This window comes from Microchirus variegatus, assembly GCF_963457635.1.
Source record: "Microchirus variegatus genome assembly, chromosome: 21".
In the NCBI taxonomy this organism is placed as follows: Eukaryota; Metazoa; Chordata; class Actinopteri; order Pleuronectiformes; family Soleidae; genus Microchirus; species Microchirus variegatus.
Genome location: NC_139822.1, coordinates 16,183,629 through 16,327,807, shown reverse-complemented (window position 1 = coordinate 16,327,807; position 144,179 = coordinate 16,183,629). Strand labels below are relative to the sequence as shown.

Here is a 144,179-nt window from a genome sequence, read left to right as displayed (position 1 = left end):
GTTCAGTTTCCAGATGGGAGATCATGAGGCTTTTAGCAGAAACACGAATAACAATAATAACAGTGTTCCCTAATCACGGGGACAAAGTGTGAATGTGGTTTCGTTTATTAATGATTAGTACATTTAAGGAGACACCGGCCCTTTTTTTGCGTGTGTTTTATTAAACGGCGTCTGGACCGAATCCTGCCCCCGTAAAAAAAAAAAAAAAATGCAATTCTCAAATGACCTATAAAGTCTCAGAGAGTCTTGTTCCCGGAGCCTTTGCGTGTCAAGAAGAAGTATGATAAGTTAAAATGTAATTACACACGCGTACCTCCATCTTTTATAATGTACAGCCGTCTATAAAAGAGACTTTTACGTAGCTGGAATTAACCGAACTGCACTAATGATCGCAATTGAACAGAATTAAAAACTGTTTAAAAAAAAAAAAACACGTCCTAGCGTTTTTAACGATGTTTCGGTTTTAGTACGTTTGTTTTCTCGGATGTTTCTTCCCCTTCTGGGGTCAATAATGACAAGTAGAGAGCCATTATCGTATCATTAGCACTTTTTAGCACTTGGGATGGGGCTCAATATCACTCTGAATCATGGAAATGGTGTTAAATGCCAAAAATGGCCAAATCTTAGTCTAGTTTTGATGTGAAAAATGCAAAGTACAAGGTACACTGCCGTTCAAAAGTTTGGGGTCACTTAGAAAAGTCTTTATTTTTGAAGGAAAAGCACCATTTTTTCCAATGAATATCACATTAAATGAATCACTCTATACATTGTTTATGTGGTAAACAACTATTCTATAGGTGTATAGAGGCCCATTATCAGTGTTCTAATGGTACATTGTGTTTGCTAATCCCGTTAGAAGGCTATTGGATGATTAGAAAACTCTTGAAAACTCTTGTGCAATGATGTTAGATCATTATTTCTAATCTTGTCAATGTCTTGACTATATTTTATATTCATTTTGCAACTCTTTTGATGAATAAAAGTGTGACTTTTAATGGAAAACACAACAAAAATTGTATAGGTGACCCCAACGGTAGAGTAACTATTTGACAAAGTCGCACAACTCATGGCTGCGTGTCCTTCCTAAATCAACTGCTCCATCCGCAAATAAATAAGTAGGGGTCAGGGCAACACCCTCCCTCTTCCTTCCATCGTTCCACAAAATTATTTATTCCCTACTATAACGTTTGCTTGTGAAAGTGATGTGGACGCGGACTCTTTGTAGCGTCTGGTTTCCCCCCCGCAGGCTGCAATAAAATCAGGTTTGAGGTCCAGACGCAGGGCAGCGCTTGCGTGACAGCAGCAAGGGGGCGGCGGAGCGCGGGGGGGGGGGGGGGCTTTAGAGTACCGGCCATAAGTCTTGGAGCAGAGGCACCTGTGTGAGCAACCCCACCTCCTCGCACGTCATGATGTGGGCCCTCAACTGAAAGCACTCAGCCTGATAGATTTGAGGAGCCCGTTTTGCAGATTTATGACGGGCTTTCACAGCTTGTCAGAGGGGAACTCTGTTACTTTTTTCAGCAAAAGAGGGAGAGACTGGGGGGGGAGGGAGGGGAAAAAAGATCCAAGGTGCTTTCAGGTTAGTGGTCGCGGCTTGGGAAAGTCTCCAAACAACACAGCACCTTGTTGTAATTCAGGAAGGGTGGCCAGATGGCTGCAGACGCAATACACAGCACTTGACTAGGATTAACTGTCTTGCCTGAGACCTGGAACTCAGTTCAAGGTTTGTCTTTGATGCCTATTAACGTCTCTCATCAAGTGTGTGTGTGTGTGTGTGTGGGGGGGGGGGGGGATGACGTTGTATAACTCAGAAAACTTGACCTCTGGAATTCAAGATTCCCCCCTCCCAGGAGTTGCGTGTCTCGTCTTCTCACGTCATGTCCTAACAGCAGGAAGGACCATTCATATTCATGTCACGTAATGGGCTTCTCCATCCGATGTGATCACTCAGTGACGGGGAGGCAGTGGGCGCTCTCTCGCACAACTGTCCGTCAAACATCGCCAGGTTAATCGCAATCATCCTTATCATGCTGCACGAACGGTTCGCGCTTTGCATGCAAAAGACATTTCTTGGCACATTTTCTCTTTTTCGACCGTCAGAGAAGATGAATAATAATAATAATAAAGAAAAAACAGATGGGACCTTATTATTATATTTGGTATCAAACACTGTTGGAATAAAGCAAAAGGAGCATTCACAGTAGCCACAGAACATTGTTTTCCCCAAAGGAAATTTGATCGTGGGTCGGCATGATGTAAACGTCCTTATCTGCACCGTTTCTGCATCGCGTGCGCCGCTCATTCCAACTGCAACTGGAACACTTTCCAGTCCATTTGCTGGTGCAGTCTTTTGGTGAAAATGGATGACTAATAAGACGATAAGTGATATGATATCATACTGTGCAAAAGTCTCCATCTTTGTTGATTTTTCTGTCTGTCAAATTATGCAATCGTGGGCTAAAAAGTTGTTCTTGTGTATTTGTTTACCTCATTTTTTTTTTATTTTTTTTTACCTTAAATAGTATTTACAAATACAGGTTTTACCACTTTCACTAATTTCCAAAATGATCCAAAATGATGAGTCTATTACTTAAAAAATGTACAGAAACAACTCTGCAGGCCTAATAAAACTAGAGAGATTTTGTAGCATTGGTGCAAATTCACCAAAAACGCTTTTTTGTTTGTCCCGGGCCGGACAATGTTCAGAATGAATTTCGCGAAATTCGGCGCAACTATATAGGAGCCTGACCTGCTGGGGGGGGGGGGCACTACTGAGCCATTTTGCATTGATTTTTCAAAAGTCAATTATTTTATCGAATTTTCGCCAGTTCTGATGTGCGTGGAGATTTTCGCGTTTGGAGGTATTCACGCACGTCTAGGGGGTCAAATTCAAGAAGAATTCCTTCAATTTCAACATTCGTGCTCGAACCCTAAATATAAAGTATAGTGCATAATAGTGTGACCAACCTTTAAAACCTCATTTGTTGTGCAACCTCGTTGCGTCTCATGTTGAAAGTGAGTGTGTTAATTCAAACAGGCTTTTTAACAAACCTCATAACTACCAGCTCGGCTCCCGCACTGCAGAGACATGAAAGCCTATGGTTAAGGAGCTAAAGCTGTCTGGATGCATTCACGCTGTGCTTAGGTTGCGAGCTATTGACTTGGCTTCTGTTGGGCCTTTTAAAAAGATCACTCTTGATGAAGCTGTGGTATTTGCTCCCACAGTGACAGAGAGTTTACTACAAGGGACCGATCCACTTTCAGCATCTGCGGTGCAAATCGTCCAAAAACTGCTGCTATTAAGCCTCTCCGACTACAAACAGAGGCCAGTGAGCACAGCGTGTTGAGCAGCTATTTCCCCTCGGAGGTTAGCTGAAACCCAAACAAAGGTAACAGAAAGTGCATGTTCCAGTTAGAGTCATCTGGTGGTGTGAAATATGACTACAAATATAAGCTCGGGTCCGCTACCTGAGTAAATAAACAAGCGCAAAGTATGTCGATATGTCATTGTTTTCATTACGCAGCTTGTGGGAACAAAAATAATCACTTCATCCTGTTGCAGAAGTTATTAATACATCCTTAATGGAGTGTTCTGCGTTATGTAACGTGAAGCGGTGAGTGGGGATCCGACTGTAGTGTATGCGTTTGTGTTTCCGTGCTACGTGATGTGTACAATATGTGCAGTATCTGTATATAGTGTGCATCCTGAGCCGACGGGCATCTGATGTCAGCCCCACTGTTGCACAAGCGCCGCGGACTCCCGTCTGTTTCCCCTCTGTCCCACTCTTACGACGCTGTAATCGACACATCCGAGTGTGAGAATACATTCTCGTGTGCGAATAAATGACCTAAAATCACACGAGGAGACCAAAGCAGACAGCGTGTACCCTTGCGTGAGGCCTGACCAAATCTTCTTTGTATCTAGTGTGTGTGTGTGTGTGTAAGTGGCAGTTTCAAGTGAGAGACCACCAAAACAGTTCCTGGAACAGCAGAAGAAGGTTGTTTTGTCCCCCCCCCCCATCTCCTCAATGGCTCTTGTCATTTATGGCGGTGTCAAAACACAAGGATGTGGTTTCGTTTTAAGCAATCTGCGCATTGTCCCGGTATGCGGTCCAGCTCTTTCACCACGTCACATTGGACAAACCGCGTGATGAGTGTTCATTTGGAGCAAATAAATCTTCCCAACATACTGCTTTTAATGTGTCCGTTCAGGGCACGCAACAAAAAAAAACCGCGGGTTTCACATTTCAAAATTCTGTGCTGTGATTTTTTTGGTGAAACTGAAGAACTTTCAATACGTTTCTACGCACAGTCGAGCTACGATTGGAGCTGGACTCCAAGGTGGTATGATCCCTTTCAGCTTATTAGGGCCCATATCTTCGACGTTGCGCTAATTTTTAAGGGGGTTAACGTGCATAAAAACACTTGAAATTTAGCACGGAGGTCGGATCGGCCAAAAATGTCTACGAACCTGTTCGTAGAGCCCGGAAAAGTGGTCGGATCGGACGAAATTTGGTGAGTTTGACGGGCTTAGTCCAATGTGTGTTGAGTATTTTTGGGGGGAATTTTTACGCCAGTTAAAGTGGCCAAAATTGCGTCAAAAGCAAAATTGTTGACTTTTTTTCTATCGTGTCTAAGGCTAGCTAGCGCATTGTTGTACGCTAGCTTGGGTAAGGGTAACCCTAACCCTCGAACTCGGTCCATATGCTCTAGACAAGTTAAAAGTTATCCAAGGATTTGATGTACTTCCATTAGCTCCGCCCACCCAGAAGTCGGCCATTTTGGAAAAACAAAAATGGCTAGTCAACACATTTGAACAAACTCGTCCTAGCACATTTGAGCTAGCAGCGTCAAACTAACCGGTCCATATGTTCTAGACAAGTTAATGATTTAAAGGTATCAAGGGATTTGATGTGCTTCCATTAGCTCCGCCCACCCAGAAGTCGGCCATTTTGGAAAAACAAAAGTCAACACATTTGAACAAACTTGTCCTAGCAAGTTTGAGTCAAACTAACCGGTCCATATGTTCAAGGCAAGTTAATGATTAAAAGTTATTGAAGGATTATTCTTGACGTCAAAAGGCGCGCCCTCAGTGCTCCGACAAAGTTGACCTTAAAATGGCAGGAAAACGACTTTAAAATTCCACTTTTTGACAGCTTTAACGTAAACGTATAAGAGTATGAGTCCTATGTGTGGTCCTAGTTAGTATTAGGTGTTTTTCACTTTACCTTATGTAGTTATAACTTTAGCTGGTGGCATGCGACTTTTGACCAGCAGGACTAGGGTTTTGGTGGACTCCCTAGACTCCCTATTGTCTGTTTTTGCACTAAAAGATTCCATCCCAGCTGAGGCACTGACTGATGCAGTGGCAGAGGTTAATCTGGAACACATTTGCGACTATGTCAGGCCAGGGTTATGCTCCTGTCCTGACATCCGTCTTGATTTATGGGCCTCATCATGCTGCCGTTCACCGTGTCTCTTTGTGGACTTAAAGGGATTAGTGGGAAGTGACATCAGATGATGTTCCCAGCTTCTCCGTCTGCGCTCGTAACTTTCACCAGGGTGTGTGTGAGAGTGTGCATGTGTGTGTACACTTTTAATCTTTGAATTAAATCAAATACACCAAGCTCTTTCTCCACACCTCCTCACTATAGTGTGTTGCGGTGAGCCGGTGGCCGTCCACCAAACAAGGTAAAATCAACACAACTGAGACTGTTTGCATCATGGGAATCAAGACCACATGTGTTTACATGTTGTTTTCTGCCGCACGTTCAATAGCCTCATTCATCTAATTATTGCAAAATGCATAATGGACAAAGTCATAGTTCTGAGTGGACTTTGAGCCAGTCTGCTGAAGCTCACAATTATTCTGATTCATTGACACGTCTTGATTTGTGGCCAACGACAACATTAGGAGTGTGTGCTTATTTGACAGAACTCGTATAGTCTCACACTCGAGCCAGGGCTCAGAGATCATCCAACACATTCCAAGATCCAGACTCCAAAGCAGAAGCGATTTCAGTAGTGGAGCAGCTTAACTTTACATGTGAGAGCTGTCCAGACCTTAAGAAGTTTAAAAACTCATAGATGATCCATCACTTCCCATTGGCTTTCAGCTGGGGTTGAGCAAGATTATGTTAAAGGTGCCATATGTAAGAATGTGGCCAAAAACGGTTACTACATTCAAATTCAAAGTACCGAGGTCTTTTAGGTTTCGTTTTCTGGCGTAACTGACAAACCATGGTTGCTCGGCAGCTGAGACTCTACTGACTGCCATGATTGGTAGACGGCGGTAGGTGGCGCCACATGCCAAAAACATGATTTCAAAACATAAACATGATTTGCAGTCTGCAAAATATTTTTTTAATGCAAATATTTTGTCTGTACTGTTGTTGTTGGTGAGTTCAGTTTGTTATATGAACATTATTCCTGAGTCTCTGTGACATATTAGGAGGATTTTATGGCCAGTTGCTTTAGATTCATTACATAATGCACCTTTAAATGTACTTTTTGGTCATGTCATGTTTGTAGAGGTCAACGTATCATACAGAAGGAGACCGGAGCGGACATCCTGTAAAACATTGTGCAAACGTTTGGCAGTTTAGAAAGAAATTGAGCATCAAAAAGCCAAATTAAAGAGAGGGGGGCGGGGGGGGGGGGTGGGAGAACGGGTTGTTTTTTTGGATGTAATCTGAGGTAAAGCAGATTTGTCGGGTGGGACATTCTTGTCTCGTGAAAAGATAGATTGAACCGCAGTCAATTTGGACTGATCTGGACTGAACTACAGCATTCAATGTCAAGCCTTCTGGCACTTTGGGGGTGATATGGACCCACTCAGCTCCGTTTAGCAACACTTGGCTCCGCTTTAGACCAGTATCGGTGTTAATTCTGGTGCATAATTCATCACTGTTTAGGAAGTGTTTAGCCCGTTCCTTAAAAGCTCACAAGTAGCTTTACGTAAACGTTGGAACAGGGAAGTAAAGTGCCTCCCATAAATTATTATCAATAAAGAAGTTTAACAATTAATCATAAGGAGTCTACACATAAAGAAACGTTTATACACGGTCTTTATAGTTGGTAGAAATGACTCGAGTTATGGTCTGAAAGAGTTGCATATCCAAAACCATAAAGACGATTAAGAAAGGGCGCTTGAAAGTATTTGCGTCCCAATTGTTTTTCTACTACTGCGGCATCTTTACAGCAGCGGAACCACTTGAAACACAGAAAACTGTGTGTGTGTGTTGTGCATCTTCAAAAGGGCCGCGCTGGGATTCCTCAGTTTAACTAGGAGACGTCTTAAAAAGTGAGTAAAGTTACTGTGACACGAGCCACTTTGGTGTCTGCTTTGTAAACGCGATTCAATGTCCACGAGGAGCTGTGCATAAACCTCGGAAGAAGGAAGTTAAGTGTCTCCCGTGAGCTTTAGCTCATCCCTTCAGTCAGTTCCTCACAAGTCTGCGTCTGCGGTGCATAATCTATGCCGGTTAAGTGGCAAGTGCAGGAACGCCATCGCCTTGCGTGAACTCTTGTTTTTGCAGATTGCTGCTATCTTTATTCACATTTCCATTCGGAATACAAAAGAGGGGATTTGGCAGGAGAGAGGGAGTGTGCAGAGACGTTCACGTTGTTGGATTACATCAGTTAAAATCTCCACATACTGACACGATTCGCGTGCTCCCGAGCGCTCGATCTGTGGACGGCCAAACTCCGAGTGACCACGTACACCTCCGCTCAAACGATGACCCCTGACTGAGTATTTCTTTCTGCCAAAACACACACACACACACACACAAAAACAAGGGCATGAACAGGGTCACGGGGGGGTGGAGTTGATGGGAGGTGCCGGCAGTGACAGAAGGAGGGACACGGTCACGCAAAGGAAACAAACCCCAGCGAGACGGAGCCAGCCCTTCTCACGCAGGGGCACCAGACATGTGTCTTGTCATGCAACGCGGCCACTCCATCAATTCAAATTAAGGCTGACGGAGGTAATAAAGTGAGCGAGTGAGGAGGGAGACGAGCAAAAGGAGGCGTCTCCTCAGAGACCCAGAGAGAGTGGAAGAGGAGGATATATTGTTCACCTTTTAGAAGAGTTCTGGTGACCTGAGTGTACCTCGGAGTGGCAGCAGGCGGATCTGTCTCACACACACACACACACACACACACAATGTCCTCAGTTAACACCAGCCTCTATAGCCTCATTTCCATCGTGCAGTGCAGTGCAGTTCAGCGCCGCCATGCACGCCACTGAGGGAAGTAAGCACTTTAAGAAAGTTTCATTTGCCGTTTCGAGCTTCAGACTTTTAACCAAAGACCACAAGGAGCCCTTTGTTTGCAGTCTAATAAAGTAAATGTAAAATCTTTGGTAATTGTTCAACTGACTCATAAACGTTGGGACAAAAAAAAATGTGGAATGAAAGCGAGTTTTGATGTAAAAAGTGATGGAATCCCATTATAAATGATATTAAATTCAACTGTAATGCTTTAATTATGCTAAATATGACATTAACAACGAGAAAATGTGAACAAATTATGTTTTTTTTTTTTTTTTTAAATGATCCACGAGTTTGGTGCAACTTCCAAAAATGTGTATAAAATGGTGCTGGGCACGCTAACGCATGACGCGTTTCCATGACGACTGACTCCCGATTGTTAAAATGAGTCTCTAAAGTAACGCTAAACTTCAAAAACAGAGGCACACATACGCAGTACACAGGTACGTTGGTTTTTTTGTAGCGCTGCTCTTTTTTTGTTTAATAAACAGACCGCGCTGGTTCCACTGTAGGCGCGCTAACGGCGCTAAAGGAGCTAATGCAGCTAACGGAGCTAACTGGTAAACAGTGCCTGGACTCCGGTGTTGCGGCACGTAAACATGACGTCACGGCGGTCAATCGTCATGGGAACGCGTCATGCGTTAACCTAGTGCCCAGCACTAATATAAAATATGAACAGTGAGAACAGTGATTTGCACTAAAACACCATTTCATTGCTCCACATTTAACTGTATATTTAAGACTTAAATGCACAATTTACTTTGAATTCATGAGACAGAATATGATAAAAACAAAAATTTGAAGTGATTTGAAGTCTATAATTACCTGATCATATATAAATATATGGTAACACTTTAAATTAGGGAACACATATTCACCATTAACTAGGTGCTTACTAATATAGGTCGCATACTAGCCCTTTATTAGTAAATATTAAGCACGTCTTAACACCTTATGTAGGAAAAATCTTAATTCATGCCGTGATACAGGTAGAATAAGGTTATGTAGAATAAGGTGTTAATACGTGCTTAATGATTACTAATAAAGGGCTAGTATGTGACTTATTTTAGTGGGTAGTAATAGTGAATATGTGTTCCCTGATCTAAGGTGTTACCAAATGAGACGGGAAACTAAAGATGAAAATCAGTGTCAAGGCCGGACTCCTCCTGATTCGTCTGAGGAGGAATCAGCTATAGCATAGGTGGTCTGTGCCAGATGTGAGGTATATACGGTGCCTCTCGGCCTCTGAGGGAGCATATGGAATACATTGCACATGAGCGACTCCTCCGAGACTGTTCTCTCTTAAGCTATTTAGTTTGCGAGGCAGTCGCCTCATCCCCCCCCCCCCCCCCCAGACACTGTGGGGTTCAGAAATGTATCACCTTCACTGGTGGGTGCATCGAGGAAGAGGGGCAGCAGGGCATGAAGGAGGGGGGGGCAGGGTAACAAGGTCAAACTTTTACGCTTGTTTGTGTCTGCGTCTGCCTCCATGGGAAGCCTGCGGCTGCCTGAGCTTCAAAACGCACGCAGAACGCTTGTATCGCGCTAATTTCGGAGCGCTTTATTACAAAGAAAAAAAGACGTGACCCCTTTATCGTACGATCTGTGTTTTTCACCAAAAAAATCCAATCACGTCTTCACAATCGGGCCCTCGGGTGCAGGCTCCTATAACAATATCAACAAGTTAGCCAGAGCATATCGAATGGAGAGGAAAAGTCACATCGACCCAAATGAAACACAGGGCCAACGCTGGTCTTCGTTGCGTGTGTGAGGCTCCATTTCAAAATAATATACACACTTTAAATTAGCCGGAGTCTGACAAACCCACTGCTACATGAGAGGATGACTGTGTCACTTTAAATGACCACAAGGGGTCTCTCGATGAAAACAACAACAAAATACCACGTTTGATTATGTCAAGAATGAGTGGGGGCGTCAGGGGGAACTCTTTCAACGTGACTCAAAAAGGTAAATCGGTCCATTATCCTGCTTCAAGTCCAAAGTCAATCTTGCAAGACGAGTCATATGAATAAAGTAGATGATTATCCCAGATGTTCCCACATTTAAATATGATAAAAACGAACATTTATGAGTCAACGAATTGGGAGATTAAAGGTTGATTTGAGTCAAAAGTGCCTTCGGTATGGATGTACTCCTCATATATAAACATTAAGAAGAAAAATCTGCTCATATTTTCATTGCAATTTATCATTTTACCTTAAGTTAAAACCCCAAAAGCATCAAACCAACCTCTATTACATATTATTAATAACTTCAGAGAACTTAAGAAGAGAAAAATCCAATATCTCATATTTTCGTGTCATTTCTTATGATCTAAGTCAGACCAGAGGGAATAAAACTTAATTTAGCCAACATTAGACACAACATTATTGCATTATTATAACATGAAATTTGACATTCCACATATTTAAGGCAATTTTTTCTTGAATTGAAATGCAGAATCGATTCAAACGCGGTTCTAACATGCCTCAAAGTGTGCCCGGTAACTGGTACTGGATTATTATTAGGGTTAGAATTAACCTATTGTAACTGAAGCAGTTATTATTATTATTATAATAATAATTATTATTATTATTATTCATCTAAGAGAAGAATCACATTTTTGAGGGCCAAAGTAACTAGTACCGTAAGCACGTCAACAGCCCTTGGTGGGTTGCCAGGTTTGTACGCAACCCTGCAAAATCAAGGAACCCAATGTTTGCCGTGTTTCAAAAATAAAAACGCTTAGTTAACTTAACTCAATATACGTCCAAATCCCTTAAATCAGACTCTGACTTTGGTCTAGTGTGCACCATTATTCTCACAGTTCTTCGAAATGTTACCTACTCTATCTTTAAGATCGTATTTGCCTGTGTCAACTTTCTGTCCTCGATTAATGGCACCGCTAATGGATATTAGCCTGCTAACAGTGTTTACATTCCCTCCATAAATGAATCTACCAGGCCTTATATAGACAAAGTCCACTGAGTGCAGCATTTGAACTTGTTCCCGTAACTAAACAAAGCAGATTGCTGAGATACAATCACTGTAAATGCATTTTTTTTTTCTCTCGCTTTCTCCTCAGACATGAAATTCCTGAGTCTGTCAGTGCCGACTATACATTAAAGAGACAGCACAGTGATATTAAGTGCTTTGAAAGAGCTGGCAGGTCCTGAAACACAAACGCCACGAGCGTATGTGTGTGGACGACTGCTTTGAAAAGCGTCCCTGTGTCTGCGCGCGTTACGTCTCTCTAGATAACGCGTGCGTCACCTGCAGAGTGAGTCTCGGGCGGCGCGGCTGAAGACATTAACAGATCCACGTGTTTTCTCTCGGTGCACTGCGAGTCTGACAGCGAGGATGAGGCGGACGCCAGCGCAGCTGCGACTGCGGTCGGCGCTCGCCAGAGCCAAAAATCAGTTCTCTGAAAACCGAGAGGCGATGTGTACGAAAAAACGATGCTACAGGACACACGTGCTGCAGACATCGCTCGAGATAGTCGACAGAGCTCTTGGCAGCGTCGGCCGTATCCCACAGTCAAGTTTTATTCACTCCAAAACGTTAATAGCCTGATGTCAGCCCTCATCGCTTTTCAAGAGCCAGACTCCACGTCTGTACAGAATCATCCGATTCGTACTGTTTATACTGGGACAAAACTTAAATATCCGAGTCCTTTCTGCAAAAATATTGACAATAAATTCACTTAATGGTAGGAAAAAAAACAACACAAAATGACACCGTGATGCAGAGAAAGCCATCTGTCGTGCACCCACAGCCAAATATTCCAACTCTCACTCCTGAAGAGGAACTAAGAAGCCAAGGATCACATTGTTATTTTATGTCAGCCTCGCTGTAAGAGCTGTAATCACTCTCTCTGCGCTCGTGGACTTAAGTATAAACACTTCTGCGCTGAGTGTCTTCAGTTCACAGGAGGAGGGGAAAAAAAAAACAAGGCTCCACATCAGTGAAGAAGAAGAAGAACTGTGATAACTCAGACAGGACAAGCGCGGAGAAACGGCAGCAACACACAGCGATTATCGAGATTTGTGACAATTGAAAAATCACTTAATGAAAGCAGTGGAAGAGAGAGACACAACCGTCGCCGCCACAACCAGACGACCGACCGACTTACTGAAAAGTAACTGGCAGTGATTTAAAGCCACTTCTCATGGTCGTGCTACAGATTATGATCCACAGTAATTGCTGAAAAGTTTACAAAGATATGATGTGGTGTGCAAATGAGGCGTAGAAAAAAGCCCGTATAAGGCCACAAACACACTTGATTTACATTTTGCATATGCACAACACATACGCTTGCTTCGAATCAGCAGGAATAACACATTTTGATAACACTTTAGATTAGGGAACACATATGCACCATTAACTAGGTCCTTACTAACATATGGAAGTAGCATACTAGCCCTTTATTAGCACATATTAACACCTTATTCTACCTCTATTACGACATGAATTAAGATTTTTCATACATAAGGTGTTAATACGTGCTTAATATTTACTAATAAAGGGCTAGTATGCAACTTATATGCATGTTAGGAAGCACCTAGTTAATGGTGAATAATATGTGCTCCCTAATCTAAAGTGTTCCCCACATGGTAAATGTCTTTATTAACCCTTAGAAGACAGAGCTTTTTGGCTGCTTTTTTCCATTTTTCAGCACAACCTGGTGCTGGAAAAATGGATATAAGACACTCTATATTGCACATTATTATAGCCTGTGTATAATTGTATGTTTAAACATAATAATGGGGAAAAAAAGCAGACAAAATGCTCTGAGTTCTAAGGGTTGTAATGGTAAATTAAATTTCTCTGTCTCAGAGCTACAACTGCCCATCACCCTATACCTTTTCCTAACACAGAATACCTTGTGTGTATTGTGTATTGTATTTTGTGTATTGTGTCTAGCCTGAAACTTGCACCTTCCTACAACATCCGCAAGAAGTCGGCTCCCCGATACCTACACTAGACAAAAAGGTGTGAAAACACCGCCTGGAAAGACAGACTCTTTGTCTATTGGAGGAATGCGAAAGGGGAGTTGCTCAGGTATAAATGTGGAGGGCTCACTTAGCTCGTGCAACAAAAATAAAAACAGAAGTTTCTCTATTTCATTCTTCACCAGCAGCAGAGAATTTCCACAACAGGGTTAAAGTAGCATTTTCCATCCAAGGGATTTACTGTATACAGTGAGACTGCAGTCAGGTTTTAGGACTGTATAGTATCTGCAGGATACTAAAATGCGCCCGAGCAAAGGAAGGAAATCAGGGAACTGATTACACAATGAGAAGATCAACCTGTCTGCTCGTATCCATACCTTCAATGACGTAATGTCCCCCCCCCACCTTAGGCCCAATCAGTGTCCTCACCTGCAGAGAGCCCGGGCTGACAGAGTCTGTCTCTGAGCGAACAGCTCATAAATATGTGAGTCAGTAAAGAGTAATGAGAAGAACACGAGAACATCGTGTTTTTCGTGGGAGGAAAAAGGGAGAAAAAAAAATCCTCGCTTTAGGAAAAGAAGCGAGCAGATGCTCTGCAGATGCACACGCGGTAGACGTCGTCTGAGAAGGAATTATCGCCTTTGTTCACCTCTTAATGGACATTTCGGATTCATATTGTGGTTCATTTACATAAAATGATACATTTTCAGTTATTTACATATATTTATAGATATATTCTGACATTTATTTGTGAAACTTGGACATCTGGAATCCACTAATCGGTTTTTCATAGCATTTTTAGCATGTTCTAAAACACTAGAGACACATTTTTTGTGTGGTCAATAAAACTCTTCCTGTTTGCATTCAGTATAATCTTTAAATTAAAAGGACATCATCATTTTGCACCGGTTATTTATGTTAATATGGTAATTTACGTGAATAAATAACCCATTTACGACAAAAATCCCCCCAAAAATTAAAGTGGGGTTTGGGTTGATGAGATTCACTAAAAAAAGAAACATAGTTGCACTAGCGGTGTAGCATCCATCATAATAATTAAATAAAATGAAAATAAATAGAATGAAAATAGCTGAAAACCAAATATAATCCTGCGGCCAACATATTGCACCGCAGAAATATAATTTTTACATGAATATGAGTGACGTGCACAAACACCTAACCCTGAATAATGAATAACGACAGCTAAACGAGTGAAAATCATAGCGGAGCCGAAGCGAACGGGTTGTTTTTGTGCGCTCTACAAATGAAATAAAGACACAAATAAACCATTTTTCAGGACCGTCTCTGTCAAATCAATCCATGAGCACAATGTTCCTCACAGTCACTGGGGTTTAGCTTCAGGAAACAAAGCCAAAGCAGCATTGTCTTCCCAGTGTGTGTAAAAAAAATAAAAAAATAAAAAAAAACCTCCTCCATGTGCTAGTGATTTATGTTTCAAGGTGGATTTTCACTTTAATTCTCCTTCCAAAAGATGATTTTCGGTATCACAAGAGCAGCAAAAGTGAAGTAAGTGTAAATCTGACAGTTAATGATTCACAGCGCGGCCGTGGCCGAGAGCTCAAACAATGACTTAACGTAAGCGAACGCACGTGAGATAAGGAACAGATGTTGTTGTCGATGTTTGTGCGAAAGGTTAATTGCCAAAAAAAAAATGGAGTGTATGAAAACGCAGTAGTCTGCTCTGTGTCATGCTAACATGTTAGTCATTATCCCAGTCACACTGTGCATGAATGCGGTTAGGTGCGTATTATTTAAAGATATGTGCAATGACTCACGCTTTAAAATACCTGAAGAACACTATAGTGTGCGTCGTGGGTGACTCAGCGTGCACAGATCTCATTTTGGTAGAGTCCGTCTTTCTTCGCTCTGCAGCACATTAAAGGCTGCGTCTCGTGATGGATCACAGATAAAGAAATCTTCACTTCACAATGAGGAACAACCCTGGCACGATGTCTCGCGTCTCCATATTAAAACCATAGAGAGGCCGCTTTGAAAAGCGTTATTTATAAGTCTCGTAAATGCGTTCGTTCGTGTTGGAAATGCCGTTATAATCTCCTCATGTTATACTAAAGCTGCTCTATTTTACAATGAAGTATTCCCTTATTCCCCAACCGTGTTACCAACAACTAAAGCTACACTACCGGTCAAAAGTTTGGGCTCACCTATACGATTTTCTTGTGTTTTCCATTAAAAGTCACACTTTTTATTCATCAAAACAGTTTCGAAATGAATAGAAAATATAGTCAAGACATTGACAAGAATAGAAATAATGATTTTTATTCCTTCTAACACCATTAGCAAACACCATGTACCATTAGAAGACTGGAAATGGGCCTCTACACTCTGAGAAATAAGGTTTCCAAAAGCAAGGTCCTTCTACAAGGGCTGAGGTTCTACCTGAAACCATTTGCTTCTGAAAAACCTTTTCCCGAAAAAAGGGTTTTTCAAGGGTTCTTGGTAACACTAATGGCTCCAGTAAGAACCATTTTGATCCAGAGAACCCTTTCAACCCCCTTTCCTGAATAAAGGCTTTCAAAAGGGTTCTTGGTGGAACATTTAGAAAAAGGTTCTACCTGGAGCCAAAGGGTTCTCCTACACACTTAGAAATAAAAGTGCTAAGTAGAACCATATAAGGTTCTCTGGCTTGTCCTCATAGGAGAACCCTTTTTGGGTATCCATTAGTGTTACCAAGAACCCTTGAAAAACCCTTTCTTCGGGAAAGGCTTTTTCAGAAGCAAATAGTTCCATGTAGAACCTCAGCCCTTGTAGAAGAACCCTCTTGGAATCCATATTTCTAAGAGTGTATGAGGACAGCCGAAGAACCTTATATGGTTCTAATTAGCACTTTTATCTCTAAGGATGTACATATTCCATTAAAAACCAGACGTTTGCAGGTAGAATAGTCGTTTACCACATTAACAATGTATAGAGTGTATTTCTGATTCATTTAATGTTATATTCATTGAAAAAAAGTGTTTTTCCTTAAAATAAGGACATTTCTAAGTGACCCCAAACTATTGAACGGTAGTGTACATTAAAAAGTTTAGTGGGAAACTTATAGCAGTGTCCATTAAATGCTTGTCTGCTTTCAGTGGTTGTCTAAAATTGCATTTTCCCTGCCCCAATACTATTAAATAATAATAATAATTAAAATAAAAATAAAATAAATAATAATAATAAAAATAACACACTTTAATGTGGCAGAAAGTTTGGGGGAAATGCTTAGCAAACTCGTTTCCTACACTCGTGCCTCAGCTCGTGTCTCGGATGAGCTCAAGGAGTCGGGGGGGGGGTCATCTGGAAGCCATTTCTACTTGTGCTTTCTCCCCGAGTCTCGTTTTAATCTCCCAGCACAGCCACACACACACACACACACACACACACACACACACACACACACACACACACACACACACACACCTCCTCCTCCGCTCCCCGGGGAAGCCCAAGTTCAGCGACCGAGCTCCGCTCACGACACGGCGGCACTGGCACGCAACGCTCAGCCCCCCCCCCCCCCCCGACTCGTCTCCTCCTTTCACACAAAAACAAATATCCCTTTACTGTCGTGCACATGGACATAAACACGGCTCCTGTATTCTAATAAGCGACTTATTGTGATGCAACTTTAATATAAGTGCAGAAGTTTGAACAACTTCTTCAGGACGATGACCTGGGTCAGTGTTCACAAGGGGGAACTTTCATGCCTTTTGGGTTGAAACAGCGTTTCATACTATAATTTCATGTCTGCTACATTGCTTATTTTTCCATTAATATCCCTTTTGATGGATTCCCAAAGAACCCCGCAGTGCTGCGAGTGTCGTGTGGGTGGTCACTGGTTTGAATCAAAGCCCCTAATTGAGACTCTGTAACTGCCGTTGTTGAACTACAGAACCGCATGAAAGTGCACTACGTGTAAGAAAATATTATGGTAAGGCTTAAAAAAAAATGGTTCTCTTTTTTCCAAATGCATGTTTTCATGGTTTAAACCATTCCAGGAGAAGCCTTTTTTTTTTCTCCCCCCACAAAGTGGTGCTCCGCTCTCTGTTTGACTTCGCCTACAGCGACACAGCAGGTCTGACACAACAAAGGCTTTTTCAGAAGATAAGCAGATTCATTTTCGGCGTGGTGTTCTCGTGCTTTGATTCCCCCCCAAAAATCGAAAATGAACACAAGACACTGGAGCTGCTGTGACACCACAGTTTGACTTATGTAAGGCGGTCTGTGACCCACTGTGGATTTGTCTCAGTGTGACCGCTTTTAAACAAGTGAAACCAGGGGATTATTTTGTATCTAACGTAATATTTAAAGCAGGTTAAAGTGTCTCTTTTAAACCTTATTTTATGTAGAGAAATAACTGCTGTGAAAAAGGTCTATTACGCCAGGTCGTACACGTTTTGCTGAAATATAAGACCCAACGTCCAGTCACGGTATTCCAATCCAAAAGCTGGTGACGAGAGCTTTTAGTTTTGCTTAAAAAGCAGTTCTACAAATAAGAATAAGAATAAATAAAACAATGTTAATGACCATTCAGACACAAAAGATGTAACCCCAATGAAATAAGTTGTTTTGCCTCTTGGTTGCAGTTGCAGCAACTGGCGGCTCGTGGGCCAAAAGCGGCCCCGCCAACACTAACATCCGGCCCCCCGGTAGATGAATCAAAAAAATCCGTTTTTTTAATAAATAAACTTGTGCTTTTCTTCACAAAATCGTCATGAACGCAAAGACTTTTATTCTGAAAAAAAGGTAAATTGAGTCAAAGAGTTGTTTTAAGACACTATTATCTCTTAAATTGGCCATTTTTGCTCCATTAATGAATAGTTCAGATGAGAAGGAAGATGTGATTTTTTGCAATTGCTTCGGTTGTGGGTTTGATTCCCCGGCTCCGCTAGTCTACGAACGAGAAAAAGACGATATATAAAGATCGCAGATCGTCTACCCCTGACCTACAGGATGATGTATAGTTCATGAGTGCAGTTGTTCTGCTGAAAACATCTCCGTCCATCGGCGAGAAATGAATTTAGCACAGATGTCACGGAGCGACACAAGAGAAATATGTTCCTTTTCACACTAAAAGATGACCTTATGTTGTCTCTGCTTATACAAGCACATGTAGTCATACCCACTGGAGTCTCTGCTTCTATTTTCTCTGGCTTTTTTTTTTTTTTTTTTTTTTTCCCTACAGACAAACAACAATTGGGTCAGACACTGAAGTTTTTTTTTTGTGAGTATCTGTATCTCCTCATATTGTGGTCTGGCAAGCACAAAACGCTCTGATTTCAAACATCACCATCTCTAACTACCAATGTCCGGTGGTTACCTCCTGGCTGCCTGAGATGGCACCGGCCCAGAGGATGTTTTTTGGGTTGTTGGTGTGTGTGTGTGTTTACTGTGAGTGAATACATAAATATATAAATAAATAAGTAAATAAAGGCTGACGCTTTCGCTCAGATTTCCTTCAGTGTCTCCGCACTTTTCCTCTCCTCAGTCCCACCAGCACCCCAACTGCCTGTTGGGCCCCTGGCTCTCCACCATCAACACACACACACACACACAAAAACCCCCCTTCCCTCTTCCTTCCTCCTGGTCGGTGGTGTGCGTGACAGTAGCTCACTGAGAAGTGGAAATGAGACTAGTAAACAATGATTAGCTCCAGAGCCGGAGCAGCCCGCTCTACCATTGGCCCTGTCTCCACGCAGCAGAGCGCCCACCCGCCAGCTCATGACATGCAGCAGCGTGTAGACCCCCCCCATTCCTGCTCATGAACCCCCCCAACTCACCCTCCACTCACCCCCCCATCCCCTCCCCTGACTACTTCCCCTTTGCCCAGAGTCACTGCAGGGTCAGGGCCAACCTTTCACAGCCAGGTTACAAAGGGTAATCACAGGCAAACACAGCAGCCACACGCAAAACGCACACATGACACCCCCCCAAAATCACCCCCACCCCACCCCCCGACATCACCCCGCCCCCACCCTCGGCCACAAACCTGGCTCTAATTAGCTTGATGGAGATGCGAGTGGCCACATGTGTATGAGGAGTACACTCCGGTGGTGGTGGTGCTCCCCCTGTAGGAGCAGAGAGGAGACGCAGTCACCCCCCCTCCAGTGGAGGTGGAGTGTATTCAAAGACATTGCTATGTCCTCTGGTTAACCGAGGGGGAATCATTGGGAGCTTTTTTGACGCCGAGCCACACACCGCATTTTGCGAAGACAAACAGCTTCTCGGGCTCTGAACTATCGCCAAACTATCCAATAATATCTGTATGAAAGAAAGAAAGAAAAAGGGGACTTTTATTGTGAAAAAAACACACACACAAACAAATAAGTGTCATTGCAGGGTTTTTTATTTTAGTTTAGTTTATTTTTACTGTCGTCTTTCAATTGGGTTCAACAATGTCTGGCATTTATTGAGTCAGAGCTAGTGCAACGTTACCGTTAGTGAGTGTTTAAAATATGTTTGTTATGTTGCTAAGCTTATTTTATGCAAGGGTTATATATACATATATATATAAAAAACATAATGGGCTTTTATTGTTGTATATATATATATGCATACATATCAATTCTGGCACTTTATGTACATTTTTGTAAATGCTCATAAAGCCAGACCTCGATATTTACTCCCTATCGTGAAAAACAACGTGCAACACATGTTTAAAAAGTCATGTATCATTTTAAATGTTTCCCATCATCCTCCTCCTCCTCCTCCTCCTCCTCCTCCTGTGGCCATTAATGTCTGCCTGTGCTTGTGCGACACTAATGTTTCTGTCCCTCTGACTTACTGTGGAAACGTTTCAGTGCCTTCAATGAGGGTCATTAGCTCTGTGCAAAAATAAACTTCACAGTTGTGTGGAGGGGAAAGAGCTGGGGGGGGGGGGGGACAAGTAACTCATTTTGTCGTCATCCACAGGGAGAGAGAGAGATTACATCAATTCAAAGAGTGACAACAACATTGTGGACGATGTAACAAGAGTGGGATTTATAATCATTAATTGGATAATTGGATTATGTTTTTGACCAAAAATATTGGAAGAGTTGCCCTATTTTTGAGGACAGCAGCAGGGACAAGGACAGACACTGTTTGCTTCACTATTTGCTGTGTGAGAGTTCACAGACATGCAGAAGCTGGGGTGAAGGACACATTTGATTAGAAAGGGGATATTATTAAATAAATGTGTGGTGCAGACTTTATTTTATAATTAGTGACTGACATTTTCTTTAAAGCTTATTTAAAACGTATTTATTAACTATATTCGGCTAGTTTATGGCAGATTAAACACACCTTTCCTTCATTTAATCTGCAGAAATTTAAGGAATAAAATATTAAACAGATTGGTTTAACTTCCCTGACTTCTTCTGATGATGACTCATCGTAACCTGCCGAGGCGCGCGCGTACATATGTTGCAATAAAGACAAAAAATAAATAAAGTAAATTAATAAACAATAATAAAGTTTAAATGGATGTTGTTTTTTGCTCCTCTTCAGCAGCCGATAATAATAATAATAATAATAATAATAATAATAAAAAAAGACGCTGAAGTCTGAAGCGCAGCAGCCGTCTGTGTCTTCTCATCTCTCTGCAATTAATAAAACAATTTGTCTCCACATGTTTCCCCACAGCGGAGCAGCCATGCAGTCACCGGTTGCATGAGAACGGTGGAACGTTCACGCTGCACGCACGCATGCGAGCGCACGGAGTGTGTGTGTGTGTGTGTGTGTGTCCCCCTCCACCGACGCGCGCCTCCAGGAGCGCAGGAGATAATGTAGTTGGGTCTGTCCGTCTGTGTGTGTGTGTGCGTGTGTGTGTCTGTGTGTGTCTGCCTGTGCGGCTACCACAATGGGAGGAGTATGAAAGTTCTCCTGAGCCCTGCCCACCAACTGAAATACATATAAGACAGTGCAGTGAAGCAAAGAGCAGGCACTGAAGCCTTAAAACTTGATGAAAAGTCTCCAACAAAAGTCAAGATTTTCAAGATTTCACTGAAATCTGAACTCAGATGGCTATAGAAGACGTTTACTAACTCTTTTTTCACACAACCACTGAGCAGGGGTTGTTTTTTTCCTTTCTCTTGTGAGGGACAAGTGTAGTGAAAGACAAAAGACAGTGTCACAATGGCACTGGACACAGAGTTTGGCGTGAAGGGCAGCAGCATCATCAGGGAGTGGAGTGGACAGGTCCAGCCTGCTCTGGTCGCCTCCTTCCTTTTCCTCTTCTGCCTGGAAGCCTGCCTGTGGGTCAGGAACCTCAGACTCAAGAGACGGCTGCCGGGACCCTTCGCCTGGCCCGTGGTGGGCAACGCCATGCAGCTGGGCCAGATGCCTCACATCACCTTCGCCAGGTTGGCCAAGAAGTACGGCAACGTGTACCAGATAAGACTCGGATGCAGCGATATCGTGGTCCTGAACGGAGACAGGGCGATTCGCCAGGCTCTGATAGAGCACAGCGCAGAGTTTGCAGGAAGACCAAACTTTGTCTCTTTCCAGATGGTTTCCGGAGGCAGGAGCCTGACATTCACTAGTTACAGCAAACAGTGGAAAGCACACAGGAAACTGGCTCAGTCGACCCTCAGAGCCTTTTCCTCTGCGAACAACCAGACCAAGAAAACCTTTGAACGACACGTGACGTTTGAGGCCATGGAACTGGTGCAGGTTTTTCTGCGGAACGGCGCCGACGGACGGTATTTTGACCCCGCCAACGACTTCACGGTGTCTGCTGCTAACATCATGTGCGCTCTCTGCTTTGGGAAGCGATACAGACACGACGAACTGGAGTTCAGAACCATGCTGAAGAAGCTGCAAAGGTTCGGAGAGACGATCGGCGCCGGAAGCCTTGTAGACGTCATGCCATGGCTTCAGTCCTTCCCCAACCCGGTCCGCAGTGTCTACGAAAACTTCAAGAGCCTCAATGAGGAGCTTTTCACCTTTGTGAGAGAAAAAGTGGCAGAGCACAGAGAATCCTTTAGCCCAGGGGTGACTCGGGACATGAGCGATGCCTTCATCAACGCGGTTGAGCACGGGGAAAAAAGTGGACTGACCAAAGAGTTTGTCGACGCCACAGTGACAGATCTGATTGGCGCGGGTCAAGACACAACGTCCACCATCCTGCAGTGGATCATGCTGCTCCTGGTCAAACACCCAGACATCCAAGCCAAACTCCACGAGCTCATAGACAAAGTGGTCGGCCCCGAAAGGCTGCCCACGATCGAGGACAGAAGCAGCCTCGCCTACCTGGACGCCTTCATCTGCGAGACGATGCGCTTGACGAGCTTCGTCCCCGTCACCATCCCGCACTCCACGACGTCGGACGTCACCATCGAAGGCCTCCACATCCCCAAAGACACGGTGGTGTTCATCAACCAGTGGTCGGTCAACCACGACCCGCTGAAGTGGAAGGACCCGCACGTCTTCGACCCGGCGCGCTTCCTCGACGAACACGGCGACCTCAGCAGGGACGCGTGCAACAACGTGATGATTTTCTCTCTGGGTAAAAGACGCTGCATCGGCAACCAGATCACCAAGGTGCAGGTGTTTCTGCTCGCGGCCGTGCTGCTGCACCAGTGCAGCTTTGAGAGCGACCCCTCTCGGCCCCTGACGCTCGACTGCGTCTACGGGCTCACGCTGAAGCCCTTTCAGTTCTGCATCAACGCCAAACTCAGAGGGAAGCTGCTCGGCTTAGTTTCCCCAGCGTGAGCAGCAGCAAAACTGTGACTCCAGGCCAGCAAACACTTTTTTTCCCACCAAATGACATTTACAGTATCAGTGAGTATCAGTAAACCTGCACTAAATCCTATTGTAAGATCTATATATATATATATATAGATATATATATATATTTAAAGAATGATATTTAATGGATACATTAACACATTTACTGTTGGTGCAGAGCTGAGGTTTCAATATGATGTCAAAGATGTATCGTGATCTGTTCCAGTTTCTGCATCACGGAATATTCTATACTTGATCGGATCTTGTACATAATTGTGTCTGAGTTGTGCGCTTGTTTTTTTAAACTCACTATATCGTGCATGTACATGTGTGTGTGCAGGAATTAGGAAAAGAACTATAAAATGTTACCACGTCACGGTGATGATTTATTGCGCCCAATTGTAACATGTAAGAATATATATATATATATTAGCCTTTGTCACATATTTCTAGTAAAGAGAATTTAATGTATTTCACTATCTACTGTACTCAGACTATACAAACACGTTAAACAAAAGAGTGCCAATGAAATGTTTAAGGGGCGACATGTGACGGAGGACGTCTTTCATCTGGGAGCATCCATCACGCTGCTGTGGACCGCGAACGCTTCGCAAACAACGTATCATTACATGTGTTCAGGGTTCGGTTTTACTGTACAAAGCACTGCAGAGCGAGAAAAAAACCAGAGTTAAAAACAAACCAAAACAAAACACATGTGCAGCAACAAAAAAAAAAAAAAAAGTGGCCTTTTTTTCATTCAAGGAGGCATTTTCTCAAAAACATGTTTGTTTACAAAGTAGCTATTTCAAAGCTCCACGGATGTCGCTGCCCCCTCTCTCTCTCTCTCTTAAAGCTTCTCCGTTCAGGAACTTGTGTCATAATGACCAGGGGATGTGTTTGTGTCTGTCCGTGTCAATGCAACAAATTAAACTCAGCAGGGCCTTGAACGTTCATGCATTCGCCACAGAGGATGTTTTGTTATCAGTGTGATGGCTTTATGTGATGGAAACTAAATAAGCTACATATATATATATATATATATATATATATATGATATGAATAAAGTGAACTGTCAATGGTGAGCGTGTGCAGTTTCTCCCCGTCTTCACACATTGTTTTAATGTGACATCAGGAACCACCTTTGTTTAGATGTCTATCATTATTCATTGTTCCAAAAATAGAAACCTCTGCAGGACTTGAACTTGGCTGAATATGACCAAAACCAAAGCTTTTGTTGTTTGGGGTAGTTCTTCCTTTTGTTGCACAAGCACTCACATACACGGATCTGTTCTGAATCCTGATGTTTGATGTTTGATGCCACAAACCTAACAGCCACGTTGTTAAAGAGCCGTAAATACCAGCAATAATAATGCTGTGCATGTATTTTTATGCAGAGTAAGAGGAGCAGGTTGGTTGTAAATAACATAGAGGCCAAATCATGCTTTTAAATGGTCACAGAAAGTCCAGCAATTTAAACGCAAAGGAAATAAACAATCAACTCCAGCTCAATGTCCATTATTCTACTATATTCTACCAACAATAAATGCATATTTTGACCCTATTTTGTAGCCGTTCTCTCCTTTTTAAGCCTAAAAGGGACATTTCTGGAGGGAGGCCAGCTCGTGGTCAAAAATGGGAGGGGAGAGATAATCAAAAAACCTGACTTGCAGACCCCTCCCACCATAGAGATAGATATAAGCGATGTGTTACAGCTAAAAAATCAGCATTCTCCTGAGGTGGTCATCTGAAGACACAGCTCAACCTGATTCCTCCTTCTCTGAGACGCGGCAGATTATTAGTGCTGCCTGAAGCTTCTTCTCTTGTGGTAATGCCTATTTTCATCAGTCAGTGAAGAGTTTATATTTTAAATAGCTTAAACTTTGTCTCTGAATTGCACAAAAAAGTGGACACAGAGTTTGGTATGATGGACAGCAGCAGCATCGTCAGGGAGTGGAGTGGACAGGTCCAGCCTGCTCTGGTCGCCTCCTTCATTTTCCTCATCTGTCTGGAAGCCTGCCTGTGGGTCAGGAACCTCAGACTCAAGAGGCGGCTGCCGGGACCCTTCGCCTGGCCCGTGGTGGGCAACGCCATGCAGCTGGGCCAGATGCCTCACGTCACCCTCGCCCGGTTGGCCAAGAAGTACGGCGACGTGTACCAGATAAGACTCGGCTGCAGCGATATCGTGGTCCTGAACGGCGACAGGGCGATTCGCCAGGCTCTGGTAGAGCACAGCGCAGAGTTTGCAGGGAGACCAAACTTTGTCTCTTTCCAGGTTATCTCGGGTGGGAACAGCATGACTTTCAACAATTACAGCAAACAGTGGAAGATGCACAGGAAAATTGCTCAATCAACAATCAGAGCGTTCTCATCTGCCAACAGCCAAACCAAGAAAGCCTTTGAGCAGCAAATTGTGGCTGAAGCCACAGAGCTAGTCGATATTTTCCTTAAACTCAGTGCCCACGGCCAGTATTTCAACCCCGCTCATGAGCTGACAGTAGCTGCAGCAAACGTGATTTGTGCCTTGTGCTTTGGAAAGCGTTATGGACATGATGATGTGGAGTTTAGAGCCTTGTTAGAGAGGGTGAATCAGTTTGGACAGACAGTAGGAGCTGGCAGTCTGGTTGACGTGATGCCATGGCTTCAGTCTTTCCCCAATCCAGTCCGCAGTGTCTTTAAAAACTTCATAAAGCTGAACCAAGACTACTTTGTGTTTATCCAGAGCAAAGTGAAGGAGCACAGAGAGACGTTTGACCCGCGCGTGACGCGTGACATGAGCGACGCCATCATCGGCGTCATTGACAAAGCAGACAGCGGACTCACCTCAGGTCACACAGACGGGACAGTGTCAGATCTTATAGGAGCAGGTCTGGATACCATCTCCACTGCACTGTGCTGGATCGTGCTCCTTCTGGCCAAACGCCCAGACATCCAAACTAAACTCCACGAGCTCTTAGACAAAGTGGTGGGCCCAGACAGGCTGCCGTCAACCGAGGACAGAAGCAGCCTGGCGTACCTGGACGCCTTCATATACGAAACAATGCGCTTCACCAGCTTCGTCCCCCTCACCATTCCCCACTCCACAACCGCAGACGTCACGGTCGACGGTCTCCACATTCCCAAAGACACGGTGGTCTTCGTCAACCAGTGGTCTGTCAATCACGACCCTCTGAAGTGGAAGGATCCGCACGTCTTTGACCCCTCGCGCTTCCTGGATGGAAACGGCGCCCTCGACAAGGACGTCACGAGCAATGTTATGATCTTCTCAGCAGGGAAGAGACGCTGTATCGGGGACCAAATTGCCAAAGTTGAGGTGTTTTTGTTCTTGGCCATTCTGCTCCACCGATGCAGATTTGAGAAACGTCCCGACGAGGACCTGTCTTTAAACTGCTCGTACGGTTTAACACTGAGGCCTTTAGATTACAAGATTACAGCCAAATCCAGACGAGATCTCACTTAAAGTCCAGCAGAGCGCCGTTTGACTCTGTCTTTGATTATAAAAGATTAACGCAATATGAGGTTATGATTCCTGAAGTAAATATTAATGCTTGTATAATATGAATGAAGGTAAGAGGGTACAAAATAGTAGATTAAATATGACAGGTATGCATCCTGATAAGGAAGCATCTGTGGAAGAAAATGTCAGAAACTCATTTATCTGCATATATGTATTGCACTGTTTGTTAGCGAGCTCAATAAAAAATACTACATGCATGCATGTTATCTGCATTCTTGTGAATTATCATGTTGCATGCAGTAATGTAATGTAATGTCGAACAGCCTGAGCCGCCTCACGTCCTCCGTAACACACGTCACCGCGAAACCCGATGCAAAAAAGCATAACTCTGTCCGAGTAACACGAGTTGCAAAAGCCAAATGATGTTTTCATAGGGAACATGTGTTATATCTGCATCGCCACAGTGTGACTAATACCTTGAAATGTCAAATAAACATTTTGTACCGACTGTGCTCATTACTGAATCTGTGCGACGCATCGGGCAAAGTGTTGTGGATCGCACAGGCCACAGAGGTCAAAGAGATAATAATAGATCACGATGTCTGGTCTCGGTGATGTTGTGAAATATTTACTTCTATGACCCGGCATGCTCCCCGTACCGCAGGCGACGGTAAGCAGCCGCAAGCTTCCAGCGTTAATATTTAACACGGGCCGCGCTGTTCTTTGAACGAACGCGTTCAGATTCACTGAGCGAGCCCTGCGTCTCTTAAACTGATGTCATGAAATCTTAAAAGGTGTGAATTTCAAAAGAAGAAGAAGAAGAAGATTACGACTTTGGCATGAAGTGAGTGAGGCCAAACGAGGCTAACTCCCTTACCAACGAACTTTGTGGTATCTATGAATGTGAATTCCAGAGATCAGCATTTGTGCAACGTTACTCGATTTAATTTCGTAACCACTGCTTCTGTTTTTAGTGCACTTTGGTTGGTGCATATCGATGGATTACTGAGGTAAAGGCAACTTATAAGTTATTTTATGCTCTAATTGAGACACAGGTCTAACTTTGGTGGGAATCACTGGACTAAAAAGCAGAGAGCCTAATCTTATTTCTCACGTTAATCCTAGCACAATAGGTAGTGGTTAATCCAGCCCTATGAAATGGAACCTGACACTTCATTTTGCTAGAAGAGTTATAGAATTAAAAACGATGAACTTGTCCGCAGTAAAGCAGAGATTGACGTCAGAAAACGTCTCGTACTGTTGCGCCAGTTTAAAGTAAAAGGACCCAAAATTACTCTAAATGCTGTAGTGCGTATGCCAGGCCTGTATGTGGTGCTGTAACGCTGTGACACAAGAAATGTTTAAATAAAGTTTCATTAGAACAAGTATACCTTACCCATTTCCATGAAATCCTGTGAGTAGAGTAAGTGCTTTTGCAACATCTTCAGTTATTGACAATTAACTGCCATGTTAAAATAGTGTATTAACCATTCAAAATGAAGAAACACTGTAGTTGTACATGAACACCAGATTTTGGGTGTTAAATTTGAAATTTTAACAGTGTAAAACATATTAAATATAACTCATTTGTTTGAGTTTTTTTGTTTCAATGTCCAAAAACAGGCCACAAAATGGAAACTATGTCCAAGCCTTTCTCCAACTCCCTCCTCTCTGGTGACAAAGATGCTGATTAGCGTAATAACCACACGTTGGCTTTGTCGTGCGACTTCTCAAACCGTCGCACAATCTACGGTAATCCGAAGTGCGCTTGGTGTTAAAGGGTTAAGTATTAGTAGGCTAACTGCAAAAGAGTCCCTGTTTATCCCTGCTGTATCATACCTTTGCCTCAGCAGGACTGGAATAACCCAACATTTACCCTTCTGGTAATTATGTTCCATGAATATGAGTTTAAGTGGGAGTTAGCGGCTCATCATTTTAATCCCAGACCTTGTTTTCTTGTCCCATGAGTTGCCTCGGCGACTGGGTCCACCTGCATACTTGCAGGAGACGGGAGTGTGGACAGACTCCTGTTTACACTAAGGTTAATGTGGAACAGGCTGGAGACATTCTGCACCAACATATAATCTCTCTCTTTTACTTTCTCGCCTTTGCTCCGACACCACAGGATGAGAGGGGAAACATTCACGATATGTGTTCAGCTGAAAGACTTCCTTTCACGCCGAGTCATCGCCAGCTCTTCCCTTCACGTCGTACCCACACACAGCCCTGCTTCATTTTGCTCTTAAAGAGAAACAGGGACATGTGGTAGGGTGAGATGGTGGTGGAGGCTGGGGGCAAATGATGTCCTCAGTTGTCCTTGAAGTTCATATGACTTGGGCTTTTAATACCCCGCTAAATCTCCTACATGTGTCCACACCACTGTTTGATAGCAAGCAAGGCTGAAAGCTATGCTATCCCCCCTTAGCCTGGTCAAAGAACAGCATTGTTTGCTAGCAAGAAAGGCTGAGAGCTATGCTAGCCCCGCTAGCCTGGTCAAAGAACATGTTTATTCTACCTTGACTCAAACAACATGAAGAAGAAACAGGCCCAAAGGAAACGGATGAAGTTAATGCGTCTAAAACAGCCGTCAAAGACGTTACAATTGTGTGGTTTCGTGCCGGGACGTCAACTGATAGTGGAAGACGCATTCTAATGTCTTTTCCAGCGTTCTATTTACCTCCATTAAATCCTTGAAACTGATGGCAGTGTTAAGTAAAGACCATTTATCATGAACTGTTAGTATAATAGTGCAACATTAACATTAACAGTAAATGACTGCTGTTATTGAATTGTCTAACTATTGAACCAAAAGGGTCCTATTGCAAGGGCTGAGGTTCTACCTGGAACCATTTCCCGAAGAAAGGGTTTTTCAAGGGTTCTAATGGTATCACTAATGGTTCCAGTAAGAACCATTTTGATCCAGAGAACCCTTTAAAACCCCTTTCCTGAATAAAGGGGTTTGAAAGGGTCCTTGGTGGTCCTTCTACCTGGAGCCAAAAAGGGTTCTCCTATGAGGACAAACCGAAGAACCTTATATGGTTCTACTTAGCACTTTTATTTCTAAGAGTGCATTGAACGGCAGCTAACATTAGCGTCAGAACGCGAGCTCACGCTAGCGCTAACTGGTTCATAATGTGAGTTATTTACAGTGTAATATTTTATAAGGGTTTTATTTTATTTTATTAATTTATTTTTTATTGTATTTATTTTATTGTTCTATATATTTATATTGTCTTAATGTGGGTTCTTTACAGTGTAATGTATATTTTTTAAATAAGGTTATATATTTTTTTAAGTTATTTACAGTATTTTATTATTCTTTACATTTATATTTTCACACACTTTATTTATTTTCAAAATTACAAGGTTTTTCAATGTCATTTCATTCATTTGGAATAAAAAAAAACACTTTTGACTTCATGCAATGTTCATGCCCCAACAGACTCTAGAATCGCCTCTGGGTAAAAATGTCTGGGATTTGGAGAACCCAATAAAGTTTGATAAAATGCCCATGAAAACGATCCAAAATGCCACTGAAACACGTTCCATGGGGGCAAAAAAATGTCTCGTCAGCTCGGAGATTATCCCTAACATGCACACAGCTACAGAGTTCAGCTCTCTCCACTACCACCACCACACGCAGCTGTATCTAAAACCCCCCTCTTGCTCAGCCAGACTTTTGACATGCCAATGGCAGTCACTGTTTGGTGGAACGGCACACGATGAGGTAGAATGACTTAGAAGCAGACAAAATGCAATTCCCCGGTAAATCTCTTCCCCCGTCCGCTGCCATCATCTGCTGAACCAGCGGAACATCGTGTCTGAGCATCGGCTGCTGGGAAAAGACTAGTCTACTGACTCAGCCAATCTTTCCCCCTCAAGACCGACACGCTGACCACAGCTACACTGCAAATCCAAAATACAGCGGAGAAAGAAATGCAATTTTGCATGCTTTACAATTTCACCCAAATCAACAGACGCCGCAGTTGATCATCTATCATTCTATTGTAAAATGAAGTGAGCCAGAGAGCCAGTTTTCCCTTTAAATGAACCAGAATAAATACACTGCGAGGGGAGGAAAAAAAGATTCATGCAAAGAAACCATGAATCACACAGTTTCCCACGGAACAAAGGTGACATTTTCAACACGTCCAGTTAAGCCGTAAAGCGTCCAACAAATAGTCACCGCTTCCCATTTTACAGTAGCATTATTTACACGAGAAGATTTTCGCTGTTATTTTGTAGAAACATGTTTTAATTTGAGACTTGATTCCACAGAGGGGGAAAAAGAGCTCATGGCGTAAATAATTCTGATGTTTCCACGCGAGGGCTGCGGAGAACTGGAGCCAATAGCAGCCGACAAAGGGCGTGAATGTACAGAGTCGCATTCACACCTACAGTCAGTTTGTGTCCAATTAACCTCTGCATGTTTTTTAGACTATGGAAGGAAACCGGATTCAATGTCGTAATATGTCCAAAAAACAGAAGGAGTTGTGCATTCTGCTCCAATGCAATATTATTCCAGAGTTTGTTTGGTGTTCCATTTGCTAGCTCAATAATGTTCCCTCTCTTTTAATCCGCCCTTGCAGAATTATGTCATTGACAAACATGCTGCACGCGGCTTACAGTCATGTTCCACTGGATGTTACGATGATTAAGTCTTGCCACTTTTCAGTTTAAGTGTCCTGCTCAACACTTTCGATTTAGCCCGATATGGAAGTTGTGCAGAAGGTATAATAAGCAGTGAGCTTACCCTCAAAGAAGAGGTGAGGGAGGCTGAAGTTGGCGTCCACCATGACTGAGCCAGGCTGAGGTTGTGGTCGGATTTCCACTTCTTTATCCTGCGTGCAAAACAGTGATTTTAACAACAGTTGGTTAATTGGACGAGAGACATTCCATGAGTGCTGAAATCAAGTATAACAACGCAACATTTAACCTTAGCATAGTTTAGTATAGTGTTATAGTACAGGGTAACTTTGCTTTACGTCAGTCGGAAACCCTCGAATTATGATTAAATCACTTATTGTAACAAATCGGGTTAGGGTTAGGCTTAGGGTTAGGCTTTGCTCTTTACGCGCATCCCTGGATTAGCCAAGCAGCATGCAATACCTGACAGGAAACAGGAAACCAGCGCAAGCAAGATATCGAATGAATAACATATCAAAATAATTGTTCAGCCTGTCAAACTCTGCTCTCCAAAGGGTAGAGGCTGTTATCGGTGTGACAGTGGCCACGATTGGAGAGTGGATTTACAGATAACAGCTCAACGACGCTGTATGGCAAAGGAACTAGAAATAACATCTAAGTTAACCCTAACCCAAATAAACCATAATTGGTAAATTGTGCTTGTAGAACTGTTGCATCAAAGCAATATCACACTGTAGGTGGTGCTGTTGCATCTACGACACAGCGGCCTCTTCTTCAGTGTCTAAACAGCTGTACTTCCTTACTTTCTACGAAGATAAAAACGCCTTCCTACGAAGACAGAGTGCATTACGGTCGTACGTCTCCCCTAAATACCTCATGATCTCCTTTATCTCGTGATGAATCAGTCCCGGTTTTGACGTTGAGAGAAAGCATTTGGAGCTTCCCAGTGGGTCCAGCACCTTCGTGGGGGCCATCAATCTTCATGCAGTTTCTGAGATAGCGGCTGTCTGCGCCCAGATGATAATGAACGACTTGGTACTATGGCTGTTGTGCAACGCCGGACTGGAACGTCCACCATCTGTGAGAAGATAGAAATGATGGTTGTTCTTGTGCAGGGAGCAGATTTGTGAAATGTTTGATATGCCATTTTATCACGATAACACAACGTTTTAATCACTTAATTCTTTCTGAGGTAGTGCACCATCAACATCTTGATTTTCTGCTGTTGTAGAGTTGACTAAGAGAGCTAAGGGGGGGCGAGAGAAAGACGTGACACATCCCAGACGAAGTCTAACTATGTCCCCTTGGCAGGACACATGCTCTTTAGTGCACACAACAGCTCATCATCGAATTAGCCCTAAGAGGCAAACTGGCAAAGCCGAGAACCACACTGGCAAAACATGTCAACAAAGCAAACACGGAGGGATTAGATAGAAAGACTGAGAACACTTTTATTGTCGTGCCCTTCACTTTTATTACTGTGCCGACATTTTTTTCAAACATTGTTCTTATTTATAGGACTTTTTTTTAAATATATCTGCTGTTTTTATAGCTAACTTTGTTTTCTTGAATCCAGACAGACAATCATATGGACGAGAAACCAAGTTCTTGGTTCTTGGCTTCTCCACAGCTGCTTCCATCTTGTCCTCTCCTTTGTGTCCTCTCCCGTGACACCAACTGTCCTCATGTCCTCCTTCACAGCATCCACAAACCCTTCTCTGTGGTCGTCCATTTTTCCTCCTGCCCGGCAGCTCCGTCTTTGACGTCCTTTGTCCAATATAATCACAATCCCTTCCTCTAGACACGAGAAACCGCTTTAAAAACATTAACACCGAGTGTCTCGCAGACGACTTTGCATTACAGTTTACGCGACAGTTTGAGCTATCGGAAAAATCCCAACAGTTTCTGTAACATGTGGTTATTACAGTAATTTCACGCCTGTAAATCTGCATTTCCACTCAAGGTATCAAACCATTTCAGCAAACAGTGAGTGAGAGGGGGAGTGGCTACGGTATAAAGCGGCTAAAGCCAATGTGTGCTTCTTTTACCGCTATATTTAACGATATCTTTTGCATTACTTATCCAAACAATGTCAAACTTGGTACTGCACCTAGTCGTGCCCGTAGTAAGACACCTCTCACATTTGAAAGCAATCGGACCATCGATTGCGAAGACGATTGCCATTTTTCTGCACATTCTGCCACCAAAAGCTCTGCCCGCGAGACCACAATCCCGATCCTTCCTTTGTTGTTCCCTGATCTTATCGAACAAGGTCTTTTGTTGTATTTTTGAATGAGACTTCCCTTCAAATGGACTCATCCATTTATCAAGCACGTCAGGGAACTACGGAGGCCTTTGCCTGGCAGAAAGAACGTTTACGCAATAGTTTTTGTGCTATGAGAAAAACGGTTGTGGTTATTACGGTAATTTCACGCCTGTACATAGTTTCCACATTTTTTGGGACAATGTTTTTGACAAATCTCAATTTAAATATGTTTTATACTTTTCAAATAGTTTTTTGTCAATAAAACGTTTTGTTTTTCTTCATTTTAAATGGTTAATACACTACTTTAACATGCAATAAATAGTAAATTAGTGCCAGATATTGAACGTTATTCTGGAAAAAATTGGCCCTTTTATGGTTGAAGCTTAGGTGTTAAGGGGTTAAATCAATGTACAAATATTAGCGATATACTGTACGTGAGAAATGGTACATATCAGGTATTCTGAGGAGACTTTTCAAGGAATTTGCCCCATGAGTATTTGGACACTGAGGTTGCATGATAAGGCCGTGTTTCCACTTCATTTTGACATTTTGGAAAAATCACTCTTCTTCACCAAACCCCAAACAACCATTTATTAGTGGACTTTTAGGGGCCATGTCACAATAAAACAGGGAAAGCACCGTCACCACACTGCTGCCACAAAGTTTGAAGCAGATTTTTTTTGTTGTTTTTTCCCTCTAAACAATCACTGTACGCATGCGGTTTCAAAATCTCCTTTGATTCGAGGTACGCAGCCTAACATACGTAAAACAAACCGAGAGCAAAAAGTACACAACACAAATGAGAAAAGGATGTCTATTTACATTTTGGCCGTAGCGTGTAAAGCAGACAACAAAATGTTTACCCCTGAGTCTGAACAGCCAGAGTCTGTCTGTGACCTCTGTGAATGTGTCATATCTTATGTTCGTGCTGAGAATGAGAGCAGAACATATTGATCCAAATGAAAGCCAGTTCAAACTTTCATTATTCGATTGGCCCCGAGAAACAACAGAGAGATTTGAGTGGAATCATCTTTGCGTCGTCATCATTATTTTTAGTGAACAATGGTAATTGAATAAAGAGTAATAACCCTCTCGTACTGTCTGTCTTGATGCAATAAGCAAAAAAAGCTACCGCTCTCCCTCTCTTTCTCCCTCTCTCTTTCTCCCCTTCCATCCCTCGCTTTCACGCCATTCCACTTCAAGCCCTCTTCTTGGCAGCGCTTTGCACCAGACCAAAACAATTTAGCAATAAGCTATTTAGGTTCGCAGGGATTCATTTTCAGTTGTTTTCACATTCTGCTTTTGTAGTGGGCCCTGATTGCCTGTCAGAATCCCAACCCCCCACCCCCACCTCACTGAGAGGATAGTGCTGACCGCTCCAATGTCCCGAGGCGCTTCCAAGTCTACGAGTAGACTCGTTGACTGTGTCGGATGTTATATTTCAGTGCTGTTAAACGTTTTATTTTTTTATAACCTGTTACACAAGTCGCTGATGCAGCTGAACCTTGAGTTGAATCGCGATCACGCGGTCATGCCAAGCACTCATTAGCTCATTATGCTACACCTCAGTTAGTTCAGTCCTCTCTAAAATCATGTGATCGTCAGTGGACCCTGCAACGGAAACAACTGGAAATGGAAATGAAGCACTTGCACATTAATCGGGCCGCCGCAGAATAACCAGAAATGTCAGGATATTATACGTGAATGTAACATTTCTGCGTTCAAATATCTATAAATGATGAAACTAATCATTCCCAACACTCTTTAAATCCATAGAAATCTGCATTTCCGTTCAAGGTATCAGACCAATTCCAGCCCACAGTGCTGTGTGAGTGACAGGGGGAGTGGCTACAGTAGAGCGGCGAAAGCCAATGTGTGCTTCTTTTACCAATATATTTAACAATATATTTTGCATTTGTTATCCAAACAACGTCAAACTGGGCACTGCACCTAGTCATGCCCGTAGTAAGACGGCTATCGAGTTTGATAGCAATCGGACCATCGGTCCAAGAGCTATGCAAAGACAATTGCCATTTTTCTGCACAATCTGCCACCAAAGGCTCTGCCCACGAGACCACAATCCGGTCGATCCTTCGTTGTTCCCCGATCTTGTCGAGGTCTTTTGTTGTATTTTTGAATGAGGCTTAACTTCAAATGGACCCATCCATTTCCCAAGTACGTCAGGGATCTATGGAGGCCTTTGTCTAGCAAAAAGAACGTATGCAAAGTCAGTTTTCTTCTGCTGCCGAATAATGGCGGTTGGTGGAGTGGAGTGCTTAGCACTCTTGCCTTTGCAGCAAGAAGACCCCGGGGTTCGTGAAGAGGTCGGAACAAGGAGTGGAGTTTGCATGTTCTCCCCACATGTGGATCTCCGGTTTCCTCCTACAGTCCAAAAACATGCAGATTTGGGGATTAGTGAATCTATTTGGCCCTGCGATGGACTGGAGACCTGGTCCAGGGTGTGCCCCGCCTTTCGTTCTATGTCCAGATGAAGCGGTAGACAATGAATGAAGATGGCAGCCCCCCCCCCCCTGAAAGTAAGGCCCCCCATGTCTACAGGATGTCAGTCGATCTGCAAGACAACGCAATCTACGCTGTAAACTGCCATATGAGAGGGAGGTAAAGGGGCCACTAAGGACAAGAACCAAAGGTCCTGGAAGATGACTTGAGCTGGAGCGGAGGTGCAGCTCATAAAGAATAACACAGCAGGGATGAAGGGTGCTTATGGAAAACGCTGGGGCTAAAACAAGGTTCCGGAGACACCGTTTATTCAGCCTGCCAGCATTATAGGAGCTGGCTCCGAGCGGAGAGAACACAGAAGCCGATCACGTTCGCACTGTTTATGCAGAGGCATCGCATCCACTAAGTATTCCGGAGGAAAGAAATGAATGCGAGGTGCCAACTGGACGTCGAGTTGGCAGATTTCACGTTCTGCCGTTACGTCATCGGCCAATTCACACTTGAACAGATATATTCACTCGTGTGTGGAGTCATGCGATGAGGCCCGATGACAACAAATAAGTGGGATTTCAGAGCATTATGTAAGACAGCGGAGGCTCCTGCCAGACCCTTCAACAGAGTGGAGATATTCAGGTGCGTGCCGCTGAGCACGCAACGCTCCTCTTTGCCTGCCATACTTTGGAAATAGTTGGTTGAGCATGTGTGTGTGTACCCCAATAACAATCCCAAGCCAAGCTATTAAAAGAGTGCGTGTGTGTGTGTAGTGATGTGTTTTTCTGATGTTTATAATAAAACGGAATTAAAACTCAAGTTCATGCAAGAGGAGCTAACAAGGAGTTAACACATCGTCAGCGAGTTACCTCTGCTTGAACCACAGTGGCTGCGGCACCTTTGACACGTGGCTTCAGCTCAGCTTTCAAATACAATTAAACGTTCACGCAAAATTGCAGCGAGTTCACATTGAGAGAGAGAAAAAAAAATAGTTGATTCAAATGTCCTTAAATGAAGATAAATGACTTCGCTGGGAACCGCGAACGCTACGGAGCGATTAATTACAACTTTCCCTTTCTTTACTCTTGGAGTAACATGAGTGTGAACTTGTAAATGGAAAACAAATTGTTGAAACCGAGTAAAAGCCCCCGATGACACTTCACGTCCAAGTTCAACTTGACAGAACAAAAGAGTCAGAAACAATTTATGATCAGTATTACTTCACCATGTGTTTGAATAGCAGGATTTTGTGGCGCAAACACTGCAGCTTCGGCAAAAGTAAAGACAATACTATATATGCTCTCATCCAGTCACAAGTGCACGTTCACTTAGGACGATGGAAATCAGTCAAGTGCCATTTGATGACTCACAGGAAGAGGGAGCTACGGTATGAATGACAGCCAGTGACTCAGATCTCTCTGCACGTTCACACACAGGTGGCTTTGGTTTTGCCGGAGACTCTGAAAGTGAGAGAAGCAACCGCAGTCTCCTGATCTCACCCCCGTCCTCATGCCAGCGAGCGGTAGGCAGATGGGGGGAGAGTCAGGAGTCGGGGTGTCTGCTCCAATCCTCCAAACTGGGATCACGTAGCGGAGAGGAGAACCCATAAAGCAAAGTCCTGGACTTTGGCTGACTCCCCAGCAGCACTGGCTTCTCATCATACCTCCCCCCCTCCACTCCAATCACCCTTCTCTCTTCCTCTTACTCCTCCCACTCCCACCCCCCCCCAAAGGCTCGCCTGCCAGGAACTAAGATGTATGGGCCTCTGAAGAGAACCACCTCCGAGGTAGCACTTGACTACTCTGCCAGCAAAAATAAGACATTCTGCTCCCCCCCCCCCACCCCCCCATCTTCTCTCCCACCTTCTCACTCATCTCCGCAGTGCAGGTCCCTCTGCATCACAGTGGTCAGAGAGCTGCCAGAGGCACCAGCCAACAGCTACACTCTGCTTTCCCCCCCCCTGGTTCTGAGAAAATGCGACTTTGCCCCACGAAAACCAACGCGGACGATGGCCTGCCAGTTTGAGAAGGGTTACCATGTACACAGCGGAGCAGACCACTTGTGTTTATTGCTGTTGTTAGGTTGGAGATTGTTAAACTGCACGGGGTTATAAAAGGATCCTGACACGGTCGTGTTTGCAGACGCGCAGAAACAATGCGGGGGGGGGGGGAATAATACAGCCAATATCTGTTGCACAGATTAAAGATATGGGTCATTGTTGCAATAAATAGAATCACGTCCGTGCCATAAACCCGGAGATAGTTCTCAAACTGTTTACCATGTACAACCTGAGAAAATACCTAGCTCTGGAAGTAACCGCATTATCACTAACGTTAAAATTCGACTTGTCACAGCAGGCAGATTTATTCCTAATAAGATAATTTGCTCTTTCATCATCATCCTCTTCCTCACATACACTGCAGACACTGGGAATGTGACTAATGTGACTCTTATTATTATTTATAGTGCTGGGCACGTTAAAACGTTAATGGCGTCAACGTTAACGCGTTTCCATGACGACTGACCTGAAAAAGACGCGCGTGACGTCATGTTTATGTGACTCTCGATTGTTAAAACGAGTCTCTAAAGTAACGCTAAACTTTAACGTTTAATAAACAGACCGATCCAGTTCGGCTGTAGGCGCGCTAACGGCGCTAAAGGAGCTAACGGAGCTAACTGGTAAACGGTGCCTGGACTCCGGTGCCGAGGCACGTAAACATGACGTCACGCGCGCCTTCTTTCAGGTCAGTCGTCATGGAAACGCGGCATGCGTTAATGTGCGATAACGCCGTTAACGCGCTAACGTGTCCAGCATAAGTTATTTGTTTCATTTTCTACACACGCCGGTCAAAATTCCTCAAAAATTCCTCAGCTCCACTCCGATCACATATCCTTATATATATATATGTACAATAGAAGTACCACTAGAGGAATCTCACGTACCACTGGTGGTACACGCACCACAGCTTGAGAACCCTATGGCCCTAAGCTATAGCCCAGGGGTGTCAAACATATGGCCCCCCGTTTACGGCCCACCAGATGGTCTAAATGAATGAATTTGTGAGAATTTCACAGTATGATCAGAATCTAATCATACTGTGAAATACTGGATTTTTCAGTTCCACATTCCTGAGACCAACTGTTGTGTCCCTTTGTAGATCCACTGTGATCTGTATGTTGTAATGCACATGTGTACATGGTAAATCAAGCATAATATTCTTACGGACAATAACATAATTCGATCGAAAAAGAAAACAAAAGACATTTTAGTCTGGAGCAAGTGAACTCGTAAACAAAAGCCACAGTGCTGATGCCTTTAAAACGGTCGTAACAACCATGCTTTAGCCTATAATTAGCTCAGCTTCGTGTTGTTTCATATCCGCAGATTTTATAGATTTCACCGAACACTAAGTAAGTCTCTCATAAAAGAGCTAAAAAACACTTATATATTTGACAGCTTCCTTGCAGCCAGGACAAACCATAAAGCAAACATGTGGATTTGCGGGGATCCGACATCTGTCTTTGTATTCGCGGCGGGTCAGCGGCGGCGGAGCAGACCAACTTGAACACGGCGAAGTGTGAATGTTCGCTGACGTAATGGTTACATCTGTAATTCGGGACCGGTGTGAACATGTGGACATCTGAATCCAAACGGACTGCGTCCTTGCGAGTGAACCAGCTAAGAAAACACTCCTGGCTTCGCAAATTCCTTCAGTCACATCCCAGGGCACTCGTTTGGTTTGGCCCCCGGAGCTGACATCACACCTCACCCTTACTTCACTGCAGACTGCACAGGAAGACTTTAGCATGTAGTACATCATGGCCTGATTTATGATGAGTCATAAAAGGTATAGTGCTGATCCCCATGCAGAATGTATAGGTTTTTAGCCATCGGGGGAGTTTTTGCAGCAGTATTTTATGCTGCAGTTTTAGTTATGTCATTGAATTATTTAGTTATGTAACTTTAGTAATCCCATCTTTTGAAGTGAATGACACAGGCACATGCGTTGTGGTGCAACAGCAACACATGACACAGGAAACACAACCTATTTGCCCCAAATAAAGGTTTTATCATTTCACAACTGGATGGGGATTACTGACATATGGAAGAGTATTAGTGCCACATGTAAACAATAAATACATGAATTAAATGTTTCCTTTTTCTTTAATCTCAGAATTCTGACTTTAAAGACTTTTTCTTTAATCTTAGAATTCTGACTTTAAAGACTTTTTCTTTCATCTCAGAATTATGACTTTAATCTCAGAATTATGGCTATAGACTCTTTATTTAATATCAGAATTTTGAGGGGAAAAGCTCAGAATTATGACTTTTTCTCTAATCTCAGAATTCTGAGGGGAAAAAAATCATATTTATGAATTCTGAGAAAAAAAACAGAATTATCAGATTAAATACTTTATTCTCAGAATGAATTGTGAAGATAAAATCATTTTTTCTTTAATCTCAGAATTATGACTTTAATCTCAGACTTCTGAGATTAAACTGTTTTAATCTCATAAATACGACTTTAATCTTAGAATTATGAGGGGAAAAAAGTCATAATCCTGACTTTTTGCCAGTTGTTTTGTTGACATGTGGCCCTAATACTCTCCCGTACTGACAGACAGATTTGGCAGATCAGACTTTTGCTACTCAGTGTTTTCATAGAAATAGAGAAGCAAATGTAATATGTCAGAGTTCATTCCCTCAGAAAATGATCATCTGTCTCTAATGTTCCCATCAGCTCTACGAAGCATTTTTGAATCTTACAACGTACTGTTTTGGTTTTTATTGCCTGTAATTTGGCTTGTTCGACCCCTTGCTTCCAACAGCAGCAGCCGCTTTCTGTGAAAAGCTTGGGATAACCTCACTGTTGAACATAGTGGAGCATTTAGGCGCTAACAAGCCAGATATTTCCCTCAGGATTTAGTGAAACAGAAATAAACGACACTAAAAAAGGGGGCAATGATCGTTAGCTGTGTTTCCTGTTGTCTGCTTCAGTGGCAGGTAATAAAACGGATAATTTGTGAAGTCACATTTAAGTAAGAAAACAACCTTTATTTCTTTATTTGCATGATCACTAAACTAAAGCTGTTGTAAGTTCTTTAGTTATAAAGCAGGACTTCAAAATAAAAGCATTGTTTTGTCAAAGTTCTGTCTTCCAATCATAGTGGCTACTTGTGTAAACATTAAAGTCAAGAATTCTGAGATTAAAGTCAAGAATTCTGAGATTAAAGTAGGAATTCTTACATTAAAGTAGGAATTCTGAGATTAAAGTCAACAATTCTGAGATTAAAATCAAGAATTCTGAGATTAAAGTCAGAATTCTTAGATTAAAGTAAAGAATTCGGAGACATCTGACCTGAACTTTCTTTTAAGTGATTTTATACTATGAAATTTCACTATGAAACATTTGGTAAATCATAGCTAAAAAAGTTCTGCAAACACTATAGACCACAGACACAACAACAAATTAGTTGTTTAAGAAGTACAGTTGCAGGGGAGGCATTTTCATCAGGGTCTGTTTATTTTTCTCACTGCTGTGTAATATTTAGACTTTGTGTCAACTCTGTTTATTCAGTCTAGTTTAATCGGTGGATAAATGGGAGCGACGGTGAGCACAAGCGGGCAAACACCCTCTGTCATTTATGGTAATCAGGACAGGAAGAGGTCTAATTTAGAGTGTCCAATTTGCCTAATCCTCAAATCTGCATGTTTTTGGACTGTGAGAGGAAACTGGAGAACCAAAAAGAGAGACCCAGAGGAGCAGGAATCTGCATCTTAAGTCCACAATTTAGCAGAGAGAAAACTCAATATAAGAATAAAAATATAACAAATAAAGAGGGGGAGAAATAGCGGGGATAGCCAGCGCTATACTTAGTTCAGCACATTTCCAGGAATCCGACTCTGACTTTATTAGAAAAACAGGAGATACTCATTTAGCACGAGGAGCGCTGATTTGTCAGCGTGATAATTACATGTAAGCAGATCTGGTCGCTCAGCGTGCCAGCTATTACACACACGGGAAAGGATACACACTGAGGGGAACAATTGAACGGCACTGATGGAGTTCTTCGGGCCAAGGACATTTATCACTGCGTGTAGTAAGAGCTAAACACGAGTGCACTTTGATGCCAGAGCAAGAACTCGCGCAGCCAAAAGTGTTCCATTAAGAAGAGAAAGTTCTGTGGAGGAGAACAAGGAAGTAACACTTTTTAAATAGTAAATGGAAGAAGAAGAAAAAAAAACCTTGGTAATGTCAGAACGGTGAACCCGCGGGAGAAATATGCAAAGTTTTGAAGAATCCGGCAACGAGGCCAACAAAGCTTTTGCCGACATTTTATTTGAATTTAGACTGAAATGCAAAAGCCCTTGGATCGCACACTCTCAGCCGCTGCATGCCATCTGATGTGGTCCAAAGGCTTGTGGTAAAAAATATCGCATGCGGTCGCTTGGACGTTCAGTCGCGTTTCCTGGGGTATTTTGTAACACGACGACGCAAAGCCATATCTTTAAAAATGTGAACTTTTATCTCGCTGATGTGGGGGCGAGCGGCGGCTTTTACTCAGTCTTCTGGATAAGCTTTTGACAACTTTCCTCTGATAACAGATAAAGCTTCTCTTGTGGCATGTTCCTTTATCAGGCTGCCAGAGACCTCTGTTTAATGAAGTGCTATGGAGCAGACAAGGGGGAGTCAATGGAGAAAATTTGTGGAGGGGGGGGGACGGGATGTTGAACATGCTTGACGGAAAACAGCTCTCCCAAATGTCAGAAAACACAACCTATTTGCCCCAAAATAAGAGAATAGAGACTTTATCTTTAAGAATTCTGAGATTAAAGTCAGAATTCTGAGATTAAAGTAGGAATTCTAAGATTTAGGTCAATAATTCTGAGATTAAAGTCAATAATTCTGAGATTAAAGTAGGAATTCTGAGATTAAAGTCAAGAATTCTGAGATTAAAGTCAAGAATTCTGAGATTAAAGTAGGAATTCTAAGATTTAGGTCAATAATTCTGAGATTAAAGTCAATAATTCTGAGATTAAAGTAGGAATTCTGAGATTAAAGTAGGAATTCTAAGATTTAGGTCAATAATTCTGAGATTAAAATCAATAATTCTGAGATTAAAGTAGGAATTCTGAGATTAAAGTCAAGAATTCTGAGATTAAAGTAGGAATTCTAAGATTTAGGTCAATAATTCTGAGATTGAAGTCAATAATTCTGAGATTAAAGTCGAAATTCTGAGATTAAAGTAGGAATTCTAAGATTTAGGTCAATAATTCTGAGATTAAAGTCAAGAATTCTGAGATTAAAGTAGGAATTCTGAGATTAAAGTCAAGAATTCTGAGATTAAAGTCAAGAATTCTGAGATTAAAGTAGGAATTCTAAGATTTAGGTCAATAATTCTGAGATTAAAGTCAATAATTCTGAGATTAAAGTAGGAATTCTGAGATTAAAGTAGGAATTCTAAGATTTAGGTCAATAATTCTGAGATTAAAGTAGGAATTCTGAGATTAAAGTCAAGAATTCTGAGATTAAAGTAGGAATTCTAAGATTTAGGTCAATAATTCTGAGATTGAAGTCAATAATTCTGAGATTAAAGTCGGAATTCTGAGATTAAAGTAGGAATTCTAAGATTTAGGTCAATAATTCTGAGATTAAAGTCAAGAATTCTGAGATTAAAGTCAAGAATTCTGAGATTAAAGTAGGAATTGTGGGATTAAAGTGAAGAATTCTGAGATTAAAGTAGCAATACTGAGATTAAAGTAGGAATTCTGAGATTAAAGTCAAGAATTCTGAGATTAAAGTAGGAATTCTGAGATTAAGGTCAAGAATTCTGAAACCTCAACTGTATAATGAAGTGGTATGGAGCAGACAAGGGGGAGTAAATGGAGAAAATGTGTGTGTGGGGGGGGGGGGGGGGGGCTCTAAACATGCATGAAGGAAAACAGCTCTCCCAAATGTCTGTGATGACTGGGGGACAGAATGCGTATTAATCTGGGCGAGTGGCCAAACCAAACAGCCCAAGGGGGCAAAGGGGAAGCAATAACCAGGAAAGGAGGGGGTTCAAATAACATATATGGAGGATGACAAATGCCATTAGAGTGCACGGGGGGGGGGGGAGAAAAAAAAGCCAGGAGGGAACCTGGGAGTTGTAGGAGTGTGTTTCCTCTGAAGAGGGGACCGGGGTCTATTTGCACAGCAAACGTGGAGCCACCTGTTTAATGGTGCTTAACGTGCACAAACACAAACATGGTGCACACACACGCACATGTACGCTTGTCCTCATGTGAAAGTGTGGTACCTCTACCTTTGCCCCTTTCCCTCGTTCACTCTCTCGCACACACACACACACACACACACACACACACACACACACACAGTCAGTGACCTCCTGGGTGCTGTGTTTTTTGTACATCTGTATGTACTGCCAAGTCACACAGCTTGAGCAGCAGGGAGGTCCAGAAACCCACCGGGAGATGGTACGTGACAGAGCGCAGGCTATGTACGAGAGTGTGTATTTCTGTGTGTATTTGTGTGTGTGTGCGTGTGTGCTTGTATTTGCTACCCTTTAGGACATTTTCTGGCATTGACCATGGTCCTAATGAGACAGAACCCCATTTGTAAGGAACTGGTTAAGTTTAGGGACCGACTAAGTCGTGATTTGGGATTAGGTTAAGCATTAACTGGTTAGAGATAATGTTTGTTTACGCTGTCGTGTGTCAGGTCAGAGGAGCCAGAGTCTATATTTCACTCCAAAAAAAAAAAGGTATAAATACTAATGGCAGTGGCAGCGTGACAATCGTGTTCGTGCCCCCATTCTGTTGCAGGGGAAGGCAGCGGATATAAAACAATGAGACGGAGGACACAACATCTGATAACCATATGGCTGAAACCATTTTAATCAGTTTGTGGCTTTTCCTGGAGTCTCTGCCAGTAAAATAAAGAATACAACAAGATCAGATCAACATCAGCGCTCTGTCTCTGTGTTGGTTTGTGTGCGTGTGACCGGTTGCGTTCACACGTATACCAACTGTGTCCTGGCTTCACCGCAGAGCGAGGAGGGGAGAGGGAGATGAGGGCACGAGGAGCTTTCACGCCGCATCCACTCACTTGCTCCATACTCTGAAAGTGATTTTCTCACCATATCTTTAGGAGGAAATGATTCATTAGGCTGTGGCCAAGTCGGGATCGCTGTGACATGGAATAAGAAGCAGCCCACTCACCCCAGGCCGGTGCATTTGGAGTGTGCACCGAGACAAAGGGGAAGATGGGAAGCAGCCCATGAAGGATCTGAAATGGCAGCGATGGATGGATGCAGGAGGAGAGGAAGGATGGAGGGAAGGAAGAAAAGAGGGCAGGAGATGGGGGGGAGAGGGGAGTCTCTGTGGCTTTGTGTCAACAGTACAACAGCTCCCAGACAAATCTGTCTTTCCTGGAACACTACGGGGCCACTCAGCACGGAACAGAATAATGCAATGTACTAATCTTCCTAAGGTCATCTTGAACACATCTTTGTCGATTTTTGCAGCATCCTGTCTCAGCGCGGGGAAAACTTACACCAGCGCCCGAGCAGTTCAGGCGGGTATATTGTGATTTGGTTTATATTAAAAATCAGAAAACACAAAACAGACATGCGGCCACTGACTGCAGACAGATGACAGCTTTACGGGCGCTTCATTTCATTTTCTTTGTTGAGTTTCCTCCCTTGTTTAATCACAGCTTATTGTCAGTAATTAATCAGGTTAATCAGCCGCTGGGATGAATCATGTAGCACATGAGGACACACTCAGGACGCTCTGAGGACGCACTGAGGACACTCTGAGGATGCTCTGAGGATGCTCTGAGCTCTCATTCACAATACGTTGATCTCAGAAGTCTGAGATCAAAGACTTTCTTTAAGAATTATGGGATTAAAGCCAGAATTATGAGATTAAAGTCAGAATTATGAGATTAAAGATTTTTTCTTTAAGAATTCTGAGATTAAAGTTGAGAATTAAGAGATTAAAGACTTTTTCTTTAAGAATTCTGAGTTTAAATCAGGAATTCTGAGATTAAATTAGGAATTCTGAGATTAAAGTCAAGAATTCTGAGATTAAAGTAGGAATTCTGAGATTAAAGTAAGAATTCTGAGATTAAAGTAGGAATTCTGAGATTGAAGTAGGAATTCTGAGATTAAAGTCAAGAACTCTATTCTATTCTATTTACACTGTTACAAATTGATATTTTATTGTATGCCACGTGTTAGGTCATATTAAATTCCTTTGCAAAGTCAAACTTTGGACGTTTCCTCTCCAAATCTCTGACCTTTGACCTCCGCCGTCCCCAGTCTCGTCTCAAACTACTCGAGCTGTCACACAGCTGCACGGCTTGATAAATGTGCGCCCAAATTCGATAAATAACCGGTTCATGAGCACACGTAGTTTTCATTATTAAACCACACATTCAACTGAACAATAGATTTTAATAATTTGAAACCACAGCCCTAACAAAGTTAAGATTTTGCGCTCATATGGTTAAAATGTGTTTAGGTTTTTAAACTGAACCAGACGTATACTGTCTTCTGGAGAGAGAAATATCATGCTGTTTTGCGTCTGAAATTCGATTCTATTTTGACATTTTATGTATCAGGTCTGTGTGACATTAGACAACTTCCTATCAATGACACTGTGGTTGTTGATGATATACAGGGACGGTGTTTCATTTCCCCTTTTCTCTGAGAGGCGGGGGGGGGGGGGGGGGCGTATCTGTCCGACTAGCTCGAAGCAACCGGGTCGTTTTCCAGGAAAATCAAGGAACCTGCAAAAAAACAGCTGCTCCGATGTTTAACTTATTTACTGCTCTTAATTCAGAAGCAAAATCCAACGTCCTGTAGCGTTTTGGAAAAACTCCAACCTCGCAACTCTTAATGCTCACCAGGAAAAGTATTTGTGAGTGACACAGTCACAAAAGTTAAAGTGACCGAACAAACATCAGCAGCGTCTGACGTATTGTGTTTTTAAATTGAAGATAACACAGACATCAGTGAGAGCTGGGAGAAAGGGATGGGAGTGAAAACAGAGTGGAGAACATGCAAAGATAAGGGAGGTCTGGATTTTAGGTTAAGATAGATAGATAGATGAATGATAGAAAGAATGAACGACAGAACAAACAATAGAACGGATGAGAGAACGAACAAACGATAGAAACAGAACAAACAACAGAACGAAAGAAGGATAGACAGATAGAATGAACGATAGAATGAACGATAAAACCAACAAATAATAGAACGAACGTTACAACAAATGACCGACAAAAAGATAGAACGAACGAATGATAGAACGAACACTGGAACGGACGATAGAACGAATGCACGATTGAAAGATAGCAAGAACGAACGAACGATAGAACGAACGATAGAACGAACGATAGAACGAACGATAGAACGAACAATACAACGAACAAACGTTAGAAAGATAGAACGAACAAACAATAAAACAAACAAACAATAGAAGGAACAATACAACAAACGAATGATAGAAAGGTAGAACCAACAAATGATAGAACGAACAAACACTAGAACAGACGATAGAACAAACAGACGATAGAACGAATGAGCGATTGAAAGATAGCAAGAACAAACGAACGATAGAACGAACGAATGATAGAAAGATAGAACGAACAAACGATAAAACAAACAAACAAACAATAGAAGGAACGATACAACGAACAAATGATAGAAAGGTGGAACGAACAAATGATAGAACGAACAAACACTAGAACGAACGATAGAACGAACAAACAATAGAAAGATAGAACGAACAAACGATAAAACAAACAAACAATAGAAGGAACGATACAACGAACGAACGATAGAAAGAACGTACGAATGATAGAACGAACAAACACTAGAACGGACTATAGAATGAACGATAGATAGAACGAACGATACAACAGCGAACGATAGAAAGATAGAACAAACGAACAATAGAACAAACAGACGATAGAACAGATGATAGAACAAACGGATGATAGAAAGATAGGCATTGTTCTAGATAGATAGATAGATAGATAGATAGATAGATAGATAGATAGATAGATAGATAGATAGATAGATAGATAGATAGATAGATAGATAGATAGATAGATAGATAGATAGATAGATAGATAGATAGATAGATAGATAGATAGATAGATAGATAGATAGATAGATAGATAGATAGATATTGTGTCTGTCATATTGTGTTTTTAAATTGAAGATAACACACAGACAGTTAGATTTGTGAGAAAGGGATGAGAGTGAAAACGGAGTGGAGAACATGCGAAGATAAAGGGAGGTCTGGATTTTAGGTTCAGCCTCATTACTCAAACTCCCCCTCACTTCAACACAGAACACAAAAAGCATATACACCCATGTAATTGTGTGCGTGTGTGTGTAACAGAGTGGGTGTCCACGCCTCCCACACGATATCGTGCATCGGATGAAGCTTGTAATAAAGCAGCAAATTACAAATTAGATAAGTGTCAGTGAGCCATTGGTCATGGGAATCACGGAAACCATTTCCAACCACACGACATTGAAGAATGTGACTCTCTGCAGCCATCTTCATCTATCATCTTGTAAAATCATTACAGCCTGTGCGTGTGTGTGTGAATACATATGTGAGTTTCCACTGGGTCTCCGCGTACCCCAAAACCCCAAAAACGTGTTAAATGGTCATATTCCGGATGTGTTCGTGGATTCAGAGCGGAGGCGATAATTGGTAATTTACTTGTTATCTGTCAAAACAAGATAATAAAAATCACAGATGGTAATTTATAATCATCCCGCTCCAAAGTGATGATAAAACCGGCGGCTGTTTGTAACTAATATAACTTGTTTACAGTCGTGACTGAGGTTTGTTGCATCGTGTGTCATATGTGCAGCGGGTGTTGATACACAATGATATCTCTCTCATGATAAGATGGATGATAAAAAGATGATAGAAAGATAGAATGAACAAACAATAGAACAAACGGACAATATTACGAACAAATGATAGAAACATAGAATGAACAATAGAATGAACAAACGATAGATAGAACGAACGATACAACGAGCGATACAACCGACAGACAAAAGATTGAACGAACGGACGATAGAACGAAAGGACGATAGAAAGATCATCATTCTAGATAGATAGATAGATAGATAGATAGATAGATAGATAGATAGATAGATAGATAGATAGATAGATAGATAGATAGATAGATAGATAGATAGATAGATAGATAGATAGATAGATAGATAGATAGAACAAACGAACGATAGATAGAACAAACGAACAATAGATATAACAAACGATACAACGAACGAACGATAGATAGGAAGATAGAATGAAAGGACAATAGAACGAACAATAGAACGAAAAAACAACAGAAAGATAGAACGAACAATAGAATGATGAACAAACAATAGATGAAATTAACGATACAACGAATGAACAACAGAACGAACGATACAAAGAATGATACAATGAACGAACAATAGATAGAAAGAAAGATAGAACGATAGCACATGAAAGATAACAAACGATAGAACTAACGGACAATAGAACGGACGATAGAACGAACAAATGATAGAAACAGAACGAACGAAAGAATGAACAAAAGATAGATAGATACAAATACAACGAGCGATACAACGAACAAGCGATAGATTGAACGATAGAACAGACGATAGAACGAACGGACGATAACGGACGATAGAAAGATCAGCATCATTATAGATAGATAGATAGATAGATAGATAGATAGATAGATAGATAGATAGATAGATAGATAGATAGATAGATAGATAGATAGATAGATAGATAGATAGATAGATAGATAGATAGATAGATAGATAGATAGACAAATGATAGAAAGAAAGAAAAATGATAGAAAGAAAGAAAAATGGACGATAAAACGAACAATAAAACTAAAAAAGAATAGTTTGTAATAGTATATAAATTGTTAAAAAGTTCATAAAAGATAGATGAAAAAATAAAAAATAACATCACACACAAACTAAACACACATACACCTGTTCAATATAGATAACTGAACAGACAAATCCACTGTGAAGGATCCAGAGCATGAAGCAGAGCGAGGGATCTCTGCGAGACACATGGCCTCGATCACAGCTGGTAGTGCGATGACATCACTGTCACGTAATTGACTCTCACTATTCTGCGCTGCTTTGTTGTGAGGTCAAGTGAAGGCCACAAATATTGAAGTTCCCCTCTCCCTCTTTCGTGTGATTATAGTGTCGACTGTGGGCTGCAGGATTAAAAAGTCACGACACAGCCGGGTAATCTGGTTCTTTCTTTCCAAACCGAATACGTCACAGACAGTCGGGCTCTTTGTTGTATTCTGTGTATCACTTTGCTTCATATTGTTATTTTCTATATTGTTTTTTATGCTGCTGTACAACTGGATTTCCTGGAGGGAACTTCCCAACGGTTATATCTAGTCTAATCTATTAATAGCAGATTATTTCAGGCATTGAATTGGACAAATTCAGTGCCTTAAATTACCCAGGAAAGATGTGAATTCCTGTTTAAATCAGGTTCTACTCAGGAGCCGCTGTTTTTTTTTTTAGGTTCACGGCAACCGACGTCACACCACGCTACAGCAACTGCAAACCAGTGAAACTTCCCTGAGCTCGCTGCAGGATAAAGGGCCATTGCCAACAGGGCAGCCATTGCGCTTGTTGTTGTTATGCATTAAATAAAGTCAAGCTGTCCCCGCTCCCGCGCCAAGCCTCATTGTCGTATTTGTTTTTCGGAAAAGAGCAGCCATTCGTCTTGCAGTGGAGCTGCAGTGAAAACGCTGGGCTGATTACCTCGAACAGACTGCTTCATAAACAGCAAACACATGCTGCAACATATAATAACAACATAATAACCACAGGCCTGATGGGAAACTGTGATGTGACTCAGTCCTGATGGTACACATTCCTCTGGTTCAGTTATCTTTCCGTGCACCCTCCACTTACTCTATGTGCTACTTCCCGCAGATACGATCGTTTTGTATTGGTTAATTAACAGTTCATCACTGTTTTGTATCGCATTGCACTTGTAAAAGCTTCTTTGTATTTCTACTACAACAGATATTATATTTTTGTGTCAACTTGTCACCTTTCAGACATATGCTTTTTTCCATTACTATGTTTAAACATGCAGTATACTATATAGCAATATGTGCAATATAGTGTCTTATATCCTTATTTTTAGCACAATCTATAGGCAATCTGATGAAAACACAAGTGAGTAAAAAGTACTCCTAATGTTTAAAATTGGATTGAATTTGTGAAATTTGGAAACACATCACAATTCAGATTTCACTTGGCACATTTTTTTTAAAGCCTGAATATGTGACCTATAAACACACACCCCCAGGATGTCCATATAAGGAGTTGTGTATTTTTTGATGTAATTACTTTCTCCACAAAAATCAACAATCTCTGAGCAAAAATGGCAAGTTTGGGTTGTGCAATAACACAGTTGACATCATGTCTTTTATCCGTATTCTGTGGTTGAATAAACCAATTCACCGCCAGTGCTGCATTATTAAATGAATAAATAAATAAATAAATAAATAAATAAATAAATATATAGATATTTCACTCACTGATCACTGTCCTTCGAGAGGCCACAAAGTTGAACCTATACCGAGTGATGTATGAAGTGAATAGATTTGGTTTTGTTTACCTGTTTCGCCGTTTTCTTTTCTTTAATGACGTCTGTCATTTCACCAGGAGACGTTCGGATAAATAGCTGGCCATCTCTGAAAGTAAACACAAAGCATGATTTAGTAAACGGAGGATGTATAACGTCAGAACTTAGTGCCACATGAGCACCCATGGGAATAACACACCATCCCTTATATGGACATCACAGGGGTGTGTGTATATATTGCATATTAAGTAGTGATATAAATTAGCATTAATTGTGCAAAAGAGTGTTAATCTTTTGTTTTTGTTCAAAAGTACGAGCCACGTGAACTTTGAACTGTGACGTATTTCCCAAATTTCCCAAATTCAATCAGATTTTAAAGATTTTGAGTACTTTTCGCTAAAATAAAGGATATAAGACACTCTATATTGCACTATATACACTAATAGACTCTGTATATTGGTGTATACAGTGTTCTAAGGGTTAAATGTCATCTAATTTCACCGGAAGACGTTCAGACTATGTGAAGGCACAAAGCATGATTTTGTAAACGGAGGATATATAACTTCATGGATGATGGTCACACTGGAGTCTAAAATCTAATAGTTCAATAAAGTTATGTCAGAACTTTTAAATCACTGTGAAAACAAAGACCAAATCCCACCAAGTTTTCCTAACTCATTTTATGAAAGAGTGCATTTTATTTAGTTTTAACTGTAATTTTGAGTGCGATAAACCACACTGAACACATAAAGCGTCCATTTGTATACCTAAGTAGTGACAGTTCAACATAATTCACATTACTGTGGTCGCTGATGCACTCAGGCCATAATAAATCTCCTCTCTGTGCATCGTTCTGCCTCCTGTCACTTGCAAACTCATTCATACCATTTTTGGCGTAGCCGTGGGGACACACGACTCGCACACAAAATCAAGCTCTGAATCGAGATGACGAGAGAGACGACGCAGCGAAACAAGAGCACATTGTTCCAAATCGTCTGATGACATTATTCTTAATCACAGAGCAAGAAAGAAAGAAAGTCTCCTTCCAGCACAGCACAGCCACAGAAACCGCATCCTGGTGTTTCTCAACAACCGGTTAACCTGGTGACAGCGCTCCAAACGCTTCACATCGGGGCGGCGCATACGTGCAGCTGTGATGAGTTGTGTAATTCCTGAAGTCGGCAGCGACATCCATCAGTGGGTGCTCCATAGCGTGGAGGCGAGGTGAGGTGAGGTGAAAAGAAGAGGCAGACACATGAGGAGGAGGAGGGAAGGAGGGAAGGGAAAATGGAACCGCCACTGCTTAGTATCAGTGCAGATCTGAGACACTTTACATAAGCCGCTGGGTGTAATCTGGAAACCAGCAGAGGGAAAAAGAGGTCAGTGATGTATCTTCTTTTAAAGGAGAGCTTCTCAGAGGGGATCTGGGCTGCACACACACATACACATTAAACACAAGTTAAAAAAAGATCCAGGGCGGAAGAAGTAGTGACGTAACGGCGAGACGGCGGATTTGAACAAACGGAGGTCTCCTCTGCTCCTCTATCAAGCTGGATGTTCTGTCAGGGTTGTTACCGTAGGAACGCTGCACAATAAGATGGCAGCCTCCTTAAAAGAAAATAAGACCCTTTAAGGCCTAAAATTGTTGTGTTTAGCTTCCTTTCCTGATGAGTTTCAGGTGTGTATGATTGACTGATGATCGAATTGGCTTCCTGTGTGAGTTTCAGGAATTATTTAAAGGTCCTTTTATTGGTTTTAACCACTTTAACACCTAAGCCCCAAAATATCCACCTATGTCTGGCCCTTTTTTTGCTTATTGTAGAAAATAATGCTTTTGCCCCATAGAACGAACAATAGAATGAACGATAGAACGAACGAACGAACGATAGAAGCACGATAGAACGATAGAACGATAGAAAGATACGATAGAACGAATGTACGATAGGACGAATGTATGATAGAACGAACAATAGAACGAACTATAGAACGAATAATAGAACGAACGATAGAAAGATAGAACGAACAAACAATAGAAAGATAGAATGAACGATACAACGAATGAACGATAGAGAGATAGAACGAACGATACAACGAACGATACAACGAACGAACGATAGAAAGATAGAACGAACGATACAGTGAGCGATACAACAAACGAACAATAGAAAGATAGAAACAAAGAACGATACAAAGAACGATACAATAAGCGAAAGATAGAAAGATAGAAAGATAGAACGAACGGTACAATGAACAATACAACGAACGATACAACGAATGAACGGTAGAAAGATAGCACAAACATTACAATGAACGATACAATGAACGAACGATAGAAAGATAGAATTTACTGTTTGCTGCACATGAAAAGAGTGTATTAATAGTTTAAAGTCAAAACAAAAACAAAAAAATAATAATTATATTTTGAAAAACAACAACACTGTAGTCGTTTGTACATGAATATGATCATTTTAGCATTTAAAATCTGAAATTTGAACAGTTTAAAACATTCTTTCCAATCAAAAAAGTCTCCTCTGATCTCAAATGCATCACCAAACCTCAGTGGTGGTTTTATCACCCCAGAAAAGACCGTCTTCAGGGCATTTTTGGATCAAATTTTCTGCTGTGTGTGGTCGAGGGTTAGGGCGTCAGATATATTGGCCACATATTGGCTCTGAAGTGCAACTTCTTAGCTTTCAGAAACCGCTGGAATTCTTCCGATAGCACAAACCGTCGCATAATTACGGTAAATAAAACGCGTCGCGGACGATACGCTCGTGTGTTAAAGGGTTAAAAGTCTTAAGTCCGCTTCTGGCTTTTTTTTTTAAATCATCACCAGAGCACATATTAAAAATTCATAGTGATGCAGCTTTTTGTCACCACAGTCCGTGTTTGTGAAACAGCTTTCCTAAAGACCTGAGGGCGACACAGAATGTTCATGTTTCTAAAACTCAAACTCAAGACCTACTTTACCTTTTAAGTCTGCAGTCGCCTGTGTTTCATCTTATCCTCCTTTAACTCTTTACTCTTCTACTAAGTATTTTAATCTCTTTGTTTATTGTAAGACACTTTAGTATTATCTCTTTGCTCTTCGTGTATTGCTCTAAAAGTTGAACCATTGCTATATTACCGTTCAAAAGTTTGGGGTCCTTATTTTTCAAGGAAAAGCACTTTTTTGTTGTTCTAATGGTACATTGTGTTTGCTAATGGCGTTAGAAGGCTATTGGATGATTAGAAAACCCTTGAAAACCCTTGTGCAATGATGTTAGCACAGCTGAAAACAGTTTTGCTGGTTCAAAAATCATTATTTCTAAACTTGTCAATGTCTTGACTATATTTTCTATTCATTTTGCAACTCTTTTGATGAATAAAAGTGTGACTTTTAATGGAAAACACTACAAAAATTGGACCGGTGACCTCAAACTTGAACAACATTGTGTATAAATATATCATACGCACTGATGCTGTGACACAATTGAAGCTGGATAAATAGTTATTAAAATTGAACTGAATTCAGTTGAACGTTGGGGAAAAAAAAAAACGACTCCATGCCTTCACCGACAGTAAATCAAGAGCGATTGCTTTCGCAGGAGTTCACCCACGCAGACAGTGTTCGCGGCAAGTAAATGAGCCAGATATACATTCATCACAGGGAGCACTGATGTTGTGCGTGGGATGTCGGAAATTCGATACCACGTGTAAAACAGGTTAGCCTACTTTGAATACAATCGTACCTTTTAGTTATTTTTCTGACTACAAAGTGTTCAAGTTTCTGCTACTATATCATTTTTTGGCAGATGTGCTCGTCTGTGCTGAGAAGGTTAAGATCATCAAAGAGATCCAACAGCTTCCTGCAGACCCTCTGGGGACATGCCTCGCTGTCACCACAGGTCACAAAGGAGGTGACCTTGGACTCCAATAACCAGCAGCAGATGAGTCGGCACAGGAAGACACCGCAGGAGCGCACGAGGTGGCTCCGGTGATGTTTGAAGACAGTGTTCTTTTTGGCAAGTAGTTCGGAGTCTCCGATTTGTTTTGGGGAGCGAGCGTCCCGCTGTTTTCCTGTTTTCTTTCCTGAAGCGAGCCTCGGGTTAATGGGGACAGATAAAACATGAGAGAAGAGACGCTCCTCTGGAATTCCCATTACGCAAATGATTCAGATGGAAGCTCGTTCACCTTTGAGGCCACGGGGAAATTAAGAGGCAAATTTGTCTGATCTGTGCCACAGATGCACCCATGTTCATTTGCCATGGGAATAATACACTCCTTATACGGACATCCTGGAGGTGTGCGTTTGTAGGTCACATATTCTTAAGATTTGTTGAATCAAAGTTAGGATTCATTTCATATCGCACTTTTAGTAGTGATGTAAAGTAGCAATAATTGTGCAGAAGTCGCAAAATAGAATGTTTTTCTTTTGTTATTGTTCATAAAAAAGAGCCACAACATGTCATATTTCCAAATTTCACAAATTCAGTCAAATTTTTTAACATTTCGAGTACCTTTTTTTTACTTAACATTTGCGTTATATAGTTGGTGAAAATTACATTATTTTTTTCATCAGATTGCCTAGGTAGGTTGTGGTGAAATAACAGATATAATACACTAAATTACTCTAAGTTGCACAATCTCATAGCCTCTGTATATACAGTACTTTTAAACATAGTAATGGAAAAAAGCAGTCGAAATGCTCTGAGTTCTAAATGTTAAATTTGTTTCTGACACACACACACACAAAAAGTGATGAAGGTTACCTTTGAAGCCAGTAGGTGGCAATCTTCTCAGCAGTCCCCTGCAAGCACCTGTGTCCCCGTCTGCGTCTGACAGTAAACACACAGTAATCATGTGACCTCACATCGAAAAGGCAGCATCGAATGTAAAAAGGGGGGGGGGGTGGATCGTTTAATGAGATTACCCAGATTCATGGCTGCTTACTATCACAGCAGGAAGCTGAGAGCAGGGATTTTAAATGACCCTTCCAGCTGAGCCTGACATGCAAAGACTTTAACCGAGCGGCCATCGGGCTCTTCTGGCATCACTGAAACATTATTTTCATATTACTGATTTTATCCGACTCCCTGTCATTGTTGTTTGCCTTTGGTCTATTTCTTTCATTTCCCCTCTGTCATAAAAAAGTAGTCCCAAATAATTGTTATTACTGCACCGGGGAGGAAATTAATAAAGGTCTGGGAAGGATATGAGAGTTCCATACAGTGTATATGCAGTGTAATACATGTAATGTGTCTATTTTTAGCGAAGGCTGAATCCATATATAAAGCGATAACATTTCATTTGACATAAAGTTGAACATGGTAACAGTTATATGTGCTTTCTGATCCAAAGAAACATTCATTTATTCTAGTGCTGGGCCGTTAACGCCGTTAGCACATGTTAATGCATGACGTGTTTCTATGACGACCGACTGGAAAAAGAAGGGGCGTGACATCATATTTACGTGACTCGGATTGTTAAAATGAATCTCAAAAGTAACGCTAAACTTTAAAAACAGAGGCACACATACGCAGTACAAAGGTACGCTAGTTATTTGAAGCGCTGCTCTTTTCGTTTAGTAAAGTTTGACTGTAGGCGCGCTAACATAACGCTAAACTTTAGAAACAGAGGCACACACTAAAGTAACGTTAAACTTTAAAAACAGAGGCACACATACGCAGTACACAGACTGCTCCAGTTCGACTATAGGTGTGCTAACGTAACGCTAAACTTTAAAAACAGAGGCACACATATGCAGTACGCTGGTTATTTGTAGCGCTGCTCGTTTCGTTTCATAAAACAGACCACTCCAGTCCGACTGTAGGCGCGCTAACGTAACGCTAAACTTAAAAAACAGAGGCAGAAGTAACACTAAATCAGTGCGTATGATATATTTATACACAATATTTTTCAAAAGTTTGGGGTCACCTGTCCAATTTTTGTAGTGTTTTCCATTAAAAGTCACACTTTTATTCATCAAAAGAGTTCCAAAATGGATAGAAAATATAGTCAAGACATTGACAAGATTAGTACACAGGTATGCTTGTTATTTGTAGCGCTGCTCTGCTCGTTTCAACAGTAGGTGCCCAAACGGCGCTAACGGAGCTAACGGAGCTAACTGGTAAACGGTGCCTGGACTCCAGTGCCACAGCACATAAACATGACGTCACATACGTCTTTTTCCCGGTCAGTCGTCATGGAAACGCGGCATGCGTTAAAGTGCGTGGCACTAATTTCTTCATAAATTAATAAAAAATTATATATTATATATCATATTCCACCATGCTATTGCAATAATAATGTTGCAGATAATGATAGTTCTATTGATGAACACATCAATTTAAATATGCCAGAATTAGCCAAAAGGCGACTTTACGCCAGACAAAAACAACAAAACGGACGACGTGAGCGATAATCACACAGGACAACATTAATATGACGATATACAGCGTTAAATGTGACACATTGCATTGTATTTTTACGCTAAACTGAGCTCTGGTTACTTTTTCACTAATGTTTTGACATGATGAACTTACGTGTACGATACGTATGGAAGCCATTTTCCACCATCCATCCATCCATCCATCTTCTTTATCCTCCACAGGCGGGACGGGGGTTCAACGCTAATCTACAAAATGACAAAATGCCCTGCTCCAACACACCTGATTCAAATGATCAGCTCGTTATCAAGCTGCTCTGCAGAAGCCTGATAACGAGCTGTTCATTTGAATCAGGTGTGTTGGAGCAGGGGGCAACATTTAAAATACTGATTTCCAGTGTCCAATATGCCTAATCCACAAAGTTTTGGGGATTGATGGAGGAAAGTGGACATGAGGAGAACATATAAAACTCCAGAAAAGGAAGAAAGGCCCTTGTTATTCTGACCGGGTCGTGAACCCGGGGTCTTCTTGCTGCTGTTTTCCACCAATGCAATAAAATAAAAAGACTTACCATATCAAAATGAAAACAACACAGAATTATCTCATTATAAATGTATTATAATATCATACATTTATAATAAGAGAGTTCTGTGTTACTATAGACTTACTATATTATAGTAAGTCTTTGTTATTGAGTTTTATTTTGAAGGTAAATCTCCATGCGTCTGTTTACTTTTTATCTTTTGTCTTCTTATCTTTTATCTGATTCTATCTTATTTTATTTTGCACTATTTTATTGTTTTTATTGTTTTTAATTACTTTTATGTGTTTCCTCTTTATTTATTTATTTCTTGTAAAGCACTCTGGATCACCGAAAGGACTGTTGTAAAGGGCTGTATAAATAAAAGTACATTTACATTTAATGAAACTAGAGCTGAAGCGATTAATCCATTATTAATCATTACTAAATCAGGGACTCTGCAGCTTTCAACATGTCAAATTTAAGACTTCTTAAGACTTTTTTAATACCATAATGAATACAATTTAAGACCCATTTCAAATCCATACTGGCAAAAAAGTACTTTTGCACTTACCCATCTTATGCAAGCAATTCAGCTTAGCTGTGGGCTTTCATTAAGTTTTCTCCGCTGCTATGCTAAGCTGTAACGCACCGCGGCGCGCTAGCACACTAGCTAAAAAAAGCTCAAAAATAGAAACATTTCAAAGCGAGACTGAACTTATGTTTTAGATAAAAGTAACGTTAGATTTTTAAGACCTTTCAAAATTGTATTTAAGACCTTTTATGAGATTTTAGGCGAATTTAAGACATTTTAAGGCCTTAAATTCAAATGATTGGATTTAAGACTTTTCAAGACCCCGCAGATACCCTGTAAATTAATTGTCAACTACTTTGATAATCCATAATCGGTTATAAGCTTTTATTTGTCCATTATTAAAACAAGATTTCTGATTGTTTTAGCTTCTTAAATGTGAATATTACCTTCGTTTCTAGTCACAACAACATCCGGCAACGGGAAAACGTCACTTCCGTTAGTACCGTACATCTTGGACTAAACAGTCCCGTTACCAAAATAAAAGGGAGTAAGGGCATTTAACATTTTATGAAACAAGCGATTAATCGATTACGAAAATACTCGTTAGTAGCAGCTCTAAATCCAACAACGTCTCATGTCGACAAAACTACTCGATGACACTTTGTGCAGAGAGAGATATGGCACGCGCAGATGCTGCGGGGCTCTGTGATTGGTCCATCGCGGTGGGTGTTTCCGCATTCCGTGCACAGAGCTGTCAGCAGAGTTACAGAAGAAGAAAGAGAGAGAGAGAGAGAGCGACAGAGAGGGGACCGTCGCGTCTGATCCTCCGTCAGTGACTCTCCCAGGGGAATAAAACCACCGCTGCACCGCCGGGGGACACACCGGGATGCCCTTCATACTCATCAGCACGCAGATCCGCCTGGTGTGTACAGTATGTGCCGCGCTTTGGAGACGAGGACGCGCACGCACGCGCTCCAATTTAGGACACTGAGGGATTTATTTGCTCCTCTTATAATCAATCACTGGTCAGATTACAGTCATGCAACGGCCTGTGTGTGATGTCCTGCACGGAGGAAGCGATCAGTTAAGGCTACACGCGCTGGCTGGAGAAAGCTGCGAGCATGTGCTCATGTGGTGTTTTTTTTTTTTTTTTGCACAAAATTAAAAACACATGTTTGTGCATTTGTGCATGTTCACTGTGCAAAGCTTTCTGCAGCCTCCGAGTGTTGGATCGTCTATTTTTAGTCCAGATTATGGTCTGTGCAGGTAGAATGATGGTGCAGCAAGTGTTTGCGACATGTTGTTGTTGTTGTTGTTGTTGTTTCTCCTTATAATAAACTGTCACTTACATAATAATTGCATGGTGTCCTTTCAGGAGAATGGTCCAACAACGGTGGGCGACGAGTTCTCCGATCCAGCCGTCATGACTTACCTGGGAGCCAGGAAAACAACCATGCTGGGAAACAATTTGTGAGTATGACTTTGCATATTGCAGATTTAATCCCAATCGCTTCTTTTTGAATGTTTAGGACACACAATGGAAAAACACCATTCATTCATCTACTTCTAACGTTTTATCCTCCACGTGAGGGTCGTATGGGGGGGTCGCTGATGCCTGGACAGGTCATCAGTCCATCACAGGACTAACCATTCACTCAATTTATAGTGTCCAATTTGCCTAATCCCCAAATCTACATGTGGTGCCCTTATAGTTAAAGGTTCCATATGTAAGAATGTGGCCCAAAAACGGTAATTACACTCAAATTCAAAATACCGAAGTCTTTTAGGTTTCATTTTCTCCGCCATTGTAGCTCAGGCTGGCTTTACACGACAACGCTCCCGTGTGAAACCGACAAAGCATTTCATCAGATGTGCCTTTCGTTTAGACTGCGACGGCATTTTGGGAGCTTAAAAACACAAGAAAATGAACCCATCCTCCAGAGTGGAAATCTTAAAAATGCTCCACCATCGCATTCCCATCTAAAGGGTTGAAAACGTAACTGGCAACCCGTGGTTGCTAGGCAGCTGAGACTCTACCAACTGCAATGACTGGTAGACGGCGGTAGGTGGCGCCACATGAAAGCACAAAACATGATTTCAAAAAACGTAAAACATGATTTGCAGTCTGCAAAATATATTTATTATTAATGCAAATATTTTGTCTGTACTGTTGTTGTTGGTGAGTTCAGTATGTTATATGAACATTATTCCTGAGTCTCTGTGACATATTAGGAGGATTTTATGGCCAGTTGCTTTAGCTTTATTACATAATGCACCTTTAACTATAATAACCCTGGAAGAGATCAGACCATTGTGGTAGATTCCAGCTCTGCACCGCGTCACCATCGAGGTTTGAAATGTGGCTTATGACTAAAATAACCCATTGTTTCATCTACGTTTGATTACGTCTGCCTGAAAAAAGAAGTCCCGTTTGTCCAGAGTCTGGTTCTAGAGCGCTTTGATGGAGGCCATAAAGAGACGAGGACTTGTCGCCGACTTGCCAGAATGATTTCAAATCAAATGGATCGATTCATCTGCCTCGAGCCGGGTCAGTTTTCATCAATACGGTGATGAATTTCTGTCAAGATTTAATTGATTTTTGGGAAAGCATCCCTTCAACCTTCCTCCTACCAGTAAATTGCAACGGCACGCACACACAATGTATTCCCAAGTGGACAGAAAATTACTCGCATCAAGCCCCACTTCCATATTTAGGCACTTGGCGTTTCTCTTATTCTGGCAGTTAACATTGTGTACATATTGACAGCAGCTGAGATCAGAAAAACAGAGTACAAAAGTGTTTTGTGGGTGGGTGGGGTGGGGGGTGGGGAACCTGCTGCTTCGCAGGTTTAGGCTAAACCACTCGAGCTGACAGAACGCAGATCTGAGGGGAAACGTGTTGTCATTGGCAATGGGATTCAAACGTTGCCGGGAAATGAAGCAAGGTGCGAGAGAGAGCGAGGGCGAACGAGCGTTCTGGAGAAGGCGGAGGAATCCCACATGTGCGAGAGAAAGTTAAGTTTGCGTCGTGTGTGCTTTGTTTTTAGTTCAGAGTACCACGTGGACGAGCCGCCGCGCCTGGTGCTGGACAAGCTGGAGAAGTTGGGCTTCCGCTTGGTGTCCATGACCGGGGTCGGGCAGACGCTGGTGTGGTGCCTTCACAAGGAAGTAGAGTGAACGTTGAACTGTCGTTGGACCTCAGAGTCGACTGTAAACACATCGAAGCATTTGAGGGTTACACTTTACAGTTAGGGAGGTGATATTGTGTACATTTCAATGCGATTTCCAGCTCGGCAATAATGTTGTATCCTCATTTAGGTCCATTATAATCACTATAAAAGTACTTTCTCATGGCAAAATTGTTATTTCTTTTTTATATAGATTTTATTTACAGTTTTTTTAACTTTACAAAACATACCACAACAGAAAAAGAAAAAAATAACCTGTAACCTGAGACAGTGCCTCGTCCCAAAGTTCTGACGATATATACACTACCGTTCAAAAGTTTGGGGTCACTTAGAAATGTCCTTATTTTTGAAGGAAAAGCCACCTTTTTTTTCAATGAATATAACATTAAATAAATCAGAAATACACTCTACACATCATTAATAATGTGGTAAACGACTATTCTAGCTGCAAACATTTAATGGAATATGTACATAGGTGTATAGAGGCCCATTTCCAGTGTTCTAATGGTACACTGTTTGCTAATCGCGTTAGAAGGCTATTGGATGATTAGAAAACCCTTGTGCAATGATGTTAGTGTGAATAAAGTGAATAAAAATCATTATTTCTAATCTTGTCAATGTCTTGCCTATATTTTCTATTCATTTTACAACTCTTTTGATGCATAAAAGTGTGACTTTTAATGGAAAACACAACAAAAATTGAGCCCAAACTTTTGAACGGTAGTGTACGAGTTTACCTTCAGGGAATGAGGACCAGTTTTACTGTTATATAATTTGGCCGAACTTTAATAAAAGACATGGCTGTGAAGTCAGTGTGTGCAGAAAGTCCTGCCTTAGTCATACTAGTTAGGTTTACACTGATGGAACTGTGCAAGGTTTGTTTTTATTTTTGTCGTATGCTTCCGATTAAATGATGTAATGATATGTATTGCTTTGTGTACTTGTTAATAAAACAATGTGCAATCCTCCTCAGATTAACCACAGACTAAATGGAACACATGCACACAGCGTGATGTGACAATCCATTGAAAAACGACGCACGTAAACAATGTTGACGCTTGTCAACATTGGGGGGGGGGGGGGGTGGATGACCGTCGCATGCCACGAGGCTTTACGCAGCAGCACTGCAGGCACTCCAGAGTGCAGGCGTCTGCCTTCAAGAGCCAAAAATCACTGGGTGGTTTTCACTACAGCCGCAGGTCGGCCAGCATGACTGGGGCCAGCCCCGGATCGCGAACCCACAAACCAGAAAACTCTGCCAGCGAGCTCACAGCCAAACTCTTACCAGATCTGCTGCCTCACACATGACTGCGCTTTCCACCTACACGACACACATCAAAAGGGCAGTGGTGCTTCCCAGCTCTGCGACCACGGGGGGGGAATCCAGACACTATTTTCATGCACTGATACGGCACTTTTGTGCAGTCAATCTACAGGAAACGAGAGGAGAAACAGGATACTTTGATGATTCCTCTCTGAAGTTGTTGATATGACGGAGCATCATCCTCCCATCCTGGCTCGCATGCCACGCAAGCCACTGTGGGCTCAGGGCAGGGTTAGTGGTGAATGTGTTTCCGGTAATTGTATTTCCTCTGTTGTCATTTGAACAGAGTTTGTGTGTTTCGGGGTCTTTTTTTTCTCTCCACATTGTTGAGATATAAAAAAGAAAAAAAAAAAAAAAAAAGGGCTACGCATAAACTAATCCATGTGATGAGGGGATTTTGCAAGAGGGAGAGGAGCAGATGTCTCCCACCGCACCATCCCACAGCTGAACATTGTGTAACAGAGAGCCACGGACGAGGCAGAGCAGGAGTGGCAGAGAGATGGATGGCTCGGTTGGATGTTGCAAAGCTGCCATGTGCCTCCTAAATAACACAACAACAAGAGAGGCACACACCCCCCCCATGCACGTCAGAAAACACAGACACATCACTATGCCACAGTCCCACAGGGGACAGGAAAACAATGAATGAATCAATGCTCCACAGGCAAGAAGACCTACAAAACCCCATGGTGACCACACCAGTCTGGCACTGCAAAGTCTGACTTAATGTGGGTCACGGAGTGGTACTTTGTCACTTTGAAGAGCATAAACAAGCAATAAAGTGTATCTTCTGGGAATCGGTTACATTAGTTTATGGCGAAAGAGCTCAGAGAAGTAATTAAAGCTACTGTAAGTCACTGTTGATGTCGTCAATGCTATTATTTTGCCTCTGTTTGGGTCTTTGTGAACAGAAGCTTTGTATGCGGCGTCCTTCGTCTATACGACCGTCAATACTATATCAGCATACTGTAGTTTACTTCTTTACTTAGTACTTTAAGTAAATTTTGTGCTGCAGAGAAATAGAAATGTCACTGGGAAATGCAAAGATCAGCAGAAACACTGCTGCACTGAGAAAAAACTGAAAATCATGAGGAGTCGATAGGCTTAATCAGCATCGTGTGAACTCATTTGACAGTAGTTTGAATAGACATTTGTTTACGCTTTACGTACATATACATATACACATATACATACACATACATACATATATATATACACATATACATACATGTATATATATATATATACATACATATACATATACACATACATACACATACATATATATATATACACATATACATACATGTATATATATATATATACATACATATATATATATACACATATACATACATACATGTATATATATACATACATATATATATACACATATACATACATACATGTATATATATATATACATATATATACACATATACATACATACATACATGTATATATATATATACATACATATATATATACACACATATATATATACACATATACATACATACATGTGTATATATATATACATACATATATATATACACATATACATACATACATATATACACACATATACCAACATATATATATACACATATACCAACATATATATATACACATATACAAACATATATATATACACATATACAAACATACATATATACACATATACAAACATACATATATATATATATACACACATATACATACATACATATATATATATATACACATATACACACATACATATATATATGTATACACATATACATACATATATATATATACATATACATACATATATACATATACAAACATACACACATATATACATACATATATACACATATACATATATATATATATATATACACATACATACATACATGCATATACATATATACACATATATATATAAAAATTTACAATTTGCACTTGAAACTTCAAGAATGTTTTAATGTCAGTTTCTGAAGTTGATAAAACTATACATCAGCAGCTTTTCTAAATTTCACCCAGGACAGGTGAGGGAAAAAAAAATGTCTCAACATCCGACCCATATTTGTCGCACGTACTGTAGACTTGCAAATGTATTAAAAACTGTATTAAAAATATTCAAAAGTATAATAATAAAGTAATAACGCACACACACGGAGCTGCAAGATAAACCCCAGAGATGTACAGTATCTTACAACCCTACACCAAGAAACTAAATCAGACTGGTACCAAGATGGCCCCTTAAGACCCCGACGTTCCCTCCTCGTCGTCGTCGTCCTCTCTTTGCATCTGCTCGATGATTTTCTGTCGCTCGGCCGCCTGCCTCATCTTCATCAGCACCACGCTCTCAAAGTCTCGCTCGCTGACCAGGGAGCCCTGCGTAAGAGGGAAGACGTTGTTGTGACATGAACATAAATGTGTCGCACATCTGAGAGAAATACAGATAACATCTATAGATTGTGGTAAGCACTACTATGAGCATTAGTGGGGTGAACATGCGTGAGAAAGCAGACAGCAGTGTGACAGGGTAATTCCACTGCCTGAGACCATTAAATCCCAAAATATGGGGGGGGAGGGGGGAGATAGGACCTGGCAATCGCCTGGTTTCGCACCGTGTGTGTGTGTGTGTGTGTGTGTGTGTGTGTGTGTGTGTGTGCGCATTGGGTTTGGATGCAAAAGGAGAGATTCTTTTACAGCGAAGGGGAAACGTAGAGAAAAGCCACTGGCTAATGGCTAATCAAGCAGGGGGTGGAACTCAAGACCAGACGTCTTACACACACATAAGCCGTAGTCTGTGCGGTCACACACATGCCACACACAAGCCAACAGGATCTACAGATACAGATACACTATTTCTTCTTTTTTTTTTTTTTTTTAATCCAAACCAAAATAATGCTAGCGAGTATGAACACAAAATAATAATAATAATAATAATAATAAAAAACAATACTCGCAGAGAACTATTTTACAGGGAGAGGGAGGCCCGCGTGTCTTTATAGGAATATATCCAGGAAGTCCACCGAGCCAAGGAAGTGTCTCTTTAATAAGACAGTGAGCTGCAGGAGAGACCGAGCAAGTGTGCACGAAGCAAAGAAGAGATTTGAAGAGGAGAGGCACGGATTTGTCAGTGTGCACTGGCTGAGCTCGAGCATCTGGAAAACATCACGGGGACTCCAGCATCCGTGTGCTGAGAGAAAAGGATAAGCATAAAGGAAGAAGAGAGGAGAAGGTCTGCGAGGGTAAGTTAGCCCCACTATACCAACCCCCCCCCCTCGCTCTCCCACCCCTGGATTGAGGAAAGCTGCTATTATCATTCCAGTAATGTGAGCTCAAGCCCCCGACTAACGCATAACTATGAAATATCACGCGAACATCATTAGCTAAATAAATGATTATTGCATCTTCACATTAAACAAATCACAGCCTAGTGTAACAACCAAGTTCCATTCTGCCCTGCCCTCTACTGGTCACTACGGTGAAGTGCACGCTCTTACGTCTGCACGGCTGCAGGTGGACTGGCCGGTGATGTCGGGGGAATTCTGAGCATTAACAGGATGAGGGGATGTTTTCTTGTTAACTTACAACGTAGATGTTTGACCAATGCATCACTCAGTAACCAAAGACTTGGTCTGTAAATATTGTGCATGTGTGTGTGTGTGTGTGTGTGTGTGTGTGTGTGTGTGTGTGTGTGTGTGGTAACACTGGGGCCGAGACTGCGCAGGAAACCGCAAAACAACAAACAACAAAAGCCACCGCAGAGATAGGATAGTAGTAAAACAGCGAGGCACGCATACATGCGAACAAGTTCGGGGATTAGCTGTGTGACATCAGCACATGGCAAGGCCTCTAAACAGCACAGCGCAGCATGACCTCAGGCCAGACATGACATCATGAATACCAACAGAGGTTTGAGTCAGACAAACTAATACGAACACACACACACACACACACACACACACACAGAGAGAGAGAGAGACTCCTTCCAACAAACAGTGCAGGTGGCCACTGCGCTCCCACAGGATAACTTTGTGTGTTCAGCTGCATATTACACCATTTAATGAGTGTGTATTGTGTGCAAGAGTAGAGATACTGATAAGCTTCCTGACGTATATTCAGTGCAGCGTTAAAAACCTTTTTCGTCTTTCGATCAGAGCTGCAACAAACCATTTCTTTTTTTCGACGATTATTTGCTCGGTCCATAGAATGTCAGAAAATGTTCCAAAACGTTGATCAGTTTTTGTCAAACCTGGAAATGACGATGTTCACCAATGACTTGTTTGGTCCACAATCCAAAATGATTCATTTTTAAAGATTTCTTTGTTACGTGGAGCAAAGAAACGAAGAAAATATTCACATTTAAGAAGCGAAAAACAATCAGAAATCTTGCTTTAATCATGAAATTAAAGGTGCATTATGTAATAAATCTAAAGCAACTGGCCATAAAATCCTCCTAATATGTCACAGAGACTCAGGAATAATGTTCATATAACAAACTGAACTCGCCAACAACAACAGTACAGACAAAATATTTGCATTAAAAAATATATTTTGCAGACTGCAAATCATGTTTTGGCATGTGGCGCCACCTACCGCCGTCTACCAATCATTGCAGTCAGTAGAGTCTCAGCTGCCGAGCAACCACGGGTTGCCAGTTACGTCAGAAAACGAAACCTAAAAGACCTCGGTATTTTGAATTTGAATGTAGTAACCGTTTTTGGCCACATTCATACATATGGCGCGTTTAATTAATCTTGCACTCTCGGTTATCAGTCTTTAGGTCACTCCTGCTCTGTGATAGAATATCTGCATTTATATATGTAGATGAATTGCTGCAACCCTACAATAGAACGATCATTAAAGATGACGAGCGAACGAGATGCAGAGCCAGGTTCTTTAAGACGGCTAAGCGCCAAAATGTAGACTCCTCTTTGGAGGAAAACTTCTGTGTACTTAGATACTAGAAATATGTGGGTTAAATATTTCCACTTTTACCAATAACTGCACAGCAGCACTTCCTACTTTCATTATCTAACGTTCCATAGGGCTAAAGAACCTATAACTGATATGATCATGACAATGATGCAAATGCACCAGAAAAGATCTTCAGCGTATATTCAGCTGTATAAAAATACAGCTAAAAACAACAAATCTAGCTGTATTAACAAAAACAAAACCAACTGTGCATGTCCTAACGTTTGCAAACTTAAGTTAGTTATCATCATAAATGAACGACTTTAACCAAAACTGTGCTTCCAAACTATGTCAACAAAACAGAACCTAACATCAAGAATCAGAATCGACTTTATTCGGCCAAGTTTGTGCACACAAACGAGGAATTTGACTCGGTTCCGCTTTGAAAAATAAGAAGAAGAGATTTAAAAAAGTCTCAAAGTTCAAAGGTAAAGCGAAGGAAACGAGGTAGAATCTAGTGGTACATGTATAATGTCTATGTATGTGATTATAGGTGGTCACAGACCAAACAGAAAAGCTGCTGGACAGAGACAGAGTGCTTTTGGAAAGTTTTTAAGTAAAGGAAATAAACAGTGAGAAAAGAAAAATGGCAGCAAAGGCTTGAACTCCTCGTGCCCTGGCATTTCTCTTTTTGACGGATGAACTCCGGGGTCCGGGAGTCGAAAAATATGGAGATGTGGGGGTTTGGAACGTTCAATATCAAACACTACATTGTTGTTAAAGCTAAATTATGTCTTTCACATCCTAGGCTTCCAGGAAAAGCCCCCCTTGATTGCATGAGACACGACTGGTAAGAATGTAGTCTGAGCCTTAGCGAAGTTAACAAAAAAGAACTCATCCATTATGAAAGGGGAGGAAAAAATTAAATTAAGGTTCCAGGAGTGTATACATATTAACAGATCTCCTCATCTATAGCATTAAATATAAAGAACATCCAGTGTGTGTAGTACAAAAAAGTACAAAGCTTTTAAGAAGGCCCAAAAAAGCAAGAAATTGCAGTTGTATCTCTCCATTTAGTGGACTACGGTTCAAAAGTTTGGGATCAGTTAGAAATGTCCTTATTTTTGAAGGAAAAACCTTTTTTTCAAAGAATATAACATTCAATGAATCACTCTATACATTGTTAACCCTTAAAAGGTATGCACCAAGAAAAAAGCAAAGGAAAAAAAAATTATTTGTATTTTTCATTATTTTACTATTTTAATTTTATTTACTAACAATAACGAAAATCATTATTTTTATTGATTTTTTTTTTTTTTTTTTTTTTTTTAAATAAGACCTGGCAGGTTTTCAGATACAGGCCTCTACCAAACAGTTGAGATGTCTGTTCATAATAAACCTGGTTTGCATAATTCATAAAGTACATCATTCAGAACAAGGGACATTAAGTGTTGGTGAGTTCAGCTTGATGCATTTTTCAATGAGATATAGTGACTTAAAGTGTGGTCGACCAAATGGTTGAGTAGTACCTTAAAGGGTTAACGCAGTAAATGACTATTCTAGCTACAAACGTCTGGTTTTCAATGGAATATGTACATAGGTGTATAGAGGCCCATTTCCAGTGTTCTAATGGTACGTCGTGTTTGCTAATCGCGTTAGAAGGCTATTGGATGATTAGAAAACCCTTGTGCAATTATGTTAGCAGAGCAGAAAACAGTTTTGCTGGTTCTTTGACAAAAACAAAATTATCATTTTGAATAAAAATCATTATTTCTAACATAGTCAATGTCTTGACTAGATTTTCTATCCATTTTGCAACTCTTTTGATGAATAAAAGTGTGACTTTTAATGGAAAACACCAAAAAAAATGGTATAGGTGACCCCAAACTTTTGTAGTTTAGGTGCATTAAGTGTGATTCGAGGAAGGAAAACCAAATGTAAGCCACTTAATCCACTGATGCACTGACATATGCCGCACCACTTGTGTTAATCAGAGACTTCCGTAACCTTCTCCCTTCAAGTGTTGGATGTATCCACACATGGTATTGAATGGCATGCAAGAGTTTCGGTTGGATCGTCTTCAAAAACACTCATCGATGAGTCACAACTCTGGAGACAAACAGTGATGACAACGACGGTTAGGAGGATGACAAATCCTAAGCTGGATGAGTTCACCAGGATTAAAGAAAGGAAATAACAAATAGTCACAAAGAGTAGTAGCTACAATAAACAGTTCTGCAGCCATACAGAAAGAGAAGTCGACTGCCAAATTCCAGTTGACAAGACTAGGCTATTTAAAGGTGAATTTGAGTACAGTATGTCCCCGTTTTGTCTTCGTCGCTGAACAATGTTTTTCACATCAAAGAGCGAGAGTGTAAATCGTGTCTAACGCCGGCTGTCTAAGGGCCCCAGCAGAGAGCGGAAGCTGGAGAACACACAACAAAGGGGCCAGAAGAATATCCACCAAAGCCTCAGTTTGGGCTTCTAGCGCCAGTCAAAGCAATATCTGGAAACACTTTTTTATCCTGCAATAACAAAAACATGCAACATCCCAGATTTCAGAGACCCAGCATAGCTGCATTCAAAACCACACTGCCCACTATGGTCAGGCCTTAGAAATGAGTGTTGCACAGAAATCCAGCAACAGCTAAATGTATCACGGCAAACGGCTCAGGGAGAGGCCAACCTCGGTCAGACAGCAGGTCTCGTGAGGTCATTTGCAGCAGATAACACGACCCTGATTGTCCTCTAGCATGAGAGCAGCTCTGTGGTCGTAGGTGGCGTGATGTTCAAAACTCTTCTGTTTAAGTCTTGAGTAAATGTTATGATAATTTCATTTGCGTGAGTAATTTGCGTCTGGTCTCGCAGGCTATTCTGGCACCAGAGCGTACAGCGGGAGAACGGGAGAGGATCAGACGGCATGCCTATTATTTATTGGATCGATTTAAAAAGGACTGGAAGAATTGTGAAAGGTTTGATTTGTGCGTTCCCATCGCACTCTGCCTTCTTACTTTTCGAGAACAAGTGGAAGCTTTGAGACTTTGGACAACGGCTTTCCCAGCCATGTCTTCCTGTCTCTGGGAATACCGGAGAGTGGCAGCAACGCGATGAGTTCAAGAGGTTGTAGTTTTAAAAAGTGAAGTAAGAGGCAATTACAACCTGGGAACAAAAATGCTTTAAAGCGGACCTAGAAGGGAAGTTCCAATTAACGCTGTTTTTTTGGTGTGTATCTGTGACATTACCTCGTTTATGAAGCCCTGAAGGTTCCAAACAAACAGTTCAGCCACTGCTGAGAACGCTTTGATTATTGTAATCCCGGGCTCAGCGAGATCTCTGAAAAAATCCCTTCTGGTTACGTAAACGGCATTTCTCCTGAACAGCGGATCCTCCTGGTCCGGGCACATCCGGTTGCGTACATTGTACCGCAGAAGAAGAATAACGTCCGTTGTGGAGGTGTTTCGCGAGCGACAGTGTCTTCTGACTCTGGGTCAAAGTCGTAAAAGGGACTGCGGCGGGGAGTCGTGACGAAGCTATTTTTAAACATTGTAATGAGTCGCAGTACATCCACCGTTCCAGAGGGGGGAACTACGGTTCTGAGAGCTGGTGTGCTAATTATGTCACTTCCAGGTACTGGCCAATCACAAGACAGTTGGGAAAGCTCTATGCTGGCTGGCCAATCACAACACAGTCTGTCTTCTGGGTGTGAGATTTCAGTCTGAAATATCGCGGCTGAGGAGAGCGTCAGTAAGGAGAGATTTTTATCGGCTCGTTTACAGCAACTAGGAGGTTTTTGACCATAAAAACAAGTTAATGTATGTAAGTAGACCTCCATAACTCACATATATGTGCAACAGGACCACTCTATGGGAGCTTTAACGCTGCAATTTTTAACACAAACAAATTCCATATTGTGGGGGGAAAAAAAACATGTTTCCATTGCCGTATTACTACAGCATTCCAAAGGCAAAGACAACATGCTGGAAGGCGTGAGAAATGGGAATGTAACAAGTTGGGTTTCTTGTGCAACCCCGGGTTCGTGCCCATACATGTCAGTGTGGGATCATGTGCGTTGATAACACCGGCAAACTATAGGCCTCCAGTCAGGCGGAAGGGGCCCATGGAGCAGTGTGAACTGGAAAGGCTTTAGACAAGCCAACAGCAGGCAGGAAAACGGGAAAGCAGCAGAGCGGCGGGACAATGACGGGGAGATTAGAGATCAGAGACCTCCCTCTGGGTGACCGTCATGTTTGCTCACCGTCCATGGCTTTCCTATTCTTTGTATGTAAGCATAATGTCTACACACATGTCATCTATTCAGCACCCGTTGAACTTCCCCAGGTAATGGGTGCAGCCAACCAAAAAGTAGGAACTACTTGCGGTTAAAGTACAACTCACACCACAGCCAGGGGGTGATGTCATCATCTGACGGTTGGCAATCCTTCTTTAAAGTAGGACGACTGTGGATTTTGAACTAAGAAAACCTTGGAAACAAAGGAGCCGAAGAAAAGCTTCCGCCTGGATGTCTAAACACTCTTGTACTCTGACCTCTTGTACTCTGACCTTATCTCTCTGGCAAAGAAGCCGAGACTTTCACCAGCAACACACCTGAAGGGCTCAGCAATGCAAATGGGAGTTTACAAAGTGAAGGATCAGTGACAAACGGGGATCAAATGTCCAGCGACTGAAAACTGGGGAAAAAGGTATCAACAAAAGGTAAGAAACAGACCCTTTCAGGTACAAGCGTGACAAATTAGCTTAAGAATTAAATGAAGAGGTGTTGTTTTCTTCCGTCTCTGTCTAAAGGCTGTACAGCGAGGGCTTTTTTTGTAACAGCTCAACAAGTCCCATCATGTCACGGAAGAGTTTGTCAGGGTGTGCAGGCAGACGCAGCCTAGTTTCCTGACAGAAACGTGTGTGTGCATACGTGGGATTCAAACATCCAGTGTTTGCTCAGCAAGACAGGTAAGAATCATCAGTCTTGATCTATTCCGATATTGTTTAACTCGACAAATATCTGCACGAGGAGAACGATCTTTGAAATGAACTGCTTTTAACTCGTATTAGACAAATTCCTCGTGTCTCAAAGGTGGATCGTGTATATGGCACGTCATTTAAAAACCGTTTCTTGGCCAATCTATTTTAATAGCTTTCTTTAATTTTCGACTTGGCAATCGAGTGGTTCTCGAGCACGACAGCCACGGCTCAACTCCCCGAGACTCCTCCTTGGCCAAACTGACATGACTGAAAAGGAATGCTGTTGTGTCCAAGCGCTCCGATCTCCCGCTGCTACTGAAGTGCCGATAAAACCTTTACAAGCCAACAAAACCTGTTTGCTATAGTGACTTACAAATTTACAGAGTGCATGTTTCGAGTCACGAACACAGTCCTAATGTGGGCAAAGCTTTCTGGGAGACCGTAAAATCACAGACACAGAAGAGATTATCTAATCCACTTGCCAACCCTGGGTGAACCAAACTCGAGTTTCACTCAATACAATAATTACACAACTTTATTTTCTTTTTGTAATGAAGTTTGACTTGCATTTCAAGAGTTATTGTATCATTTCATTCTAACCAAGACTAATAATTGGTCAAAGTGAAATTGTATAGGAATACCAACCGCAAACTACATAACAAAATCGCATTTTTTTTCAAAATATAATGGCTGTGGAATTTAAATATTTTGTTTTATTAACTTCCACATCCAGAGTTACTGCATAATTCTCACACCACAGCAAAGTAAACCGACTCCATCCCAGCTATGTGTTCTACTTGTGCCACTCAGATAATCATAAACATGTGTTCATAAGCAACAAAACCATCGTGATTTCTGACAGAAATAACAGTAAAACCTCCGAATCCCAAAGGATAGCAGATCAATTCCCATTTGTCAATCTGCATTTTTGTTGCTGGAAGTCTTCAGCGCGCTAATCAACTTCCGCTGGATGAGGATGTGCAGGAGAGGCCAACGCCAGCATTTACAGGAAAAATTGTCAAAAGTAAATATTTGGAAATTAAAGCTTCAAAGCAGTGTTGGAACACACCTCAACATGGAAATCAACAGCGCTGAACTTCATTAAACTAAAATCAAGAGGAGCAAGTGCAACCTCTTAATAATGGCTGTCGATTCATTTCATTATGATACAATGCAACGCTTGCATCTGGTGCTGGATTACGCTCCAGCATGAGCGGGAAACCTGCATTATCATAAACTTCAATATAATCTAGTGCTACATTAAAGGTGCATTATGTAATAAATCTAAAGCAACTGGCCATAAAATCCTCCTAATATGTCACAGAGACTCAGGAATAATGTTCATATAACAAACTGAACTCACCAACAACAACAGTACAGCCAACATATTTGCATTAAAAAAAACATTTTTGCAGACTGCAAATCATGTTTATGTTTTGAAATCATGTTTTGGCATGTGGCGCCACCTACCGCCGTCTACCAATCATTGCAGCCAGTAGAGTCTCAGCTGCCGCGCAACCACGTGTTGCCAGTTACGTCAGAAAACGACACCTAAAAGACTTTGGTATTTTTGAATTTGAATGTAGTAACCGTTTTTGGCCACATTCTTACATATGGCACCTTTAATTACCTTGTGAGATGAGACTTTCATTGTTACATCATTTCTCCCTTTTTGTTGTAGATGGCATAATGATTGTGAGTTCCAAAATATCCTAAGGATTCATCAGAGGAGGAGTAGAGGACCAATCGAGGTACTGACTTCTCGATTCAGATCCAGGATCTGCCAAAATGCCACTCAGAACTTCGTTGTACAGAAAGCAAGCCTCTGGTCGTTGGTCCAGCAGGAGTTCCAAGCGCAGAGAGATGCTGTCAGTTAACATGATCAGCCTGCCACTGGCTGACTTTCGGCACATCACACATATCGGCAATGACGCCCACACAGACAGCTTTGGAGACCTGTCCTTTTTAAAGAACGGCCAGAGTCTGCTTTTACAAAGTTCCCAGAGTGAACAGAACATCTTCATGGCCTGCTCTCCTCCGCCAAAGCCGCCTCGTCTAAACCTGGATGAGACGGAAGGATCCGAGAGCCCCGACTGGTCTGTTGGCCGCCAGTACAACACCTCCCAAAAGAGAATGAAATGCAGCTCTATGCCGCTGCTGGACATGGAGGAAGTCGAAGAAGAGATAGAAAGAGGAAATGATGTCGCTTACAGTCAGACTCTTAGCGCTGGACGGGGTAGTGTGAGTTCATACAAGGATGGAGATTCTACAGAAATGCATGGAAAGCAGAGGGAGGAGGACAGTGGATTTTCCTTTAGCCTCGACCTGGGCCCTTCAATCCTGGATGATGTTCTGCAGGTGATGGACAAACGGCATAATCAGTAGCCAAGCATTTCTGGAAGGCTTGACCGAGTAAACTGAATGAGGACGGAAGATCCTGCTCAACTTGCTCTCGGGGGTTAACGGATCTGAATCTACGGACAAACCAATATCCAAAGATGCTATTTAATTAAACTTGTGCATGTCTCGGATCCCAATATATTACACTGTGACAATAAAGCTGTGGAGAGAAGTGATCACACCTTTGTTTTGCTGGATGTAAGCTAAGACAATGGAGATACTGAGATTATTTTTCAAATTTCCCTCAAGAGAACCAGATACTGAGTCCACAGGCGACAAAATTATAAAAGTAACCACACAAAGTTAATGTTCTTCTTCACCCCTTGCAGATTTAAGTTAATAATTGACCGTCTGACGAGAAGTCAAACTCCAAGTTGGACCTTTTAACCTTCTTTTACTTTCCTCCTTTGCGAGTGTAATTCCCCTAACCACACAGCAAAGCACTACACCGAAAACGGCTGTTAAGACTTAAGACTGTTGTGTTTAAGAAAAGAAAAGCTGTGGCTAGAATCCAAGGTCCTCGAGCTGTGATGTCTTGGCTCTTGGCATGCTTGCCCATCTATTGTGTGCAGAGCGCAATTTTTCCTCCGCACGCATCCCAGAGGCCCCACTCAAAGGTAGACCAAGGTACCCCCCATCTCTCATTCCCAACAATACAGTGAAAACAAACATAAAGCTCTGCTTCCAATAAAAGACAGCCAGTGGTGGCAGTTTGGGCTGCAGACCAAGCCCGGCCACAGGTCCAAGACCTCAGAAGGAGGGGGGGGGGGGGGGGGAGGAGGCTGGAGCTAGCTGTTTTCATAGCTGCAAATCAGAGTCTGGTGCTCTGGTGAGTGGCGCACGAGAAGGAAAGTGGTAAAGGGTAATGTGATACTTCCACATATGCGGGGGGTGTCGAGGGAGGAGGACCAGAGACATCCATTACGGCAGCCTGAGTCCTGATGAAGGTTTAAACACTACCTTCTGACCAAACAGAACCCTGACACGAGGAAAAAAGGCCCGCGTCCATCTCACATACACTGACAAGAGAAGCACATGACATGTATTTGTGAAAGGATGTCAAACTGAGATTTGTGCAGAAATGTACAAAAGAGGATCAGGACGGTCTCCAAGTTGAAGGGAGATTGCCAGGAAAGACTACGGGGGCAAACGCAGACTCAGTCAAATTCCTATGTGCCCAACATGTCATGCTGCAACATAAACAGACCTCAATTGTCCCGTTTATGGCAATAGATTTAGAATTCTATCTGTGTACAGAAGCAGCGATGTTTGTGGGATTTGGCATTTTCTGTTTTTAAACTGGATGTCATTGTCCCAGTTTCGTGTATATGTTATGACAACAACACACCGTGGAATCTTCTTTTGCATAGAATAATGCAATGTTTTGTACTTTGAGGAAGTAAAGAAAATATCTTTTCACGTTGCAATGAGTTGTTTTGTGCTCATTTGGCTTTTCAACTGTCACAGGTCACTGTTGTGGATATATACGTCTCGTCTCTCACGAATACCTCACAGTCGCCTAACAGTGATAAATTATAGCCCTAAACTATCCGGCACTGCAAGTAACATAATATTATTTCAAAGTGAATAGACACATAAGCCTTAATTAGACAGGCATGTCAGGCAAGATTCCATGCAGTGTCAGGGTACCGCAGTAAAGCAGACTTTGAAACAACTGCTGGATTGTTCGGCACTCGGTTATTTATCATAACGAAAGCTTGACATCCAATGGCTAACCAGTGTGTGTCAGCAATTTGTCAGATCGCCGTTAAGAGATAAGAAGGAGAAAGAAGTCACACAGAGGCTGTCAATAATCCAAAGCTCAGACAACTAAGAATTATGAAATGAGAGACACCATGCGTCCATACAGGGTAAAACAACTGAAACTGAAACCATTCAAATATATAGGTTTGAAAATGCGTACAGTATTTTATGCAATAAATCAACTCCAGCCCACTATAAACTCTCATTCTAAAAGGTCAGGTAAGGCTTTGAGTCCACTTTTTTTTTTTTTTTTTTTTAATATTTTTTTGGGCATTTTTGCCTTTTTTTTTTAATGATAGCATAGTATAGAGTGACAGGAAACGGGAGGCAGAGAGATGGGGGGAATGACACGCAGGAAAGACCGCTTGGTGCGGGATTCGAACCAGGGTCGCCTGCAGCGAGGACTCAGCCTCAGCATATGGGGCAGGTGCTCTACCAACTGAGCCACCGCTGCCCCAGTCCACTTTTTAAGCACTTGCAAAATGACATGCTGGAAAAACAATCCCAGAATAGTTGGGTCTTGCTGCGTCTGCGACGGCTCTCGGTGAAAGGAGCAGGCGTCAGAAAGCTCAAATGTAAATCCTTTATGATAGATTCACTTTAAATAATAGGGTATGATAAACGACGTAATAAACGGCGGATCGAGGGACGAGTGATTAATGATGGCATCGTATCTCCTGAGACGCAAACATCACGTCTGGCGGGGAGAAAGCAGATGGTTACATAGCTCCTTGTGCGAGACGGTGTGGGAAGTGAGATGTGAAATATTAGTCAGACACTGTGGAATCCATACAGTTGACCAGATGTGAAATGCTACTCCGATACAGCAAATGTTTACGAAATCTCAAGAAAAACACAGTACTTGTACAGCTTCTGTACCGTTATGGGACATGCCGCAATATAAGCAACATAAAATACTAAAATCTACAAGGGCTATTCAGGAGTCAGAGATTTGCAACTATGCACAATGAATAGTGTGCAGCTTAGAGATTAAACTAGATCCTTTCTCAAAAGGGGGTCTAATTCAAGTCAGGAGTCACGCTGTGGAAGATATGCCAATCCCTGTTTTTGAAAGGTTTTCATAACCATGGTAAGAAGACGACGAACAACTAGACAAGCAGAACAAAATTAGATCCAGCAGTGCAACAGTTCTCGTCAGTGTCTCGGGCGAGAGCGAAGTAAAATCCCTGCACAGTCCGCAGTAACGCTGAAGGTCTCTGGAACCTGACATCTGGCCCTCTCTCCATTAGGCCCCTTACACTGGCCCCCAGATTTATTTATGAAGCCCACCGATGCTGGAACTGAAGCTGAGGCTAAAGTAATTTGTGTGTGTGTGTCCCTGAGCTCCCTGCAGTGAGACTCCGACTCTCCAAGCACCGTTTAGATTGACAAGGTTAAAGAAGCAAGTCCTCGGCCAAGCTGTTCCTATGTGATTGCAGCTGGATAACATGAGGGAGTGATCGGGAAGGATATGATTTTTTACATTCTAGTCCAAAGAGATGGACCTCCAAGGCTCTAGCTTCTAATTAACCCTATCTCTTTTTCTAAAATGCTAATATCTACACTGGCTCACCCGTTATGTCATCAGGGCTCAGTTTAGGTAGAAGTATTCTTGCCGAGGGCTAATGTGAAAATGACACAGCCGTGTAATGTTTTCATTCTTATGAAGCAATCGCCTCTGAATATCTGCAATGCAACCCGGGTTAGCATAATAACATTTGAAGAGATTAGCGAGACAAGTCCCAGTGTGCAGGCTGAGCCTCACATGCTAACACTGACAAAGGGATCTGAGACATCGCACCAGACTGAAGGGTGAAACCCAGTTCAGCGGCTGTGGAGACGCAGGCAAATTGACGGGAGGGATTTTACTGATCGGCAAGCTGCCACATGTGCAGATCACAATATTAGAGAGAGAGGTAAAATGGTTATGATGGAAACAAAACATTCCTTTAAGCTAAACATAATTTCTCAAATTAGACTTGTAAAACACACAAAATCATGTCAAACTGTGGGATTTCAAAATCACAAAATTGCAGTATCGTTCAAATGCAAACCAGAAACTCCATCAAAACGAATAACATCTAACATATTGGTCACTAATATCAATATACTGCATACACACACGGAATTCCTTTCCCTACTGCAGGCGTTTAGGTGGTCTCACGTGCCAGCCTACCATTATTCCTTGCTGTTTCTTCGGCGTTGCTATGTAAAGCACAGCATTCCTGGGCTCTCCCAGGTCTGGCCCGTTAATGAGCGACCAACCAGAGACTGTGGGCTAGCACCAGGCCAGCAGCCTCACCACTCCAAAGCAAATAAACCAAGAAACATTGTTCTAGGCAAGATTAGGGCGAGTGCAAGCACTGGGGCAAAATTTATGCCACTGATATGAAAGTAAAACTTTAAAAGGTTAACATAGCTTTCTTTGTGGGGCAGTGTTTAGTCAATTGGATTTATGTTAGAAATGGAGCGACATGGTAAGATCTTTCTGCAACAGGGGCAACATGTTGAGCTGCAACTAACGATTGTTTTCATAATCGATTAATCGTTTGGTCCATAAAACGTCAGAAAAAGTTCAAAAATGTTGATCGGTGTTTGTCAAACCTGGACATGGTCAATGTTCTCGAATGTCTTGTTTTTGTCCACAAACCAAAATGATTACATTTTTAATGATTTCTTTGTTGTGTGGCGCAAAGAAATCAGAAAATAGTAGTGCTGGGCACGTTAGCGCGATAACGGCAGTTAATGGCGTCAACATTGACGCTGGTTAGTTGTAGCGCTGCTCTTTTCCTTTAATAAACAGACATCTCCAGTTCCATGGTAGGCGAAAAAAAAGCTTCAAACCGATTAATCGATTATCAAAATAGTTGACGATTAATTTAGAAATCGATTAATAATCGATTCATCGTTTCAGCTCTAGCAACATGCTTTAATTACGACAATTATACCAGTACCTGTGAAGACATGAACTGGACTACTCGAGGTACTGGAGCTGCTGGAGCTGCTGTGGGCTGTCCTTCAATCCAGGAAATCTTCAAAGGGTTTCCGTTTAGGCCTTTTTCATGCTTCAGCACCAGCTCCTATATGCATAAAATAATGAGTCAGTGGATTCATCATATTTGGGAAAAGAAATATCTGCGCGTGTCTGTTTCACATTTAATTTGAACTCATCTTACACCTGGGGATTTGTACAAGGACAGTTGCTATAGTATACAGTACATATGAAAAACACATGCAGACATGCACAAATTAACTCTGCCAACTGCCAGAGACAAAAAAAAAAGAAAAAAGAACTCCGAAATTGGTTAGGAAGAGACCACAGACCCTGTACCCAGGTTCTGGTAGACTGGCAGACATAATCCCTGGAGGGAAACCACACACTGTGGTGAGGAAACCACAACAGAAAAGTACACCATCAAGACAAAGGGCCCGAGGATCCAGACAGTGGGGGAACAATGAGGGGAGCTCATGTTCTTCCGTCTGATGGTTTCAATTCTCAAACAGTGCAGCTCGACTAAAACATCAGTTTAGGTCTCAGAGATTGTCCTTACAGCAGGTGTCGTTCCCAGTAAGAATCAAACTGACCAGGTGTCCTGAACACGAGTAATGCGTAAAAGGACAAGATTTCCGTGATTGAAAAAACAAAACACAGACCAGAGTTAGGTACTTACAGCTGCTGCTGCAGATGCAAACTCCACCAGAGCACTTCCCTTCTTCTTACTTGAAATAACCACATTCAAGACATCCCCATACTAGAAGAGAAAAAACACAGTCAATTAGTATCAGTATTCCCTTCCACAGCACAACCTATAAACATGAAAATGCAAAACATATGCAGACTAAAACAATTCGAAACACTGGTGAATAAAATAAACTTCTAGGGTAAAGGCTATAGGAATTAATATACGTTTTGTTATTAAAGCTAATTTCTAATGACAGGGTTCATTTCTTTGAGATTGAGACGGTAATACTGCAAAGGGGGCATTCACGTAACACCATGCACAAATCTGAGACATCTGGGATTTAAAAAAAAAAAAAAAAAAAAAAGAATCTAGAGGCAATAATTTATGTAAGCACTTTAGCTACTCCTTGTACACTGACGTTTGACAACCATTTTGGAGGCTGGAAGTAGATATGGCTCTCATCAAGCACCCTGCCATAAATCAGAACAGGGAGGAAAGAAAGCTTGGCCAAAAAGGATTTGTGCTAGGAGTATCTCACTCATTCCCTGACCTCTGACAAATGTCTTATGAGCTATGTCTCTGTCCAAAGGAAATGGAAGAGGAGGAGAAGGAAGGTTAGAAACATGTTTTAGCAGGGGATCTCTGCTGAGTCGGGTCGTTAGCAGAGCAAGTTTTTCTCTTTGGTTATTAACCTCTCTTCTCTAGAGTAAAAGGCAGGATGGACGTAACCTTTGACAGTTTTGTTCTGTGAAAGTGGAGCTTTCTGGGAAGGGGAAAGTCCAGGAAAGATGATTCTTACTTAGGACCAAGCCAACAGTGACAAAGGAGACTCTCAAAAGGCCTCGGTTTCTTAAAATATAAATATCTTAACATGTCCCCCCCCCCCACACACACACACACACACACACACACTCAAACGAAGATGTATTATTTTAGGCGGCCAAAGTACACAAGTCCACACACGTACGCATTGGAGAAGTATACACATACTTGCTTTCCCACACAGCAGTGGCTATTTCTACTTGCCCAAACCATTAACTGTCACACAGTGGAGCTTGCCATCTCAAACTATTTTTTTTCCCCCTTCCCAACACTTTTTTTTCCAGATTTTACACGGACACAGCCCTCCTGCATGGGACTATACTGATTGAATGCGTGCAGAGAAGAAATTCAAATGCCTATTTCGGCATAGCTTGACGTTAGTGACGCTTGCCCTATACACATTTTAGGCAAAAAAAACGTGGCCCTCCTCCTTGTGATGGATCATAACATGAAGTGGTCCTATCCCAGGTTGCATGAGAAGAGCACATTTCCTAACGCCTCCCTTGGCACTGCTTAATCACCTGGTAAAGAGGGGCACAAACGCTAGCGTGCATGGCTTTAAAAGGGCACTGCAACATGGCCCTCGGCACTTTCTCTGCAACAAAACTTAATGGGCCTTGTTTAAAGACGAGAATAAAACTATCTACAAGCGATGATGTCATGCAGACCCAAAAATATGGCCGAACTCAGGGAGCAGGTTTGTAGCTGGGAAGCGTTACATTACATAATATTAGTGCTGGGCACTAGCTTAACGCACGTTAACGCATGGCGAGTTTCCATGGCGACTGATCGGAAATAGACGCGCTTGACGTCATGTTTACGTGCCGCTACACCGGAGTCTGGGCACTGTTTACCAGTTAGCTCCGTTAGCTCCTTTAGCAACGCTAGCGTGCCTACAGTCGAACTGGAGCGGTCTTTTTATTAAAACGAAAAGAGCAGCGCTACAAATAACCAGCGTACCTGTGTACTGCGTATGTGTGCCTCTGTTTTTAAAGTTTAGCGTTACTGTAGAGACTCATTTTAACAATCCGCGGTCACGTAAACATCACGTCATCACGCACGTCTTTTTCCACTCAGTCGTCATGGAAACGTGTCATGCGTTAATGTTGACGCTGCGCCCAGCACTACATAATATAATATACTGATATAATGAATTCAAAATGTAAGAGTTTATTTTGAAAACGAAGTGAAGGGTACTTCTACCTTTCCAAAAAGTTTCAAAAGAGTGTCTTGAGAGTAGCCGCCATTTGTTGCGTCGCCTTTCGAACACTTCCACTTCAACTGCAAAGAGAAAGAAGACAGAGAAGAAAAGAGCTTGTTATTGCAAAGCCTTGCGAGTACCTCCATATAATACAGCACAACTACAGGAACAATAACGACCAAGTAATCCAAAGTAAGTCAGTTCTTCTCTTGTGTCCTGTGTCTCAGTCTGAACTGTGGTTAACCCATTTGCTTGTGTAACAGCATTTCTGCGATTGTTGCAATGCTGTGCTGTGTAAACGCCGTTTTAGAAATTACTGTGCAAATTTTTTTCTGCTTAGGAGAAACTTCCATCCAAGGTAATTTATGTGTTTTGACTCAGTTGGAGTCCTGTCACTGAACACTGATGCGAGTTCCCGTACTCTCTAAAAAGAGATATTGTGCAACGTCTTGTAGCTCCATGTACAAAGCACAGTCGAGTCCGGCCAAAATCACACTAACTGCTTAAAGTAAAATGATAAATGACAAGCACTAAATGTTGTTTCAGGGCCAGCATTCTGCTCACGGTCAGAAAAAAGAAAACAGGATTTCGGGGAATTTCCGTGTCTGCATAGTCTCTTACCAACAACTGCTTTTGAAAATGTACATTCTTCCTTCAAGAGCAGTCTACTGTCTTAGCCATTATTCTTTGGAAAACATGATATTTGAATGAGGAGATGTCTACTGGCACACTGTTGTGTTGTCTTTCTAGAATAAATAAATACACACACACACAAAAAAGGCATCACAAAACCATAAAATTCAACTGTAGTCAGGACTAAAAAAAAAAAAAAAGATTACCCATGAAGTAATGTCTCTGGTCCAGCAACATGACCTCTGACACTGTCAGTCTCAAGACTCTTGTTTGTTTTTCCAAGTTAACGCACAAATGTCAGCTAATACACAGCTGCACTCGGCAGCTATCGAGTTTAAAACCAGCTTTGTCTACAGAGTCTAAACACATTAGCGATCATCCCCCGTGTCTGTTAATATCCATAGGCTTGGCCGTTTCCAGGAGTTAATATAATAAGCCCTCTTCTGACATTGTTACAGGTCTCCTGACGACGTCAGGCCTACTCTGCAGGAATACGCTCAAGACCTCTGTTGAGACAGTGTATGTGGTCGCTAAACCATAAATTATGAATGCCTCAGTATGCATCAAACTTTTGGCTAGGTGCCTGGCCAAAAGGGTCACAGCGTTAACATGGAAGGAGGTGGACAGGCCGAGGATAGGTACGTGGATTTCTGAGTTATCGACGACTTTGCTCTTGGAAAAGATTACACGATGTTATTAAAAGGCAAACAATCAGTTTTTCATGACATCTGGGATGTTCTAGAAAGAATTGATCTATCGCATGTGGTGGAGGCACCTGGAGATGACTTAGAATGTGATTCGCAATTGTTCATCTGGACAAACTGTTTGGTAGTAGATGTATTATAATAATACAACATTAACCCAACCAAACAAAGCCCTTAACCAATAACTGTGTATCATATCTGTATATTTTTGTATGTATACGTACACGTGCATATAATGTGACACCATAATATACACAAATGTGTATATATATATATATATATATATATAAATATACACGTATATATGTGTACATATACATGTGTATGTATGTGTGTATATATTCACACATATATATGCATACATAAATATATATCTATACATATATAGATATATATGTATATGTACACATATGTATGTATATACATACATATGTGTATATATGTGTGTACATACATACATGCGTGTGTGTATATATATATATATATATATATTTGTGTGTGTGTGAGCTTTTTTTAAATGTATTTATTTCATATATTTTGTTCATTCATGTATTAGGATTATGATTTTTCTACTCAGTGGGTGGAGTGTTAAAATGCTAAAATAAATAAAGATATTGATGGGGGGGAAAAAAATCCCAGCTGAGGCTCTGCCTGCACTTTCACTCAGATTGTGAACTTCCTGCTAAATAACCGCCCCCTTTCTTCCTACGTTATACTCCAAGAGAAGCAAACTTCACCCCAAACTCAGCCACTGACTAACATCCCCATAGCTGAAAGCCTTACCTTGAGTTTAGGGGTCACACTGCTTTTGGAACATCCCTCCAAACCCGACTCTGAGAGAAAACATGATGTAAGATGAGACAGTGAAAAAAAGACAAGAAACAATTGTTTTGCTCAAGAAAAAAACATGGCACTCAAGACCGCAGTGAAGTGACTCTAACAGATGGACAGCGATGCAAAACCTGCGGTCACATGGTGAATGTATAGCTCTTGCTTGCAACAGTCTGAGGATGCACCGAGTTCCTCTGGAGACGGGACAGACAGAGCCCTGATACAAGGGAGAGCTGGGGAGGCGCTGACTGCGTGCAAATGGAAGATACTCTAAAGACGTGCTGACTCCGCATGAGTAATGTCCAGCCACAAAAAAGGATTTATTCAAGGGCCAGGACTCAGTACTTCCCTAAAGCAGCTACACATCCATGGTCTGATTTTACAAGAGCTAATTTTTTCATGTTTTAGTAAGAGGTTAAAAGTTTGATGGTTGTGTGCAAACTGGGGGGGTTTGACATTCCTGTGTTAACCTGCCAATTTTTATCGCAGCCAAAACACACAAAAAAAAAAAAGACATAAATTCAAATATACATTCGGCTATTGTTATTGGTTTTTTTTATGTGAATCAACCACAGGGCGCCTGGCGACGCCGTGGTCAGACCGACACTGTGACGGTTGCAGAAACATGGGGGTTAATTCAACAGACGTTTAAGGACGTTGAAGAGATTTCACCAAATCAAACTGGATGTGGGCCATACCTCTCTGTGTGCGAAACCTTAGCCACTGCTCTGCTTTTTCCCGCTGCTTTTGCTCCATGCGCGCCTGTTCCTCCATGAGCATCTGCTCTCCTTCACATCTTAAACGGGCAATCTGTTGGAAGTAAAAAAAAATAAAATACGCAACCGTTCAAAAAATTGGGGTCACCAATACAATTTTTTCTGTGTTTTCCATTAAAGGTCACACTTTTATTCATCAAAAGAGTTGCAAAATGAAAATAAAATATAGTCAAGACATTGACCAGATTAGATATAATGATTTGTATTCAAAATAATAATTTTTCAGCAGTGCTGGCATAATTGCACAAGGGTTTTCAAGGGTTTTCTCATCATCCAATAGCCTTCTAACACGATTAGCAAACACAATGTACCATTAGAACACTGGAAATGGGCCTCTATACACCTATGTATTAAAAATGAGATGTTTGCAGCTAGATAAGTTGTTTACCACATTAACAATGTATAGAGTGTATTTCTGATTCATTTAATGTTATATTCATTAAAAAAGTGCTTTTCCTTCAAAAGAATAAAGACATTTCTAAGTGACCCCAAACTTTAGAATGGTAATGTAAGTAATATGCAAAAATACAAGTTTTAAGTGATGTCAAATTATGCATCCTAACTCTTCAAGCATTGATGTCATATTCAAAAACTGAATGAATGTGCAGACCATGTTGTTTTATCAACACCTTGAGATGAGACACGGAGTGGAGCAGTGCCATCTACTGGTTACATTCTATGTCCAAGGCAGATAATGGGCACATATTTATGCATTAACAGGGAAGCATATGTGTTTTTATACATCATAAGCTTGCAGAGCAACATGCATCGAGTCAAGCAATATCATCTAATGAGTTCATTGATAATTATGATATCTCTCTCAGACTTTGCTCCTGGTCCAAATATTCGCTTGATTTCATCTCAATCAGGCAAAAACAGGATAAAAGCACCTGGGTGTGCTTCAGAATTTCCTGGATGCACAGCTGAGGCCAGAAGCACAATAACATTTAATTTTTATTGTTTCATTTTCTCTCTGGGCAAGGTGTGATGCGACCCCAACGCTCGTATGGTTTCTATAAATTCTCTTACCTCTGCTTCACGTTTTCGATTGTTTTCCTCCATCTCGTCCTGAGCCTTTGCCTCTTGCTCTCTGGTCTCCAAGTCTGTTGTAGCAACATGAACACACACACACACACACACACACACACACACACTGAATCTCTCATGCACTCGTAAAGCAGATAAAGCTAAATAAGCTTCATTTTCTATCAGCTGCTAATATTTAATTTCTTTATTACTTGCCAATCTATGTGTCTGCCCCATCACATTAAAAACCTCAGCCCCTTTTATTTGTTAATCCAGGAATGTGTCCGACAAAAAGAAATTGAATGCAAAACAACCCTTGACATTACCAATACAAACCCCACTCGCAATAAAGTAAATCAATCAAAAAGCCTGAAGGCATGCTCAGAGTTGGAAAATGACTCACCAAGCTTCATTCTCTTTCTCTCATTATCGAGTTTTGCGTTTCTTTCTTCCACTTTTCTCTTGGCGGCGCAAATCTTGTCATAGGCAGCCTGAAAACACAACAGACATCAGGAGGAACTGTATCTTTGTGTGCATCATATCACAATTCTTCCCAAGAGTCGAGAGTCATCTGTGATATCTTACCTTGGCAGCAGCATCGGTTAGCACCTCGAGAGCCTGAGCCAACTGGTGGAAGAGATCGGCTGGGACGAGAAAAGTCATGAGAATGAAAAGTCTCTCGCTTTAAACACATAAACCCACACAATTTTAAGCTGTCACTGTACAATTTTACAGTCTCCTATAGGTAATATGCAACATAAGCAATACAAATAAATAATGTATCGTTTAATAGTTTGGGGTCACTTAGAAATGTCCTTATTTTTTGAAGGAAAAGCACTTTTTTCCAATGAAAATAACATGAAATGAATCACAAATACACTCTATACATTGTTAATGTGGTAAACGACTATTCTAGCTGCAAACGTCTGGTTTTTAATGGAATATGTACATAACCTCCTGGCGTCCACATGCGTGAACATCACATTTTTTGTTGTCTCTACTATAAAACTTAATTCATCATAAAATGCGGCCGTGGACACTTAGACTGCCATCTAGTGGTGTCAGGAGAGTAAAACCCTCTTTTATACTGTAAAAAACCCAAAATGTGATGTCCACGCATGTGGACGCTAGGTCTTAGCAGGGTAAAGAGGCCCATTTCCAGTGTTCTAATGGTACATTGTGTTTGCTAATCGCGTTAGAAGGTTATTGGATGATTAGAAAACCCTTGAAAACCCTTGTGCAATGATGTTAGCACAGCTGAAAGCGGTTTTGCTGCTTCTTTGAAAAATCATTATTTCTAATCTTGTCAATGTCTTGACTATATTTTCTATTCATTTTGCAACTCTTTGGATGAATAAAAGTGTGACTTAATGGAAAACACAAAAAAAATTGTATAGGTGACCCCAAACTTTTGAACGGTAGTGTACACCATACCATTTAAAGCTGTGATGCAGGTCTGAAACTTGGATATAATATGCAAGTCTCACACAACCTGTTTCCTTTAACACAGCCATGTATTCACACACAAACTCTTGGCCTCTTCCATCCATCTTCCATTAGCGTTCCCCAAAGGGGCCACTGCTGCAATCACCAATACCACGCTATATTCTAACCCCCAGTTGTCATCTAAAACACACACAAATGTACACAGTTGAGACCACAATCCCTCTCCCCACCATACAACCGCCACACTGCTGCATTATACTAGCCAGGCATAATCACTCACTTATGAGAGGCCTAACAAACCGATACGGTTACTCCCCGGGGGGACTGGCAACGCACACTAACAGAAGACTCTGGAGATCGTGCTACTAGCAGAGGTAGTCGGGTTACCTACATGTATATAATGGGCTGAGATAAAATCCAATTGGTGGGGGAAAGCCATGCCCAATAGGCAGCTCAGAGTGTCACAACATGGGGGGTTGAGGAAAATTAAGGACAGCAGGGAGGGGGTGTCTTCAGTAACTGAGGAATCATGACCCTCAAATCACCTCTTACATGCGTGCAACCTTCCCTGCAGGGGAAACAAGTCCCCAATCTTGCTCGGCTCTCGTGCGATAGAGACCGGGGTCTGTACATGCATGGGTTCAAGTGTTGAGGCCCTCCAAAACCACTTCTTTTACATTTCTGGGAAAAACGACCCCCCGCTTTTGCATTATCCCTCTCAACCCCTCAACCCGTCCAATTTCCAAGTTTCCCCCCCCGATATAATCAGGAATCGTCTTAACCATCCAATAACCACACAAACCTCACTTAAAAACATGCTTCACGACCAGCCTTTCGTCCAAGGTGCCTTTTTTTCCCTCCCAACAAAAAGCTACTTTGAGATTTCCAGGTCCAATTGCTGACATTTCAGCTGGCAGCAGGCCATCGGAGGACTCATAAAGCCAAGCAGAGGGATGGAGTGTGGAAACACTGGTGGCGGCGGTGGTGTTTGGCTGGTCCTGTCTGGCTTGAGAGCAGCAGGAGACATCCTACACAGTCCTGTGGCTAGGCTGTCTCACAGGGTTTAAATTGCTGTGAACGCTTGTCTAATGTCTACAGGATTTTTTTTTCTCCCCCCTGAATCTTCATGGCCATCTGCTCAGTTAGACGATTATCCATAATTCGACAGAAAACAATCCAGATTGCAATAACAAATTATGCATTTTGTTACAGTTCCACAAAAATGAATATGAATGGTGAAGGGACGCGAGCACAGACAAAAGACACAGATGAGCTCACTTACCTGCTTTTGGGTTGTCTGGATTCTTGTCTGGATGGCATTCCAACGCTTTCTTTCGATAGGCTTTCTTGATCTAAAAAAGGAACAGAAGAAGCCCTTAAGATTTCTGGAGCAGAGGATGTTGATTAGGATTCAAATCAGCCACTTAAGCAAGTATTTCGGCAGAGCAAAATTTAAGTTCTTATTTTTATCATGTCATAGTCAAAGCCTAAAATGAAAGCGCTGGGAATGAAATGTGGCCTGCATTTAAAAAGAAATGGGACATTATATTGTTTGGATCGAATCAACACCTGATCTGCTCCCCTGCTTCATGTCCTTTTGACATGTTGTTAATGGAACCAAACCACGCTAGAAATATACAGTGAATTAACCCACAAGTAGTTCCAAACTATCCTCAGGCCAGTTTGAAAGACAAATGTGGCCTGAGCTGCAGCCTGGTATTGGTCCATTTTTATTCAACCTGTGCAAAAATCACTACAGTAACATTAACAAACACAGCGCCATTGTCCAGGACGCATTTGAGAAGGATGCAATTAACATCTCCGGCTGTCGGCTAAAACCTTTCGGGGTTTAGAGAAACAAAGTGGAAAAACTAAACAATACTTTGGAGTATTGTAATGTCATATGAGGCTTTAAGTGATGGCTGTTTTTTAAACTCCAGGTCACTGCTTGGAATGTTATCCATTCATTTGTCCTTCTAGAGACCAGTTAATGACAAGATGGTTTTCATTAGATCTCTGTGCTCCTCTGGAGAAAGAGGAGAAGCAGGGGAAACTTTCTGTGGAGACCAGAGGGGGCTGCAGGGTGCAGCGATGAAGCTTTTTTTTGCACACCACCTCAAGAACACACACTCAAATATATGCATTGCATGCTAAGGATTTTGGCACATGCTTTCCCACCACATGTCAAAGCCGAGCCAAAAACACACATGCACACACACAGACGCACTTTCTCACTAGTCTTAATCAGCCATGCCAACGATCTGCGTGTTTTCACATACAAACCCCCTTAGTGCAAATCAATCTCCTGCCAGTATGCTACGGGCTATAGAATTAAGGAGAGCCCGTTTTCAAGCCTGGAAAACGTTTCGCATTGGAAGCCTCGTCCGCGTGTGTACAATTTTAGCCCTAGACTGCACGTCAAAACATACAGCGCCGACTGCATCGAGGAAAGGGAGGAAGACGAAACTCAACTCTGGGGGAACCGAGCACAATGGAGTAATCCATCAGTGCGACAGTCAACATAGACACATTAAGCTAGAAGAGCAAGGAATAGGAAGTCTTCACACATTCACACAACTCTTTAGAGAGCTCAGAATAGCTCATTTCCTGCATTATTTTCCATCTGTAAATGAGAAAAATGTTTACTGCAAGAGCTTTAAGCGAGTAGACACTATTATTTTCTCTCTTTTAAGGATACTCGATACAACTTTTTGCATCCAGTACAGATACTGACAAATTCCTGCCAATACCGATATTAGCCCGATTGAGTCTTCCTTCTTTAACTTTAACGCTTAAGTTGTAAATTCAACATTTACGCTGATAATGCTCTTGACAGCAGGTCACATGTATTTAGTGAAGCATATCCACCATATTTAGGGTTTATTGAATTCTACTTTGAATATCAAATTCAGTGTTTTGGACCAGTGTCGGACAATCCTGAGTATGATACCCGCTCATCTCTACTTCCTTTTCGGATTCCTAGTCGTAGCTTTGTTCACCTAAAGGTAGTAGCAACGGAGCCAGCGACACAAACCGACTCAACAAACTGATGATGAAGAAGGCTGGATCTGTGATTGGCTGCAAGCAGGAAACATTTGAGGCACTGAATCCTGGATAATCCTGACATCCCTCTCCATCACACACTGGACAGACAGCAGAGCTCCTTCTCCAACAGACTTACAGCTTCTGCTGCTGAGGGAACACTACAAAAAAATATCTTGCCTCAAGCCATCACATTATATAATAATAAGTCATCTCTGTCTGACAGAGACAGAGCATTTTGATACCATATAGAAACAAATCCAAACAAAACAGAGTCACACAGACAGAACACACAAAACCCCCTGGTACAGACTTCCTTGAGGACACTGAACTCACATCTCTATGCTCTAGGCCTCATGGTCTTCATCACCTGCAGCAAGCTGACAAGATAAACATGTCACCACATCTGCCGTGAACGCCGCAGATGTTTAACTTTGCCAGGTGTAAAGTCTGGCCCCCGCTGAACTGCTTGACAAGTAAAACCTGTCATCGCTATCTTGGTGGAGAGTAGCCATGTTTAACATCATCATATTTGTCTCACCGGGTTCAGTCAAGGATTAATTTAACACACATGCTCCTATGTATAACTACCTCACCTCCTGGTCTCATAATTTTCTGGATATCTCTTCCCCTTTCACTCCCACTAGCATTCTCCACGATATCTTGTCTCCACTGTGATGTTCTCTTAAATAATACCTGATTATTCCCGTCAATGTCGTGACACGCAAGCCTTACTTGATGCTGGAAGACCCTGAAGTCCTTTGGTCCTAAACTAGAAGCCACGGCAAGCCAACTTTTAAAGGGTTGAGCACATGTGTGGATAAGAGCTCTCAGATCGAGTAGCATCTTCCTACAGGACTTATCCAGTGAATTACTGGAGCAATCATCTTTGTGCAGCTCACCGTGACCTTTTTTCGAATTGGCTCTTATATCAGTTATGAGTAAGACCAAAGAAAGAGAAAACCATTTAAAGCTTGGCAACATTAACTGGTGCTTTTGTGCTAACAGGGGAGCAGAAATGTATTTAATTCTGCTTTATCTTCCATCTCTTGCAATTCAAACTACACAGCATTGCGAGAGGTCCCTTTTTCTTGCAGAAGATGACTTTGATACTGATGCAACCAAACCAACAGTAGATTAATGGTTAAACCAGACTTTCAATGCCACCCTGAGTCCTGCCTTCCTAACCGCACAACTGCATCTTATCTTCATTACACTAGCATTTGGTGCCAATTATTGTTGACAAACTGGTCCTAGTACAGCCTCAGTGAGGCCCCAAACCTGTGAAGCTGATTAGATGCCTGATCTGCTATAGTGCCATCCTCCTTAATTAGAACACTCTGCTATTTGTGGACCATTATCAGCTAAAGGAAAATAATAACAGGCAGAAGAAAATTGGCAAAGACAAGGGCAAGGAGGACAGCAACCGAAAATAATGAGCTAAAATCAAGACTGGATGTAGTCAGACACTGTGGTTGATTATCCAAGTGTTTGTGAATCTGACAGATTTTACATTACATGCAAGTATTTATATGACAAAATTATTATTACCATGTAGTGTTACATGGCCTCAGAATGCATAATTGATGGATGTGGCCCAGTGCATTGTGGAATGCAATGACAATCATAAACCACAGACCCTGTACAGGAATAAGTCATTATTAGGTGGGTTTCCATCAGCCTGTTTATATGCCAAATTGCACATTTTTGAATTCTGCATAAAAATGCCTAATGTGCATTATCTTTCAAAGAATATTAGAAATTATGTTACAGTTTATGATATATTTTGTTTGAAACCTAGCTAAAGAGAGCAAAGGGTTACATTATAATGCAAAGGAAAACCATCATTTAGTTGTGCCACACATCATTAATTCACACTCTACTTAAATGAGCTGCACAAACCACAATAAATTGTGTGTGGTCTTGGCAACTGACTGTTTCACCAAGTAATCTGAGGAAGGTAAAACACACACATAGGCAATTATTACCTGCTGATATTCATGGGCATAAGTCTTTAAATGGCAGCTAGCCTCCAGCAACAGTCTTCCTTAGCACTACATGGATAAACCAAACCCCAGTCAGCTATAACCGTTTAATGATAATTAATAATATTCCAGTGTGCACAGTATTTGTAGGGCCATTTAGATCAGGGTCAGCAGTGATAATAGAAAGAGACACTAAACAGAACCATAAGGAGATGTCCAATGCAAATCCTCTTTGTTAAGGCAATGTTTTACAAGCTGTGGCAAGGATCACATACACGGGCTTAAGGATGAGCTTCTCCTTACTCTGGGACAAACAGTCTGAGAATGGTTGGTGGAGCAGCAGCCAAACAACTGGGATAAGTAGCCCATCTGCTGACATCTGTCTCCTCAGACTTGATTGATTTTTGAGCCCCGACCTCAGAGCTCGGTGCATTACATAACACACACACAAAAAACATCACTATCTCTGTCGACCATCAACAGACCTCACAGAACCAGCCTTCTGTATTTTCAAGTCTCATTTCTACCCAAGCCACAACCACTAACTTCCTCCAGCATACGCCTCTGGGGAATACAGGACTTTGAGATCCAATTAGGAAATTAACTTCCTCCCTTACTTTTGCAGCAAATGTAATTTCCCTTTCGGTGTTGTGGATTTCGGCATCCTGGAAACTGTGATGAATGCTGGTGGTAGGGGGAAACAGAGGACTGCAGGACAAGATAGTGCATAACTATAAGAAAATAAATGAAGATTTCCTGGATCTCCCTCTATCTATCATAGCTGTTCACAAATTATGCTTTAACAAATAATCCTGCATTACTCATTCAAACTAACCCTAAACTAAATTAACTCGATATTTGCTCCTCCATAAACGTTTAACAAACAGGTAATCACAGCAGTTTCTGCCCTCAATCACTCAGTAATTTTCCAGAACTAATCATATGGAAATATTACTACTCCAAACATGAGTCACGTCGGTGTAATAAATTAATATTCACTTATATATAGTTATATATTGTTTATTAATAATCACGTCCCTGGGTTAAAGGCATATATTGTCAGTGTTGAGTGAGGGAAGACTTAACTGATGCAACAGCGCCCCTCAGTGGCGTCTTTAGCGAATTGCTTAGCTTTAGCAGACAGGTCTGATACCCTTAACGACTGAACTTCATGCTTTGGAGACTCGTTAATTTTGAATATTAATTCTTAAGTGATACATTAGCGATTCATGAAGCCGTATCTCGAGTAAAATGCATGAATAGGCGATACAAGTGGAAGCTACGGCTCCATAGCAACAAGCTATCGCTTTCATAGCCTCCTTCTGTCAAGACTAATCTGTCCTCACACAGAATTACGTTTTATTTATCAACACTCCGCTAAGCGAGCAGACAGAAGAACATAGCCGAGCATGTAAATTCGCTAACTAACAGCTAATTGTGGCTGTGACTGCCTTGGTTTTATCTGACTCAATTGATAGCTAGCTACTTCACCCACCTGTTTCGTTGTAGCGGTGATTTCCACGCCCAGTAGACCGTACAGGTCCATTTGTAGTATGTCGCTGGCTTTTTTGGACATGTCTGTCAACAAACAACGACAATATATAATAATTCCAGCGACTTTAAACGCAATGTTATCGTTTAGCTTCGTCTTCTTCTTCCCCCACGAATTACAACTTCCGGCAGGCTTCTTCTTCTACTACTAATAATTCCCGACAGGATGTACACTAAGAGGTGTAATGCTGCCCTCCACACGTCGTAGTTCTTAATCACAGTTCGACTCAAAGTTCTCGATCATGGATGTATTATGGAAAAAAAATACAAGAAAGTCTCCCAAAAATGGACTCGCTGTACACGGCGCACACATTTGACGTCATATGTCAGCGCCCTTGAAGAGAAGTTTGTCATGGTGGCCACGGTGGGTACTGCAACAAAAAATACTCATGCAATATTCCCATTGAGCACAATAATAGTAAAAGAGACGTATGTAAAACTGTCCACAGGACACCTCGAGACATGAACACGGGATTTTATAGATCTTTATATTCTATATTTCTGATGCAGGGAGTTTCATATGTGAAAAAACCTTCCTAAAGGCCATAAAAAGCCAAGAAAACTCTTATTTCTCAGTGACGTCACAGCTGTGCTCCTACACAGCTGTGCGCGCTCATGTGGCGTCTCGGGAACGGCGCTGCTGTCAGGGAACCGTAATATATGACAACTTTATGCGAAATGTGAATAAATGAAGGAAATAAGGTTTTTTTCGTTTAGTTATTTCTATTTTATTTTATTTTCGAACTCATTATCAAGCTGTATTAACGAGCTGCTGTGTGGATTCATTGAGGAAACTGACCTCGTGACACCTCTGTTTACATTTGAATCACAGTTTAAGTCGTGTTTTCCTGGCAACACCTTTGACAACAATGTTTTCAGTTAATGATGTTGTGTTTTCTTGTTTGTTGTGGTGATTTGCCGTACTTATACTACAACCAATATGGAGACATTAAATCCAGTCTTTGGTTGATCACACCCTCCTCTTGAATTTAAAGGAAGTATCTGGCAGATTGTTTGCTGTATAGTTTTCTTTTAATGTCTTGCATTTGTGTGTGAAGAAGCGATCGGGAACAAATAGATTCCCCCAACATTCCCCTAACACTGTTATCACAAAAACAATCTTTAAATCAACACAATTAATTGTTGTGGCATGTCCTGTAGAAAGAGAAACGGAGGCACGTCCGGACATGTCCAGGAACTGCTCTCCTTCTCTGGAGTCTAGTGGTTATTATTATTGCAGGCTGTACTGCGTGTAATGAATGATCTTTCCTTCATTTTAAATTCATTACACATGACAAACTATTTACTATTTACACAAGACACACATCCTGTACAAGTGTGTGCCACGCATGTACGTGGATTAACAGTCTGTTTGGGCCTAGGATCGTGGCTGAAAATCACTTGAGTGTGAATCCATAAACAGAAGGGTAATAAATGGAAACGGGATAAGGGTGTTGACTCTAAAAAGACTGAATGTTTGCTTTCAGCCGATGGTCTTCGTGATCCTGTTCAACGAGCTCCGCTGGAGGATTGTGGCGTATTTACAGTGAGCTCATATTTGCTCAGTAACCTCTGTTGCTTTAAAAAAAAAAAAAAAAAAGAAGTACAGTGTGAAATCATTATCTGTCTATGTAAACTTCTGCATATGCTCTGTTAACCTAAATGTATATCATTTGGATGGTGTAACATAAGTAACCTCAGTGGTCCTGCGGTGAAAGGCCCCATGGTTCTTTTCACGCTGAACAAAGCATCTTATGGTGGTGACACTTTGGCACAGGGGACCCAAAGCAGCCCAACAATACAATCACCATATTGTCTCAAGCTAAATAGTACCATGTCACAAGGGGGGATGGGGGGGGACGATAACAGCAGGTCTGCAAGAATATTCTGAGAGGAAATGTCACGTGATGGAGAAGCCGGATTAAAAAGTATACTGATAAGAGACAAAAAAAGACACACAAGTATACATGTCCACTTTTTGCTTATCGCCACAGTCCTTAAGGGGAAATGTAAACACAGTAAAGACGTTATGGTCCTTTCAGCATTCACAGTATGTGGAAAAGCTCAAATATGGGGGGTTTTTTTGTGCAGATTTTACTCTCCTAAATCATCCAGTCTGTCAAAAACAAATGAAAAACTTTGCCTGGGGTCCCAAAATAAATAAAAAAAATTGAAAAAGTGACACGTAGTTGAAAAATAAAGGCGTGTCAGGAAAGAGGCAAAGGTCGAATGGACAGTTGAGACCTATGGTAAACAGAACCTGGAGGCATCTGTGTCTAAAGCCAATTAATTATGTAGTATGTTAATGTAGTAATGATGGGCATTTTGGAGTCGATCAAAAAAGTTAGTTTCCCTTCAGACTATCTGCATGAGTCCAGATGCAGTTGTTTGGATGGGGAAGTGAGTGAAGAGGAGGAGGAGGAGGAGGAGGAGGAGTGCCCATCCACTGGCTGCATGCCTTCCACAGCATCACAAACAGTGGTAAAAACGCACCACAACAAACCGGAAGTTGGGCGGTCCTAACTACAAAATAAAGAAAACGAAAATACGTTTAATCACATAAATATAACGGTTTTTGACACGTAATGGTGCCCCTTACTTATATTATAGTCAAGGTGTTTTTTAGTTGTATTATATTTCTGTATTAGTTTAACAATTTATGTCACAATTTATGAAAGATTTTTTCCCCCAGCTATATTTATTATATTGTTAATCTTCTGTTCATTACATGTATCTAAGAAGTATTTCCCGCAAGATAAGGTAAGAGTGAATTTCATGCTAATTCAGCCATATTGAGCTAATTTAGCAATCCTAAAGCTAGCTTGTTTGGGGGCATTATTAGCTAGCTTCCGTTGGGACACAACAAAGTCATGAAGCTTTCATTCTGTGTTTGTGTTGGTTTTTTGTGGCAATAGTTTTGATAGATAGATAATGTTTTTAGTGCTGCATTGACTGTCTTTTTTTCAGGAGTGCTTATATTATAGCTTTATTACTAGGATGATTTCCCTCTTAGCTAGTGAGCTAGTGAGTCCTAATATCTTGCTAATTCGACACACCAGTTGAATGTAGTCTTATTTTTTCGTCAACTGCGACGACAATTATTGACAATACGATACAATTTTTTTTGACAGCGTTCACACTTTTAGAACAGAACTTGAGCCGTGAACGTATCTAAGTGTTATCAACAAGATAAGGTAAGTGTGAATTTCATGCTAATTCAGCCATATTGAGCTAATTTAGCTATTCTAAAGCTAGCTTGTTTGGGGCATTATTAGTTATAGCTTCCAGCAATTAAGTCTCAAAGCTTTCCTTCTGGGTTTGTGTTGTGTTTTTGTGATTATCGTTGTGTTTTTAGTGCTGCGTTGACTGTAATCTTATTTCCAGGACTGCTAATATTATAGCATTATTACGAGGATGGGTTTCCTCTTAGCTAGTATGCTAGCGAGTCCCAATGTCACACCAGTTGAATGTAGTCCTATTTTTTTCGTCGACGACAATTATTGAATACTATTTTTTTTGACAGCGTTCACACTTTGAGAACAACGAACTTGAGCCGTGAACGCTTTGTGTTTTATTCTGAAACTTTTCACCGGATGTTGCTATCTCAGTAGAGCTACGTTGACACACTGTCCGTCTCCTCACAAGTGAGTGGAAAGCTGCGGGGCCATCGCAAATTTCAGGAAAGCCTGCATCATTGACAGACCTGTGACCCGCCACATGTGTCGTGTGTTGGCAGGTTGAGCGTGGATGGCTGCAGAGTGTCGGTCCACCCGAAAGACACCAGTGGACGCGTGGACATTTATGGACTAAAACCAGGTGAGGCATCACACTCAGTGTCATGGTAATCTATAACGGCGCGACAGTGTATTATTCATGTATGTAGTAACGTGGTTATCAGTGTTGTCATTACGTGTTTTTTTTGCGGTTACGTGAAGGGGGGCACACACACACACACACACACACACAGCCGCAGCTGTAATAAGTCGCTCCGTTAGTGTCATCACCGTGGGCATATGTCTCATCAAGCAGTCTGATAACAGTTCCCCACTGTCACAGTGCTGTCGTGGAGATACATTCTGGTCCCTCTGGACAGAAAGAAGGGAGGAACTCGGCTGTGTTGAGGGCAGGAACAAAAAAACAGTGCTGCAAAAACCTCTTGAACTGCACAGTTGCAGCTTTTGTGAAGTCTGTGCTGCCTGGGACCATATTATGGAGCGTCACTTCTGCTTCAACGTCAACGTACAGCTGCACAACACTTACATATTATTATGTCTCATGATAAGCGAAGACATCTTCCAAAACTACTACATTGGACTATTCCAAAAAATGTGTTTGCGGACTTTGCAGGAACTGTGCTGTGGGTCACTCCCTTAAACAGCAAGGGAAGGAGGGAGGATATGAGGCTGGGGAAAATGAGTAGCAGATGTTCTTTATTATATTTATTCTGCAAATACCGTATTAGGTAATTACTCTATGGTCAGTGTATTGTATGGGGAGTGGCAGATAAGTATGTGAAGGTGGTGCAGGTCTTGAATGAGGGCAGTTTTTAAATCATGGATGTTTGCAATGACGATGTACAGGTCAACAGATGAGGTCAGGCAGGAGTCGCCTGGATTATGGATTATGTTGTTTGCAGATGATATTGTAATCTTTAGTGAGACGAGGAGACACATTGAGCAGGAGAACCTGGAGAGGTGGAGGTCTGCACTTGAGACATAGAGGAATGAAGTTCAGTAGGAGCAAGACAGAATACCTGAGCGTATAGAATGCATGAGTTTAAATATCCGGTCAGTGTATTGTATGGGGAGTGGCAGATAAGTATGTGAAGGTGGTGCAGGACTGGGGATCAGGGATTCAACTCTGAGCTCCTTCTTGTTCGCAATGGCAAGGAACAGGTCGACACATGAGGTCAGGCAGGAGTCTCCTGGATTATGGATTGTGTTGTTTGCAGATGATATTGTAACCTTCAGTGAGACGAGGAGACACGTTGAGCAGGAGATCCTGGAGAGGTGGAGGTCTGCACTTGAGACAGAGAGGAATGAAGGTCAGTAGGAGCAAGACAGAATAGCTGGGGTCAACCATTTAAAGCAGAGGGCAGTGCACACGGGAGGCATAATAACAGGACGGATCGTTAGTGGTCATGTGTGACGGAGAAGGACAGCAGCGAAAGTGAAAGGGAATTAGTGAGACCTGCTATGACTTCCACAGTCCAAAAATGACACCAAAAAAGATTGTTGGTATGTGTATAACTGCTGAAAAACAACAAAAAATGTGGTTTTCTGAGAATTAGAATGTGTAATTTGCAGAGGACGCCATCATGTAGCTATCTACAGTATAACGGCCAGAATAGCCAGAGCAAAAACAAGAATGTTGTACAAGATCAGGTGATATATCGTCATCCTTCCTTAATCGATATGTCGGCGCAAATATTGATATTGCAATTAACAAATTAAGGCGCTCAAATGAATGAGCGAAACAGGTAGAAGTTGCCTGGCTGAATAAGAGGGAGTTTACAGCGGGATAGCGGCGTAGAAAAGCTACGTTAAGAGATGCTCCATCCACGGTCAATACATAGAAATTGAGAAATCCAGCACTTTTATGATTGCCTTGCAGTATATTGACGATCACAGAATCGTTGTATCGTGATGTTATTGGCATAATTATAGGCGTAATTATTATCAATAAGAAGGTCCTGGAATAAGTGGAAAGATGCAGACCCCCCCCCCCCTTGTGCCACTTAAACACAAACCTTTAGAACCTTTCCCCACCGAGATTATCACAATAATCGCAATGCCCCGATTTGCAGATGAACATCTTGTCTCTGCTTTGTAGAGGGAACAAATCTAATCAATTCCTTGTGCATATGCTTCGCTCATGTGTCAGAGGAAGGAAATCAGTGGCGATGTTTCTGCTCGCTCATGAGTGTTGACGCTGTACACAGTAGGAGTGGGCTGTTGTGTGGGAGGCTCAGCCAAAGGACAGATGAGTAGGCTTGTCCTGTGTGCTGTGCGGTGAATCAGCCTGTTATTAGCGGTGCATGTGGGAGCTCTGGCAGACCTTGAGTGCCAGGGAAAGTTTGCTTTCATTAAAAGGAGCGGGAACAAAAGGAACGGCAAATCTTTTCACTCGAATGTTGATCTCGTTGAACAGATTTCAGCCTAACCGTGGACGTTATTACCCCTCGGCGAGAAGGCCGTACCTTTATGAACATAACTGCACATTTCAAAAGAGGAACATGAGCTGCCACTGCAGCATGTTGCTCTTGGGCCAAGTTTCCTTTCCCAGGAAATCCTTTTCCTTCCCTCTGAAAAGTGAACGCACACTCCCACAAGTGTCTCAATCGTGACTGTTTCTTCACAGGAAGTCGGAATTCACAGTGCGTTTTCATCCCAATTGTTTTAGAGCTGTTAAAATAATTGCGAGATTTCTCAAGATCACAAGCGCCAACTTGCAGCACTTCACCCCTGACAATGGCAGCACAATGTGCTCCCACATCAGAAAGTGTTTGAATCATTGTTGGGCACAACTCTTACTCAAGACCGAAAGGGGGCAGGGAGCATCCCATCCCTTTCTCTGAACATAGCCCTTTGAAAAGCCTATTGTAAAAAAAACAAACCATCACCATTGTCTGCCTGCTTGCTGCCACGGTAACACAGTCAGTCATACACGGGGAGCAGGATTAAATGCTGCAGTCACCGCTGACAAACACCAGAATATGTGGAAGCAGAAAAGTGTCATTTTACCTTTATTCTGCTGAGGCTGAATAGAAATCCAATTTGTCAGGTTTTTCACAAATCATTACCTCTGTTCTCTGTAAATTACAGGTTGTAATGTTTTTTTTTTGTGTGTGTATAGAACGACATGTAGAACCTGTATGTGAAGCAGTGAAGATATACTCTACCCAAACAGAGCCTTTGCACCACATAGCATGTGATAAATGTTTAGATTCCTTCCAGTCGGCGTCTTTTCGAATGACCTTTTTAATCAAAACACAGTGTTTGGTGTGTACTCATCACTCAGTGCCTCATTTGTGTGTCTTATCTTTGCCAAGTATGAAGTCATCACATTCAGCAAGAGATGGACAAACCACTCAAACTGTTCATTTAACGTGCGATCGCGTAGTTAGTCAACGTACAGTATAGAGAAAAAGAAGAAGTGTAGATTTTCACGACCATTCAAAAGTTTGGGGTCAGAAAATGTCCTTATTTTTGAAGGAAAAACACTTTTTTTTCAACGAATATAACTATTCTAGCTGCAAACGTCTGGTTTTTAATGGAATATGTACATAGGTGTATAGAGGCCAATTTCCAGTGTTCTAATGGTACATTGTGTTTGCTAATCGCGTTAGAAGGCTATTGGATGATTAGAAAACCCTTGAAAACCATTGTGCAATGATGTTAGCACAGCTGAAAACAGTTTTGCTGGTTTTCGAAAGGGCAAAATTATTATTTTTAATTAAAAATCATGATTTCTAATCTTGTCAATGTATATTTTCTATTCTTTTTGCAACTCTTATGATGAATAAACATGTGAGTTTTAATAGAAAACACCAAAAAATATAGGTGAGCCCAAACTTTTGAACAGTAGTCGTTTACCACATTAACAATGTATAGAGTGTATTGCTGATTAATTAATGTTATATTCATTGAAAAAAAGTGCTTTTCCTATAGTAGATATAGTAGATATAGGAGACTGGAATTTCTGGAGATACCCATGTCTACACGCTACACTGTCAGACTGAGCACTTTCACTGATGATTTCTAACCTTTTACAGAAATGTCTAGTCAACTATATTAATACCACAGTGGGTGAATTTGCTTGCACTTGTTAGTAACAAGCCTGTGCAATGGTTTTTGCAACATCTGGCCTTAGACAGGTCGATACAGGAGAGTGCTGCACTCGCCAGCAAAGGGCACTTGTTGGGATCAGCGTGTTTCACCCGTTCAGTGGAACATATGCTGGTACGATCCGTGCCTGCTGTGTGTCACACGTCTGCCTTGTGAATGTGCACTTTGTCCGGCGTTTACATCCCAGAAATGACCTTTTTAAAGTATATTTGAATTGCGATGCACTCCGTCCGTTTGCAACACTGAGCCTGGCTTTGTGCTCTGGATGACAGCGATTCACTTGTCTGTCAAGCAGGATTTAGTTGGAATGCTTTACAGCGCTGTTGATGACTGCTGACGTTCCATTATCCACCAACTGCAGAGCCATCATTTCCTATTCTGTTTTCCTTTCTGATAAGGTCTTGTTTTGGCCTGCTTCCTGAGTTTTGGATACTGGGCAATAATCCTTAGCCATCCGTGAAAACAGGCACCATCTGCTGTCCAAAATAGGCATCATTTCTTGTGGATGACTGGTGCTGGAAAATGTTCAGCTTCACCACTAACATTCTTTCCCTCTTTTCCTCGCAGGCCTAACCCACCACCATGTCGGGAAAGTCTGGGAAAAAGAAGTGGGCAGCAGTCAGGGATCGCCTGGGCTCCTCGCAGGACTCTGACACCCAGCAGGAGGCCAATCTGGAAAGCGCCGATCCAGAGTTGTGCATCAGGCTGCTGCAAGTTCCCACTGTGGTCAACTATTCAGGGCTGCGGCGTCGCCTGGAAGGCAGTGACCAGACATGGATGGTCCAGTTCTTGGAGCTGAGTGGGCTGGATCTGCTTCTCGAGGCCTTGGATCGACTCTCGGGGAGAGGATGCTCTCGCATCGCAGACGCCCTTCTGCAGCTCACTTGCGTCAGCTGCGTCCGGGCAGTTATGAACTCCTCTGCCGGGATTCACTTCATTATAGACAACGAGGGATACATCCGGAAGCTCTCGCAAGGTCTGCATCAGGACAAACACTGTCACATATTTCATCATGTATTTGTTTATCTGATTTAGAGGCTAGAGTAAAAATAGCATAATAACCTTCACATGTTTGGGGTTTGGGGTTTTCCATTAAAAGTCACACTTTTATTCATCAAAAGAGTTGCATAATGAATAGAAAAGATAGTCAAGACAAGATTAGAAATCATGATTTTTATTCAAAATAATAATTTTGCCCTTTCATCAAAGGACCAGCAAAACTGTTTTCAGCTGTGTTAACATCATTGCACAAGTGTTTTCAAGGGTTTCTAATCATCCAATAGCCTTCTAATGCAATTAGCAAAACACTGGAAATGGGCCTCTATACACCTATGTACATATTCCATTAAAAACCAGACGTTTGCAGCTAGAATAGTCGTTTACCATATTAACAATGTATAGAGTGTATTTCTGAGTAGTATAATGAAGCTAAAACAATCAGAAATCTGGTTTTAATCATGAAAAAAGCTTCAAACCGATTCATCGATTATCAAAATAGTTGACGATGAATTTAGTGCATTACAAGCTGACAGATCACAGTGCATCTATAAAGGCACAAACATTCAGTCACAGGTATCTGGAAGTGAAAAAATATAGTATTTCACACTATGATTAGATAGTGTTTATCTATCAAATAAATTCAAAATCTATTTCACCCTATCTTGATTCGATAGGGTACTCATGTACTCATCCTTTCTCAGAGAGATGACTCATTCGGGGTTGTTTCGGCACGTCCTTAAAAATGTAGCGCGCGTCTTATCTCTAGAGAGCAAAGTTCAAGATGAGAGTTACTCAAAAACATCTCATCTGGGCCCAGAGAGCAGCAGAGAAGGAGCAAGCAAAAATGCCTCCAGAGAGAGAAAGCGACTTACTTTAACCATGTGTGTTCATGATGCCGCCCACAGCCTTGGATACTTCCAACACCATGGTGAAGAAGCAGGTGTTTGAGCTCCTCGCGGCCCTGAGCATGTTCTCCGCAGATGGACATCGCCTGGCTCTGGACGCCCTGGACCATTACAAGGCGAGTGGATGAATCTGCAAAGTCATTTTGTAGAAAGCTTAAAGTTCTGTCTGTGATGTCATCGTTTGGCATTCAAAACCTTTGGCTTAAGTCCAGCTCAGTGCTGTTGTGCTGTTTTTGGCATTCCTCTAAAACCTTTTACTAAAGAAGGGCATTTATTAACGTACAAACTGGAGTTCTCACTCCAGATGGGATCATAGTTCAGGATATCAAATTATTTGACAGTTACTTTAAAGAAAAGAAGTTGCTGTGTGTATATTTGTAAAGAATACAGTGCCCTCTGCTGGCGGTTTGTGTGCAGAATCAGTCAAACTAATGGTTCGATTCAATTGTGTTCCCCCCCCCGCACAGGGCGTGAAGAAGCAGCAGTATCGCTTCAGCGTGATCATGAACGAGCTGCATTCCACGGACAACGTCCCGTACATGGTCACGCTCCTCAGCGTCATCAACGCCCTCATTTTCGGATCGGACGACCTCCGGCAGAGAGATAAGATGAGAAAGGAGTTTGTCGGTGGGTTCCTGCTTCACAATCATGAGTCATTAGAACTGGAATCACATGATTATGAGCAAGGTCACACCGTGGTGGTAAACAACAGGTTTTCCCCCTTACTGTGCCGTAAGTGAATACTGAGGCAATCATTAGGAGCTCTCTTACAAACTAATGGGTCCGTCTAAGAATAGGACTAATGACCTCGTTCTTACTTGATAAATCGCCCCGGAGAGCTTAAACAAACCTCATTGTGTGTCCGTGCATTTCACAACATCGTCAGTGGCTGTTCGACACTTTAGAGAGTTCAGAGAAAATGCTGTTAACACTGATTAAATCACACTGATTGGTGATATGCCACTGCAGACAACTCTCTCGGCCTCCGCCTGCTTTCTTTAGCAGAATAATCCCCTCATTAAAGCCTGACTCATAGTTTGTCAAGCAACACTGTGAAAATGTGTCGAGCGACAGCGACGGACAGAAGAAAGTGTCACTCGACGCTTGGATTTTCTCGCGTTTCAGACATTTTTTTCCCACACAATTGGTAGTTAGTTACATTCTTATCTAATCTTTATCTAAACTGTTGGACCAAGATATGGCCGTTCTTGTGCTCCCTTTGTCCTCCCAGTAAAATTAAATCTCTTGCCCCTTTTGCATTGCACGGTTTATGTTGGTTTTCCACTACAAAATAGTAGCTACTCAATGTGGGCGGAGTCATTGCTGCAAGGCTGCATGAAACTGCCGTGACTTCATCTTATACGCGACACAAACGAGTGTTTAGTGACTTGTAATCAGTTGTTTTCACTGTAACTGAATCAGTTAATTAAAAAAAAACAAAAAAAACTCCTGTGTTAAATATTGAGATTTTAGACATTTCCTTGTAAATGTTGGAGATTAACCCACATTTTTAAAGGATTGTTAAGTTTTTTTTAACAGATCTATAGTTCGGCATTGTTAGGCTTTATTCTTGTGTCGGACGTTTCTTTCTGTGACGGCACTCTGACCAATCAGCGGCCGGCAATCGGCCTCAGAGCAGGAAGCACAGAAACAATCAAAAACAAAGAAAAAGTAGCACAGATATAGATGCAAGTAAAAAAAAGCTGACAGAAAGTATCAAGCAAATATAAAAAAGTTTATAAAATACATGACTTACACCTGGACGTGAACCCATGATCTTCTCCCTGAGAGGCACAGGTGTTAACCACTGAACTACCAATCTGCCAGGAAGTGAGAGCACTTAATGATAGATCTCTAAATAAACCACCTTACATGCACTAAAATGCTGTCCACCACCTTGGACCAATCAGACGTCTGATTGGCCACTCCTCCTCTGTGATTGCTCACCTGTGGGGAAAGTGATATTTGACAGAGGAGAGAGACGTGCGATCTGTTTTGTTGAGATACTCAGACCTGTGTTTATTGTTGTCTTGCAGGACTTCAGTTACTAGGTATTCTGCCAAAGTTAAGGTGAGCCTCCCTTCGCTTGTCACAAATGTTGATTATTGTGCAGCAGATTGTACACGGTGAATAAAATGCAATTTAAATGTGACGACGTCACAATCTGCGTGTGGTGCGCAGGGAGCAGGACGACGAAGACTTGCTCATTCAATGTGAAGCTTTTGAGGAGGCAATGGCTGAAGATGAGGATGAGCTGCTGCGGGTGTACGGAGGCATAGACATGAGCAACCACCTGGAGGTCTTCACGACGCTCTTCAGCAAAGTGAGAACTGACTATGTGGCTGATTTTGTTACTTAGAAAGCACTGTAACTGGCTCATCTTTGTGTATACGTGTGTGTGTGTGCAGGTGAGCAGCTCCCCAGCCTCTCTGCAGCTGCTGTCCATCCTGCAAACACTGTTGGTGCTGGGACCCAGTCGCTCCGATATCTGGCTGGCTCTGGAGGCCATTACCAACCGAGCTTTCCTGCTGGCCCAGGACTGTGAGTCAGCACTCGAGCACAAACGTTGCATTTAGCATATACAGTAGATCAATACTAGAGGACGAGAAGCTAATGGCCTCCTCGGTTCTTAATGTGCAAAGTGGACAGGATTTATCTCAGACGACAGACCACAGTGATGTCATATAAGCGTGGGCTCGTTTGTGTTTTTTGATTTGCGCCTGCAGCTCAAATGGAGACGTGCGAGAACATCATGCAGCGGCTGCTCTTCTCCAAAGGCAAGAGCCGCGAAGTTTCTCATGAAGTGGACGGGCAACAGCCCGTCAGGCTGGATAAGGCGGTGCAAACGGATCAGGATAAGAGGCAGCAAGACACTTGCACAGCCTCCCCTCAGAAGCCACTCTGTGTCCCACCACCTCCTCCTCCTCCTCCTCCACCACCACCACCTCTACCATCTAACCAGTGTCCACCCCCACCGCCGCCACCACCACCACCGCCGCCACCACCTCTACCTGGAGGGTTTGGTGGACCTCCGCCGCCTCCTCCATTACCTGGCATGCCTCCTCCTCCACCACCTCCGCCTCCGCTACCAGGGATGGGAGGACCGCCGCCGCCGCCTCCTTTACCAGGCATGCCACCTCCACCGCCTCCTCCCCCGGGCATGATCGTGGCTCAGAGTAGCCAGGTACTGGGTTGCGCTGCACCTATGAAAACTAACCGATGTCCCACACTCAGGATGAAGAAGCTCAACTGGCAGAAACTGCGCGCCGTTACCGGTGAGTGGATTTAAAAAAAACGCTCTTTGGTTTTACCGTCCATCTACTATACCATTCAAAAGTTTGGGGTCACTTAGAAATGTCCTTATTTTTGAAGGAGTTTCAATGAACCTACTGACTGGTTTTTGTCAGTCCTAGTTAAGGTTTGTCTGAATGTGATTGAATCTCTCAGGATGGATGTTGAGGATTGTGCTCTGCCTCCATTTTTTTAAACTAAAGGACAAGATGTGCATGAATATCGCTCCCTCTGAAACCATCAAATATGTCATGAATTGTTTGAAGGGAAGAATGAGTTATGTCTGTGACAGGTAACCGTCTTCCTCCCCGCACACAGATGGTCCCTCCATGTGGGCCTCGGTCCAGAAAGAGCCTCCTCCTCGTGAGCCGGACTACAGCAGTATCGAGCAGCTGTTCTGTCTCCCGGTGACCGAACACAAAGACAAGGGGGCAGCTGCTCCTGTCAAGAAGGAGCCTAAAGAGGTGTGTGTGTGCGTGTGTGTGTGTGTGTGCTTGGTCAACACTTGATGCAGCTCCTCAGAGCAAAAACAGCTGATTTATCAAAGCTGTTTTTAAGCCCAAAACACTCTCCATTTTTGTCAATAGATCACATTCATCGATCCAAAGAAAAACTTAAACCTGAACATATTTCTAAAGCAGTTCAAATGGTGAGATTTTACGCTTTATTTCCATAATGTGATTATTATTATTATTATTATTATTTAGTGTTGCGGTTCAACGTTGTGTTGTTTTGTCACTGTCCAGCACAAATGAAGACTTTGCAGTCATGATTCAGAAAGGAGACAGGACTCGGTTTGACGTCGAGGTGTTAAAACAACTCCTGAAGCTTCTACCGGAGAAGCACGAGGTTGGTGTGCGTTCGTATGAAAACTGATCAACGCTTAAAAATGATTGTGTCTTGAGTCTTGTTTTTTGTTTTTGTGTTTTTTTCTTAAATGCAGATCGATAATTTGAAGTCCTTCCAAGGAGAAACGAGCAAGCTCGCAAACGTCGACCGCTTCTACACCACGCTCCTCAACGTGCCATGGTAACTCGCCGTTGTTTTTATTGTCGTTTTTATTCATGATGATCGTGCTCAATTCTTGCCCGTCTTCGCAGTTATCAGCTGAGGATTGAGTGCATGCTGTTGTGCGAGGAGACGTCGTCCGTGCTGGACATCCTCAAACCTAAGATCAAGCTGGTGGAGGAGGCCTGCCAGTGTAAGTAAAGCACCTGAAGCTTGCTGAAATACCTACTAAATTACAGTCAAACTAACCAGATGAGCACATTTCCTCAGCTCTTAGGGTGAGCACACTGGTGCCCAGTTTCTGCAGGCTCATCCTTGACGTCGGGAATTTTCTCAATTATGTAATTATGCCTTTTTTTCCTCCCCCCTCTCATTTATGTTTTGCTCAAGCTGACGTATAGAAAGCAATTTTTAATCCTCATTCTTCTTCCAGGGAAGTCACACGGGGAATGCAGAGGGGTTCAAGATCAGCTCTCTGCTCAAACTCACTGAGACCAGGGCCAACAAGAGCCGCATTACGCTGCTTCATCACATACTGGAGGTACGGTTTGTTTGGCAGCTGCCGATGCCTTTTTTCTAGGTTTTCTATTAATCGAGGACGCATTTTTTGAAAAAAATATATATGTATTTTTTTTGAAAAAAAATTTATGGGCTGTTTCACTGTCCGTCATCTGAAATCTGGATATGCGTCTGCTAAAACGGTCTGTGTGGAACAATGATGAACGCAAGATAGGAATTAAACCAATCATTTTTGTAATCGTTGCAGTCATACCGTTTTCTTTGTCCCCTTGAATCATTAACCTGATGATTGGTTTTCCAAAGGAAGCCGAGGCAAACCATCCGGAGCTGATGGCGCTGCCGGACGATATGGAGATCTGTGAAAAAGCAGCACGGTACAGGAAACGCTTCACATCTTCTCCAGCTCTTTGTGGTTTGTTAGCAGGCGCATAATAAATGTGCACTCTTTTATCCCCAGAGTAAATCTGGAATCCCTTCAGTCTGAAGCGTGCATGTTACATAAACGACTGAATGAGACGGCCAAGAAGGTCTCCAACTCGGTTGAAGAGGTCAAGGAGCAATACACTGGAGTTCTTGAAGTAGGATTATAGTTTTGGCTTTTTTTCTTACGTGGATTGCTTTACGATGTTTTGGGGCACCTCCTGAATTCTTTCCCTTTCTCTGTGCCAGGAAAATATAAAGGCATATCAAGCGTTCGACGAAAGGTTTGTTGAGATTGAGAAGAAGAGGAGTGAGCTGGCTGTCTACCTGTGTGAAGACGCCAGTCAGCTGTCGCTCGAGGAGCTCTTTGGAACCTTGAGGACTTTCCGCGACCTTTTCGTCAAAGCACTGAAGGTCAGCGAAGATGCTTTGTTGGTGTTTGCGCGGAGGTGGCGTTTCTCTTTTGGATCGTGAATACTGCGAAAAAGACGAGACCGAAATGTTAATGTTTTGTACAGTTTGTACTTGGCAGTGAGTGACGTCCGGTCTTTCATGATAACAGGACAACAAAACCAGGAGGGAGCTGGCAGCCAAGGCTGAGAAGAGGAAGAAGCAGCTGGCAGAAGAAGAGTCCAAGAGGCAGAAGGGAGAGAATGGAAAAATAAGTAAGTTACAGTGAACACCTTGTCTTTCTTTTCACTCTACTACAAATCTCTCATCATTTGATTGGCATGCGTTTTTCTTACCCTTTCTTCCACCAGTCAAGAGAGGCGTTGTGCCGCAGGACGACGGCTGCATCATCGACCACCTGCTGGCAGATATCAGGAAAGGGTTCAGCCTAAGAAAGACCAGGCCAAGGTGCGATTCGGAAAGCCTCCCTTCTAGTGAAATGCGTAGGGATACCTGCCCACCTGGTAAGGACAAGAGACCTGTGGCGCTCATCTGCAGCTCGCAGCGCCGCTCCTGAGACACATAACTGCGAGCCACAGCACTGCCCTGCTGCTTTTATTGGCGCTGTTTTCTTTGCATGTTAATATCACCCGAATCTTGCTAAGCTTGCCCAAATCGCTTTGCTGCTGCTTCTTCTTTTTTTTTTTTTTTTTAACGCTACTCTGTTTTATAAGCTTTTTTCAAGCATTCCTGCTCACTCTAATATCTAAGAGGATTATGACCACACAGGAAAAAAGTTTAAAGTCAGAAATTCTGAGTTTGAAAGTCAGAATTCTGAGTTTGAAAGTCGGCATTCTGAGTTTTTAAAGTTAGAATTCTGAGAATAGTCAGAATTTCTCAGTTTAAAGTCAGAATTCTGACTTTAAAACCCAGAATTCTGATTTTATTCTTAAAATAATCTCAGAGAATAAAATAATCTCAGAGAACTCAAATATTGTTTTCCTGTGTGGCCATAATCCTCTTCCATACTCCATAAATATCATCCCATGTGGAACAATAATTGTCTTCACATCTACCTTCCACGCTCTTTCTTTTCCCCCCCGTACAGGATCAAGTGTCAAGCCTGTAGAAGAAGAAGCCGCAGGATCAGCCACCACCACCTCCACGCCTCAGACCGAGGGTCACCAAGTCAGCGCGGGCGAAATGAACGGCTTCATCAGTCCAACAGACGAGGTTCCGCCGCCGGTGCTGCAGAGTGCCGCTTCAGACAGTTCAGCTGTTCCTCCCAGCACACCCCCGCAAGAGCTGACCATCGCGACCCAGGCACGCCTGGAAAGACCTGCGTCGCTGCAGACGGGGGAACACCCGGAGGAGCCTGCAGTGCCACTCCCTCTGCCTCAGGTTGAAGGGGATTCCGCCGCGAATGGTTTTTCCTCCGATTCAGTTGAGACCAGCGTCCTCAGCCCATCCTCTCTCTCAGACTCTGACCTGCTGGACGCCGTGCTGGACGCCACCTCCAGCCTGCAGCCAGCTGCCATCGCTGTCGAGGACTGTCCTTTACCAAATGCAGACATTGCACAGAGTAGTGAAAGCAATATAAAAGAAGAAGGGAGTAGTAAAATAAGCCGTTTGACCGAGACGCTAGAGAAAGAGAACAATGGAGAAGAGTCCATTATTAGCAGAATGTGCAGCCAAGAAGAGGCTGTGTGTCTCGAGAGTAACGTGATCACACTGAGCGAGGGCAGCGAGGTGTGCGACGTCCCAGACGGACTGCAAGAACGCGATGGGCCGCCGGTGTCCTCTGAAGCGGCGCCTCAGCCTCAGCCCGAAGTCAAAACATCGCACAGTTTCTTTAAAAGAAACAAAAAGAAGAATAAACAAGGTAATCCATCAGTTCACCTAAATAAACGTCACGCTTGGAATGCTAGTCTCTTGACTTCTGTTAAAGGGAAATATATATTTGTTTTGTTTTTATTGCATGTCTGTGTTTTATTATTATTACATGCATGGGCTATTTAAGACGTACATGATGCATTTTTATTAAAGAGTGCGAGTGATTTGCAGATGTGTGAAAAATAACTGAATGGATTTTAAAGTCTCTGGTTCCGTCTGTTTTGACTCTCTGAAACACAAGGTAACAGTGGGAAAGGACACACTAAACATAAAAAGGGCTGTGTTTTGCAGTGAGGTAGGTCAAAAACCACGGGGCGACAAGCCGTAAGCAGGACCGCAAGTCCTGCCCGACACTCGACCACCGCCGACTCTTGTCACAAATAACACGCCATTTGTCGTATTCTAACCGGAATCTAGACTTCCATTTGTCTGTGTTGTCCAGCTTTGTTTTAACTCTCGCTGTCTCTCTTTAACACTTCTCTAACGCAACGTTTGTCGTCAAAGCCAAAAAAAAACAAACCTGAACCGTACATTTTGATGTCTTGAGGTGATTCTAATGCCCATCAAACCTGGGGGCCGAGGGTTTAAACTATTTTTTTAAATGTACGATTAATCTTCCTTTATCCGTCAGCTAACATCAGTGTTACCGATCTCAAGCAGCCTTGCAGTGTGTGGCGTCTCGTGAAGTCATCGTGGACTTTTTGGTGTCTCTTCCTTCCATATTTCCTTGTCCATCCCCTACAATACGCAACTGGGATTGTGTTTTTTTATGATTTTTAATCCTCTAACAACACACACAAACACTCATGTGCTTCCTGTAAAGTGCGCTATGTTTACATGACTGTAATGAAAGACACTGTTAATACATTAAAAACAACATTTAAATAGTCATGCATGCCAAACAATCATGAATAAATGTGTCTTTGAGTTTTATGCAGTTTTTTTCGTCTTATTCTGTGCATTCATTTGAGCTTTTGTTTCCCTCAGGTGACTCCAGGAAACGGAGATCGAGAGGCAAAAGAAAAATATAACTTATGAACTGGAAGGACTGCAGTATATATTTTATGTTGGGAGACTACGTGAATATTGACTTGCCTTCAAGAGGATGCGGAGTGTTTTTCTCCCCCAGACCAAGAAGAAGAGAACTTCTATGCGTTGATGTCACTTTATGTAAATGAATTGTCAGGTTTTTGTGTGTCTGTATATGGGCCGCTTTTGAAACCATATTTCAAAAAGTATGAATTATTCTTTGTATGTTTTGTATAGCTGTTGTAATAATGCATCAGTTATTTACTCTCTTTACACTTTGAAGCAAAAATAGCTTAGGGAAAAAAAAAAAAAAAAATATTTATTGCTTTGCGTATGATTCAAATCTCTGACAAAAAAAAACTACGGACATCATCGTATAGTGTAATGGATTGTATCTTTTAATGTTTAGTATATTTTAATAAAAATAATTGTAAAATTGTGTCTTTTATTGTGTGATTCTCCTTCACTCGTACATTAATAAGTCGTAAATATTAAAACCAGTTTAATGTCGCAGCTAACACTGATGAATAGAAGAGTGAATACATTCTAGTCAGAATAAAGTCAGAATTCTGAGAATAAAGTCAGAATAATGAGTTTAAAAGTCACAACTCTGACTTTTATAGTCATAATTCTGAGTTTAAATGTCATAATTCTGAGTTTTAAAAGTCAGAATTCGGAGAATAAAGTCACAATTCTGAGTTTAAAAGTCATAATTATCAGTTTTAAAGTCATAAGTAAAGCAACTGTCACATTTTAACTTTAAAAACAATTTCAAAACAAATATTGGCATCACCTGATATCGGCCATAGAAAATCTGGCATCGGTCGATAACGTCATATCAGTGGATCTTTGCGCGTGCACACACTGCAGCTCCTCTACGTGTTGTGTGATGTTCATTTATTGAATCATATTTATTGTAACGCTCGATCGGTGTCTAATGTCCATCCTCAAGCAGCGCCTTGGACTTTGACTGGTCCCAGCCACACACACACTCGTGCGCGTCCGTCCGCCTCTGACATCACCGCCTATGAGCGTACAGATATGGCAATGCCACCGCCACCACCGCTCCACACGGCTCTTAGTCTTCCCGGGACTTGCAGAGCAAGCAGCAAGCAGCAGCAGCAGCAGCAGCAGCAGACGACATCATGTCGCACACCTGGTCGGCGAAAGACCACAAGAACACCGCGGGTCAACCCCCCGCCACGGGCGGACAGGGACAGGCACAGAAGCGGCCGCGCAATGACGTGGGCAACAAAGCGACGGTGGTGCTCGGTGCGCAGTGGGGAGACGAGGGCAAAGGCAAGGTCGTTGACTTGTTGGCGACCGAAGCGGACGTCGTGTGCAGGTGTCAGGTAAAAACATCACAGGGAAAAGCACAAGTTGTTGTTGTTTTGCTTTATTATGCCGGGATTATTATTCCCACTAGATGGGTTCATGTTTGCGCGCAACAGGTGCGCAGTGAGGGGGGAAAAAAGAAACTGCTCTATGATTTCAGGAAAACCATAACAGTGGTCATGTTGAGTGTGTCACTGTCACTGTCAAATGACTCTTTTATTATCAATGTTATTATTATTATGTTCATTTTAACAATCGCCTCCACACCACACTCATGGATCACTCTCTCAGTGAATCCCTGCCCAACTGCCAACAGTTGCTGCTGCTGTGTTTGTACTCACTCCACACACACTGACAGCACCAGCAGCAGCAGCACCCACAGTGTTCTGTTCCGGAGAGCTTCAAGAGCCCCCCCCCCCACAACACCCCACCCCACCAGCACTGGAGCGAGGTCACATTCTCGTGGTGGCTTGATGATATGTGAGAAGGCCAGGTCTCAGCCAGGGGGGGAAACAGACTGGAGAACCCAGAAACAGCACAAGCCAAGTCTGTTAAAAGCTCAGTGTGTTGTTGAAGAAGAGGGCCATCGGGCTCACAGAGGCGCAGCTTGCGAAGAGGCGAGGTGGGCAACTGCTTGGGGCCCCCAGACACTCGGAGCCTACATCTCAGTAGGAAACCTTCCTAAAGGGGCCCCACCTCACGTTAACCTGTGTGAAGTTATCGTTCTGCAAGTTGGAATTTTTTTTTTTTTTTTTACAAAGTTTATATAGTTTTTTAAAAGCTATTTACAGTATTTTATTGTTCTTTACATTTATATCCTCACATACTTTTTAATTACAAGGTTATAACATTCAATTTAAAAAAAAAAAATATTTTGAACTCATACATTTTTCGTTGGTGTCAGATTATTTATAACATAATGGTGATGAACACTGGTTGGAAGCAAGGGCCCCCTGGGAATTTTTGCTAAGGGCCCCTACAGACTCTAGAATCGCCCCTGCGAGTCGGGTTCATCGCCGTCTCACAGATATTAGAGCAGACATAAGTGTGCATGTGGCTTCGATCGAGCTTCTGCAAAAAAAGTTGATGATATTGTTTTCAAAACAGTGGGAATTAAAGGTGCATTATGTAACAAATCCAAAGCAACTGGCCGTAAAATCCTCCTAATATGTCACAGAGACTCAGGAATAATGTTCATATAACAAACTGAACTCACCAACAACAACAGTACAGACAAAATATTTGCATTAAAAAAAATATTTTGCAGACTGCAAATCATGTTTATGTTTTGAAATCATGTTTTTGGCATGTGGCGCCACCTACCGCCGTCTACCAATCATGGCAGTCAGTAGAGTCTCAGCTGCCGATCAAACCACGGGTTGCCAGTTACGTCAGAAAAGGAAACCTAAAAGACCTCGGTATTTTGAATTTGATTGTAGTAACCGTTTTTGGCCACATTCTTACATATGGCGCCTTTAACGACCTATTTTGTTCCTCTGACCTGCAGGGCGGCAACAACGCGGGACACACGGTGGTCGTGGACGGCAAGGAGTACGACTTCCACCTCCTCCCGAGTGGAATCATCAACACCAAAAGCATATCCCTCATCGGTAAGAAGAAAAAAAAACGCTTCCCAATCCGCAGCATTCACACAGAGAACATATTATTTGTTAATCTGTGTTAATCTGACTTCATCTAGGCAACGGAGTAGTCATACATCTACCGGGCCTGTTTGAGGAAGGTGATAAAAACGACAAGAAAGGTATGTCGAGGAACACTTTACAAATTAAAGAGGGATTAAGTCTTTTCTAAGTTGAAGGAGTGAGTCCTATGTTATAGTCTGACCATCAGACCCCAATAAACCCATTTAATCCCGTGTTTAAATTGGGTTTTTGACACCGGGATTGTGTTTTATCATCATTTACTCGTAATTGCTAAAGCTAATTTCTCCGTCATCTGCTCGATTTTAGCCACTAATTTAGCCATTTGGGTTATAGCTGGCAATTTTAGTGTGAAAGAGGGTTTAGATGTGACTCATTCATACACACACTGGACCTTTAACACATACACTAATAGTGGTAATAATAATAATAATAATAATAGATGTGATTTTCCATCGTCTGACCAGGTCTTAAAGGCTGGGATAAGAGGCTGATCGTCTCAGACAGAGCTCACATTGGTACGTAGAGTTTATGTAATTATATATATATATATATATTTTCTTTTTTAAAATGTGTAAAAGTTGTGTGTATTTATTTATTTATTTATCGTCTCCACCCTCCCTCCTCTTCCTCTTCACAGTCTTTGACTTCCACCAGGTTGTCGATGGCTTACAGGAAACTGAGAGACAGGCACAAGAGGGGAAGAAGTAAGGCTCGCCGAACTGTGTTTTTGACAAATATTAAAGGCGCCATATGTTAGAATGTGGCCAAAAACGGTTACCACACTCAAATTCAAAATACAGAGGTCTTTTTAGGTTTCATTTTTTCCGCCATTGTAGCTCAGATCTGGCAACCCCTGGTTGGCGGTAGGTGGCGCCACATGCCAAAACATGCTGTCAAAACATAAACATGATTTGCAGTCTGCAAAATATTTTTTTTTAATGCAAATATTTTGGCTGTACTGTTGTTGTTGGTGAGTTCAGTTTGTTATATGAACATTATTCCTGAGTCTCTGTGACATATTAGGAGGATTTTATGGCCAGTTGCTTTAGATTTATTACATAATGCACCTTTAAAATGTATCTTTTTGTTTGTTTTATCATGACAGCATTGGAACAACCAAGAAGGGCATCGGACCGGCTTATTCTAGCAAAGCTTCTCGCACTGGTCTACGCGTATGTGACCTCCTGGGTGACTTTAAGGACTTCTCCACCAGGTGATAAAGAGGGAAAACTGGCTATAAATAATTGCTTTAATACAATACAATACTGTACAAACAGTACAATCCTTCTGTTTCCAGGTTCAAGAACCTTGTCCACCAGTATCAGTCCATGTATCCAGCCTTGGCCGTTGACATTGAGGACCAACTGAAAAAACTCAAGGTAGACATTTCAGAAAAGCTGATAATGAAGGAGGTCGAATGCGGAATTTCACCTTTAATCTTGAACGTCTCCTGCTAGGAATACGCTGAGAGGTTGCGGCCGATGGTGAGAGACGGGGTCTACTACATGTACGAAGCTCTTCACGGACCTCCGAAGAAAATTCTGGTTGAAGGGGCCAACGCTGCTCTGCTAGACATTGACTTTGGTAGATTTTGTTGTTGTCGTTGTTGTTGTTTTTTGATTTTGCTACGTCCGAGGAGGTTTTTAATATAATATGTTTTTATTTCAATCTCTAGGCACCTATCCTTTCGTGACATCGTCAAACTGCACCGTGGGCGGCGTGTGCACCGGCCTCGGCATCCCGCCGCTGAACATCGGCGACGTGTACGGCGTGGCCAAGGCCTACACCACCCGCGTGGGAATTGGCGCGTTCCCCACAGAGCAGCTCAACGTAAGAGTAACGTCTTAAGGCCACGTTATACTTCTCCGACCGCGTAACCACGGAGACCCCACTTCTCCGTGGTGGTGGTGACGGATACGCTGCTCTGTGCGGGCCACTGTGCGCACCGAGCGTCCACAGAGGCAGAGCTGATCACCGCCGACAACTTCGCTGCCTAAATACGTCATATCTTAATACACACAGCACATGTTAAGCTAATTTCTCGCCTCAAATTGTCTTAAAACTGCGTTCCGTGACACAGAAAAGTGAGACATGGCCACTGTTTCAACAGCAACAACAGTCTTTCTCTCTGTTGTAGCCAAAAGCACAACAACCTTGCGTAGCGACCCCTACTGATCGGGCGGGAAATTGCAGCGCGTATCCGTCACTATGAAGGCTCGAGGGATCTCCGTGGTGACGCAGTCGGATAACGCATTGCGCAGTCGGAGAAGTATGATGCGGCCTTTAAAAGATATTTCGTGCAGCCGGAGACGACGCAGAGGGCTCTGCGTAAACCTACGTAGAGCACTTTACGCAGGAGTATAAATTGGGCTTTACTGTATGAAGGAGACACACGCGGCATGCTCTGTAATCCACTTGGCACGTGTTTGCGGTCGATGGTGGAGAGGACGGATTCATGTTTGCGGACCGAGTGCAGCTGTCCAATTTAGTGAGAGACAGGCTCAAACACATTTTACCTCTTACACAGGTCAGATGTTCACAGGGATAAATTTAGGGTCAGAGTCTGGGTTCGGGATATATTTACTGTGTGTGCAGGGGTAATATTACTGGTCAAAGACATAGGTCAACATGTTCAAACTTTCTCCCCTAGCCCGTGCCATGTTTTATTGTACTCTTATATTTTTAGGCTCGTGTAGGGTTTTGAAAATGGTTTCATATTTGAAGTAAAGTGCATGACTGATATTTTTTTGTCTGGTTTATTAAAGGCTGTAGGAGAGCTGCTGCAGACGAGGGGTCACGAAGTGGGCGTGACCACGGGCAGGAAGCGGCGCTGCGGATGGTTGGATCTGGTCATTCTCCGATACGCTCACATGATCAACGGCTTCACAGCGTGAGTGGCGTCGTTTTGTGTTTGTTTTTTTGAAAACCCCCGAAGCACCCTGAAACACATTTTTGTGACCCCCCGCAGCATTGCTTTGACAAAACTCGACATTCTGGACGTGCTGGATGACATTAAAGTCGGGGTCGCCTATAAACTCAACGGAAAGAGAATCCCCCATTTTCCAGGTGATCTATCAAGACGTAACAATGTCTAATAATAATAATAATACGAAGGGCCAGTGTTGATTTATGTTTGGTAATGATCGATTTCTTTCCACCACAGCCAACTTGGATGTTTTGCACAAAGTAGAGGTGGAGTACGAGACCTTCCCTGGCTGGAAGACTGACACATCTGCAGCCAGGAAGTGGAACGACCTCCCGGCCAAGGCACAGAACTACATACGCTTCATCGAGAACCACATCGGAGTTCCCAGTGAGTTTCACACACAACGAAACATCTCACCTTTTAGGTCCAAAAGCTTTGATGATAACTCATCTGTTTTTTTCCTCCATCTTTTAGTCAAGTGGGTTGGCGTTGGCAAGTCCAGAGAATGCATGATCCAGATGTTCTAAAGGGTGTTCCTCGATGGAAGCGCAGACAAAGACGTCTTTTCGTCACCTAAAAGGATCGTCTTCATATGAGTTAATAAACAAAACGTGTTATTTCGCCTTTGAGCAGTGTTGGCTATGTTTGTTTTGTTGCTGCTGCCAAAAATTCTTGTCATCACTATTATTATTATTATTATTATTATTATTATAAGTTGATGTAATTATACTACAACTGTCAGTATGTAGCACCAGCACAAACGTTTTCAAATAAACAATAATAGATTCATGACGTGGCTCTCTGTAGATTACTTTTCATAGAGTGGGAATCATCAAGCAAAACATTTTATTTACTAATTAAATGAATCCTTTATTTCCAATCAGTGTCTATTTTAAATATCTGTCTTCATTTTGAGCTCCGATCCCATATTAAGTTTCTGAAAGTCTCTCATCAAAGCCTTCCATTTAGCCTAGTATTGTGAATTCTGAAGCCCATTTTGTTTAATACACTTGTTTATTGTATTTATACTGCTTTAAACAACAGTTCACGTGAACATAATTCGTGTAAATCCACTGGAAAAATGAATATAAATAAATAAGATTAAATAACAGAAAATCCCCACAGCCCCTGAACGCAGCACAAGGTGGGCGAAGTTTAATGCGGGGAGCAATTACCACGTGATAGTAAAGAGGTCGTTTTTGATTGGCTCTGAGTTTTCAAGTGACAATAAAGGACGCGTCTGATTGGCCTCCTTCACTTTTCTTTGCCCGCGACATTAAGTGAGTAGTTTGTAGCTTGGTTGACTCGCTGCGACAGAACTGTGTCTTTTTTAAGCTGCTAAAATGCCGAAAAGAACGTGTCCTTTTCCGGAAACCTTCTCCTCACAATACAAGATACATATCGGGCAACAGGAATTGAACAATTACAGCGTGTTTGGGAACAAATACAGGCAGGAAATCTACGGTGAGTACTTGCTAGCTGGCGTGTTGTTGACTGCGTCACGCGCGCTAGTTGTTGAATAATCTCTTTAAACGCACCTTATATTGTTGTATTGGTTAGACTTTTTAATATTTTTTCTTTTCCTAAAACGACCAGACGAGTGAGATCACTGTTCTTTTGTTTGTTGCACTTGTTATCGAACAGTAAACAAGATGTCTACCGTGTTCCTGAATGTTATTCTGTGTGCCTGAGTGACGTCACGTGTGTTTTCGCTCACTTTTGTTTACCCGCAGATAAGACGAAAAACCTGCTCTTTAACGGGGCTAAATCTGTCATGGGTAAACTCTGGACCGGGGAGGAGAAAGGTGCGGAGCCGCAGACAAGTGGACCCTCTGGAGGAGCACCTGCGAGCGGACAGAACCTGCTGAGAGGACAGACACTGATTGGACATGATGGGAGACTGACGAGGACGAACGCTGCTCCAGGTGAGGGCGTGAAATGATAATATACGAAATGGCAACCATGAATGACGTCATGGAAATGCAAGTTAACACCACTGTCATCTTTGGGAACTTGACAGACGACGACATTCTTATGTCTGTCAACTTATTTCCCTTAAACTTTAACCACTAAATCAGAAAATAGCTTGGGGGGCTGAAACAATTACTCGATTAATCGATTACTAAATTAATCATCAACTATTTTGACAATTGATTCACGGATTTTAGTGTTTTTTAAAGGAATTAAAACACATTTTCTGATTTTTCAGTGAATATTTTCTTTGTTCTTTGCTCCATGTAACAAAGAAATCATTCAAACGGAATAGTTTTTGGACAAAACGAGACATTTGAGAACTTTATCCTTTCTAGGTTTGAGAAACACTCATCGGCATTTTCTGACCCACTCCCCAGTAAGGATTTTAATTTTAGATTCGCAGAAATAAAAGGGATAAACTAAAGTGAGATTCATCAGTCTATCAAGTGAATGAATTAAAAGCACTGCAACTAACGATTATTTTTGTCATTGGATTTATCTGTCAACTGTTTTCTCCGTGAATAAAGTTCTTGTTGGGTCCATAAAATGCCAGAAACCGTTGATTGGTGCTTACCAAACATGGACATATGTTATCGAATGTCTTGTTTTGTCCACAAACTAAAATTATAAAGTTTGAATGCTTTCTTTGTCATAAGGAGCAAATAAAACATAAAATATTCACATTTAAGTTACTGTAAGAGAAGTTACTCTTACAATACTTTCTTGTCAATTAGCACAATTGGATATTATGTGCACAGTTTTGTTTTGATCATTTCTCGGAATACAAATAATGAAGCTTTTTTTGTCTGAAAGCGTAGGGTCAGTTCATATTTTTCACCAGCAGATGTCAGTGTTGTCACACATCAGGATTGTCCGCTCTTTGCTAAATGCTTATCCATTGATCCGAGTGTGTGTTTGTTTAGATGCACCACTGGCTCCTGCAGGCTGCTGCGTGTGTCACAAAAGTCAAGCTTCCAGGACAACAACAACAACAACGTGCTCCCAGTGCGACCGGCCCGCGTGTTCCTCCTGCACCCGACAGTGTTCCAGCTGCTCCAGTCTCTGCTGCTCCGTCTGCACCATCATAGAGTAAGTATAAACATGAATTGCCTTTTCACTCGGTGCACCTCTAAGCAGTGTTTTAACAACACGGCTGTGAAAGGGAGCCATTAAAAATAACAAAAACAAGGCTCTCCTCTACACGTCGGCTACTAGATTACGTTTGTGTTATGACTCGTTAAAATTAGCATGTAACTATGTTTTGGCCATACAGAATCACCTGTCTGTGCAAGTGCTTAGAGTTAAAGAAACCCCTAATTGAAGACACTAGACATACAATTTTTCCTCCAGCTGCAGTGTATGTTAGTTTTTTTCCCTTCAACATCACAGTTGGGATCTGTCATTAGATGCCTCTAAACTGAGAGACAGTTCATGCTGAGGTTAATTAGATGTCAGCGTGAAAATAACTACATGTGTTGAAACAACACAAGCTGCTTTTTGTCTGCTCTCTCTTGTAAACCACAGTTTTATGCATTTTAAAAACCTGTCATATCGCACTTTTGCGTATGATTTGGAAAGTGACTTCTTTACATTTCCTTAGCAGAAAGCTGCTAAGGAAATGTAAAGAAAGTGCGTCTTGAAGTGTTTTACACTTTCATAGGCATCAGTGATGCACAGTGTGTGTTTGAGGGCCCTCTAGTGGCAATTATGAGCACTTTATGGCCACTTTTCATAAGTTTGCAGACTTTGCTTGAGGGGGAAATTACCCACAGTTCATAGCATGTGGATAACGAATCAATTGGCAACCTGACCGCAAGTTTTAAAAGATGTCATTTAGGCCCTTATATCTTCTCACACTCGCACACCTGACAGGTGACACCAATAAAATATGCGAGGGTTCATGGTTAGGGGTTGAATATGGGACTCGACCCTTGTCCATCTGGACCTTTTTTTGCTTATGTTAACCATAAAAGGGCCAGAAAATGTCCTGTGAGTAAATATCTTTTAGTATCTGGTAGTTATTTACAATTCACTGCATGTTAAAATAGTGCATTAACAATTTAAAATGGACTTTTATTCAGAAACTAAAAACACTGTAGTTGTACATGGACAACAGATTTTGTTAAATTTGAACAGTATAAATCACATTTAAAGTAAAACATGTTTGAGTCTTTGCCTCAATGTGCAAAAACGGGCCAAAAAAACCAAAGACGCTGATTTGCCAGCGTCCTGAAACGGCCCGAGTGAAACTACCGTAATAACCACACGTTTACTTTGACTTGCAACTTCTCAAGTTTCAGAAACTGTTGTGAATTTTCCGATAGCACAAACCATTGTGTAATTATGGTAACGCAAAATCATCGATGCGCTCGGTGTTCAAGGGTTATTGCGTTACCTGAAAGCAGGGTTGTTCAGACGGCTGCACCGACGATATTTCACCACTAGATGCCACTAATTCCCATAAGTTTCCCTGAAGTAAGAAGCTAAAACGGTATTAAGTCTTGTTTGATGGTAAAATGACCATCTATTCAGCTAATTGTGTTCTTTATTTTGTTTTTACCACAGTTACAGTGGACAATACGATGAAGTACTGTGCTGCGGTTGCTCGACATAAACTGCAACAAAGGAGGGACTGGTTTACGCTTGAACATAATTGTGTATATGAATTGCTCCATATGAATTATTATTATTGCTCACTACATTTTATACCTTTTTGTTTTCTTGTATATATGTATTGTCTTTCAAAGGTAGCTGAAATAAACTTGAATCATTTTTATAACCAGTTTCATACAAAAATGCTTTATTTTAGTCTTTAACTTTATCAGCAGATGGCAGCACACTTCAACCACTTCCTTTATGACCTCTAATGCACAAACCAGGCTTTCTGTGAATCAATAAATGCGTCTTTCTACACTACTAAGCTACTTTTTCAACCATTTTAGTAGACGTTTGAATATTTACTATTAAATTTGCCTCTGCTTGGCAAAGATAATGAAATTCCAAACCAGTGACCTTGAGCGTCTGCTATCAAATGTATTAATTAAAACAAAATAACCCAGAGGTCGAACAAAGTTGGTCACAATTATTATGATTATCCGTGTTGTACGTGACCTTGATGTGTCGTCACCGGTGACTGTGTTTTTGTACTTGGTGACAACAGTCTTTAGTCGCATGACACTTGGTGTGGTGGTGTTAGCTCGGATGAGCGCACTTCCCGGAGCTCGCTGCATGTGTGCGAGCCCCCGCCACCCCCTCCCCCACCCCCAGGGCCAGTTGTGGCAGTCCGGTCTTTGGGGAGAGTTGTGCAGTTGGTGTATCCGAAGGCACCGCTAGATTTCTGGCAGCTGCAGGCGAGTGAGGCGTCGAGTTGTCTGCTTGCACGTTTCTTGATAAAGACATAAAGACTTTGAAGGCAGTCGTAACGCACTAGCAAACAACTTTGCTAGGTTAATTAAAAATAAAAGTGAAGGTCTGCCACTTGCATTTAAAAATGCGCGATATCTATGTTGTAAAAGAATCTATTTTGGCCATGATTAGTTGTTAAAGACTAAGAACAGAGGACTTTTGATGGTCGATAAATCAATTTGAAGCTTTTTTTCATGATTTAAAACGTGATTTCTGCTTGTTTTAGCTTCTTAAAGGTGAATATTTTCTTCATTTCTTTGCTCCACATAACAAAGAAATCATTCAAACTGGGTCATTTTGGTTTGTGGACTTAACTTTTAACGTTATCTGGCATTTTATGGACCAAACGATTACTCGAAACTATTCAATCCAACTTTATTTATAAAGCACTGTAAGAACAACAGCTGGAACACTGTACATAATATAAATGAATAAAACATACAAATGTGTGACCTAATAGACTTAATAACAGATAATAAAATACTGTAGAAAAAACAAATTTGTCACATGAGTGACGACATGAGAAATTCTCAGTTTCCTGTCTGGGAGCCATCGTTATATCAGAACTCGCTTCACCTCGTGAAACAAAAACCCCTTTCATCCACTCCCCCACCCCGTCCTTCAGCTTGATCAATCAATCCAAGGACAAGTGTCCACTGTTCTAACCCCTCCTAAATCTGAAGGATTAGTCAAAGCATTTTCAATTAAGTCCCAGATACAGGACATTACACAGGTGATTGAGGCATGACATTCCCGTGAGTCATCAAAAATGTTTATTGATTGCGGACGATGTATTGGGATGATGTTGGTGCCTCACCCCCTTCCCCCATTTTGCTCTTAACAATGATGTGTTTATGCACCTTTGGAAAAACAAGACAGCTGCAGCTGCCAAGGTTTTCACTACATCCCCATCCGTGACACCCAGAGGAGAGAGGGAGAAGGGGAGTAAAATAAAAAGGTCACGGTGTGTTTTCTTTCTCTCCTCCGCCCCACCCCATGAATGGTCCTCCTCATCTATTTTACATCTATGGTGTCTGCGAAGGAGGAAGGGGGCCACACACACAATCACCCACGGCGCTCCAGACAGGACCAACTGCGGGCCGAGCAGCGGGAACACGTGGCTTTGTCTTTGGCCCATTCTTTTGGGGACCAGCTGTGGTCTGAGTGTGTGTCAGTGGGCCCCGGTGATGATGCTGCTGCTATAAATATGCGTCAACGACTGTGAGTAAGTGACAGCTGTACAGTGGACCAAGGACGCGCTGTCTTGACACAGACGGCAGCGAGTGTGAGCCGCTCCAAAAAAGGCAAAACCGAGTTGATATGAATTTATGTGAGAGCTGCTGCCTCAAAAAAGTTCGGAATTCTGACTTTAAACTCAGTATTTTGGGCACCTGTAGTTCTGAGTTGTAAAGTCGGAATTCTCTGAGTTGTAAAGCAGGAATTATGAGTTTGAAAGTCGGAATTCTCAGATTATAGTCGGAATTCTAAGATTATAGTCGGAATTCTGAGAATAAAGTCCGAGTTTGAAAGTCGGACTTCTGAGAATGAAGTCGGAGTTCTGAGATTAAAGTCGGAGTTCTGAGAATATAGTCGGAAGTTTGAGTTTTAAGGTCGGAATTCTGAGTTTGAAAGTAGGAATTCTGAGAATAAAGAAGTTGTAAAGTTAGAATTCTAAAAAAGTTCGAAAGCTTCTGCATTGTAAAGCTAGAATTGTGAGAATAAAGTCGGAAGTCTGAGTTTTAAGGTCGGATTTCTGAGTTTGAAAGTCGGACTTATGAGAATAAAGTTAGAATTCTGTGTTGTAAAGCTAGAATTGTGAGAATATAGTTGGAATTCTGAGAATGAAGTTGGAATTCTGAATTGTAAGGTCGGAATTCTGAGATTAAAATCGGAATTCTGAGAATATAGTTAGAATTCTATGTTGTAAAGCTGGAATTCTGAGAATAAAGTTGGAATTCTGAATTGTAAAGTCGGAATTCTGATATGTAAAGTCAGAATGCTGAGTTTAAATTCAGAACTCAAATATTTTTTTTCCTGTGCAGCCCTAATCCTCTTCCATAAAAAAAGAACGTCTTCTTCTGTTATTCACTTTAATCATTGTTAATTCTTTGCGACGGCGCGCTCTTCTCTGAAAGTCAAACGAACGAAATGGCTCCTCAGAAATTAAGTGGATGATAACATATGCACGTGTGTTAATGTGGAGGAAGGGAGAGAACTACCTGTGTGTGTGTGTGTGTGTGTGTGTGTGTGGTTGTTTGTGTGTCTTGTCTGTACACAGGCACACATGTGACTGCGGTTTTGTGTGCCCTTTTCAAGTGTGACCACCTGTCTTTTGTTCAGGAAATAAATAAATAAGCGGCGGCTGTGGGCCACACCAGCTGTCCCTGGCAGTCCGTCTCTTCAGAGGTCAAGGGCTCCCACCGCTGGCCCTGTCGAGGTGGTGGACGTTTTTACAACTTTGCTCTCAACTTCTCTCAAGTACCTCTAAAGACACACACACACTGTTCACGACACACACACACACTGTTCACGACACACACACACACACAAATGAGCCTCAAAGAGGAATGTTTCATTACGCCATCCAGCAGTTACCCCTGCACATATCCCAGCTCGTCACCCGTCACCCTGCAGCTAAGCCCTATCACATGGCCCCGACTTTCCATGCGAAGGTTTTTGCTCCGCAGTTTTTAAGTCAGAAATCTGTTTTAGTCAGGATTCTAAGAATGAAGTCATAATTCTGAGTTTTAAAGTCATAATTGTGAGAATAAAGTCATAATTCTAAGAATAAAGTCAGAATTCCGAGTTTTAAAGTCAGAATTCTGAGTTTTAAAGTCAGAATTCTAAGGATAAAGTCAGAATTCTAAGAATAAAGTCAGAATTCTGAGTTTTAAAGTCAGAATTCCGAGTTTTAAAGTCAGAATTCCGAGTTTTAAAGTCAGAATTGTGAGAATAATGTCAGAATTATAAGAATTAAGTCATTATCCCGAGTTTTAAAGTCATAATTGTGAGAATAATGTCAGAATTCTAAGAATAAAGTCAGAATTCTGAGTTTTAAAGTCAGAATTCTAAGAATAAAGTCAGAATTCCGAGTTTTAAAGTCATAATTGTGAGAATAATATCAGAATTCTAAGAATTAAGTAATTATCCCGAGTTTTAAAGTCATAATTGTGAGAATAATGACAGATTTCTGAGAATAAAGTCAGAATTCTAATAATAAAGTCAGAATTCCGAGTTTTAAAGTCAGAATTCTGAGTTTACACACACACTCACACACACTTAATACACACACAGATGTGAGATGTTGCTGTGGATGTTTACATTGTGAACTGACCCTTATTTACCGTGCGCTAGCTCGCTCGCTATTAGCCGTGCAGGCTATTTCTGAATGATCTTGGGGAGGACATTGTTGTCTTTATGTCGCCGCTGCCTGGCCAGCGCCGCTGTGTCGTCTGTTTGTGCATAAAGTACGTGTGCAGCGGGGGGGGGGGGGGGAGAAACCCGGGGGTCCAGACAATAGAACTACTACCCACGCACACAATAGAGCGGCGAGAGTTTTGGGGCCATGGTTTTGGGGGAGCGTTGGGGGAGAGATGGGGGGGCAGGGGGCAGTTGGATGCGGCCCATGTCTATATATTGGCGGGGGGGGGGGGGGGGGAGTGCAGGGCGGTGGGAACCCAAGCACATCCCCATTGGGATCACGTCACAGAGCAGCTGGATTTCTTTCATGGTGCAGCGGGGGAAATAATTAAAAGTTCTCCCCCACCATTGAAAGTGTCCAGTGAATTGGCGTTAAGTGGCGCTCGCACACTTGGTTTAAACCCCCCCCCCCCCGAATAATACAATTTGTGTCAACGCAAAGTTGACTTTTAGGTAATAATTACATTAGGGAGTGAGCTCGGCTTTGTTTATGCGCCGGGGTTTATCTCCTACAGAGTGTGTTGGCATCAGGTCAGGGGAACAATGGGAGCCCATCTTGAAATTGCTCCGTCCTTGAGCTCAGTTTATGGTTTCAGAGGGATAGGGCCTGCAAGACCAGCACTATCATCACATTCTGTTGTCTCTGTACACATTGCAGTGCTGCCCACACACACACATACACACACACACACTGGCTGCTGCTGCTGCTTAACAATCAAGAGAAACCTCACACTCGTGCAAATGAATGAAATCCACACGCAGAAAAAGAAAGTTGTTCCATTTTAATGTCTATGCATAATCTTAATAAGGACCTAAATCAAGATTGTCACATTTCCACAGCACACGCACACAAGCACACTCCGAAAGCGCAAACAAAGAAAATGCACGTACAGTTGTTGTCGTCGTTTTTTTTTTATAGATCAAAGTAAATTGCCTCAATTTCTAAGCAATGTCAACGTCTGCATAAAGATTGTCCTCTAATCTCTACACCTCTAACACTGAAGTTACTATAAAATATACCTTTTCTTATTAAAAAAATTATATTAAAATCTAATGGCACTTCTACAAATTCTATTTAAAAAAATTTCATTAGACATTTAGAAGCTTTTTTTCCTTCCTTTTTTTTCTGTTTCGTTTTCTTAAACCAAATTAAAATGGAGACATAGTCAAATGTTGCACAAGAAGCCGATGCAATAATAAATATTTCTCATCAATATACACAATTTCACAGTTGTATCCTGCAGAGGACAGAATTCCAGTAGCCATAAAGTCATTCTTTCTTTCTTTCTTTTTTTAGATCATACAGCACGAGTTCCACTTGTTTTCATCAAAGTCAACAATCCAAAGAAATCTCAGTGTTTCACATTCAACAGTGACAATAAACTAAGGAACGTAGTTAGTTCCCAGTAGCACTGGCTACTAAAACAGCCAAAAGAAGAACAGAAATGCTTGTCTTCAGTTCAAAGAAAACAGACAAAAATGGTCAAAATAAATCTCAATAAAAATCAGTGTAATCTCTTGCAAAAGCAGCAAAAATTGACAGTATTGACTGAAAATGTGGTAAAAAACAAAACAAAACAGAACAGCTGTGGATCGGTTCACGTCGCATCAGTGCTGCGACTTTTTAAACACCCGCAGTCGAGGGCAAAAAAAAGCACAATGTTTTTTTTTTTTGAAAAAAAAAAAGGCCGTCTCCAGATGCAACACCTTAACGTGTGTCTACAAGGCACATGCGGTGATCATCCTGGAGCTATAAATAAAGACAGCAAAGGATCAACGGAAGGGGAGAAAATAACGACAATAAAACGTCATTAGTTTGTTTCGTCTAAGAAAAAAAAACAAGGGATTTTTAACTTGCACCGAGTTAGAAATGGTTCCAGGTTGAAATAAACATCCATGTGAAATACGACCGTTGTTCTGATGACTAAACCCCCCCCCCCCCCCCCCACACCTCAGGTGTGTGACTTTGCTGAAAAGGACAGGTCATCTGCACCTCGCCTCACGTCTCTATAAATTTGTTCTAAATCTGGCACTTTTTGAAAAAAACAACCCCCCCTTGCTAACGCCGCTATGCTCCTGACATCTCTTCATGTACAGCAGGCCAGAATTCTGAGTTTTAAAGTCAGAATTATAAGCACAAAGTCAGAATTTCGAGTTTCAAAGTCAGAATTATGAGAATAAAGTCAGAATTCAGAATTTTAAAGTCAGAATCCTGAGTTTTGAAAAACAACCCTAGCGCCAACGCCGCTATGCTCTTGACATCTCTTCACGTAGAGCAGGGTTTCTTTTCGGACTTTTAAAGTCAGAATTGTGAGTTTTAAAGTCAGAATTCTGAGAATAAAGTCAGAATTCAGAGTTTTAAAGTCAGAATTATGAGTTTTGAAAAACAACCCTAGCGCTAATGCCGCTATGCTCTTGACATCTCTTCATGTACAGCAGGCCAGAATTCTGAGTTTTAAAAGCAGAATCATAAGAATAAAGTCAGAATTCTGAGTTTTAAAGTCAGAATTCTGAGTTTTAAAGTCAGAATTATAAGCACAAAGTCAGAATTTTGAGTTTCAAAGTCAGAATTATGAGAATAAAGTCAGAATTCAGAATTTTAAAGTCAGAATCCTGAGTTTTGAAAAACAAAAGCAGGGTTTCTTTTGTGAGTTTTAAAGTGTGAATTCTGAGGTTTAAAGTCAGAATTCTTAGTATTTAAGTCAGAATTCTTACTTTTGAAAAACAACCCTTGCGCTAACGCCGATATCCTCTTGACATCTCTTCATGTAGAGCAGGGTTTCCAACCCCTGGTCCCGAGGAGCCACTGTCCTGCATGTTTTAGAGGTTTTCCCTGTTCAAACACACCTGATTCAAATAGTCAGCTCATGAGGTGAAACAATGAATCGATTACTAAATTTGAAAGAAACAAAGTTTGAAGCTTTTTTCTTGATTGAAACAAGATTTTCGATTGTTTTAGCTTCTTAAATGTGAATATTTTCTTCGTTTCTTTGCTGCACATAACAAAGAAATCATTGAAACTCAAACGCTGATCAACGTTTTTTTTTTTAACATTTTACAGACCAAACGATGAAACTAAGCCTGACAATGACCCGTTTATTTGAATCAGGTGTGTTGGGAGCAGGGAAAACACCTAAAACATGCAGGACAATGGCTCCTCGGGGACCAGGAGCGAGAAACCCTGATGCGTAGGAAACGATGGGACGACTCTGGGCTCGTCTACGATGCCTACAAACATTTTACACCTGTCTTAAAAAAGTCTCCTCGCTCTCCCTTCGTACATTTCTCACATTCCGAGGGCTCCATTCAATACAGGAAAAGTGCAAAGAGAGACTTGTGCTGGCTTTTCTCCCCACGGCGAGAACAGGGATAACACAATGCTCCCTTGAGAAGAACTACCTGGTTCTCGGTGGCGGTGTTGGCGGGGCGGGGGGGCGGAGGGGGGATTTTTGGGGGGGACGACAACAATGCCCGTATTGTCTCGTTTCTATAGAATGTATGAACGGTGGCTGTGCTTGAGAACCGCTGTTCCCCTGTGGCAGAACAAGCAGTCGAGAGTGACGTTAAACCACTCTGGATTTGTAGTGAGGTGGAGTCCGATCAAGTCTTGAAAATGACAACAAAAAAAAAAAAACTGATAAATAGAATATATATATACATTAAATATACACTGTAAGAAATAGCAGCCTAGACAATAGTGATGAAACTAAATATGCATGCCAACGAAAAAACAAGTGCTTCTCTATGTTCCAATGTGACAAATCTTGAATACTCCATAGAGGTTTCTACACACGGTATATTAAAATACAATTACAGTAACTTGATTTGCACGGAGAGAAAAAAAACAACAACAAAACAAAACAGTTAATGAGTACCACTGCTTAGAGAAATAAGATCGACACCTAACGAGTAAATAAAACCCCCCCCTGAACCAAAGTCAAACTAATAAATAAATTCTGATCAAGTCTTCTCAGGACAGATTAGACATATATATATCGTGAGCTTTTTTTAACGCGCTCCTCGCGAAGAGAAACGCGGAGATGGAGCGGCGTCACCGAAGGCTTCGTCAGTAGTAACGTACAATAAGAAGACGTAAAGGGGGGAGAGAAAAGGACGAGAAAGAAAAGTCGGGGTTCAGAATGGCACAGCTTAACGTCCACCTGTCTCCTCCGCTCCCTTTTTACGCCATACCAGGAAATAACAAGGTCATTCACTGCTGTTTGCTTTAAACCCAAACGAGTTAAAGGCGCCATATGTTAAGAATGTGGCCATAAACGGTTACTACATTCAAATTTTTAAAAAAACGAGGTCTTTTGGGTTTCTTTTTTTTTCTGACGTAACTGGCAACCCGTGGTTGTTGCTCGGCAGCGGAGACTCTGCAATGATTGGTAGACGGCGGTAGGTGGCGCCACAAACATGATGTCAAAACATAAACATGATTTGCAGTCTGCAAAATATTTTTTTTAACACAAATATTTTGTCTGTACTGTTGTTGTTGGTGAGTTCAGTTTGTTATATGAACATTATTCCTGAGTCTCTGTGACATATTAGTACAATTTTACGCTTTAGATTTATTACATAATGTAACCTTTAACTGACTGAGCACGTTTTTTTTTACAGTGTAGACGATTACCTTTGTTATCACCTGGTATGTGGAGTGTTATTTATTTATTTAAGGCCAGAAAAGTCACTAATTTGACAAGAAGGCGTGGCAAAGTCAAAGTGTTGAGAACTTGATGAGGCACCAGTGTTACAGGCATCATAGTTTCCCGCCCCCCCCACACCCCCCCATACCACCTCTTCAGTCTACTTTTCTGCTGAAGTAGTAAATTGCCAGGCTGTTTTCGTCGATATGTGCGACTTCAAATTAGAGAATGAAATAAAGAAACATTGCGATCCGCCTAAACAACATAAAAACTTCATTTTCAACCAAACAAAAAAAATTCTAATAATCATACTTCCAGTAGTCAGACTTCATTACTTTTGCTGCCTTACGATTAAGGACTAAACAAATCCCAAATAAATAATAATAATAATAATAATGTAGGAGTTTTAAAAAGAAAATCACATATTGCTACTCACGGACGGTTCTGATCTTCCATGTGCACAAATTTCCACTTTGTCTAACGATTGTATTAACATATGTTAGCATTAGTCGTCGCTCATTGAACCCCTGGAGGCTATGAAACATTGGATGTTTTTTTTTCTTTTTCTCCTTCCAGCATATACTTCATCCTCAAATAAACTTGGTAAAAACAGATTGACACACACATACACACACACACAAACAAAAACAAACAGAACAGAAAACAAAACAAGTGCATGGTCTGATTTGTTCTCCTCGGATCCAGCTTGGATTTCACAGCACCTCGTGGTTTTAATGCGAAACAGCCTGTGCACCTCCAGCAGCAGCCGCCACACAACAACAGCTCCAGTCCTACAGCTGCTACGTCTTTAACTTTTGAGAAATGCCACATCGGGGGTAGAATCCAGAAGATATGTTTCCTGCAAACAGACGTGTGTGTGTGTAATGGAACAAACAAAACAAAAAAAGGTGAATTAATAGTACTCAGTGTATGCTTTGCTTTGTTTTTATGTCATGGCACCGGTGACGGCGGTTTTATCCAATGGACAGAGTCTTGACGAGGCCGCAGTGAAACTTCCTGATGTGGCGGTACAGGTCCCCGGACTGAGTGAAGCGCCGCTCGCACCACTTGCAGGCGTGCGGCTTCTCGCGCGTGTGCACCACGGCGTGCCGGCTCAAGTTGTGCGAGTACTGGAAGCTCTTGCCGCACTGGCCGCAGGTGAACGGCTTCTCGCCCGAGTGCGTGCGCTCGTGCCGCTTCAGCGTGTACATGCACGAGAAGGTCTTGTTGCACTGCCCGCACGTGGGCACCGAGCCGTCGGGCGACAACTTGGAGCGGGCGCCCTCCTTCTCGCGGAAGTGCGAGCTCAGGTGCAGCTGCAGCACGTGCGGGCTGGGGAAGACTTTGCTGCAGAGCGGGCACACGCACACCTGTTGCCCCGGCGGCAGGAGCACGCCGCTGGAGGTGGAGATGTCCGAGGAGGCCAGGTCGTCCTCCTCCTCCTCCTCGCTGTCCCCCAGCAGCCTGCCGGTGGCGCCCTCCCTCCCTCGGCAGGCCTCCCCCTCCTCGTCCATCAGGTCCTCCTCCTGGGAGAGCAGAGCGGCCGTGGAGCCGTTGTTGCCTGGGAAGAGGGCAGCGAACCCTGTCACCACCGAGCCCCTGGCACTATTCCCAAAGCGCTGGCTCTCGGGGCTCGTCGGCTCACTGTCCTCCTGCTCTGACAGCAAGTCGTGTTCCTCTTTAACAAGTGGCTCAATGCCCTGCTGCTGGCTGTCGAGGGCCAGCTGTCCCGCCACGTAGGAGGGGTGTAAGGGATCTCTGCTAGACAGAGGCTTGAAAGACAAATCCAGTGCACAGTCCATGTCATCTGAAGCCCGGGACCTCTGGGACAGTGATACGGTGGAACTACTGACATCAGCTTTTGTTTTTCCAGCTGTTTGGACGCAGGGCTCGGCCTCTGCTGACACATAATTGACACTTACAAGGTCCGGGGACCTGCCAGAGTGACCGTTCGCCTTCTGCCTGCTCCTTGTAGACCTCTCACAGTCTGTGACAGCCAGTCCGACTTCGCTGTTGTCCATGTCAAAGTCTTCTGCAGGGAGGGGCCTGTGCAGCCCCGGAGACTGTGTCTGGGGCTGTCGCCGGATGAGCTGCTTACTGTGCAGCTCCCCGTCTGAGGAATTCTCCCTGTCCAGGCAGCTGAGGCCAAAACCCTCACTCAGCTTTTCATCCAGGGAGGAAAGTTCCTTATCCTTAAGCTTGCCTTTGCACACTTTGACTATATCGTACATGTGGAGGTAGCTGGCCGCTGCCAGGACATCCTCCACTGGCAGAGTGCTGAATTCCAGCTTCCCCTCATACATAAATTCAAGCAGCAGACTGAAAGCAGGGGCTGTCACAATGTCACTGTTGAGATGCACAACGTCCCTTTTGTCTAGCTGGTCCCTGTAGAAGAGATGGAAGTACATGCTGCAGGAGGCCAGCACGGCTCTGTGCGCCTTGAATCGAGCCTCTCCGACGAGAACAGTGCAGTCACAGAGGAAACCTTGGTGACGCTGCTGACTCAGACACTGCAGCAACTGGCGGCTATGGTCCGGGAACTCCATTCTTCCTTCATAACCTGACGGAAAACAGGAAAAACAGGATGCTGGATGAGCAAAGTGGAGAGAGCAGAGAGAGAGAGAGAGAGAGAGAGGCGATCGCGCGTCACGAAATAAAAAAATAAAACAACTTCAGCCAACATTATTTGAAAAGTGTTAAAGAAAAAAAATCACTAACAACTTTATCCAAGTTGGGAACAAAACACCGACTGATGCAGGACTGCTGCTGCTGCTGCTCACCCACCCATCGCGTGTCCCGGTGTAAACGGATCCGCTGATCCGCGTAGAGTGCTCGCCTTTTTGGAAAGAAGTCCGCTTCGTGCGCGCTCCCTCCCCGCTCCAAAAATGTAGCCAAACGCTGTACGGGCGCACTGGTGCGTTTTCCGTGCGCAACACACACACACACACACACACAAACAGCAAGCAGCGGTGTTTACAGAACAAGCAGACTTAAGATATAGCAGCCTGTCCGCGGCTGGAGAGAGAGAGGGAGGGAGGCCGGCGTGAAGAAGGAGAGGAAGAGGTAGAGGAGGAGGAGGAGGAGGAAAAAAGACGGAGTGAGTAAACTGCTGCTCTGTTTGCTAATTACACTGCAAGCTGTGGAGTCAGCTGCTCTGACATCACCGCAATGGAAACGCTACCTCCAGCTGTGCTGCCCTTAATGCCATATGTTAACTCCGGTCCAAAAAAGACACCAAACACACACACGCGCACACACACACACACGGACCTGTCACTGGTAACACCAACGCGTCCGAATAAAGACATTTAAAAAGTCGACTTTTTACGCACGCAACTGTGTTGGATTAGTTAGACGCGCGTGTTTCAAGTTTGATGCTGTAAAACAATAATAATAATTATAAAAAAGAAAAAAAGTGTGTGTCGCTTACTGCGCGAGGAAAAAAAAAAGTGCGGGTGTAAAGGAGACAAGGAGCGGGTAAAGCGAGCTCCGTGTCCGTGTTGGGATCCTTTTAAACAGCGGAGGAACTCACTCACACACACACAGCAGCAGCAGCAGAAGAAGAAGAAGAAAAAAAAGCTGCGCTGAAACGAAGCGGCGACGCTAACACTTTAACTTTCGCTTCGCATCAAAGAAAACGCGACACTTACATTCACTTCCGCCCGTGATCGTCGTCCTTTTTTCCCCTCTCACTCTCTTTCTCTCTCCTCTCCGTGTCCGTGTCTCTCTTTACAAGCTCGGCGTTGTTTTCATGATGTGCGCTCCAGATGTTCGCTTCTCTCCTCGCCGTTTCTTGAGCCTCTCCAGTCCCGACCCTGGTGAACGCAGGCTGCACTCAGCGCTGCTGCTCTCTGCCTCTGTGTGTGTGTGTGTGTGGAGCAGGTTGATAACGGCCCAAGTCTCGCGATAACTCCGCCGCAGCCACAACTTCGGTCACTACTGCGTGAAGTAAGTCCCACAGCGAGAGGGGATGTGTGTGTGTGGCTGTAAAACACCTGTCCCTGTGACACGCGAGGCTGCTGTTACCCAACTTTAATCCACACTACTGCTTATTTTTAAACATCACAAGCATTTAAAATGTGTTATTGTCGCACTTTAACCCCTATTTAGACTCAAATCCAGCTTTTAAAATGTGATTCCAAATTTTTTTAGCAACTATGGATGAATAAACACTTGTTTTCTTATTTAAATGTATGTTGTTTTTTTGAACAATATGTTTATTGACATGTTTCTCAAAACACATGTGTACAGTGTACAATTCCAGACTCCTAAAAGTGAACAAATATTCCAGACTCCACTGAGACATGTGGTATAAACAAAACTTCAGACACACAATTTAAGGGAAAAATTAAATAAATAATACAAAATACAGAAGAAAAATAAATAAATAATAATTGAAAAAAAAAATTAAACAAAACAAAATAAACATCTCAGGTAGTAATACTCGTATGTTACAAAATAGTGCAACAATTTGTTGCCTATTCAATTTTTAAATGTATGTTTACATACATGACAGATAGGAGAACTTTGTTTCCTAAGTTACAGGGTATCTGGATTACATTTCAGGCTCAAATCCACCTTTTAAAATCTGATTACGCTCAAAAATGTAACCATTATGGATGAGAAAAACCCACTTATTTTCTTATTTAAATTTATATTTGCATACGAGAAGGATAAATTAGCCATGTTTCATAAGTTAAAGGGCGCCTGGGTGACATTTCAGGCTCAAATCCAGCGTTTAAAACGTGAATACTCTCAAAAATGTAGCATCTATGGATGAAAAAACACTTGTTTTCTTATTTTAATGTACATTTGCATACATGACAGATAGGAGAATGATAAATAAGCCATGTTTCATAAGTTACAGGGCATCTGGGTGACATTTCAGGCTCAAATCCGGCTTTTAAAATCCGATTCCTCTCAAAAATGTCAAACAAAAGTTAGTTTAAATATGTGCTACACTGTTCAAATTTCAATTTTAACACGCAAAAGCAGGTGTTCGTGCACAAGTTTTTGTATTTTTTTCCACTTTTAATTATTTATGCAGTACTTTAACATGCAGTAATAAGATATGTTATTATCACACTTTAACTATTTAGGCTCAAATCCAGCGTTTAAAACCTGATTACCATCAAAAATATAGCATCTATCGATGAAAAAGAACACTTGTTTTCTTATTTAAATGTACATATGCATACATGACAGATAGCAGAATGATAAATTAGCCATGTTTCATAAGTTACAGGGCATCTGGGTAACATTTCAGGGCTGCTCTTCCACTAATTCCATCCATTTAATCCAATCCAATCCAACTTTATTGATAAAGCAGCTGAAACAAAGTGCTGTACATCAGAGATAAATAAATAAAACCAAATAAAACATACAAATGTGTAACCTATAACCTAATAAAACAATAAAAAATACTGTAGAAAATATAAAAACATAAAAGAAATACACACACTTGTCTCCTCTTTATGTGTGAGGACATTTGCATACTTTTTTTTTTATGAATCCAGCCCTCGACAGGTTGGTGATTTCACTTTCCCCCCAATGTACAGTGCATTCTTTTGTTGTCAAATAATTGCACTAATTGCACAAATAATTGCACTAACTCGCTTTTTTAACCCTCAAAATGGCCCGAAAAGTTATGTTGTTTTGAACCTACATTTGTCCTCAAACAGAGACACGTACACACACACACACACACACACAGAGTCCTGAGAGCTTGTTCTTTAATTGTTAAAAGCTAGAGATGGTGGCACAGTGCAGAGAAACAGGGACGGGGTTTGCAGCTGCTCATATCTCCCCCCCCCCTCACCACCACCACCACACACACACACACACTCACACACGCGTTTCCCTCCCCTTGTCCCTCCTTGTGCTCCCCCCACAAACTGCCTCGGTCACCTTTGCCCTGTGTTCCAGCTGTCGTGTGTTTTTGAAAGGGCCATTTGCAGCTCCTCCTCGCAGCCTTCTGACACAGAGGGGAATGAGCAATGTGACGGGAGGCGGCAGCAGCCACTGGTCAGAAGAGGCCACTGGCTAAATTCTTATCCACTTACTGCTTTATTCCATTTTTAGTCTGGCTGTTACTCTTAGAGAGGGGAGACGGATATCTGCACTCGATGTCGTGTCCAGATGATCATGAGTAAGACACAGTGTCATCCTGTTTACATTAAAAAAAGAAATTGGTCTAAAATCCTTATTTAGAAATGCTTTTACTACTTACGTTTCTCCGGTTTCTGAAAGCGGAGAAGTTGCACATCACAAAGTCAACTTGTGGTTATTACGGTAATTACGGTCACCATAGAGGAAAGAGTTGGGAACGCCTGTACATAGTTTAAATTTTTTTGGCCTGTTTTTGCAGTCAAACAAAAGTTATTTAAAATATGTGCTACACCGTTCAAATTCAAATTTCAAATTTAACACACAAAATTGGGTGTTTGTGTACAACTTTTTGTTTTCTCGGATGGTTTTGAGTATAGAGGATGGCACTGATAAAGGACTAATTTAGTTAATTTATGATTTAAAGGACTGCTTCAACCAAAAAACGTCAGTTTTCAAAGTAATTTCCAGAGATAAATGTGTTATTCGATCATCAGAGGGAGTTGGGATTGCAAAAAAATGAATAAAATTGACAAAAAGTCAATAAAAACTGGTCAAATTTAATCTGACTCTGGAATAAAATGTGAATTAAACAAACGCAGCAGCATCGAGTGGGGGGGGGGAAATTAGTGAAACCGCCCTTTAATGCACCTGCCTGCACCTGTGCTGGTGTTATACACACAAACACTACCTCAGTCAGGTCTGATAGTATTGCTTGACAGTTTCTACTCACACACACACCAAACAAAAACACTGAATGCGTTTACATGCACACTAAAACCACACTTTGTCTGGTTATTCAAGAGCTCATGTGAACGGAATAAACTGATATTCATTATCGGTTTAAAGCCGTTATCGGTTTTTGAAAAAACCTGTTTAACACACCTAGGTTTCTGTCAATAATCTGATTTCTTAGAGTATACACCTTAAACGTTTTATTCCAGTTACCCGATCATTGCCAGTCATCGTTCGCACTCACTGACAAAAGAAAAACACATAATAAACAATACATGTGTTTATTATAGTGTCTCAAAACAATAAATCAAGTGGGGAAAAAATTTGTGAAACTGCCCTTTAATGCCCCCGCCCTGCTGTTATATATATACACACAAACACTACCTCAGTCAGGTCTGATAGTATTGCTTCAAAGAGGCATAATAACAACACTGATAACAGAAAAACACCTAATAATCAATGCGTGCGTTTAATATAAAGTGTCTAAAATAGTGGTGGGCACGTTAATGTTAACGCATGATGCCGTTTCCAAAAAGACATGCGTGACGTCATGTTTACGTGACTCCCGGTTGTTAAAATGAGTCTCTAAAGTAACGCTAAACTTTAAAAACAGAGGCACACATACGCAGTACACAGGTACGCTGGTTATTTGTAGCGCTGCTCTTTTCCTTTTGTAAAAACAGACCGCTACAGTTCGACTGTAGACGCGCTTACCGGCGCTAAAGGAGCTAACACAGCTAATGGAGCTAACTGCTAAACGGTGCCTGGACTCCGGTGTCACGGCACGTAAACATGACGGCACGGAAACGGCATCGTGCGTTAACCTAGTGCCCACCTCTAGTCTAAAAACAACAAATCAAGTGGGTAAAAAATTTGTGAAAATGCCCTTTAATGCCCCTGCCTGCACCTGTGCTGCTGTTATATACACACAAACACTACCTCAGTCAGGTCTGATAGTATTGCTTCACAGAGGCAGGATACATGCCTAATAATCAATACATGCGTTTGTTATAAAGTGTCTAAAAACACTCACACACACATGCAGCAGCAGCAGCAGCAGCGGTGTGGATAAGAATAGGACCGGTGGCCCTGTGTCTCACTGGCCCTGGCAAACGTAGGCAGCCCAGCAGAGGAGGGGGTGTGTGTTCACAGGGGCAAAGACAAAGCAGTGGTTGTGCCTGGGGGACTGTGGCCTCAGAGAGAGGCTCTACGCGGCGAAGGTTCTCACACGCAGAAAAAGATAGAGAATGAGAGTGGGAGAGTGGGGGGAGCGGGGAGAAAGAGAGAAACACTTCCTGGAGGTTCATTCTTCCTCTCTACAATCATCAATGGCATTCTCCCCCTGACCCACTCCTCTCTCAGACAAACAAAAGACCCCGCATTCCAGTGTAGCCTGACCGGCCAACCAGCCAGCCAGCCATCCAACCACAGTCCAACCACATCACTCTCTCCCTCTGCACCGGACCAAAGTCTCATTGTGGGGATGGGCTGCTGCAGTGTCGACATTTCTAACTTCTAACGCATCCTGATGCAAGAAGAGCATTACATTCAAATGTAGATCAAAGCAGATGAACGAAATACGTGTGTTTTTATCCTTTCAGAGTTTTGCGCAATCTTTGCACAACCAAATTTTAGACCTTTATACGAGACGATCTATAGCAGCTGATGCTCACGATCAAGTGAGTTATAGCGTTGGGGACGCACTAGTTTAAAGTACCGGACACATGCAAGAAAAGCACTCGGAGAGCGCAGGCCTCCGCCAAGGCAGCTCAGCCCCCTGCACCCCCTACGGATCACTTGTTCCTGGTCCCTTACGGACATTTCCTGAAAATTTCATCCAAATCCGTCCGTGACAGACAAACAAACTCTGGCTAAAACATATACCTCAATAACAAGGGTACACTCTTAGAAATAAGGGTTCCAAAAGGGTTCTTCTACAAGGGCTGAGGTTTTACCTGGAACCATGTGCTTCTGAAAAACCCTTTCCCCCGAAGTAAGGGTTTTTCAAGGGTTCTTGGTAACACTAATGGTTCCAGTAAGAACCATTTTGATCCAGAGAACCCTTTAAAACCCCTTTGAATAAAGGATCTTAAAATGGTTCTTCATTAAAAGGTTCTACCTGGAGCCAAAAAGGGTTCTCCTATGAGGACAAGCTGAAGAACCTTATATGGTTCTACTGAGCACTTTTATTTCTAAGAGTGTAACTAGAAAAGCACTCGGAGAGCGCAGACCTCCGCTAAGGCAGCACAAGCCCCCCCACCCCCTACGGATCACGCCCAAAATTAAATCGCTCGTTCCTGGTTCCATTGCGGACATTTCCTGAAAATGACATGCAAATCCGTCCGTGACTTTTGCCGAGTTATGTTGCTATCAGACAGACAGACAGACAAACTCTGGCGAAAACATATACATCCTTGGCGGAGGTCAATAACAGTGGTTACTAGAAAAGCACTCGGAGAGCGCAGACCTCCGCCAAGTTCAGCTCAGCCCCTCTACTCCGTACGGATCACTTGTTCCTGATCCAAATAAAACATATTGGCGGAGGTCAACAATGGTATTACAATTCAGGAATATTTCTCTGTAGCAGTGCAGACACTTTTTGTGCATCCGACAAGTAAAACCATTCTATATATATATATATATACAGTAGACAGATACTTGGATTCTTTCGCCGTGCAACAGAACACATAATTCATCCTGGAAAATAGTGGGACAGGACGAGCCCACATTGCGGTGCAGTTGCTGGGCGATGATGTAGTCCTGCGTGGCCAGACCCCCCCCCCCCCCCCCTCCCTATTATGGGACGCCCTCACTCCGCTCTGTTTGTAGGAGAGGAACAGCTCGGGCATGACTGATGCATGGTAGCATGGACATTACAGTGTGAGTGACAAAGAGGGGGAAATGACAACAATTACACATTGACCCAGTGATCTGAGCTCTTGGTTTGATAAAGAGATCCCACATGTGACTGAAGTGGCCCCGTCTGTACTTGTCCTAAACTGGTTTAACTAAACCTGCCTCCCTGGCAACAAGTCTTTGTGGTCGGAGACGACTGTTTATCTAAACACAGCCTGGGTCCTAATCTGATGTCGTCTGATATAATATAACGTTTAATAATGCTTTTTTTTTTACATTTCTCTTGTTAATTAAGCAGGATAAAATAACTCCTGACATTAGAAAACTTTGTGTGCTGCTGATGTCAAAGGTCCATTTAATTAACTTCACCGACTGATTTAAATCTGTCCTCTGATGCCAAAAAAAACCGGGGACACAGTTACAAAAGTATATTTGGGAAGATTTAGCGTGCATTAGAAAGAAGCAGATCTAAAGTTTATATCTGTTTTTATTGGAAATGTAAGTGGGGAAACACACGGAGAGTAAGTCAAGTCAGTCATTTAAGAAAAGCAGCCTTTTATTTTGACATATCTGCGCTCTTTCTATAAATTAGTTTATATTGCCTGCATATAGAGTCTATATATAGGGTGTATATGTGTCCACTCAGAATTTTGTACAGCCCTTTATACTTTTTCTTTGACATTAAATTGCACTTTTATCTGTTTAATCTGTCACAATTCAAGTCAATAGTCCTGGTTTCCTTGGTGGTTATTTGTCATTTGCTTCTATAATAACTTGATCATGAAAAGCTGCAGCCATACTAGTGCCAGAATAACAACATAACAATCGCCAAATGTCAACAGTAACTAAAAAAAAGTTGCATTATTTTATTTCATATGATTGTGATTACATTCACTTTTTTTTTTTCCACTTATGTGACTCATATAAAAAAATATACACGTCCAATACATGGATATATGATCATATCAGAGTCCACACAACGTTGTGCCTATACACATATATGTATGTATGTGAGTGTTGCACCAGCAGAAGTCAAACAACGACCGGAGGAGAGGAGCGATAGCAGTCGGTGTCGAAATCCAAGATTATAAATACAAATACAAAATGTCACATGTAAAAAGAAGAAGCTATATCAGTGTGCACGTTCATGCCTTTTCAGAGGAGAAACGGTCATGTTATTATTTACTTTCAACTTTTTCGTGACATATTCTGGGCTTAATGTGTCTGGCCAGTTTTATTTTTCATCCACCTGATGCATTTTCACTTATGGCTTGTAAAAAGGGTACCTAAGAGGCCTTATAAAGTAAACATTTTCATATAATAACCACTGTTATTTGGCTGAGGGGTCCATTTCAGATATCAGGGGTGAATAAAATAAACTGATTGAGGGGCCCTATAAAGACATAGCACAGTGTTATTTGGCTTCGAGGCACCATTAAAATATCAGGATAGTAGCCCCCATTGAGCTCTTGGGGCCCCTGTGCCTGGGCCCATTCAGTAATCCACCCCTGCTAATGATGGGGGGGGGGAAAATGCAGTTTTGGTGCCATTGAATGAGTACATCTTATATTATTATTATTCATTATTTTGAAAGAAACAGAATATTCTTTGTTTTCTTCTAACTGAATCCAGTTGTAATAGAATGTAGGTAATGTGTGAACACAGGGTTCAACGAGG

The 144,179-nt window shown here is 42.0% G+C and overlaps 9 protein-coding genes across 10 annotated transcripts; 7 read left to right on the top strand and 2 right to left on the bottom strand.

Annotated features, from left to right (window-relative positions):
• The first annotated feature begins 21,187 nt into the window (after window positions 1-21,187).
• On the top strand, window positions 21,188-24,270 carry LOC310942559 (cytochrome P450 1B1-like). The gene has a single exon (XM_083907967.1). The coding sequence runs from the start codon at window positions 21,359-21,361 to the stop codon at window positions 22,934-22,936; it is 1,578 nt and encodes a 525-aa protein (XP_083764093.1). The 5' UTR covers window positions 21,188-21,358; the 3' UTR covers window positions 22,937-24,270.
• A 593-nt stretch (window positions 24,271-24,863) lies between these two features.
• On the top strand, window positions 24,864-26,487 carry cyp1c2 (cytochrome P450, family 1, subfamily C, polypeptide 2). Its single transcript, XM_083907968.1, has one exon. The coding sequence runs from the start codon at window positions 24,873-24,875 to the stop codon at window positions 26,406-26,408; it is 1,536 nt and encodes a 511-aa protein (XP_083764094.1). The 5' UTR covers window positions 24,864-24,872; the 3' UTR covers window positions 26,409-26,487.
• Window positions 26,488-59,649: 33,162 nt separating this feature from the next.
• gchfr (GTP cyclohydrolase I feedback regulator) lies at window positions 59,650-62,325 on the top strand. Its single transcript, XM_083907876.1, has 3 exons — window positions 59,650-59,790; window positions 60,244-60,338; window positions 61,916-62,325. Exons 1-3 carry the CDS (start codon window positions 59,755-59,757, stop codon window positions 62,043-62,045), a joined length of 261 nt encoding a protein of 86 aa, XP_083764002.1. The 5' UTR covers window positions 59,650-59,754; the 3' UTR covers window positions 62,046-62,325.
• dnajc17 (DnaJ (Hsp40) homolog, subfamily C, member 17) lies at window positions 61,990-95,344 on the bottom strand. 2 transcript variants are annotated; one of them, XM_083907874.1, is made up of 12 exons: window positions 95,080-95,344; window positions 89,840-89,909; window positions 87,697-87,755; window positions 87,515-87,602; window positions 87,115-87,188; window positions 86,008-86,119; window positions 85,262-85,311; window positions 83,144-83,221; window positions 81,107-81,187; window positions 80,390-80,515; window positions 65,616-65,762; window positions 61,990-62,076 (listed from the first exon to the last, which is right to left on the bottom strand). In XM_083907874.1, exons 1-11 carry the CDS (start codon window positions 95,158-95,160, stop codon window positions 65,628-65,630), a joined length of 954 nt encoding a protein of 317 aa, XP_083764000.1. In that variant the 5' UTR covers window positions 95,161-95,344; the 3' UTR covers window positions 61,990-62,076; window positions 65,616-65,627. The 2 variants fall into 2 exon arrangements, with proteins under 2 accessions (XP_083764000.1, XP_083763999.1); XM_083907873.1 differs by lacking the exon at window positions 61,990-62,076 and having other exon boundaries at window positions 65,497-65,762.
• LOC310942483 (cdc42 effector protein 3) lies at window positions 75,060-75,985 on the top strand (the record flags this gene model as incomplete). Its single annotated transcript, XM_083907875.1, has 1 exon — window positions 75,060-75,985. One exon carries the CDS (start codon window positions 75,060-75,062, stop codon window positions 75,654-75,656), a length of 597 nt encoding a protein of 198 aa, XP_083764001.1. The 3' UTR covers window positions 75,657-75,985.
• An 8,220-nt stretch (window positions 95,345-103,564) lies between the features above and the next one.
• Window positions 103,565-113,610, top strand: LOC310942143 (inverted formin-2; the record flags this gene model as incomplete). Its single annotated transcript, XM_083907449.1, has 22 exons — window positions 103,565-103,958; window positions 104,887-105,002; window positions 105,354-105,513; window positions 106,923-106,956; window positions 107,068-107,209; window positions 107,295-107,427; window positions 107,613-108,161; window positions 108,496-108,641; window positions 108,765-108,826; window positions 108,924-109,026; window positions 109,121-109,206; window positions 109,278-109,378; window positions 109,456-109,526; window positions 109,619-109,726; window positions 110,008-110,078; window positions 110,162-110,282; window positions 110,374-110,538; window positions 110,687-110,789; window positions 110,886-111,038; window positions 111,623-112,396; window positions 112,649-112,702; window positions 113,395-113,610. 21 exons carry the CDS (start codon window positions 103,565-103,567, stop codon window positions 112,699-112,701), a joined length of 3,645 nt encoding a protein of 1,214 aa, XP_083763575.1. The 3' UTR covers window position 112,702; window positions 113,395-113,610.
• An 828-nt stretch (window positions 113,611-114,438) lies between these two features.
• adss1 (adenylosuccinate synthase 1) lies at window positions 114,439-119,990 on the top strand. Its single transcript, XM_083908181.1, has 13 exons — window positions 114,439-114,788; window positions 116,279-116,381; window positions 116,471-116,533; window positions 116,900-116,950; window positions 117,073-117,139; window positions 117,541-117,648; window positions 117,733-117,814; window positions 117,893-118,019; window positions 118,111-118,265; window positions 119,201-119,325; window positions 119,404-119,501; window positions 119,599-119,748; window positions 119,836-119,990. The coding sequence occupies exons 1-13, from the start codon at window positions 114,582-114,584 to the stop codon at window positions 119,886-119,888; spliced, it is 1,389 nt and encodes a 462-aa protein (XP_083764307.1). The 5' UTR covers window positions 114,439-114,581; the 3' UTR covers window positions 119,889-119,990.
• A 675-nt stretch (window positions 119,991-120,665) lies between these two features.
• Window positions 120,666-124,032, top strand: siva1 (SIVA1, apoptosis-inducing factor). Its single transcript, XM_083907514.1, has 4 exons — window positions 120,666-120,825; window positions 121,095-121,286; window positions 122,259-122,424; window positions 123,901-124,032. Exons 1-4 carry the CDS (start codon window positions 120,705-120,707, stop codon window positions 123,947-123,949), a joined length of 528 nt encoding a protein of 175 aa, XP_083763640.1. The 5' UTR covers window positions 120,666-120,704; the 3' UTR covers window positions 123,950-124,032.
• Window positions 124,033-133,059: 9,027 nt separating this feature from the next.
• zbtb42 (zinc finger and BTB domain containing 42) lies at window positions 133,060-136,651 on the bottom strand. Its single transcript, XM_083907979.1, has 2 exons — window positions 136,457-136,651; window positions 133,060-135,366 (listed from the first exon to the last, which is right to left on the bottom strand). The coding sequence occupies exon 2, from the start codon at window positions 135,350-135,352 to the stop codon at window positions 133,781-133,783; it is 1,572 nt and encodes a 523-aa protein (XP_083764105.1). The 5' UTR covers window positions 135,353-135,366; window positions 136,457-136,651; the 3' UTR covers window positions 133,060-133,780.
• Between the last annotated feature and the right edge of the window lie 7,528 nt (window positions 136,652-144,179).

Bases quoted from the DNA above. Each gene is read 5' to 3' on its own strand.
- LOC310942559 (XM_083907967.1), top strand. From the start codon at position 21,359: ATGGCACTGGACACAGAGTTTGGCGTGAAGGGCAGCAGCATCATCAGG.
- cyp1c2 (XM_083907968.1), top strand. From the start codon at position 24,873: ATGATGGACAGCAGCAGCATCGTCAGGGAGTGGAGTGGACAGGTCCAG.
- gchfr (XM_083907876.1), top strand. From the start codon at position 59,755: ATGCCCTTCATACTCATCAGCACGCAGATCCGCCTG. The intron at 59,791-60,243 runs GTGTGTACAGTA...GTGTCCTTTCAG, and splicing joins TCAGCACGCAGATCCGCCTG to GAGAATGGTCCAACAACGGT. The intron at 60,339-61,915 runs GTGAGTATGACT...CTTTGTTTTTAG, and splicing joins ACCATGCTGGGAAACAATTT to TTCAGAGTACCACGTGGACG.
- dnajc17 (XM_083907874.1), bottom strand. From the start codon at position 95,160: ATGTCCAAAAAAGCCAGCGACATACTACAAATGGACCTGTACGGTCTA. The intron at 85,312-86,007 runs GTATGGCCCACA...GTTTTCTCTCAG, and splicing joins AAGGTTTCGCACACAGAGAG to AGTCGGGTTTGGAGGGATGT. The intron at 65,763-80,389 runs GTACTGGTATAA...CCTCTTACGCAG, and splicing joins TCCAGTTCATGTCTTCACAG to GGCTCCCTGGTCAGCGAGCG.
- adss1 (XM_083908181.1), top strand. From the start codon at position 114,582: ATGTCGCACACCTGGTCGGCGAAAGACCACAAGAACACCGCGGGTCAA. The intron at 114,789-116,278 runs GTAAAAACATCA...TCTGACCTGCAG, and splicing joins ACGTCGTGTGCAGGTGTCAG to GGCGGCAACAACGCGGGACA. The intron at 117,649-117,732 runs GTGATAAAGAGG...TTCTGTTTCCAG, and splicing joins TTTAAGGACTTCTCCACCAG to GTTCAAGAACCTTGTCCACC.
- siva1 (XM_083907514.1), top strand. From the start codon at position 120,705: ATGCCGAAAAGAACGTGTCCTTTTCCGGAAACCTTCTCCTCACAATAC. The intron at 121,287-122,258 runs GTGAGGGCGTGA...GTGTTTGTTTAG, and splicing joins GAGGACGAACGCTGCTCCAG to ATGCACCACTGGCTCCTGCA. The intron at 122,425-123,900 runs GTAAGTATAAAC...TTTTTACCACAG, and splicing joins TCCGTCTGCACCATCATAGA to TTACAGTGGACAATACGATG.
- zbtb42 (XM_083907979.1), bottom strand. From the start codon at position 135,352: ATGGAGTTCCCGGACCATAGCCGCCAGTTGCTGCAGTGTCTGAGTCAG.